The 144,179-nt window shown below is 39.4% G+C and overlaps 3 protein-coding genes across 5 annotated transcripts; 1 reads left to right on the top strand and 2 right to left on the bottom strand.

The window, feature by feature from the left end:
- The first annotated feature begins 28,621 nt into the window (after positions 1-28,621).
- Positions 28,622-111,051, top strand: ACP1 (acid phosphatase 1). Of its 3 annotated transcripts, none has more exons than XM_075747265.1 (7): positions 28,622-28,625; positions 93,797-93,846; positions 102,396-102,469; positions 102,734-102,847; positions 107,283-107,344; positions 109,665-109,770; positions 110,679-111,051. In XM_075747265.1, the coding sequence occupies exons 2-7, from the start codon at positions 93,804-93,806 to the stop codon at positions 110,754-110,756; spliced, it is 477 nt and encodes a 158-aa protein (XP_075603380.1). In that variant the 5' UTR covers positions 28,622-28,625; positions 93,797-93,803; the 3' UTR covers positions 110,757-111,051. The 3 variants fall into 3 exon arrangements, with proteins under 3 accessions (XP_075603380.1, XP_075603378.1, XP_075603379.1); XM_075747263.1 differs by lacking the exon at positions 102,734-102,847 and adding an exon at positions 102,565-102,678; XM_075747264.1 differs by lacking the exon at positions 28,622-28,625 and having other exon boundaries at positions 93,705-93,846.
- SH3YL1 (SH3 and SYLF domain containing 1) lies at positions 41,827-93,617 on the bottom strand. The gene is made up of 10 exons (XM_075747260.1): positions 93,423-93,617; positions 81,026-81,136; positions 79,893-80,006; positions 79,321-79,385; positions 75,879-75,991; positions 74,723-74,851; positions 72,688-72,850; positions 71,956-72,025; positions 71,170-71,226; positions 41,827-42,424 (listed from the first exon to the last, which is right to left on the bottom strand). Coding segments are annotated over exons 1-10 (1,023 nt in total). The 5' UTR covers positions 93,424-93,617; the 3' UTR covers positions 41,827-42,224.
- Positions 111,052-114,439: 3,388 nt separating the features above from the next.
- ALKAL2 (ALK and LTK ligand 2) lies at positions 114,440-129,719 on the bottom strand. Its single transcript, XM_075747267.1, has 6 exons — positions 129,415-129,719; positions 128,088-128,419; positions 125,527-125,580; positions 125,337-125,417; positions 122,942-123,008; positions 114,440-115,100 (listed from the first exon to the last, which is right to left on the bottom strand). The coding sequence occupies exons 2-5, from the start codon at positions 128,344-128,346 to the stop codon at positions 122,944-122,946; spliced, it is 459 nt and encodes a 152-aa protein (XP_075603382.1). The 5' UTR covers positions 128,347-128,419; positions 129,415-129,719; the 3' UTR covers positions 114,440-115,100; positions 122,942-122,943.
- Positions 129,720-144,179: the final 14,460 nt, after the last annotated feature.

Below are 144,179 nucleotides of genomic sequence, written 5' to 3'. Positions count from 1 at the left end.
TGTGATAAAAGGGTTTAAAAAGTCACCATGAGACAAGGTACCCCTAACAAGGAATAGATAAAGAAAGGTATAAACCACCATTTCTCTTCCTTGCTTCTAGCCCCCATCCTCTTCTTTTGGGTCTGGCATATAGAAGTCCTATTTTCAGATGCTTAAATGCTGTTGGTATAAGGGATGAACTGATCCTTATGATGCCCTTTAACTTTCAAACCCTTTTGATGATATTCCTCTCAACTGAATTTTAGATATAATAGGTTCTTACTGGCATAGAGGGAAGATCAGATTTTGGACTAACTAGGGGTAACAACAAGTGCTTGGATCACAACCATCAGGAGAAACCTCTGAAGATCAGTGTTGGATTTTGTACCGTTCAACATGTTCAGAATTAGCCTGGAATAAAGGTGTTACTAGTGAGGTGAAGATCTGCAGTAGATAAGGAATTATTCAGCAAATGCAATATTAAAGCTGAATGCAGAATGCTATTGAAGAAGTTCACAATATTAACTGGCAAAATGACAGATGAAATTCAATGTCATTAAATGCAAAGGAATTCACATGGGAAAAAATATCGATAACTATACACGCATAGTCCAGCACTTGGCTGTGATTGCAAAGGCACACTGCATATTAGGCACTAATAGAAAAGAATGAAACACAGAACTCAATCATGGCATTTCTCATATTGTATTCTTTAGGCATTTCTTGTCATGCCATCTCAGTAGGAATATGACAGAACTAGGCTCATCTACCTGCTAGATGACCTTTGCCATTCATTTGTTCTGAACATAACAAACATCCAAATACTTGGCAGGCTACTGCTTTCCTTATGCAGAAAGAAATTAGCTCCTCCATCACTGTCTCTGTTGGAGGAGAGGAAGCCATCCCACCTTGCCTCTTAGCTGGAAGGAAGGCTAAGGCTTGTTCACATTAAGGCAAACTCACAGTTTGAAGTAGATAAATCTTGAGGTGGAAAGTCCACCCAGAGTTTGGGAATTTATATTAACAGCAAGAATAGATTTCCTCTGAGATTTAGTGTGGTACCAGGGCTACCGGTGTTGGTTAGTACTACATCTAAGCAGTATGGTTTGTACTGGTAGCTATGCTGGTTAGGGCAACGTGCAGCAACCTTGAAGTTGGTTCTTTCTCAATGTGGTTTTTGCTCTGGTCAAAGGTGTTACCTGTTATGCTCCCTTTTGCCACTCTTGGGGACATCATAGCTGTAGCAATGAGATACTTTAGTTATCTTGCATTTACGAATCTCTTTTTCTGAAGCCAGCAGATGACTGGAAGCTGTCCACCAGGATTACAGCATCTGAATTTCTTTTAAATAGTTTCAGGACAATGTAACCCTGAGATCTTGGTGGCCACAATCCTCTCAGGGAAGAGGGGTCTCTTCTCCTCACACCACCACATGTCTCCCCAGACTCAGCACATTCCTCCTTCCTCTGAATGCGAGATGGGCACCACTGCTCCATAAATCTCATGAAAGCCAAGCAGCAGGACAATTTCTGTTGGATCTGGTGGTTGCCCTGAAGGAAATTAACATAAGAACATTTGTAAAGGAAGCAATCCACATAAAAGGCACGGTATATTTTTCTAGCTTTTCTGCTTCTTTAATTTTAGAAGAAATTAAATTTCAGAACCTAGAACCCCATATGAAAATGTAAGACTCTGTGTTTTGTAGGTGAAATAACATACAAATATTCATCAAGGAAAAGTTCTAAATTACTCTTTCTTCTGGACAATCCCAGGAAAACAAGGATAGGCTACAAATTACCCCCATAATAAATATGGTTCTTACAGGTGAATACTAATTCCTTTGGAGATAAGTTTGAAGGGTAGAGATATGGTCTTGATTTGGAATATGGTTTAAGAAAGATTGGGAAGTTGGTCATCCATGGAAAGCTTATCTCCCTGTTTTTACATGCAGTTGAAGTGGTAACAAGTCTTGTAATTTTATCTTAGGTTTCCCGATATTTGATAGCTTTCTTAAACCTCAGCTATGGAAGTCATAGGATTATGAAAAAAACAGCATTCATTAAAACCCAGAAATGTTTAAGACTTACACCTTAAGAGAATAGCCAGAAAGTGTGACCAAAATACACTCTGAAAATAGCAGAAAGAGAACAGACTGCCGCAACCTCCTGTTTGATAAAAGTCTCCTAGTTAAATTGATCATACTTTTTTTTTTTTTTTTTTTTTTTTTTTGGTGGATGGCTTGACTTTTGAAACTTTGGGGCTGGCAAAAGTCCAAAAGGATAACTTTTTAAACAAAAATTAAGCTTACCTGACTGACTGAGTAGCAGAAACTTTCACCAGACCGGAACCAGCTTGTATAAAACTGATTCCTTATCTTGTACTGGATGCATGAATTGCATGGCAGAAAATGTATTCCACATGTCAGAACAATGTTTAGGGCAAAGCTACTGACAGAACATCAGATTCCCTAATGGCAGTTAGGCCAAAAGTAATCTAAGTATCACCAGATCACGGCTGAATTAACGGAAATGCCTCCATAATAACAGAATGCATAACCTACTGTTTGCAATGGTTAAAATAAGTTGAACGAACACAATTCACTCTTGGTCAAAATTCTTGGAAGCCCATTTAATTACTATAGAGGTGATTCGGTTCACCAGGAAATCTAAATGACATAAAATTTAATTACTACACCCAGGCTATATTATATGCAGCATATGCCTTCTATTTGATATGTGTAAAAGAAAATTGGCCTCCAAAGTGCCAACTTTAAATGCGAACAAGGCATGGTGATTTCACTGTAGAAAGCTCTTGCACTGGCCAGAGCAGTACGAATAATATCTCAAGTAGTTTTGCAACCAGATATGACTCTGCTCTTTTGGGTCTAGGTTCCAGCTCTTCTCTTGTATCTTGACCAGATACATCATGGATACTCTCTGTGTGAAAAACAAGCTGCCTTTTACAATTTTTGATGTTGGGACTTCTGAATATCAAAAAAAAGGCATAGCTTGAATAGAATGTATGCAGGGTGGGGAAACTAGTCCTTGCCAAATGCTGACTACACTTTTCAAAAAAGATTTTTAGGCCAAGCATTAACCACAATTGTTTATCCAGTAACATGAAAAAAGCATGTACTCACATGCCTTCCAAAATGAAGTCATGGGTTCAATTCATGCCCCAAGGCCACAGGTTTTTCTGCCCTGGTCATACTTCAAATTTAGTTGGGATTTTGTATCAAGCATGCATTTTAGCAGATGGACATTAGAAGTCCAAATGCCACTTTTGATGTAAGTTCAATGGTTATGAACCTTATATGTGTACTCTCTGAATTTGCTGTAGACATAAGCAATAAAATTCTAGTGTGCAAACATAAATGAAGCTTTGTTTCCATATTTATCTTATCCATATCTGTCTTATCTGAAACTATAAAAATAAGAAAAGGCTAAATGGAAGTTAGTTTGTTCCTAGAAGCCAGTCCTGACCAGAAAGACAGGATTTAGTTTACTGTAAGGCCCTATATTCACTAGTTAGTACCCATTTTAAGAGGACACTTTGGGAAAATATAGCATGTATTTGTTTTTCTTTTAACCTTGTTCTTTGTCTTAGTTTGGTTTTCTTCTTTCTTTTTATTGTCTGCAAGGTAGACTCTGTGTTGTTCAATTCATATGAAATGATATGGAACAAAGACACCAGAAATTACAGTGAAGAACAAACCATTACATTTGCTTGCAATGCAAAAAAAAATACATCCCCTAAAAAAATAAAGTCAAAGTTTGTAAATTAGGATTTACTTTGCATGTTACTGATCAAGAATAAGCCAGTGGGAATTTTCTGCTTGTCATTTGTGAAAAAAAGTAAAATAAAACAAAATAAAAACTCTAGGGCACAAAGTATGTGATACAGCCACTATAGCTGAAACACACTATGGAGTAAAAAGGGATTGCAGGTTGTGAGGCCTTTGTCATTTCTAAATTTACTGACATCTAATTATTTGCTGCAATCAGTCTTCTGTTACTTGAGTTAAGGGGATTGCGCATATCAGTATAAATGTTCTGCCTATAAGGTCATAAAGACTTCAGCTGTTTTCCTCTGGAGGTTTGATGGGGGCTGAGACGTTTTTAGGATGCCTCGCCTCGTGCAACGTGCTAACGGGAAACTGAAGGGTGTTAGCATCTCCCCAAAGCAAAAAAAGAAAAATTCAGCCATTCCTGGCAATGCTCCAAGACGGTCTCCTTTCAAATTAATCTGTGCCATTCTTCAGTCTCATTAGGAATTAGGGACTCACTGATTCCTGTCGACATTAATATCATGGAGGGAGAAATAGCCTCTCCACAAAAAGCAAAAGAAATTACTGCAAAAGAAATATTTAAGGCCAAACTCTGCACTTAGTTACTCTTTGGTAAGGTTATTACAGATCAGTGCTGATAAATGATATGTGGACAATGTCTCATGTTCATTAAATAACGCTGGCCTTATTTTCAGTGCTGTGGAGTGGTTTTCAGACTTCTGCAAAGGAACACTGCATAGTATCCTTTCATTTGGAGTTGATTTTTTTTTTTTTAATATCATACACTTTTTCTTCCAAATTCTCTTTTCCTTTGAAGTTCGTTACGTGGAAGAAATAAAGCTGCTTAATGAAATTTTTATTATGTTGGTGCACTTTGCATGGCGAATTTGGGTCTGAAAGACAAATCTGATTTGTCACTGTAGCAATCAGGTGTAAAGGCAGTACATTGCTCTGCCTTTGATCCCAGATCACCAGCAGCCTCAGAGTGGCATGCCCGATCTTGCCCATAGAAAGACAGTTTTGATTTGAGGACTTGGGAGTCCAGCATTAAACACACCGCCACACACGCAGTGAAATTACAGCACTAGCAGTGCCTGGCTGTAGGAAAAGAGGAAAGATAGTAGTTGTGCAGGATAAAGTGTGGGGTTTTTTTCTGGTTTTTTTTGGGTTGGTTTGTTGGAGAAAAACTTTTTTTATTATTATTTTTAATGAGGGAACTATTTAAACCTTTAGATATGAACAATGTTTTAAAGCGATGAATTAATAAGGCTTTAGTAATATGGATGTCAGAAGAAAAGCAGCCACTGTAGATAGAAGCAAGCAGTAGTTAAAATGGATTTTCTTTAGAGTGAAGTAGGGTTTTCTTTTTAAATATAGAGGTGGTGTCTCAATTTGTTATGAGATTTGCAGTGGAATGTGGAAACATTTTAAATTTGCAATTATTTGATGTCATTCATTAAATGATAGAATCATAATTCCTAGGCTTGAAAGGTACTGGAGGAGGTCATCTAGTCTATCCCCCTCCCCTCTTTATCAAGCTGCCTCTAACCATTCAGGCTCCACAAACCTCCACGTAATCAGTGCTTCACTACTGTGATGATTAGAAAAAAATATTCCTAATGGTGAACTTGAATTTTTCCTGCTGCAACTTCAGCATGTTATTGCTTGCTCAGCTCACTGTGAGCACAGAGAACAGATTCTTCCCTGCTTTTTAACAGGTTTTTGTATTTTCTTTTCTCATCCCAAGCAGTCCACCTTATTTTATAAGGCAGAGGTTTCCAGACTTTTCATCATTCTCACTGCTTTTCTCTGGACTGCCTTTGGGCATATCTCCAAGTGCAGCAGTCAAACTTTCAAGACAGTATTCTAGATGGAGCCTTAATGTACGTTCAATTTTTTGGAGGCTAACCTGTTCAAGCAGGAACTTGCTTTTGCTGCAATGGCAAGACACCACTGTCTCAGCCTGTGAGCTGCTGAAGCCTCTGCTCTGGTTTTGCAGGGCTGCTACATCGCAGCGTGTTGCCTTGCCTGTATTTGTGGAGCTAGATATTTATTCCTCAGTTCAGGACCTGAAATTTGTCTTCAGGGTTTATACAAACACTTTCCAGGATGTGTTACAGGTTCCTGAGGTTGGATGCTCAGTTCACATGTAGCATGATTCCCAAAGCCACAGAGATTTGGAAATAGCTTTTTTGAAATATGCTCATCAAAAATATTAGTGAGGGGCAGGAAGCAGGCAATGACAAAAATGTGTAACAATGCAATGTAACTTGTGCTTTTGCCTTTATTCAGTCGAAATGGCCAAAATCCTCCCTGAAATATTACTTGGGTCTAACAGTAGCTCCTCATCCCGGGTGATTTTTCACACATACCTCAGCACAAGGTGTAGACATACCATTTCATCTTACTCTGAGCATGCTTAAGTGGAGTGTTTACTACAAGGTAACAGGAAACAATATTAGTGTTAAAATAATGTAACATGAGCAGTAGTTTGCCTTGTGTGGGCAGCCATTGGAAGCCTCTTATGCCATCACAGCTTTCATTAGGTTAATGGGAGGTGAGATGCCACGGTAACTCTGTGAGTAAGAGGCAGAAATGACCTGGGGCTTTCTGTGAACAAAAAGTCAGAAAATCAGGTCGACTGCGTCATAGCCAAGAGAGGTTATTTTCCCTTCTTTGGACCGATTTACAATCATCTTACCATATCCACTTACATTATATAGACTAAGATAATTTTATATTACTGTTGAAGATAATGAAAAGGAGATCCAGTACTGACTCTGCAGCTGTTTACATGTGTTTATTCTTATCTGTAGATACTGCAAAACCATAAAGTTACCTAAGTGAGGTAAGATTTTCTGCCCTAGTAGCACCCTGTTAAAATAACCCTTAATTTTGTGGGTGTTTGTCTTCTTATTTTTATGCTTGCTTTCATTAAATATCTATACAATAATTGACTGCATAAATTTTTTATCATTATATTATGTGCATTTTATATGCCATAACTAGATTGCATTTTTCTTTTTTTTAATTGTACTGCATGTTTGAAATTTGAAACACAATTTATTATATGTACTACCAGGAAAACTTTTGGGACATATTTTTTTAACCTTTTGCATCCTGAATTACGTGCAGAAGATTGACACAAGTAGATGGAATGAAAGAACAAGGTCTGAATTCGTTCAGTGTTACGAAATAAATTTTTTTTTTTTTTTTTTTTTTTTTTTTTTTTTTTTTTTTGGTAAGTAGAAGACTGAGGAGTTCTGGGAGGAGTAGAAAGTCTCCACTCATATTCAAGTGTCTGTGCCTGGCTGTTGCCAGAGAACTGGAGGTAAACGTGCCAGAGTGACAACTGCAAATGCCTGGTGATCTTTTCTAACCACTCTCCAGGAGTCAGCAGCATTCACCAGGTGGCAAGTGCATCTCAGGTTTCTCACATAATCTCATTTTTCAAACGTGTACGCACAAATTACTTTAGGTCAACTCCTTTGTAAACCTAAACGTATGCTGCAGACTTGAGAATTTCAATTCTCTGCTCTGGAGATTTTCTTGCCTGCCCAAACTCAAAACTCGGGTCTTTTCAGATGTCCTGGCAATATATAGGTGTCGAAATCAGTACAGCCCATCCCACGCGCTCTCTTGCACATGCCTTCCTCCACCTTCTCCCTTCATCACTGGGAACTCACCTTCCCTATCATTCATGACGCTGATTTTCTTCCACGACTTTGGATCTGTATGTTTATACTGAGCTTGTCCCTGAATTTTTGTGACTCTATCTACATTTGTAAGATAGATAGAGTCTGTTCATCCACTCAGATAAGATTTTAAACCAGGTTCCTACTATATCTCAATTATTGCAGCATTGTCATCTCTAATACATTAGTGACATGTTGGCTCTTCTATAGCCTTCCTCGCTCAGCCAAAAATGACAGTCTTCATCACCTGCTTTTTATATTTTTAAAGCAAACACTAACTTTCTTCTTCCTGTGATGCCTCCATCCCACCTTACCAAGACTCCCTAGAAACACCCTCAGACTTGCCCCGTGGCTCATTAGATGCCTCATGAGTGCTGCCCCAGGGACAAACAGGTGAGCTGCCAGGACTAACAGCGGCACAGAGACCATCTGCAGCTGCACTGCTGAGACCTCGAGGACCTCAGAGCTCACTGGGTCAAACTGGCTTTTTGTTCTCTGTTTGTAGAGTACATAGAGCAGCTGAGTCCAGTTTTGTGGCTGGGTTCTTAGGCACTATTACAGTACAAAAAATAATTACTATTAATGATTACAGTGTCCCAAGGGAATGATGGCGTGAGAGCTGTAGAGCAGAGTCATGCTTTGTGTATACTGCTGCAGTGCTGATGTTTACAGTAAATCCACACCTATATATGTGAGTAGGTTTGATTTCCTTGATTCACCCCATGCCTGCTTCTTCCCAACCACTTGTAGTATTGTTTTCTTCCCATTTGATACAAAAATAAAACAAGAACTATATTAAATTGCTCTAATTTTGTCCACCCAGACCCAGACTTGTCAGAGACAAGCTAAAACCTTTCCTCCGGCAGTGCCAAATAACCACAACCAGAGGTAGCTGAATTACCAGTGAGGGATAAGCAAGAAAAGTTACGAGAGCTAAACTCGTGCCATCCCAGTATGCTGAACAGAGCACTTAAGCAGTCAAGACAGTGTAAGTTCAGGTATGATTTAATGTACTATATAGAAAGTTGCCAGATGTCCTGACCTTGAGAATAAATCCTGAGAGTTGGGTGTTTTCGCTGCCAGAAGGCAGAGCTGTTTGACTCAGAGGGAGCGTGTAGCAGCAACAGCAACGCCGACCCGGATTTGCTGGTGGAGCACGTGTCTGGTTTACAGTCTCCCTGCTGTAAGCACAAACCCCACAAGGCTCTTTTTTTTCCCTTGCTTTTCTTTCTTACTTTAAATGTAATCTCTTCTCACTTCCCCTTTTAAACAGAAACTCTTTTCCACTTGGGAGTTTTTTTAATGTTTGGAAATATTTTTCATTTTTATAAGGAAAAAGCCACTTGACTAATACATTTCATGCTATAAAGATCACTCCTTTATAGGCTGCTTTGGGAGTCCAAGGAAATGCTAGACATGAATAAGTGTAGAGGATGCCAGTGTATAGCACAGTTTATAGTGTTGCAATGTAAAGACAGATGATCAAAAATATCACCTGTCACATCTATGTTTGAAAATCTTCCCCATAGGCCTACTGTTTGTCAAAGGCAGCCTCTTAACTAAAATTCTTGGTATGAAAGGGAGCTCTCTGCAGAAAATACACAGATATAATTCCACAGAGAAGGTAATTGAAACAGGAGGGGATAACACACTTTTTTAAAAGGAAATGTTACCAGGAAAGACCAAGGATTAACCACTGGATAAAAGAAGTGTTGAAAACACACTTGAAAAAGAAACTAATAATGAACATGCATGGTTACACTTCCAAGCAATGAAAAGCTTTAAAAGTTCCATCAACATTTTAAATAATTCAGACATTCCTGCCTCTATTTGATGCATTCCCTGTTTGGAGAGCACAAGGAGACAGCATTTCCACAGCTACAGCAGTAGCACTGCCAAGTCACCGTCTCAGGGACAGCACTGCAGTTACCCACGCTGCTGATTTTTCAGAACAGTCTCTGATAAATTTTGGCCTGGATCAACCAGCTATCTTCTAAATTATTTTCAGCAGTGCTTGGGGTGTTTCCACAGGCTAGAGGCTGCTACCAAACGGCAGCTTGTGTGCACTCGCAGTGCTTTGGAGAGAGCAGAAACTCTGGGCACGGGCTGCTCTGTAGAGGTTGGCTTCAGTGCCAGAGGGTCGTTCCAGCATCTTCAATTCAGTCGTGTTGGGACAGGGCAGAAAGCTGGATGTATCGTGTAACACCTCTAACTGTAATAGTTTTCAAAAGTTGCTTACTAAGGTGTTTCTTATAATGAATTGTATCCAAAGTGTTGTTTTAGATATAAGCAAGGAGGTGAAAAAAATGCTACTTTATAATGGTGATACTCATCAGGCAGCTATGAAAAACTCATCTGAACTGGTTTCTCCCATGGCTACCACCCCAGGAAACTAAGAGAAAAACTCAGACTAGATTTAAAACCAAACACAGCAGCTGGGAAGGGCCATGGCTGGTGGCCTCGACCACTGCTCCCAGCTGCTCTCAGCCCTGGGGGGCTCTTAGGGGACCGGGTGCCTCTGGGAAGGAAAAGAAGGGCACGAGGTGGAAAAGTGGAAAAGTAATTGCATACAAGAAAAAGAAAGGGAGGGATTTTCAGAAGCGCTGAAGGAAAAGGAATTTTCCTTCTCAATTGAGAAGCTGCTGTATCAGGCCCTAAGTCATCTCCAGAAGGAGACACAAACCACCTGGCAGGGCTGACAGAGCTCAGGAGCAAACCCAGCCAGCCCCTAACGCTAGTGTTTGAGCAGCTTGTTATGCTCTAACTTTCCTAATTTTCAACATGCAAGTATTTCACCACTGAAATGGAAGGCCTAAATGAAAAAAAAAAAAAATCAAAAAATTAAAACTATAATTTTCCAGCTGTTAGGAATGCATTGTGTCTCCAGAATGAAACGTGCTTGTCTGGTGCAAAACATCTTGGTTTAAATTTAAATCAGCCATGGTATTTAGTGACATCTAGGGACTATCTTCGAGTATTACATTTTCTGGAAACTACATACATCTCCACGTGTCTTCAAACAGCAACTGGAGGTTTGAACTGTAAATCATTGCTTCCAGCCGCAGAGGTAAATGCTGGAGTTTGCGGATAGACATTTCCATCTCTACAGAAATGCAATAGGTCATGATCCATGGAAATAGATAAAAGCTGAGACATTACATTATATTTTAAATGAAACATTCTGAGTTACTTAAATATTGCAGGTTTTGACCGGAATAGAAATTTTTTTGCCATAACTCTGTTTTCACTCTTTTTCTCCCATGAAATTACACGCCATTCACCATTTGTGGTTTATTTTCAAAAATGTGCCATGATAGTCTTAGGGCATTCTGACAAAGGTTGCACTGGAAATTTTTTCATTGGGATGAACATAAAAATCAACCACTTCTCATAAAATGCTAAAACTCTGTGGCTGATGATTTTTATTTTTTTTTTCTCTAAAGCTAAAACTGCTACCAGAAGAATTTGGAACTGCACGGGCATGCTGCTGGGCTAAAAATTCATATCCAAATATTTGCTTATAGTGCATCCCTATGGAGAGTCGCTATTGCCTCCCCTTTCAGTTCAAAACCCAAAACTACTAAATGTAATGGTCTCGAGACATTATGTTTACATTTATTCCTGTAGCAATAATAATACTTTTTTATTTTGTTATATGAATTAGATGTTATTAACTTGGAAACCGTTGCTATGTTAGATACTGCTGGTGCAAAATTGTAAGGACTTATCAGCATTCAATCTATATTAAACCTACACAACAGTTATTTAAAAAAACACGGTTTTTTTTAAGAGTAGCAGTCTCTTGGGCAGTTTCTATGGGCAAAATAAAGACCAGGAACCCTTAGGTTTAACCCCAGTGCTACCAGAGATTTTGCCACGTGACTGAGAGGATGTCATGTAACCTTTTTTGTCTAATGCTGCTCTCATCGACACTGATGTCCGGAAACAAGAGCCAGCCAAGCGCAGCCCAGAGGAGAGCAGGACAGCTAACTGCTCAGATCCTGACGTTCTGCAAGCTGGAGCCAAGTGTTCCCGGGTGGGTGTCGGTGGTGGCATCTGACCCTTGGTGGCCGTGGGTGGCCAGGCATCCCGCGCGAGCAGCGTCCCAGCCCGGGTGCGTGCGATGGCCCAGCCTCCAGTGGGTTTGCCCTGCGCTGTGCTCACCCCTTCGCAGGGGGAGACTTATTTACTCCATACATAGTAAATATAGGGGGTGCAGGCAGAGTGTGCTTGATCACATTTTAGAGTATCTAAGTTATGAAATAACTTAAAATATTATTGGTTAAGAAACAAGATTCTGGTTGATGCATTTCTCATTGTCCAGGTTTCAGCTGAGAGAGAGTTAATTTTCTTCATAGTAGCTGGTATGGGGCTGTGTTTTGGATTTGTGCTGGAAACAGTGTTGATTATATAGAGATGTTTTTGCTACACAGAGATGTTTTTGTTGTTGCTGAGCAGTGCTTACACAGAGCCAAGGCCTTTTCTGCTTCTCACCCCACCCCACCAGCGAGTGGGCTGGGGGTGCACAAGGAGTTGGGAGGGGACACAGCCGGGACAGCTGATCCCAACTGACCAAAGGGATATTCCATACCATATGACGTCATGCTCAGTTTATAAGGGGTTTGGGGAAGAGGAAGGATGGGGGGGTGGTGGTGTTCAGAGTGATGGCATTTGACTTCCCAAGTCACCATTACACCTGATGGAGCCCTGCTTTCCTGGAGATGGCTGAACACCTGCCTGCCCATGGGAAGTGGTGAATGAATTCCTTGTTTTGCTTTGGTTGCACACATGGCTTTTGCTTTACCTATTGAACTGTCTTTGTCTCAACCCACGAGTTTTCTCACTTTCACTCTTCCAATTCTCTCCCCCATCCCGCTGGAGGGGAGTGAGCGAGTGGCTGCGTGGTGCTCAGCTGCCAGCTGGGGTAAAACCACGACACTCATTTACGTGTATTCAACAACTGTAAGTGAATAAACATCATTTCAGCATTTTCAGCAAAACAGCATTTCTCCCCTTTCAGTCCCACTTTAGAACTTCTAATTCAATGTACCCTCTGAGTTCCCTGCCTTTGGTATTTCCAGGCATCAGCCACTTGGGAAGTAACTGCTGAGCTAGAGGACCAGGTCCGACCATCATGTAACCTACAGCTTTGTACCACACCGCCAGCTGCTCGTGACAGCATGGTGGAAGTTGCAATGGGTAGTTCAGGGCAAGAGGGAAGAACAAGCACCATGCTGCTTACCCTGAACGGTGGGGGGCTCCCGGGGGTCCCAGCTGCGCTTGGCACAGGGGTGCAGCAGCAGCAGGCCACGGGCAGCACAGGTGTCGGGGGCCGTCAGTGCCTTCCTTAGACCGCTGCAGGAACCAATGTGAACAGGGCAAGGTGTGTCCCAAACTATAACACCTCTACTAAAAATTCTTCCTTTCCTCCCTCCCAAACCCACTTGGGATTACAGAAATGAATGCAAAAACCAGAGACCTTTGGTCATACTGTTCAGCACAAAAAGTACTCCGGAGATTTAGCTGTCATGACAGGATTCTTTCAAACTCGGGATTACTTTGCTAAGAAGCCAGCTGTGCTGTAAACACAAACAAGTCTGTGCTTGGTGGACTGAACAGCAGGATGGGCCATAGTGGCATCATGGGACCTTGCGCTGGCACAGTAATTGTGTTGCCAGCACCTGTGATCCCTGGTAACCGTACCAGAGGCTGTTCCTGCTAGGAAGTCTACTAGTTAAATGTAAAGGGCAAGAAGAGGCAGAAAAGGAGCTCATAGTCTAAGGTCCCAGAGTAGGCTCTATATAAGAGCGCTAGAGCCCGTATCTATCCCCCTTCCCAAATTTAGTGAGGGGTGTCAGAGCCTTTCAGTGGTTCTCAGCTATCTCAGCTGTGGAAGAGCCTCCTCCAGAACATGGTTTGGATATCTGTGGGCAGCCTTTCCTCTGGCTATTGAAGGAGCTCAGCTGAGATGATGTATAACTCTGGTACCTCAGTCTCCAAAAAAAACGGCATGAATTTTGACCTACATCTCTGGTGTGGCAATCTCAATAACCAGCTCTGCTGACAGTTCATTTCTCAGTAAGATTATGTACCGAGGAGTGGTGGAGGGTGACATGCTTACTTGTTTATTTGCTTTATTTTTAAACTCAGATGTGTTTTTTCAATGTTGCCTGTAACACTACACCGCTGGAGGGATCCCAGTGCCTTTCATTCCTTGAGGTTTTTGGGTCCGTGGTTATTCTGCTGGTCTCTGGAAAGCATTTGCTGCACATGCTTATGACCAGGGAGTCATTCGTGCTATTCGTGCTATTCCAAACACACTGCTGATTAAATAGCCCTGTTCCGTTTTGCATTTCATATTACACGTCTTCACGGGGACAGCCCGGCTTTCCTTGCACACCAGGCAGACCACGGCGATGCTGTCCGCTCCTGGATCACTCAGCTAAGCAGCACTTATACCATGGGTCTGGGCAGTTCTGCACCCTTTTTGTTCTCCTGCTGCTCCACCAACAGCCCCACCAAGACAGTGGCAATGTCATGCTGGCCTCTGCTCCACACAGACGCAGCTCCTGTACCTTCTCCAGCGAAGCAGCTTGTGCCTGGTTGACCTTGGATGGAGGTGGAGAGGGCACAAGGCTGCCGGCACCAGTCCACGTGCCCTTGCCCTGCTGTTCGGCGGTCACTTGAGGTTCCAGTTCTTCTCCCTTCTGCCATCTGCTTCATATAGGCTTTTCTCATGTTAATTACTAACCTACTTATTTGCTTACGAATAGGATAAATTATGTTTCTCCCTGGAGAAATCAAGTGCTCCCAATCTGAGGTTCCTTCAGAGAGAAACCTGTGCCCAGGCTCGACAGAAATAATTGCCTTTGCCCCAGAGTAATGACAAAGAGATAAGCAATCTCTGCGGCCCGGCAGTTTAGTGAATCTATCTTCTCTTCCTAACGGCTGGATTAGAGGCTTTGTGGTCCCAGGCTCTGGAATAGTTTCCATCTCTCAGAGAATACAAATAATTGCTAAGAACAAACCATGCTATCACAGTTGTCATATATTTCTTGGTTGAATTATCAGCAATAACTTATCTATTATCCAAGGTTTATTGTTTTGGCACCTTTGGGAAATATACATGAAGCACAATGAATATAAATCACATTGCATTTTGACAGTACTTAAGATTTATGGAGAAACTAAAGAGAAAACAGAACCATTCTGAATGTGGAAGGGATGGGAAAATTATTGATTCAAAAAACTCCTAGAATGGTCTCTGTCTGCTAAGATAATGTGAGCATAAGTTTAACTTCAGATCCATGGAATAATGCCAGTGACCTGAAAATTGTAAGGGATTTTTAAGCAGCTTCGCTGAAGTCAATGAGGGACAGGGAGGGAAACGCTTTTGATTTCCAAAGTCACAGGTAGACTGACAGAGAATGCTTCTGAAAATTCTGCCTGCAATTCATACTGTTTATAATAAGTTAACAGTCATGAGGAAGTCTTTTCTATTTGGCTTTCAAGGGAAAATGTCTGCCACCAGAACAGGAGGAACAGCTAAATACAGGGAAGCCTGGTTACACTCATGGATCTGTGTTCGACCCAGAGACCCTGAAGCTGTAACACCACTGCCATTTTCCCTGAAAAATATTTGATTTTTAGCATCTCTTGTACAGATTCTTTATTTCCTCCTAGGTCCTGTAATATGCCTCTAATCATTAAGATCATCCCCAGAGCACGGAAGTGAGTGACCTAATTCATTATAAACTTTATTCATCCCACCTGAATCCTAGGCAAAGATTTCAGCTTTGAAACAGATGGAAAATACCTTGTGGCAGAAGTAGCTGTTTCTGTTGCCCCAATGCAACGAGGACAAGTTGGCTGTCAGTCCTGTTCCTGGCTGTCAGTCCTGTCCCCGGCTGCCTGCTCAGCTAAAGGCGTTGCTCTCATGACATCCATCTCTGAAGGCAGCACAAATCTGCATCCTCAAAAAGACACATCTTATCCTTACATTTTTGGTCCCATAAGATGTCACCTAGAATACCAGGTTGGTGCATTTTATGAATTAAAATTTGATTCCAGCTGAAAAATGCTGTTGTGAAAAAACCTGGATAGTTTGAAACAAATTAAATTGCTTTGAATTGGATTAATGCCTAGTTTGACCAAAGTGGTTTTCTTTTTTAAAAAATATGCCAATATTTCCACCTCCAAATTAGTAATTATATTAGGCTGGCCATAAACTTTCATCAACCAATATTTTAGAGGTCAGCCACTAAAACAAGTTATTAATTATGCACATAATTCTTAATTTCTATAATAGTGACAAAGTAGTTAGAATTAAAAAAAAAAAGTAAAATGAAGAGAACTTGATTAGAAAATTCCTAGAAAAACTAAATCAGAAGGAACAAATGTCTTAACTAGGTGATTATCACAGAAGAACAGTGAAAAATGACAAGTCTAAAAGTAAGACAGGGTACAAATTGAGAAAAACGTCTGTATTAACAGATAACAGGCATGAAATATTCTTGTGCTAATAAAACTTTAAACACATACACTTCTATTTCCTGTCCTCTTCAAAAACACTGATGATCAGAAAAGCAACATTAGAGATTTCTGACTCAACACGCACAGAAGCACAGGTGTTACCAAGTATGGGCAGGATAACAACTTCTCCAAAGGCTTTTGTGCTGCATGAAGCCAGCAGTTTAGAAACACAAGACTAATGCTCTTTTGAAGAGAGATGGTGATTGATGGTTCATTTAATGCACTATGTGACCAGATGTTTGATCATCGGTGACAGAAGGCACAAAAGTTTTCATTGGCTATAGAGGACACTCTTCAACATCAAACGTCACTTTGACTACTCGATGGCAGTTCTGTTTACAAGATATTCCTGTTATTTCCACTATTTTGTAGTCCTTAGGTATCATAGGAACTAACATCTAGGCTTATCTAGGCTCCCTTTCTCACAAAAGATTGGACCAGATGATTTTTCAAGGTCCCTTCCAACCCGGGCTGTTCTGTGATTCTATGATTCTATGAAAACATTGTTTATTCATTTTTTTCTTATACTTTAAGAGGTCCAGTTTATATGTGCTAATAAAATAATGAAATTCCTCAAAAAAACGTAAATATCCTCGTTGTGTGGCAGTCTGCAAACCTCTACACAGGTGAAACAAAAAAGCACCACTTGGGATACATAACCCTTCTTTGGGTCTGATGTACAAGAATTAAATCTGAAGTATAGAAAGGTCAAGAACAGATTGACAAAGGCAGAGAACAGAACAACTGCTCTGAGTTTAATTTAATTATTTTAATGAATTAGACAATTTGGGAGGAAAAAAAGAGTGGTAGAGGATTTTAGAAGAGAACAGATGATAAGGTCATTAGTCCCAGTGGAATAAAAAGAGAGACAATTCTGGAAGAGAAAGCTTAATAGGAAGAAGTTTTTCTATTGTCTATAAAACAAGTGGAATTATGAATTTTAATTTTCAAGTTCAGCTTTTGCAGGGGGACAGGGCTGACAGCTCAAAGTCAAAATGTCTGCTTTATGAAAAATACTGTCCAATGCTAACCTGATGTTTATGTACATTAACGAGGGTGTGTTCACCTTAACTTATACAGCTTGGCTAGTTTTGCCCTCATAGCACCATTCTCTACTTGATATCTGGATGAAGCATATCACATTCAGAAAAGGCCCAGTGAACTGTCTGTATTTCTTTAGCTCTGTTGGCAAGGGACACTTACTGTGATGGCTGCAGAGTGCTGTTGACTGGTGTTGACTGGTTTTAGCAGTTAACAGGCAACATTTGGCATATCAAAAGACAGCATCTCTTCCTACAGATCTTGCCTTTCCTCTGTCTTCAGACTGCTAGGGCTGTAACAACTCAGAAAACCAAAATGAGAATAAGATATTTAGTATTTTATCTTAACGAGAGCAAACTCAAATATTTTCAGATAAAACCACCAACTTTTGGTCCTTCTGCCTCACACAGGCAAAATGAAATGTGATTTCACCTACGCATTAGACTTCTTGGCATAGTTACACCAAACTGTGTGAGCTTTCTGACCTGCTCTACAGCTCGAAATGCAGTTACAGGGCTTTGTCCTGTAACTCTCAACATACATTGCTAGCAGCAGAAGCAGCCCAACTGGGAAACTTGCTCTAAGTGGCTGCCACACTTTTCTGGTGGTCACTAAAGCTCAGAAGGATGCATCAGGGGTGGTACAGTGGGAGAAAACTGCTTATTGCCCTGTGCTGACCTTCTGAAAAATGTCTTTGCTGTTTAGATCAAACTAATAGTCTTGTCTACTGAAATCCTTCCTTCACCATCTCCACTGAAGTCAAAGGCAGGCATCAACGTTTGAACGGTGTCTGTGTCTGTTAAGTGCTTATCATAATCGGCTCCTACATCTTCAACTGGCGTCATTAGATACTTCAACTCACACAGAGTGCTCGCATCTAGCTCCAGCTCTATCTGCTCCCTGCACCTCAGAGCTCAGGTACGTGGAGCAAAGTTGCAGTGGCTGACACTCACTGATGTTACGCTACAATTTGTTTCTGTCCTCCTAGTCCTAGAGGGTTTGTTGCAGGTGCCATGTAGTGCCATGCAATCCCTTAATTTCTTCATGCAAGCCACCATAGCCATTGGAGAATGGAAACCAGATGGCATCAGGCTGCCTTTGCCGGGTGTTGTCAACACTGTCAGCATCTCGCTGTGTCGTCAAGGCACTGCAAAATGGATACAGGAGAGCCAGGATCTGTCCTTACATATTTGGTTTGTTTTTAGAGAATACAATAATTAAAGGAATCCAAAAGCAGACATTAGCTAAGACACTCTATATATTGCCTCATTGTTCTAGGTGAAAAACATATTTGTAACCCTTTTGATCAACAGTTTTAGCTGTAACGACTGCATGGCTACTCAGTAACACATAATCTATGCATCCCATAGAGACTGGGTGCCTGTTTAAATAACCAAATCTTTCTCTTTTTCCACTAAACAGCGCTAGGGGTCTATGCCAAATTTGAGACAAATGGAAATCAGGATATATAAGACAATTAAAGACTTTTCTTATATTTTAAAAAGAAGAGTTTCTCAGAGGGGAAAAAACCCAACCAAATATAAGTAGCATTGTTTCAGGGTAGGCTGTGCACTTCTGACACAAACACTGTCCATTTGCTTGTTAATCTTATCAGAAAAGCCTCCTTGCAATGCAAACACCATATTTTTTAAGTAGTTGAAGCCTTTTATTTACCTATGTCCACACTAAGCAGTTTTTTCCAATCATTTTCACACCTTTACTTCCATTAAACTGTGGTCTCAGACAGTTCTCCTTAATTTTTAAGCTATGAACTGAATTAAGAACCAAATGGCTTGAGATACTGTGAGGCCACTAAACACGCTCATTTTCCTGTGAGGCCATGAAGGGGACTCGGGCACCTCAGACACAAGCCCAAGCAAAGCTGGATGGCTCTAGTTTTGTGTTGAAGTTACAGGGAAGGAAGGGATAGGAGTTGTGTATTTTTTTTCCCTCTTCTACAACAAAACTTTCCCTTTGAGATTCTTGATTAACTCTGTAGTTGATAGCGGACAGCGTTTTCCTTCTTTAGACAATTAAAGTAATCAAGTTCATGTGGCCGTGGAGGAACAACCAGTACATAACTATTTGTTTTCCTTCATTACGTCTCTAAAACATGGACTCCTGATCCCTGCTGGAAAGGAACAGGCAATGGGGAAGAAGAGGGGAAATTTAAGTAGACAGGAGATTCTAAAGACTTTTTATGTTCGTCGTAACTTGACTCCAGATTAAATAAAAGAGCTGGTAAGGCTACGGTCTAGTGTTGAATATGTCTACATAGCAGCCTGCAAACTTGCAACCTTCATTCAGGCTATGAATCAGATTGCGAAAGCTGGTGTTCACGTAACTAAACATTCTCCAAGTCAAATGCCATCTGTGGCTGCTGCCTGCCTCGGCTTGCTCTGCTGGAGGGGGTATTCATAGCACCGGCCCCAGGAGGGGCTTGGGGGGAAGATACTCCCCAGCAGCTAAGGGATAGCAATAAGAGAATTTCATGGTGTGAAATGCAATGTTGGTGCCTTAGCCCTCTGAAAGGAGGCAACGATGAGGAAATTCTGTAATATTGGGTCCATTACCTTCTTTCTCTGTGGCTTGCATTTCCATTTTGCACTTACAAAAATGATCTGAGAATGGAATAGAAGTAGAGCATTTCCATAGCTTGCCTTCTTGGATGGGAAAATTTGGGCCTCCTTGCCCAGAATCTCATCCCGAATGGGGTGTAAGCAGTGCCTACAGTGCCCTCTGTGCTCAGGAGCTGTTGGCAAAGCATCACCAGAAATATGTGGGATTTGAGCATGTGATACAAGCTCTCAAACGTGGTCCTGATGCTTTGGCGCTCTGTTGTTCTTGCGTACTCCCAAACGTCAGGATGTTCTTTGCTCACAGTCCTCGTTCTTGTCAAGAGGGCAGGATGCAGGAACTGAGGGCGCAGCTGAATGCCTGAACTATGCTTTAAACTGAGGTCATTTGAGTTAGAGTTAGGTAAATAAACTGGCTGAGGCTGCTAATATGTCCTTTAAATGTTTGTTTATTTACTGCATTCCAGTGGTGTGGTTTACACACTATCAAATCTACTTTTGTCAAATGCAGGAAGAAAAGAAAACCCTTCTCCTCTGCACTGGGAGTCTGGAAGCCAAATTTCTGTCTGAAATGATCTTGAGGGGCTGATTTATGGGCATCCAGAAATACAGGTTTAAAAAGAAAAGGCAGAGTGTCCCACTGTTCTACATACAAGTGGGGATTGCTACATTGCCTGAAAAAGCAGAAACACAACACAAAACAAAATCCTCTAGAAGATGTTAATAATAAGCTTTTAATCTGTTCTCTTTGAAGTAGTTCTTTTCCTTAAATGAAAAGGGGTGAGCGAGATCCAATATCTTACTAGGTATCAAGATTACCTGTCTGAAAACTATTTCCCAAAACTTGTGTGAGAGTTTACATATCCTTAACAAGCGTAACTATTTTATTCTCCCAAAGGCACAGTCTTTGGGTAGCAATCTCACACTATTTAATGAGATGGTGCATATGAACATAAATCCAGAATTTAATTTCCCCATGTTGAGAAACTTCTACTCATAAAATTAAGTGGCTCATCACTTTTCAATGGGAAGATTTAACAGAAAACAGGGAGAGCTGACTTACGGATATGAACATTACTGTATACAAGATGGCAGACAGTCTTACATAGTTCACCACAGTTCAGTCGGAGGGATCAGATCATCCCAGAACACTGAAAGAACTGGCACACGGAGCTGGAATACCGTTATAAATACACCCATCACACTGACTGTGGTAGCTTTTGACTAGAGAATAATAAACTTACTAGCTATATTTAATGAAAGAAAAACACAAACCAGGCATCTACTGATCCATTTGTCAGTGTTCATGATTTCAGAACAATTTTGAAGAAAAACATAAGTAAAGATGTGGAAGAAATGCAACAATACTTACCAAATAAGGATTATGCAAGGCTTATCTGGCAGCTTTTGTGATAAGCTATTCTTGGGTAAGGGTGATGAACCAGAGCCAAACTATCCAGACTTGTCTGAAACACTTGCCATAGCCTTTGATCATGTCCTACATGAGAACTGAACTGAGATGGAGAAGATGAGGAAAATGGAAAGTGATCATCAGGAAGGAAATACCAAACAGGGAGAAAGTGAGCTGTTGCTTCCAGTGGGTATTGGTGGAGCTGTAAAGGGTTGGGTTTTTTTACAGAGGTTGGTCATGAGATGGGGCTGATTCATTATTTTAATTGATGGTCTTCCCACACAAAATGGGTACTTACAAACTTTGCTAGAAAAGCAGAACATGGAGAAACCATTACAAGCACAGGGGGGGCCAAGATCTGGACAATCTCGAGACCTGAATTTGTAGAAATAGGGTGAGAGTTAACAGCACACAGTGGAAGTTAGAGCACAAGGGGACTATGAATTAGCTTCAGAAGTAACGTCTTTTAGAGATTAAGCAGTAGAAGGTTCTTCGTGCTCTGACGACAAAGTAAAAATGGACTTTAAAAAGACCAAAGCAGCATTTTCTTTCTTGCCGAACTGTTCTCAAAAATGTAGCCTTGCTGAATGAGCTTGGGTTTCATTATATATTTACCTGCTATTCTGCTTACCTTCTTCAGTGGTGTATTTTTCTCAGTTTCTGAGTGTTTTGAAGCTATTCTCGTAACAATGCCTGGGAAGGAAAATGAAAAACATAAAGAAATAAGAGAAACATCTTTTGTATTTCAAGACAGCAGCAAAAATGAGTAACCTGCCTGTTCAATTTTCCTTTGCCTTTTGGTAGGATTATGCAAAAGGCAGAAGAGAAAGACTTTTTTAAGAGGTAAGGAAAAGGTTTGCCAGAAAAGGTAGCTCCTACACAGGGTTTCAGACAGCTCAACAGGGCCATGCATTTTCAGTGATGCACTAAAAGAAAACCTCGCCGTGTATCAGTAACAGAGTTATTGAAGGCTAAGAGCGCCCATGAGCACTGCTGCAGACATTCGGCTTGCAGATGGGCTTCAGCAGCAGCTGGTGCAGGGTGACGAGGGGGGGGCAGGGGGGGGAATGATCTTCCCTCATCATCCAGGTCTCTTGTAACACAGTTCCTGGACCTCACTTGTGGGAAAACGAGTTATTGGGGATACCCACAGGCAGTCAGGAGGATTACACTAATCAGTGCAGGTGCAGGGGACGGGGTCCGAGTAGCTTATTGAAGAACATGCTCAGGAAGAATCAAGGGGGTGTGTTTTCTTCTGGTGGGGATTTTTTAAGGGCAGCCTGCCAAGCATTTCAGCAGCTAATTTATTGGGAGTTTATTTTTTGAAGTGTTTATAAGTGATCCAAAAAGAGGGAGGTTTGATTCTTCCACTTGACATGTGCCAAATATAATTGGAATGATCACACACTGGTCAATCTGTGAACAAATTGGATTTGCAGTTTTGGCAATCACCCGGCTTTTGAAAAGCCCTCTGGAAATCAGGATGGTTTGTTTCATGCAATGCTGACAGTTTGTGCACACACAAAAAAAAAAAAAAAAAAAAAGAAGAACAGAAAAACAAGAACTTTCTTGCTAGACAAATAAGACCTAGGATGAAATCTTACTCTTTTGAAGTTGAGGACAAGATTCCCACTGGCCATGATTTCACCCCAAATCTTTCAGCAGCGAATCTCATAGTTCCTAGTAGATCTGAAGAAATGTAATCCAATAAATTTATCTTTTCTCCTTGCAAGCATTCCCAACTGTAAATACTGTGTATGATCAAGCTGACATTGTCCTACCTGTAAAAAACCCATCATTTAAAGAAATTAAGTAGTGAGGGAAACCAGCACTTTAGGTCAATACCACAAAGGCAGGGGAACTGTCTAAAAGGACTTAAAACAAAGATTGAGGACTTTTTCAGTCCTTTCTTCGATAGTCTTTTCTTGTCCATCTAGTCCCTTAACTTTATCAGTGTGTCATTCTGAAGGACTGGCTCCAGGTCAGTTGTTTCTGGTAATTTCTGTGCTTGTACTCCTTATGCACTCTTCTGAATTGTTTTTGGCCTTCCTGTTTTCAAAGTCTGTGGGGGCTTACTTTTTAAAAAATTAAAAAGAGAAATGGGAAATAAGTAGTAATTTCTTGTTCTGAATTTTGGCATCTCATCTGTTCTCCCTATTTCTCTTTTAAGTTCTTTTCTTATTTTAGTATTTTCCCCATATTTTAATTAGAAATGAAAAAAACTACAAGACTAGAAAACTCTCTTTTCTTTTCTTTATAAAACTACATCATTTAGGCCCTAGTTCAGCAAAGAAACTTAATTTCCTGATATATTTAAGCATTTATTAAAGTCCAGTGTGACTTTAAGCACATGCTAAATGTATTTCGCAAGAGAAATGGAACATACCTATATATCATCTTTCACCTATACAGCATCAGACTGTGCATTTCAGATTGCCACTGCCACTATCCAGTAACCTTCACTCTAGGTTCTCCTACTATCAGCTCAGCTCTTTTGACTCCAGTGGGAGCAAGATACATTTCTTTAGTTATTTCTCCCTGTGTCAGATGTTAGTGGTTAGAACTCAAGACAAAACCCAAAGTTCAAGAGAGGTCATTGACTTGTAAACCTTTCTCATTGATACATATTTGCCTTTGTGACAAAGAGCAAAACCTCAGCAATTACTAAGTCTTCCTAAAAAATGTTATTTATACATGGTATTTTGAAAACCAAAGAAAAATTACAAGTGTTTGTTCAAAGAAAATATAAGGAATCCAAACCAAAAGCAAAAATACACTGTTGTAAATGCAATGTATGAGTAGAGACATGAGGATGCAAGATTCCTTTCTAATTCTGACTTTCAATTTCAATGATTGCAAGTTTTTGTCAATGTAACAGTGGATAAATAAAATGCAACTGTATATTAATCCAACTGCCTAGCAAGAAGCTCTATCTATCCAAAGCCAAATTAGCTATTGCTTTGCTGGCTGCCACTAACGACAAAGTTTAGACTGTCTGAGAGCAAGACTCCCACTGAAATGAACTGAGCCATCAGAATTCTGCATTTTTGAATAGCAGCCAAACTATACTCAAAATTTGTTTCTTTCTTGAAGACTTCATCCCTTGGAAAATTTTATTCCATAATGTGAAGTACAGATACTCAGTTAATGACCAGGTAAACAAAAATTTAAAAGCATATTAAAATCTTTGGAGCTCATACACATGTTAGCATTTTAACATCACATAAATTTGTAGAAAGGACTATGAGGTGATGTAAATAAATGAATTGTGTCAGTTTTCTGTAGTTATAAAATCACTTGAGATGTCAAGATATTCTTTCAAAAAAAAAAAAAAATCTTAGAAGTTAGATGTGGCCCCTGTAATCACAGTAGTGATGTGCCATAGAAGTATCTAAGAAGAAAAGTAACAATAACTGTTTCTTTCCCTCTCTTTCCTGTGTGCTAAATTTCGTGTGGAGCTTAAAAGTGTATTTTTCTTTGACTCTGCAAGGAACCAACTTGATATAACAAAAGCGAGGGGAAAAATATATTTCAAGGCAGTGAGTGTGAAAAAATCAGTTTTTTACTTAGTTTTGATGGGTTTTAGAAATCACACTCATTAGGGATAGATGTGTGAAGGCCAAAAGGATTCATTGAGATTTGCACGGTCCATTGCTTAAACGTTTGCTCACAGCTGAATGCTTTCTACTTACTGCTCATGCCATTATCGTAGCAGGCTCACCCTGACCAGCGCTCGGGATGGCTGTTAATAATGCACAGGAGGGAAAGTTTTGCTATCAAAAATTACAAACAGCCTTGCTTGAGACATCATTTTTCCTGAGAGGGCTTCCAAGTTTTAACCGTATTTCTGGCTTTGCAGAACACACCACAGATTTCTGAGTAATCCTTGTGTGAGGGCCTTGCTAATCCCTGTCTTGTGCCAATTTTATGCTTTTGGCTTTATGAGAAGAGGATAAGGAGAAATAAAAGGATGTTTAATATCACAGGGAACTCAATAAAACAACAAACATCTCTTCCATTTATCCTTAGTTTATGGAAGCAAATGGACTGTTCAGTTCTGCTATCTTCCTCCTAGGCCTTAAACATCCCAAAATAAAATGGGGCTGACACACCAAGTGTAAAACATTGTGACGAATTCATTGGTCGTCCAAGTTTTTTTATACAACTCTTTTTCACTTTGTTCTATAGCTTTTTCCCAAGTCCATGCCTTCCATTCCTATCTTGCCCAGCTCCTCCTTTTCCCACAAATCCCAATGTTGCCACTGCAACTCCTCGTTACTGGAGCGGACTCATAAGACCATGTTAGCTGGTTAGATACTTATTTATCCTCTCTATTTATCTGGAATCACAAGATCTTCTTCCAATAGTGACATATCCCCTACTCTGTCCCACAAGACTTGGGCTTTGACTCTTCCGGCTCCATGTGCATGAGGAAACTGGTGTCTGGGCAGTAGTGTCTTGTATGTGTCACAAACACTTATCAAGAAGCCTTGATCAGCTTCTCATATTGTCCCAAGGATATAAATTTAATTTAGAACATTTAAAGTATTAGGGGAAGAAAAAAACCCCAAACAATAAGAGGATGGTAAACATGGGTACTCTTGAGCTAATATAGAGCCCACCACTGTTCTTGCTGACATTGATGTTACCTTTTCATCTGTGATTCGCCTGGGGCTCTAACCGCTGTAACACTATGGATGTTGATACATTAACCAATAGCTCCATAAATTAAATGCCCTTTACTTTACCCCAAGCTCTTCAAATATGTTCAGTGAGGCAGCTCCTTTCTTAAAAGGAGAATGTCCTTGGGCATTCAATATAAAACTCTCTAAAGTTAATTCCTAATGATTTCAAGAGCAATTGGATCAAACCTTTTTAGCATATAAATTATTTTAATCTACTTTCCTACAGGGGTTTTTTTGGAGGGAGGGAGGGAGGGTTGGTGTGTGGGGCTTTTTGTTTTGGTTTGTTTTTTTTATTTTTCAGCATTTACTGAAGGACTTCTAGGACCACAATGGAAAAGCAACAAAATTCACCCTTTTCTTTCTTGGTTTTTTTTTTTTTTTTTTTTTTTTTTTTGGTGATAAGAGCTTCCTATTCTGTATTCATTATTCATGTGATAGTTCCACTTTCCACAGATGTTTCAAGTTAGACAGGATATATAGCATCTGTATACTTCCACTAGCAAACACCCAGCACCCAAACTTGCCAAATTAGAAGGTGCATTTGCTTGGCCTGGTCTCCTGTTGGCTTTGGACCTAGGAAGCACAAACTATGGCCATTTTTAGCATCTCTAACACAGACCTATTTGCTGTCTGTTTGCTTTAGGATAAATCAGGCAGGTGCTCAGGTGACGGACCCTTTCTAAACAAAATGGGCACGTACGCAACAGACCCTTTCACAGACTTCCGCTCTGCCGCAGAGAAGAGCTGCTGCCTTCCCTGCTCTTCCCCCACCATGTTCCCACAGTACAGATGCTTATTTTTAATTTTTTTTTCCTTTCCCACGTTCTTGTTTCTTTTTGATAACATACATATAATTGTGAAAATATAAAGGGGCCAAAGGTTTGCTTTTGCAGTGATGGATGCCTAGGACAGCTGGGGTTTACCCAAGATGGCAAGTCTCCTCTAGGATACAGCCTTGATTATTTTGTGGGCGCGTAGCAATATTACAACCAATTTGCTGTAACTTTCTTCAAGACCATGGAGACCACAGGGAGCTCAGCACATTAGTGTGCTGTCCCCTAAAATGAGTGACTCGTTCAAAACAACTGCACACAAGCAGTAAGCTGAACAGTGCTGCCAAGGTACCAACACGGAGAATCTGACAGGAGTGGTTTAGAAATACACTTCCATCTTCTAAACGTGTCTGTGTTCAGTTCCTTTCACGTATTAGTCCTTGAAGTGTTTTAAGCACAGGGTGTTCCTCACATGGGGAAGAGTAAGTAGCGAGGCTGGCTCCACCAAGAGATTGTATCTGGCAAGTGGCAGATTGGTGAGCTGGATGGGCACAAATGCCCAGGTTTGTTCTCTCTGCCTGCTGCTTTGCCTTTGTCGCCATCTGGCATTCTGGTCCTTGGTCACTTCTGTTTGCGAAAAAGGTGTGACCAAAACTTCATCTTCTGCGTTAAGAAGATTACGCTTTATCTCATGCCACTATCTCTGCTGTGAAAGCTGTATGTAACACCTGAATTCAGGAGCATAAAAGACAAGGTTGTCCAGCTTTGAGAACACACTTGCCTACATTCACCCAGAGAAGATACAATTTTAACAGGGGTTACTAAAATTTCTTTGCTGACCTTAGAAAATCACTTTATTCTTAGTTAAAGGGAGAATTTTTCTGTGCCAGTTCACTCTTTGGCCTCCTTGCTGAGTACACTAACCTGGAAGTTCATTTCATCTACAGGGATGTAATAGACTTCTTATAATAGAAAGTAACATTATTTGGTTCAGTTCTGTTGTGGATTCGTGGGGTAACATTGGTGAAGGAATTATACCCAGACACTCAAATTAAAATCAGGCCTACGTCATATCTTCACCCTGAGTTATATTTGGCAACGTACAAGTATTTTGAAAAAGTCATGGGAAGCGAACAGACCTTGAAAAAATATGGATACTCCAAATGTTGATATCATTGCTGTAAACTTTTTCATTGCTCTGGTATTTGGAGTACTCTACACTGTTTAATTTGGGCTATTAACATTCCAAATGAAAGTAGCAAGAACTCCACCATAAGTTTATCTTTCTTTGACTAATCTTAACATGCACCCAAGTCTCTGTCTAAGCTTTCCAAGAACCACATGGTACGGCTATATTTCAGAAGCACATTATCTACGCTGTCTGCTTCAGCCGTTTTACTGACACTGCCTAAGTGGCCCCCCTGGAAGCACTTGCCTCTCTCCTGTGACTATGTAGGGAGCTTGCTCTTCTAATTTTTCTCTTCTGAATCAGAACAAAATTAGATCTTACAGTAGACTAAATCAAATGATACCAATATGTCCACCAGTCTCCAGTTAGAGTTTTGATCCTTTAAATCTTAATCATGCAAGTAAATCAGCGGTGCTTCTTGTGGAGTGGAAGAGAAGCAAAGCTACGTTATTAAAGGTCATGGGACCAAAGCTTCAGAGTATCTATGGCTTTTGCTCCACTCAGCCTTAAAATTCCCATGCTCAGCCCCATCCTCCATTGCTGTATTTTAGACAATTTCTAAGTAACATTCCCAGCACAATATAATCCTGAACTTCAAAGCAGGCTCTTATTTTTTTACAGATGTAGTAAAAGCAGAGTTATGAAAATAAACATCAGCTAATAACATAATGATGGAAAGGGCAAGATGCAATATAATCCAATCAAAGAAGTTCAGTCCAGCATTACTTCTTCACCAAATTCTACATATAGATACACACACACAGAGGCACTCATAAGAATTGCTACACAGAATCTACCCTTAGCTTACCCAGTCCTTCCATTTTATTACCTACCAATGCAGTAAAGCCTTTTGGCATTAATTTAATAAAGGAAATGAATAGTTATAAAAAAGATACCAAAGAACAGGATTTGAAAAAAAAATTTCTTTTTCTGCAACCACTGTTTCAGTTGGCTTCAGTGTATTTTCCTTTAACATTCAAATCTGACATGTCAGTGCATAGGGGAAAGTTTGCATTTTCTTTGCTACAGACAATTACTAGACTGTTGTACTGTTAGTGCCAGAAAAATGATGCCAGGTGAAGAAAGAAGGAAAGAAAAGGACTATAATTACAAAGCGCACATTTACAGCTTTCTGTCTCTCTGATGCACGCACTCTACTGCAGGGATTTCAATCCCTTTTTATTTCAGTAGGTAAGTTTCTTTGCTCTCAAAGGCTGTGAAATGCATAAAAACAAATCTAAGAGCACTATGTATGAAAATTAATGAAAGACTGTAGGATGACCAAACTACTGGAAGAAAAGTCTCATGGGGCTGGAACACCTGAAACACACTTGAAAAAAATTTTATCTTTCCCCATTTTTACTGAAATTATCTTTCAACATTTTTATTCACTTTTTTTTTTTTTTGAAAAAACAAGTAAATCTAAACACTTTCTATTTTAAAGAGTTTAAAAAATTGACAATTCTTATGAAAGGGATGATTTTGTGGAAAATTCTGCTCTGTTGAAAAAAATTACTTTTGTCAAACCCAAAAACTACAGCTGTGATCTAAAGAATCAGAGAAGTCCACACACCAAGAAGAGCACATTCACCTTTCAGGACCCAGAAACGGGGACACCAGCCTCTGTACACTTCTCAGTACTTATGCAAGGATGGTCCCTTGCGTCATCATTTCAGTTACGTAGGTCTGCACATGGTATGCAGATAGCTGTACGTCTGGGATGAAGCTCTGGTAAAATGCAATGCAGGGAAAAAAAATCTGTGGATGGTTAGCATAGGTGCATGCTGAATTTATAATTGTACAGCCTTTATCCTGAGGCAACTGACGTTCACGAGCTGGAAAAAATAGATTTGAATAAACATTAATTAACACATTCACCTTTCCAACATAAATAGTGGAATTTCATACTAACGAACGTTGCCTTGTTTCACAAAGCATGGATACCATTGCATCCTTGTGTGCGCAATACTTCACTTAAGGTTATCTTGTTCCAGTACAAAGTCCTGCAATAGATTCTTCACAGTCTTTTTATTTAAGTTTGGCCATCATTTGAGTGCTACTTGGGCAGGTTTCACCCCGTTTCAGTAAAGGCTACTTGTTTTGTACCCCATGAAGCGTGTATGGGACACTTCCTTGCACTCAAAGTATCTGCTGACCTCATCTGCTGAACTAAAGGTCTGTTTAAAATATATTGTCATTTGGATTAAAGTTAATTCTGACACAAAAGAAAAATATGCAGTATTCCCATACTATTTTAGGTTTATCTAATTCATTGATCTTATTAGGAGTTGGCTGTTGAATTCCTTTTAGCAGTAGAAAGGAGTGGGATGCCCATAGCATTATTTTAGAGTTATGCAGATTGAAAGGTTTTGTAGTGAGAAAAAGACAACTATAGACAATTTAAGAAAGTGAAGTACAAGTGCTGGATTTAAAAAGGAAGATGCTGCTTCAGGATGCCAGCCATGTTTCTCGAAGACAGGAACTCAAGAGTCAAAAGGACGACACAAAATCCCCTAGGGAAAGAAAAGTGAAGTGAATACTTGGCAGCTGCCTGAGAGCGAATGGGGAGCACACTGAAGGGGGGGGGGGGGGGGGGGGCAAAAAGGAACATGTATTCTGGCAATCCGACAGGCACAAAGGCAACACTACACAGATTTTGCAGAAGCAAAAAATAAAGATTTAGATAAGAGAGAGGAATAAAGATTTCTTCACTTTTTAACCCTTTTCTGCATGTATCTCTGAATGAGTAAGAGACTGTATGAAGACAGCCAGTTCTGCATCACTGGCCATAGGTTCTTAGATGAAGGGATATTTTTTGCAGTGTCAAACACAGCTGAGTTTATCTTGTCATGCCATCTGGAAGTAAAGAATTGCAATCATGGGATTCAGTTTAAGATTGAAAGAACTGTGATGGTATTCCTGGCTACAAAAGGATGAGAGTGCAGACTCACCCTGGAGCCCTGACAATTTTCAAAAGCTTTCCACCATTATAATTTATGACATTAAAATGCACATTTTTTCCTTACACTTTTAGGTTTCAGGTCACACTCCAGAGGAAGAATTAACTTTTCCTTCCTTATTCCAAAAATTACTAAGGGACGTAACATATATTCAGAGCCAAGGCACCAGGAGAGATTAACCACATTGTTAGTGCTTTCAGTTGACTCTATTTACCTTTCACTGCACCCTGTAAGCAAGTACAGATACAGGACATAAAGGGTGACTCTATCATGGAAGGTAGAATCTGTATCCAGGTCCTCAGGCACAAAGAAAATACCTGCATAGGAAGAAGACATCTTTGTGGTTCAATAAAGCGTGAACTTCTCTAATTTTTGAGTAGTGCACAGGACAGTTACAGCAGGGAGGTATAGGCCCCTAACGATCCATTTCCAGGAGGAAATCTGAAAAACGTTTTGAGGAGAACCTGAAAATTGTATTTTCTTCCAGGAAATCAGTTGAAAAAGTCTTCAACAATTTTTGAAATCAACTTTGATGTGTTCCACTACCGAAAATCATGTTTCCACTGAAGCCAACAGCAATGCTCCTGCAGATTTCAGTGGCTATAAAATCAAGATGTGACTGTTGATACAGAAGATAGTGCTACATAATTCATTTTGTGCTTAGAGAGATCAGACCGGATTTGTAAAGATGTTTTAACTGCTCAGCTGCCATTGAACTAAGTAGATGCAGGCTGTGTAATAATACTCTTCTGTAATATCTGAATCAGATTAGAGGACTTAAAGCCATTGTATAAATCCCCACGATCAACTAATACTTCAGATCACTTAAACTGATCATGTCCATATTTTTAATTCGAGCAGCAGTCTCAAACGTAGTGATTTGTTCATCCAAGGTTGTATGTTTGTTATTTCTGTTACCTATTTTCTTGGTTTAGCTTTTGCTACCTGCAGAAAACTTTGAAAAACAAACACAGCGAATCGCTGGAAATTACGCATTTATTTAGACATGTCAACATTCTAAGGCTTATTACGCTGCTAATTCCATTAACTTTTACTTATTCCTCGTCTACATTGTTCAGACACCTATTCTGGTTTTCATGGCAGCTTACAAAATACTTTCATTTAAATCCAGAAAGGAACTCTCCATCTATCATGGAGGTGCACGACTTTCTTTCAAAACAACAGCCTAGGCTTTGCTAGGGAAGAATGACTTTTTATCTTTGTGACAGAAATCCCAGCTGACAGCCCTGTTTACGCTACAGAAAATAATGACTGCTGACAGTCTCAAGGACCACCCGGTGGGTTATTTACATTTGAAACATTTGAAATCAGCTCTGTTTAGATAATGTTTCAGTTTTGCATCTGGCTTGCCTGCACATGTTGCTTGTATGTTGTATTAAAGCTAGTACAGCTCATTGGAACTGTAATCAATAATGTCCAAGTTTCATACTGTCAGCCAGGATCTATTAACGTGAAACTGCTGAGTTTCATGTTAAACATTTTGTTCATTTGGATTTTGGAGCCCCGTTGTTAACAGAAAACTCTTCATGTTTAAGAAAACTGGCATTTTTAAAATGTAAGTGAATAACATTTTGGCTTTTTATTCTGACATAATCCCCGGGAGAAGAATATAAATATAATTTTTTAATATTATAACATGCAAAAGAAAGATTCCAGGCTACCTGAGTTCCTTAGGCTTGGTATGTACACTGTTGTTAGATATCATCAATAATTAATATGGCTAAATTAAGAGCCCTAGATTAAGATAATCCATCTAGCAACCTATGATTTGAACAATTTTAAGAAATAACAACTTTTCATGAGATCTGTATTTTCTTCAGCTTAGGAAGTTCACTTTTCAGCTCACTATTTTTCATCTCTGTTTTGCCAAGAATATTTCTAAACTGATAAAAATAAGAATAACTCAAAGAGTGTTCTATTAATCTAAAACAATTATCTGAATATCAAGTTAGATAGATACATATTTTTATCCAGCATTTGTCTTAGTACCAAAAAAGGCAATGATGAAATAAGCAGATAGCTTGAGTGTGTCAAAACTAACAACTAAGATTAATATCCCATATTAATTCCTGTTACTGAAGTAGATATGAACTTATATCACTGTTAATTATATCTTTCTCTTTCTTAGATTTTTCATTCTTTATTCGCAGTGGCAGTGATCCCCGGGTTCAGTTCATGTTACAGTTTGGAAACTTTTGTTAATAGGATTTGAAATGGCGTATCCTTGCTTAATTTAGTAGGCCATGGAGAAAAAAAAATCATACTTATTTCTGAAATGCAATAATAAAGTATTTATATACAGAGATCATCCTGAAGGACTGCCAACAAAATGACATTAGGATGACAGTTTCAAGGAAGAAGTTAATCATCTCTACTACAGACTTCAGAAACTGCTCTAGAAGGCATTTCATGCAACCTGCCTCTCTCGACTGACTGCTTTGGAAAAACAGACATCTAACTTGGGAGAACTCCTCAACCTACCGGAACAGGTACCTGAAAGTAGCAGGCACAAATCTAGGTTTATTTTCAAAAATAAAAATGCTCTTTGGATGATGCATTGGTTGATTCGGAATATCCTTCCTCTTCACTGTTGTTCTTGGTTTTGTTTTTTTAACATTTATTAGCAATGCGGCAATGAGTGCTATTCTACAGAAGGGGACCTCTGTGTATCAGAAGAAAAAGCCTTGCTATAAGAGGAAAATTCTTGACATCGTGAAATACTCTAACTTAAGCTAACGTAATGTTCCAAACTTTGAGAAGGCAAAACAAGGAAATAACTATAGCTACTTTTTATATAGCATTTTTTTTTAAAAATGCTAGCCAAAGAGCAATAGTGATCAGGAATCTTCAAAAAGAAAGTCTGTTTCCTTTGGCTGCCATGGTCATGGCCGGACTCCAAGGGATCTATAGGAAAAGATGCTGGCAACCTGCACAGGAATCTGCAAAGAAGGTCAGGGCTGCTTCAGAGCTTCAGCTGTAAGTAGCTTGAAACCCATGAGATGTATGGGATGGCTTCTTCAATGGCAGAAGTAACTGACCAGAAGGACACATAGATGGTAATATAGGAAGAAAAAGAAAAACTTAGCACAGACTAGTCAATACCCTTTCTGCTAGGAATGTGAGCTACTGGAAAGCTACATTAAGTGTACGTATGGCTTGAGAGTTTGACAGCCATGGAGAAATTACTGATTGCATGGTTCTCAGAAGCCTATAAATACATCAATAATCTCTGTCTTTTACACTGTAATTTGAGCAGCAGTCTGGCTCCTAGTAAAGTCAGCAGACTAACATTGATTTTAAGTAACTGTAGCACCATTTAATGTTTAAAGTCTACCTCAGAGATACCAAAAGAATCCCACTGATGTCAAATCAGCTGAAACAGGCCCAAGTATTTTCAGCATTGTCAGAAGGAAACAAGGAGTTAGTCTGAAAAGCATAAAATCAGATATGCAAAAAAAGTGATCCACAACACATCAAACACAATCTTAGGCTGCAAAATCTTAAAGCAGCTTGTCCCAGTTCACATTTGTAAGAATCTGATGGCTGACAAGAAACCAGTTAGAATAAGAGACTGATGTTTTGAATTTCTGGCTTAACTGTGGCCTTAATTTTGACATCAAATATGACAGAAGGAAATTGGGAAACATTAAAATACAAGACACACTAAAGGGAATACCAGGCTGAGAGCAAGTAATAGCCTGAGATCGGTTTTAAATGGTAATGGGCAGATCTGGTTTCCACAAAAAATGAGCACCACAGAATGTATAACCCAAATTAAACTCTATATTTTAACAGACATCACCTCTGCTTAAAAAAAATTCATTTTGGCTCAAATTTTTGCAGTTGATAAAATCTTACAGAATGGCACCTATTTAAGTGACTTGACACTTTAGTAATCAAAAATGTCTCCCAAGCAGCTGGAACCATCAATCTGTGACAATACTTTTGCATCCAGGTGCTTTATTTATTTCCCTCAACAGCATTATCTAAATTTAATGTGAGGTATAACTCACATATAATTGTACAAAAATTAGAGACTAAAATGATTTAAAACCCTTGGAGAAAAGGATTTGACTAGCATTTGCATTTGTAAAATAAAATTAAAATGTCTGAAAGCATAAAAGGCACTGCAAATATTTTGAAAACAGGACGTTCAGAAACTCAGAATTCTAATAATGTTTGTTTTGAGACCATATATCCGATTTGACAGAACAACAACTTTCATTTACAGGAACGACGTGAGAACGTAGGCTGCCAAAGCCAGTTAACCAGTCTCTACTTCCCCCTCAGCTAACCAACTATTTGGCACAGTGGTTAGCATTACTCAGATGTTTAGAGGGAGGCCACAGGAAGGTCAGGTTTAATTGCCCTGCACACTGTCAAACATAGTCCTCGAGCATTCAGCAAGTCAGATACCAGAAGGCCATGCATAGCACAGGAGTAGCACAAGACTGGAGAAGGATACACAGGTGGAAAAGAAGAAGAGACGAGGGGAAATTCTTTTATTGAAAATTTCAAAACAATAAAATTACTTTAACTATGATTATTGGTTTTGTGAATGGAATTCATTGTATTCAAGCAGTTTATGGAAACACTTCATATACCTAAAAAGACTTCAGGCTCATATTACCACCAGAGACGATGTCCTCTGGTTCAACAAGCAAGCAGCTCCTGGTTCTTCAGCTAGGCCGATCTTCCATGTGGTAGAACTCCTCTAGGCACTGCCTGACCTGCTTTCTCTGCCTCTCATATAGACTTTTGGACAAAACAAATTCTCAAGCTGAAGGCTAGAAATATGCATAGGTGTGCTAGGAGTATTTGCCTGTTCCATAGTATAAAATGGAACATGACTTTTTTGCCAGGTAAAAGGTTGAAGAACTATGGAAGAGAACTCCAAAGCTGGTACTATCTATAAGCTTTTATAAAGGCAGATGCAAAGACTCAACTTAGTGATGCAGATGGCAGAATTCCTCTGCAGTCTACAGTTGCAGGAATTTTTATTTCTACTGTTTAAAAAAGCTGTAGGTAAAGAATTACAGGATGGATCGCAGAGATAGAAGAACACGTGGATATCAATCCAGCGTTAGGGTTAGCATGCATTAGTTCATACTTTCCTGACATTTAAGGAACTATTTGCACTTAATTTTAGATGAAATTAACTAAAATCTTTTCCAAAGAATGAAGCTTGCTATTTCTTTTTATTTATTTTTCTTACATTAGTTATGGCATGGGAAAAGCCCAAAAGGTTTTCTTTGCAGTATTTCTAATTCAATTAAGAGCAAGAACCAATTAAAAACTCACAAATGGTTTCCCATGAACTTTTAGACTGAAGTGTTGGGTAAATTTAGATTCTTGATACAACCTAATTTGATTTAGAAATGTTCGGGCCAAGTATTTTAGAAAGAGCTGCCTATAGGTAGGATGCTGTGTCTATATTTAGGTAACACAGAAGAAAGGTCTACATTTCAAAGGTTCTGTGCCTCTAAGTACCCACAATAAATCAAAATAAACAGCTGCAGTTCAGCTCCCTTTAGATCAGACAATTCTTTTAAAGATCTACTGCAAAGGCTACATAAATGACTGTTTTTGTCTTCCTTATGATCCTATAGGCATGAAGCTATATATAGAATTAGTAGAAATGTATGCAGTAGGGATTTAAGACCGCAAAGTTTGACACAATTTATAAAAATTTGTTTTCAAAATTTGTGTAAGCATGATTAGAGCTACTGCAGAAATTTATTGAGCTTTTAAAGGAGAAACTCAAGTCATTTTTCAAGGAGATGCCAGTACCCAATCCTAAGGAATTTCCACCTGCCATCCTACTCCCAATTTATTAAGGCAATCAGAACAGAACATCACTGAGGAAGACATTCGGTCGGACCAAGCTGGTTTTTATCCAAATGGATCCAAAATAACCACCCAGTGCATGTGTGCGCGCACACATACAGAAAGAGTGAAACAGAATAGTTCATCAGGAAAGACGAGCCTGAGATGTTTTGTGGACGGTTCAATAAAGGGGAATGTTTGCTCTGATATGAGAAGGGAGAATGGGATTATATGTTTCCGTGTTGCTGAAGAACTGGAGATATTAGCCACAACAGAAATTTATAACTACACCTAATAGACGTATTTTTGGGTCAGCGATGGCCTGCAAGGAAAAAAAAGAATGGAGGAAAATATCAGATCAAAAGTTTTGCAGTTATACTTATTACCAAGTTAATTTTAAAAATTTTGAATTAAAGTTAAATTACTAGTAAATTATCAGATTTTTGCAAAACAGATATTGCAAAGAACAGAATTTGAACACCCTGCAATTGTGTTTTTGGTCATGTACTTCAAAGTACTGCAAACAAACCTAAACTGACAAAATTATATAAGCTGTGAAAAAGATGTGTTAGGAATAAAATGAACAAAGCTTACAAAACTTTTAAATTTCTGAAAGTACAGATACCATTTTAAATAGTTAATTAAAGTGGATTCATTAATTAAAACAGATGTGGAAGAAAGATGTCTTGGTAACAGTTGCATCCCGTTTCTGTCTTAACAACGAACGGATGAAAAACCTGTAAGAAAGAAAGAAAAATTTCTTTTCAGTTTTCCCCCAGCATTTTATATCTTTGGCTGGTATTGGGACAAAACGAGTGCTTTGGTTTTTAAGCTAATTTTAACAGTTTAAAGATAAACTTTAAAATATATCATCCTGTCCTGTTACAATAAGCTGAATACTTATTTACATCATTTCTTGACAGACAGTTGCCTAAATATTCTGAATACTGAAAATTCTGGAAGCATGAAACTGTCAGATATTGTTTCACCACTACAAACACTATGTAAAACTTGGTGTATAGAATAATTACAGTGTTTTTCTGAGTTTTTCAATGGCTTCAAATTGGCTGGATGGCCACACTCAAAGAGTTGTGATCAATGGCTCAATGTCCAAGTGGAGAACGGTGACAAGTGGCGCTCCTCAGGGGTCGTTACTGGGACCGGCACTGTTCAACATCTTTGTCAGCGACATGGACAGTGGGATCGAGTGCACCCTCATCAAGTTTGACGACGACACCAAGCTGTGTGGTGTGGTCGACACGCTGGAGGGAAGGGATGCCATCCAGAGGGACCTTGACAGGCTGGAGAGGTGGGCCCGTGTGAACCGCATGAAGTTCAACAAGGCCAAGTGCAAGGTCCTGCACGTGGGTCGGCACAATCCCAAGCACAACTACAGGTGGGCAAGGAATGGATTGAGAGCAGCCCCGAGGAGAAGGACTTGGGGGTATTGATTGATGGGAAGCTCAACATGAGCCGGCAGTGTGCGCTTGCAGCCCAGAAAGCCAACCGTGTCCTGGGCTGCATCAAAAGAAGTGTGACCAGCAGGTCGAGGGAGGTGATCCTGCCCCTCTACTCTGCTATGGTGAGACCCCACCTGGAGTACTGCATCGAGCTCTGGGGGCCCCAGTACAGGAGAGACATGGAGCTGTTGGAGAGAGTCCAGAGGAGGGCCACAGAGATGATCAGAGGGCTGGAGCACCTCTCCTGTGAGGACAGGCTGAAAGAGTTGGGATTGTTCAGCCTGGAGAAAAGAAGGCTTCGGGGAGATCTAATTGTGGCTTACCAGTACCTGAAGGGGCCTACAGGAAAGATGGTGAGGGACTGTTTATGAGGGAGTGTAGTGACAGGACAAGGGGTAATGGGTTTAAGCTGAAGGAGGGTCGATTGAGATTAGATGTTAGAAAGAAATTCTTTACTGTGAGGGTGGTGAGGCACTGGAACAGGTTGCCCAGAGAGGTTGTGGAAGCCCCATCCCTGGAAGTGTTTAAGACCAGGTTGGATGAGGCTTTGGGCAATGTGGTCTAGTGGAGGGTGTCCCTGCCCGCAGCAGGGGTGTTGGAACTGGATGATCTTTAAGGTCCCTTCCAACCCAAACCATTCTATGATTCTACGATCTATGATTCTCCTTGAAAAACTAACAGACTTGGTAGTCAGCTAATGTAGATGTTGCTATATACTGATATAAACCAGATATCAACTATTTTGAAGTTTTACTGTATGGAAAGGGTAGATTTGAAGAAACTAAGCTGTCATATGTCTTGAAACCACATAAAACAGCGAAGAAAGAGAGGGAGCCTGATCCAAAAGCTGATGAGGAGATTGCATGCACCAGCATCTTCCTGTGAGTTGAACTCTTGCTGGCTAGACTTGGTACATAGCCTTGTTACCAATCAATGTATATTCTCCGATATGCTTTTATTCTGGAAAAAGAGAGTTTGCTTGATGACAGTAGATTGGACTGCGAACAGCCTCACGAAACATTCAATGTTAAGATGAATTATGATTAAGTTACCTGATGATGTTGAACACACAGCATATAGCCCTAACTATTACCCTTCAGGAATTACCTTGCTCAAAAGAAAGCCTATGAAGACTGACAGGAAATTGGGCTGCCATACATAAAATATAACCACAAAATAAATACGGAAAGTACCTGTATTATAAATATAGAAATTACTATAGTCTGATTAACTGTGCTTCAGCAATAAAAATAGGTGTTTTATATGCTGGCAATAACTGCTTATAAGAGTAATGATGAATTGAACCTGTTCAACACCACAGCAGAAGTACTTTGCCTGTAATCTCTGTACCTTTTATTAAGTATCCCCTTGAAGGAACCCCATGGCTACATAACTCATTTTTTTCTCTTCTAGCAGACACCCACTGATTTGGTCCTACAGACATCTATTCTACCAACTCTCTGCTAAAATATTGGATGCCAGGCACCTTATAGCTGGTCTATGAACTCATTTAATACTTTGTGCTTAGAGGCACCATCTTCTTCAATATCTTCTCTTTCTTCTCGATCTGGGTCAGGCACTCTGAAGCAAAGGAACACACACATGGACTTTCTTTCATGGAAAACCTCTCTTACCAGAACACGTGTCTCTTCTGTGACTCTGTATATCTCTAGGATTTTTGTTCCTAGACCTACTGCAGAGAACCTGCTATGTAACTACCAGTTCCTTACAGATCTCTTAGTTTACCGAATCACGCAGATTGCCTTTCACTGTAAAGTGTTTTACTGTAAAAACACTTTTGGAATTAGCCTAAGCCCACTGATGTGGGTTGATCCAGCCTGTGTCAAAGGCACATAGAATCAGGCAGTAAAGTTCTGTAGTGCTTCAAGAAGGTTTGTTTTTGACAACCCATGGCATTTTCTTGCATTTTCATTGCATCCACTGAATTTTCTCTTTCCTATACTATATTTAGATGAAGAAAGAAATGTTCCATGCATGAGATATGCTTCCGATTTAATATTTCCCCCTCACAATGCAGCTCGGATTTAGTAATTAATCAGTGCAGAGTCTACCGACTATCATGAACACTTAGATTAGACAACCCTCATTTTCCCCCCAACTCATCTAAAGCAATCTAAGAAACTGAATTTACATAAACAATAAAGATTTTACTGTGCAAGTTCATAAATTCTGACAGTTTCATGGAAGAAGACACTTGAGATGAGTTAAGAAGCTTTAACAACTCTACACAAAGGCAAGTACACTGGCTGAAAAAGCAGGCAGTATTCTGGAAATGGCTAATGAAGTACTACAGCACAATTCTGCTAGTGGATGCTTCAGCTTGTACTGCATAACTAAAGCATAGCAACAGGGTATAATAAATGCAGGAGTGTTTCACTGTAAATGTGTGGCATATCTAGCTTCTGGGTCTATGATATTATTATTAATCCTGTTCACTGAGTCTTAACATTGGATGATTTAGTGTTTTCTTGCTTAATAAGCAATAGATGCAATCTGTGAAAGATAGGTAGACACAAAATGTGCTTTCTCACCTCAAATTGGCAAATGCTACAACAGTCCTTCTAAAGGCATACTGCAGCTACATAAGGTTATTATAACTCTTTCCAACTGGTTGGAAAATAATTTCTCAAAAAATACTTGCAAGCCATATGGATCTGTTTGGTGGTGGTATCTGTCTGACGACAGATCACATATATCTGCCTTGACTATGAGGCAAAGAACATGAAGGATTTTCATTGAAAGGTAGTAAGCACATTAGACTATGGTTTCAGTCTCTTCTGCCTCATTTTGAGTTTGTTTATCAAAAATGTGTGGCCCAGTCTGAAAGAAATCCAGAAACTTTTTCCAATGAATGGAACGGAACAATTTTCTAATGATGATAAGTCTTCCTCTATACTAGGCTTAGCCTTGCCATTCAGATGGGATAACTTAAAGCTAAACAGCACCTGATAGATTAGGAGATCAGAACAGCAGATCAACTGCAACTTGGTTGCTGACAGATCACACACATACCAATTTTCCATCTGATAGCCATGGCACTGTTAGAAGAAACAAGGACTTAACAAAACACATTTTCAAGTGGGGAGAAGTTGAGACTGAAGAAGCTTAATTATCATCTTGGCATTAACTACATATAAGAAGCAAATTCAACATACCCAGCAATAAGAAGGAAACTAAACTGGTTCTCAAAAACTCCAAGTGTCATTCTCACCTCTGCTCTGTCACATCAACTTTCAAGTCAATACCTGTATCTGTAACATGAAGTTGATTTACAAAAATGCTCAAAATTAAGCTGAAATCTGAGAATGATAGTGCTATACATTATTATTACATATATCCTACAGAAATATCTTCCCTATCTTACTGTTAATAATTTACTCTATTTACTCTGTAATTTACTCTATGTTGCTCTTTCTTTAAAGATTAAACATTAAAAAAATCTTAAATGGGAAGAAGCAGGAAGAGTTATGCAAGCTCACTTGTAAACTAGGCAGATTTCTCTATCTTGCTTTCCATCTGTGGAACAAGTTCCTACAAGAATCAAGGGACATCATAAGCCTATATGTTTTCTAGGAGGAACTATTCATGCATTTTATTAAACAAACTTTCAGAAGTGCTTAAATTCTTCAAAGATGAGGGAATATAAGACAAGCTATCAGGGAAGCTGAACTACTTAACTGGTACAGAGTTGTTTAAAAAAAGGTCTTTGTACGCCTAACAAGGACAAACCTTGGGGACCAGACCTAAAGTAGTTACTAAGAAAAATTACAATGCCTAAAGTGGTTTTTAAAACCAAGTATAAAGGTAATTTCTTCTGCCGTATATGTGAAAAAATATCTGTGTTTAGTAAAAGAACTCCAACTCAGAGATGGTTTGAAGCAAATTTGAGAGCATTTATTATAGAAAGAGACCATAAATTATAATTTAATGGAAATCAGTATTTTTTTCAGAATGTCTGGTTTTAAATAGCAATTTTTCCCTCATGTAAAAAATAAATCCATATAGCAAGACAGAACTGAAACTAGACACAAATTGGAGTACTTTTTATAAGGCAACATGCTCAAAAATAAAACTTCACCATAAATTGTCTATCACCTAGCATTTATTTAAGATATAAGTTTAGGGGAAAATTAAGATAATTTAATATATTTCAATTTTGTGTTAGAATAGTCGTGGTCAAGAATCTCATTTCAATAAAATCTGAAGAGTTAAAATACATTTTTTGAGTGTAAATATATTACTGCTTCAACATTTTCTTCCATACAAATTTAGTTGTTACTGATGGCAACATAATTGGCTGGAAAGATGCCAGTTTGTCCTCCTATTCTTCCTTCCCACCAGTCAAACTGGGAATCTGTTTTGGTTGTGACTGTGATTTTGTCTCCAGCTTTGAAAGTCAAGTCACCTGGTTGTTGTCCTTCGAATGAATAAAGTGCTGTCACTTCTACTGGATTACTCGAAGAGTTACCTGAAGTGAAAGAAACAAAATGAAAAGCTAAAATGAAAATGCTAAACAGCACATACAGTAAGTCCTTACATATAATATTCTTTAATGACAGTAGAAAACAGTGACAAAGACACTAAAATAATTTATCTGAGCATATAAACCTCTGATGAAACCCCTCTCCATTTCCATTACATTCTTAGATAAGTGAAATTTGGATTCTAGCTTATCGGCACAGTCTATGTAAAAAAATAGTACTCTGTACAAAATAAATATCAGCAATTTTTTCTATATGCCTCAAATAGTCAAACAGTGACAGTGGGAACAAAAGTGGTGTGTTGAAGAAAGTGTGACTACTTCCCGAAAGGTTGCTGAACAGAACCGCTTCAGGTTTTAGTTTTGGCATGTGTTCTCTGAGACAGTTTCTTCAGAGAAACTGCAAAACTTAAAGCAGAGATTTGGGTTTTTTTATTAATACTTGGGATACAGGATGGTAAAATACAAAATAACCACAGCACTTCCCTTCTCTTTCCATAGGCTTTGCAGCCTCTAGATTTTGGTGTATCTTGCATGTTAAAGAAAACACATAAAATGTGCTAGTGGAAAGAACTGGTTATGGTTTGATGTACTGCAAGTGACTTGGCTTGCATAGTGGTATTTTAGACTACATATACAAATGGCTTTTATTCTCTTTCCACCAGACTCTTACATAACTCTTTCACAGTCCTTAGCTGGGGTTGGAATCATGCCATGAGTCTTCTGATCTAGCTTTAAAATCATCTAAAGTCTTGGATACCATTATCCAGCCTCCATTTCTGTTGACACTTTTTAAGCCAGTATCTCAATGTTTATTACTATTGAACTTTTAATCTAAGTGAATATCTTCAATTTGCTAACAATTATGTTGGCTCTCAATTCCTTTAACCATCTGAACTATATGAGGTAGTTGCATTTGTTTAATGTTGATTTAGAAAACAGTTAAATCTCTCACATGAACGCATCTAGAAGTGACAAATGGAAGATGCAATGGAAGACTACTTAAGAGGAAATAATGAAGATGTTTACACAGTCAGGTGGAGAGATTTCAGGATGTATTGCTCATATGGACATGATGGCTGCACAAATGCTCAAGCATGCAAGATTAAAGGCTTTTGGCATTAGCTGCACCTGCTTGCTGCCAAAACTGTGTTGCAAAAGGGGAAACCCAAGCTCTTTTTAGGCTACGCATTGCAAGTACAGAGCTAGAAAAGATGGTGAGAAGCACTGACACAACTTTTTTTTTTTGACAGTCTGTTATCAACAACTGATACCCACAGAACTTTTCTTTTATCACTTCAAAAGAAAGAGGAAAAATCCTTTCTCCCCAAGCCTCCCAAATACAAACTGTATCCCAAACAGGACAGACAGAGAAGAATAATAGATGTATGATATAATGTATGCATAAACAACATAGCTTTTTTTTCCCAGCATCTGTCAATATATACGTTCATTCCATAGGCCAGTTCTTTCCCTTCATGATCTGCATTTGTAGCAATCATCACAGATTAATACAAAATTATTTGGCCATGTGCTGGGAGAGTGTTGGTTGCAGAGAAGTCAAACGCTGTCTTCCTTGATCACACAGTCTCTCTCCTGATATCCCATGCAGGTGATATCCATACAAAATGTGGTTTCAAGTTAGATATTTCAATTGAGGAAATCATAGCAAAACCCACAAAAGTAAAAGACGCTTTGACTTCTTACTCCTAGTTTTAATTGAAGAACAGTAAGAAAATACTGTGGCTCAGGACTCTACGTGCTAAGGCATGAAAACCGTTATGACTCAGTTGCATATAAAAAGGAAAATGGGGTGTGTTTTACCCCTGTGCCATATTCAGGCAGCACGCATGGGTAAAAGTGCATTTTATAAGTTATGATAAAGGCTACACATTCTTATACTGTGAGTTCTTAACCACATGTGCTTCCATCACCTAAACGTTCAAATGGATAATCACTCAAGGAAAATTAGAACTACTGTATATTTATCACTGCACAAACTATATTAATATACTTGGAAAAATTAGATAATTGACAGTGCAAAAGAATAGACTGAAAGTGCTAAAAGTGACTGTGAGAGCTTCTTTTCATTGCATTCAATAGAACTGTCACCACCACTTTAATATGCTGGACTCATAGCAATGGCAGCAAGAAGTATTTACCTCCTCCATGGCTGAACTTGCATTAAGAGTAAGACTAATTCCTCAGTATACTGAAATTGGCTCATTAAAAGAAGAAAAATGAAGGGAAACTAGACACAAATTAAAGCATGAAAAGGTGGAACAAAAGAAGTGCGCATAAGATAAAGTGTAGGAGTGTATTTGATGCCTCCAATTATTGTTTGGTCTGTCATATGAACAAGATTGTTTTATGTACTTCCCTTCCCATTTTTTGCCCTGTGCATCTTACCACACATGCAGAAACCTCAAAGCACTACAGCTGATGATGAACACTGATTTCTGAATCCTTGCCTCATTTGCTACCTGCTATCATTTAAAAGTATTTTCCAGCTTTATTCCTAACAGTTACTTCATAAAAATTCCTACTTAAATTTTCCCTAGCAGCTCTTTCCCATACTATATTTTATTTCTCACAAAGATTCTAATCTCTGTGCTTTACTTCTGTATTTTTGTAGCATAAAACAGACAAAATGCATATTTATTGCCTCCAGATTGCAGCATCCCATGCCTCATATTTATATGGATCATTCCAACAAATAGGTATTTTGAATGCAGTTATGAAATCTGCCACATATATTATAAGAGGGAGCTATTTCATGTTCTTGTTTCCCAATTTCAGTTTTATGTAAAAGACTTTTAAATAAAATCGTTATAGTCAACATGAAGATTGCCGAATGCATCTATTGAAACCACATTTGCAGCTCACACAAGATGGTGCTACAGTGCTACATACAGCATATGATACCGAAATCACTGAGATTTATGAGTATGCACACTGGAATAAAAACAAATTACATTGTGGAAAATCCTTAATTAATGGTGTCTGAATACACACAGCACAATTCTACAAACGCAGTGGTCAAAACAGAAGTATAGAAATTTTGGATGAAGATCAATTAGTGCAGCAGCCAGCATACATATTCAATGCTCTAGCATACATGGGTATGGCGTATGCTTGATAACAAACTGCTCTGACCACCATATCCTTTATTTTTATTCATCTTTATATACTAAAATGTTTTGAACATTTTTCTAAGGACTACTGCTATGGATCTAAGGACTTGATGAGGTGTAAACTAGAGAGTATTTATGGCCTCTTGGGCACATTGCAGTACCAGCCTTAGAGTGAATGAAAGAGTGATAAAACTATCTTTAATTACAGCACGTTTACCGCAGAACGAAAGCATTCTCTAGAAAGTTGCTATAGAACAGATACACTGGCTACATTTATATTAATTGGTTGCAGAGTGCCAGAGCCTTTCTTTGACTGTGGGGCCAACTGGCATAGACTGGCCACATACATACCAGTAAACCTCACCATCCAGTGAAGAGAAACACATCCAAACTACCTACTGGTTTCTATAGTGGAGTGACTGCTAAACCACATCTATGAATTATCTGAGAAAGTGTCAGGTGAGAATAACAGCAAGGAACTTTCTCACAACACAACCACATAGGTAACTGAGTTATAGTGCTTGGGACAATGTCTTCACGCTGTTTAATTGACTAGAAGGGGTAGCCACTAGTTTCACACACTAATGTGAACCTATAAAATATTTGTAAACCTACAGCCTGATACTAAGACTGTTTTTTTTTAGAGAAGAGCAGGCATTTTATGTCATTTTGGGTTAAGTTTATTAAGCTGTCAAAAACTAAATTCAAGTTGGAAGGCAGAATAGTTCAGTCCGGCTATGAGTCCCAAATTTAATTTTACTGGTATAGATGTATATCCCATTACCACTGAAGACCCTTGCAGAAGAATGACATAAAAACTGTGAAGTGCTGCTTTTGGCCATTGACAGTGCAATAAAACTGAAATAGGTTTTACGTGCTTGAGCTTAGTGGTGAGACTGCTAAACATCCACTTTGCAAAATTCACCAATTGTCATCAATTACTGAGCTAGCAGGATCTTTGTGGGTCATGTGTGCACCTAGATGATAGAAACTATAAGTGAACTAACACAAACTATTACTGCTGGTTTGGGGTTCGTCTAAACCATATCAAGATGCTTGCAAAAAAGGAGCCCTGTGACTCAATTGTCACCACCAATGAGCCATCTGATCAAGGGTACCAATGACTGACAGGTTAATCATATTGTTGACTGTCCATATATTATGCACTTTCTGCTAAATCTCTGCTTTGGTAATTGGCTGTGGGCCTGGTTCCAATTAAAGTTGCAAGGTTATAACATTACTTCTATTGGGATGCAACGTACCATATGAAAACATGATTGTCTAGGTAAATCAATTTTTATTTGAAACTGAATAGTCTCTCTACCTTGCTCAAATCTTTCGTGCAACCTTTAGAAAGCATGGCTACAGCTTTTGTTATTTAAAAATCAATATGAATGAGCAACACATGCAACATACTAACTTCTACTTTCTCTGTATTTTGTAAAGAAGTAGAGAGAAATGACTGGAACTGCCACAAAAAATGTTAAAGTCGGATAAGTCTCCAGCATCAGAGATGACTAAAGTTGTATAGTGCTGGCGTAAAAGCTCCACCAAAAAGTGTCAGCCTACAGAAAAGTTGCAATATAATTCTCATAGGTTAAATAGAGACCTAGAAAACTAAGCAATCACATGAATCCTGTCTGTGCAGCAGAAATAAGAGAAATCCAACAAACAGACCAAATGATGGAAAACGACTAATGAATCTACGCAGATGCAAACATCTATGCTTTTAAAAACAAATATATCAAGTTTCAAAAAGTTTTATCATCACTAGTACAGTGTTCAGTGGCATTGAAAGCCTTGGTTATTACTCGGTTTAGGATAAGAGCTGTAGCTAATAGTCAACAGACAGAAATCTTACTTCTCTACCTGTTCTGGGACACTGGGCTTTTGTTTGGAAAGGATTAGTATTGAGTTTATAATTAGGGTTCAGGAAAGAATCCAAAGTAGGCTGAAAAACTAAGTTAATTACTAGGTCCTACAAATCTCTGTAAAAAATGATAGTTGGTTCCAGCAACAATGAAGAGTTTATAGGAGATATTAATGGCCACCCTTTGCAAATGCCCTGCTAAGATACGACTATGAGTGTAAATAGTATGCGCATATACATATATTGAACGTACTAAACTGTCTGAAGGATGTTTGCCCCAAATTATCATATTAAAAATGAAGACTATTATCAGGCTCCTGCTGAACATGTTAAAGATGAAGACAATCATTAGCTTGATTCAACAGCTTTACATGAGCCAGCAACGTGCTTTTGCAGCAAAGGCAGCTAATGGTATCTTGGGTTGCATGAGGCAAAGTATTGCCAGCACGTCAAGGGAGGTGATCTTTCCCCTCTACTCAGCACTCGTGAGGCCACACCACACCTGCAGTGCTGGGTCCAGTTCTGGGCTCTCCAGTATGAGAGAGACATGGACATGTTGAGGAGAGTCCAGCCAAGGACCATGGGAATGATGAAGGGCCAGGAGCATCTCTCCTGTGAGGAAAGGCTGAGAGAGCTGGGACTGTTCAGCCTGGAGAAGGCTCAGAGGGGATCTCATCAATGTCTATAAATACCTGAAGGGAGAGTGCTAAGAGGATGGAGCCAGGCTCTTTTCGGTGATATCTAGTGACGGGACCAGAGGCAATGGGCACAAACTGAAACAAAGGAGGTGCTGTTTGAACATCAGGAAACACTTTTGTACTGTGAGACTGAGCACTGGCACGTGGGGCTTTCTTGCCAACATATGGATCAGTGGGTTGTAGGGAGCTGCACAAGCACACGTAGAGCTGGAGCACCCACATCTCCAACAAGACGTTTGTGCAAGTATGCAAAGCTTTGTACATACAACACTTTCCAACCTAAATGATTCTATATGCTTGCCTGTAAGTGCAAGTGAAACTTTGGAGGTTGCATTTAAAAACTTCACGTATTTATTAACATTTTGTGGTTGTTTAATGTTGTGGTTTATTTGCTGTAATGCTGATATTGATCCTGAATGTATACTTCATGATTACCAGCTAGTTATCTGTCATGGTGAATTAATAAAGCACTTAAACCAAAAATCAGGATCAAAGCTATATGACCTAAGCAGTTTTTCCCAGTGACAGTTCTTGCAAAAGTTCAAGATTAGGGTTCAGGCTGAATGGCTCATGGCCATTGCTGAGCTTTAACTAGTAATTATAATGAAAGAACTTACTTAACTGCTGCTCTAGTAAGGAGGGCAAGGTTGCTTTGTGATGATAAAACTAGGCCAAGGCAGGAATTCAAATGTGTAACAAAAAGCTAAGCTCACTAGCAGTCCCATGAGAAGCTAGGATGGCTGTTCTTTTTGCAAAAAACAAATCAGTTTAGCCTAGGACTGACAGAGTGACTGGGCTACTGTTAGCATTAAGACCAGGATCAGAGTTTAATGAAGTAAGGGGCTGAAGAGAAAGATTCATTAGTGGACAAGCAGTATCAGGAATGAGATGACGTACTAAATGGCAAGAGTAAATATCTTACAGATATTTCTGGATTTTCTCTGCTCATCAACCAGTAGAGCTAGATCTGGAAGCTAAAAAATAACATCGGATCCTTGCAGGACAGGCGAAGGATAGAATAGAGCAACAAATGTCTATGGTTCACTCTGAGGTGGATACGAGTTACTGCACTGCAGTCAAAGTTAGCTTAATGGGTGGAATGAGAATTTGGGTACAGAATCCAGTTAACAACAGTTATTCAGCTTCTACACTAATTGTAGTAGGGGTTTGAACAGGTCCAGTTTTTACAGTTATTATTGCTGCCCCTCCTTCAAATTTTCAGACTTGAAGCTTACTGAGCTATATTTTGGATAGGATTTGGGTAGGAACTGCAAGCACCAAAGAGATACATTTTCTGCTGGATCCAGCACACTGTGCATTAGAATGCGGAAGGCAAGGGGTGGGCAAAGGAAATAGCACGTAGTAAATTCTGAAGGCATCAAGGTCATTACTAATGACAGGGATAGCTTCTGAATTAGTGCTAGGGCTCATGATAGTAGGAACTTAAAACCTAAAATTTTTACTTGAGGAATGCAGCAGCATTGGGCCATGATGATGCCTAAAGGCAGGCAGAGAAATGGCTTAAGTTGAACTTTGAAGTAGGCAGGCAAACCACTAAGTTCAATCTGTAATACTCACAAGAATGGGATGAAAGCTGGATCTGGCAGGGCGTGCTTTTGGTTCTGTTTGAGCTCAAAGACATAGTTAACCTGAGAGTCAGTGGAGGAATGTAAAGGATAATGATATGGGCAAAGTCATAGGGCAAGGAATTAACTTTGAAGCAAGAACTGGATCTAGATGAGAGTAAAGGAATATTGAATTTGCAAAGGTCAGAGAGAAGGATGTTGCAACAATTGAATCATAACATGACAAAAGCCTGGTCAAAAGTGGAGATGGAAAGAAAAAGCTGCATCTTTGAAACAGTATTCAGAGAACAATCTATAGGACTTATTGCTCAGAAAGTGAGAACTTCTGAGGAAATTCAACTTGAAGATCACATGTGCTCTGCAGTGGTCAGCAACAGGCAGTTTCAGATTCTATTTGATCATTTTTAGCTTGAATTCATAATTGATTAACAAAGGAGTACCAAAGAAAGGCAGGAAGAGATGGATCTAGAACAAAGGTAGTTACGAGTTGTCTGCAGAAAATGTTCTCTAGCAAATCAAAAGGGACAAAGGATAGGTAGATGGGAAATCTTAACAGAAAAACAGAGGGCTGATAAGGACGCCTTCTCAGTGACACACTGGAAATATAGATGTAAAGGCAATTACAGACATAGCCCAGCAATGGAATTCAGGGAGCATGAGTATTACCAAAGAAAACAGAAGATTACAATTGATCTATCAGGTTAAGGGAGGATGGAATGCGATTTCTAATATGTAGTTATAAAGAGGTCACCAGAGATCTGGAAGTAACAGTTACATCAGCGAATGGAGCAGTACCACGGCCAATTGCCAGTCTGGGCCTGTCCATGCTCTTAAACTCCACGTCTCCGAATCAGAGTAGCTTCATTCATACTGACTACTGGGGACAGTCTCTGGCACATGCTAACTTCCAAACTACTAAGGACAGCCCACTACCTTTCCCAGATCAAAATCACACCAGGAATCTGCTAACTATTTAATGGAAGAAATGAAGTTTCAGTTCTCAGGCACATTCCCTGGCAATGTTCAATTTATGAGCACAGACAGAACAATTGCTGGATGAGATTGAGAGTTTAAGGGTCAAAAAGAAACGACAAGATAGGATGGATACCTGGGACAGACAGAGGGAGAGGGGACAAAACAATGACAATCTTCTGCATCTGGGGAGGCTATTTCAGAGCCATACTCTCCCAGCTGGTAAGGTAGCTTTCTTAACGTCCAGCTTCAAGTAATTCTCTACTAGTTTACATCTATTTTTTTGCTTGTTAACATTGGCCTTCGGCTTAAACCTTTCTTTCTTGGCATTTACCTTCCTTTTGCTTTTATAGTCACAAACCATTTTTTTTTAAAACCTTCAGACTGTTACACTAAAAATAACTTAGTTACCTCATATCAGTGACTCCTTGCTCCACTCACTGTCCTTATTCTTCTCCATGTCTATTCAATCTTACCTAATTTTTCTTGAGAATGAGTAAACAGAATATTACTATCAGGTAAGAGACCTGCAGGTAACTGACTTCATAAAATCATAGAATGGTTTGGGTTGGAAGGGACCTCAAAGATCATCTAGTTCCAACTCCCCTGCTGTGGGCAGGGACACCCTCCACGAGACCACGTTGCCCAAAGCCCCATCCAACCTGGCCTTAAACACTTCCAGGGATGGGGCATCCACAACCTCTCTGGGCAACCTCTTTCAGTGCCTCAACACCCTCACAGTAAAGAATTTCTTTCTAACATCTCATCTAAATCTCCCCTCCTTCAGCTTAAACCCATTACCCCTTGTCCTGTCACTACACTCCCTCATAAACAGTCCCTCACCATCTTTCCTGTAGGCCCCTTCAGGTACTAGTAAGCCGCAATTAGATCTCCCCGGAGCCTTCTCTTCTCCAGGCTGAACAATCCCAACTCTCTCAGCCTGTCCTCATAGGAGAAGTGCTCCAGCCCTTCTCACACTCTGTCATTAAGCACAGAGCTGTTTAAATAGAAGGGTGACAGAACTGAAGGAATAGAGAACTCATTTTATGGAGATCATGGGTTTATTTCTGAATGTGACAATAAAGGAAAAAATATTTGGGATGAATCAGCAGAGGAGCCTGTCAGAACAGATTTTATTATGAGGAGATAGCCATGAATGAAGAAATCAGCAAAGTAAAAATGGAAGGGGAAGGAGAGCAGAGAACACAAGAGGAACTAGAAGCCACAGAAAGCTGAGGTACAAGAACGGGAGAGGTATCAGTGACACAGAGGAGCTGCTCTTTTAGCTGAAGGCTGAGCTGAACCAAAGCTGCAGAATATGTGGTAAAGCTAGACAACATGGAGCTAAGGGGTCAGATGCATTTAGAAGAATGATAATGAAGTTACAAAAACTAACAAGGAAGATTGAGAGAAATCAAAATAAAGGGGATGTGTACATAATTTAAAGACACTTCAATATGGAGAGATACAGATTTTGAACATGAATGGATGTATTCCAAATCCTAGAACTCTACACCCAGAGCCATATTAGAATTCAACATAATACTATATTGAACACCGATGTTACTCATTAGTTTGACAATCATTAATCCACCAAAAAGTCATCAGTTCTATAAACTGTTTTAATATTAGTAGGTTTTGAAAGGACAGGAGTCTCTGTGTACAGTAATGGAACCTGTTCCAAGGTTACTGAAGACAAAAAAAAGGAAGCTAGCAAACAGAAGACTAGAGACACGCAAACTTAGGAGGGAAAACAAAGATGTCTTTGTGATTAGTGCCTTTTTCTGTTCCCTGACCATAAGAAGAAATACCAGCACATAAATTAAATGGTGCAGCTATTTCAAAGAGAAACAGGCCTAAAACTGACCTGTTGATATCAATTTAGAAAACAGTTAAGAATAGCATTAATCAGGCTGAAGTCAAAGCACTAATTGTGTGCTGGACCATCAATACGGAGAGAGAAATTGGACAGCATGTTGTCTGATATAGTGCTAATTCTTCAGCTTTCTTTTCTCCAAATGATTCTGAAGCTGAAACTACTAATAATCTCAGTGATACCACACCGTTTTCAAGAACAAGGCAAATCCGATGTCTTGGTTATGTATGATCAGTCATACTGGAGAGTATCTACCTCTTACTGCATCTAAACCTACCCTCTTGATTTCCATTATATTTTACCTCTTTCTGAACTATTCTGTTAAACAGCACCTATGAAAATAACTTATGAACAAAGTTATGCCCTACAAAGATTTGATTTCTTAGGTGAATTGTGTCAGGGATAGTCAAAGAAGCATTGGAAGGGAACTGAGAGGGAGTGTGTGGAAGAAAGATGTACGGCTTAGTGCTAGATTTTTGAGGATACCACTAATTATTCCTACATGCCAATTTCCTGTAAGCTGTTCAGTCCTTTAATTTTAAGAATCTCATGCCTTGTGTCATTACTTCAAATTGTAATTGCTTTTAAATAAGAGTTTTAAACGAAGAATGAATACTAGTTTTAAATTCAAGGTATGTGAATTAACAGTGGTTTTGATCATAATAATTCTGATGAGTCACACTGTAATAAGTTAGAACAAAGAAACAATTGAAGACACACTTTGTTGATATTTTAAAAGACAATCTTAGAAATAGTTCAGTTGTCTGAAAGCATGCATATATGTGACTAAACTTGTCTCCTTAGAAACAAAACAATGGAAACTATTTCATTTATGTTATGATAACAGTCAAAAATGCACAGAATACCTCTGAAAACACAGAAAGAGATACTCTAGGATGTAAAGAAATAAAGCTACAAAAGTACACAGTTGCATGTTTATTATTAACTACATGCATAAATACAACAAAAAATCTTTTGGTACAACTATTTTTTCCACTAGGAGTTTAGAAAACAATCAAAATGATGCAAACGGCAACAGAAAACAGTATTCTGTTATTGAAGTAGAAAATACATGGCTTGCAATGGATGTGACTATCAGTTTGAATATTTCCTCAAATTTAAAAACCTCTTGCATATATTATGTAATTTCTTTATTAAAAAGGACTGGCTCATTTACTTGCTAGAATGTAAACAAACAAACAAAAAATTTCCACAGTGACGTTATTAAATATTGAAATAACATTGCCTCAAAATATCCACTTCATGACCATGTGCAATGATAAAAACATGACAGATACATTATCTTATGCCATGTGACTTTTGGAAAATTGGCAGCTTGGAGATTAAGACTTCATTAGGTATAGTTCACTGGATATTCACACTTCCTACTGTTTCATGGATGCAGAAGTTTAATGCAATTAATGGTTCATGCTTTCATGATATTTGAATTCCGAGGCTTTACTATTCCTAAGTAGCTTCTAACAAATATTGTCTAGGTAATGTGAACTTTGGCTCAAAGTTGGGGCTCAGAACCACAAAGCTGATGTTGAGTTTGCGTTCATAGCTAGGTTGCACAAAAGTTAAGTCAGACTACTGAATTACCTAAGTTACAATGCCATGATAAGCAGAAACAAAATACCTTATAAAGTTAAGATTCACTTAACTGGGAACTTACTGGGCAATGTCTGTTCTCAGGCTTTATCATTCACTACGCCTGGTGACAGGCCTAAAGCAGCAGCATCTTCGGAAAGTGACAACTGGTCTGTGTTTAAAGATGTAAGATGGAAGTGAAGTATGGAAAGTCAGAGAAAGGATGAAAAGAAGTGCCATATGAATTATTACACAGAGAAAACAGGGCAATAAACTAAAAGATGTCATGGCTTTCTTCTCTCAAGACAAGACAAAACATCAGCCAGTGAGGGGTGGGGAAAAGAGAGTAAAGCAAAAGCATATTGTAGTATGTTACACACTGGGACTCTCTGAAGAAATTACCTTTTCAGGTCCCGTATGGCAACAAAATATTACATGTGCTAACACCTACTTAGGGAAAAAAGTCTCCAGGCAACTCTCATTCAAAAAGAAAAAAAGTAGCCCAATTGTATCCCAAATACTAGAAGTCATGAAAATAATTTCAATTCTTGACTCATACCAGCATACAGATCAGTTCTTTTTTCAACCTAATGTGCTTCATTTTCCATATTCTCAGCCTTTAACCTAACAAGAAAGGGTTTTATCTCACCTTCTAGAACAGAACAGACATATACCTACTTACAAATTTCATTTTAGTTGTTTCTGGACAAATTACAAACAAGTGTTTGTTCAATCATACAAGTGAAATCTCAAATGTCCTATCCACAATAAACTACTAATTTCCTTAATGGCCTTTTTAATTTTGCTTTTTAAATGTAGACTCACCTCAAAAAACCCTCATCATACACAAAACAACAACCTCAGATCTCACTGAACAGATGTTTGGGAAGGCCTAAATATGCACGGTAGATTTGACATTTTATATCTACAGGTACTAATCTGCTATAATCAGATATAAGCATAAATCTTTCTGTACAGATACTTGAGGTATGTCATATGCCACCACTGATCCAATTAATCTCCAATAATGCTCATCTGATCAAAGGTCAGGAGACATGATATTCAGCAAATCATGCTCAGAACAAATAATCTCTTGCCTTAGCTGTTGTTTTGCCACTAACTATGGCTTATTTTCGGTAAGTAAACAAAACTACTTGTCCTTCTCTACTTTTTTGTAAAAAAACAAAACAAAACGCTTCTTAAGATTCTCAAAATATTTAAATTCAACACTGAAATCCGGAAACATTTCCTTCTTCAGAAATAAGAAAATGAGAATGGACTTTTTGGGGTAACTGAGCTTCATGGACACTGTAGTAAAGCAGTACCCTTTAAATGTCCCCACAAATGCCCATTTGTGCTATCAGTTGCACAAACCCGCACGAAGAGGGAAGGCAGGCTCCACTTGCTTTGCTCTACACCCACTTACAGGCAAAGCTGAGTTCTATATCCAGAAGACCTAGTGTCTGTTTTGTTACAGCAGTTGTAGATTTAAGGCAATTAAAAAACATTCGAGGTACCCTGGATAATATCAAGGAAGGCCTGTATCATTCCAGGAACTACACTCTTTCATACCTCTTGGTACTAAATGTACACCCCAGTCCTGGAAAGGAGTGCAAACCCAAATGTTAAGGCCTCTTTCACTTCTGTGGAAACTGTCTCAGCAAATCCATTTTCTGAATTAGTTGCAGAGCTAGATCTTATGTATTACTTCAGGTAGTTACTTTGTCCAGATTTCTAGTGTTACAAAGCCCTCCAGTTGATTTCCGGCATAACTTAATAGCTATGTTCTCCATTAACAAAGAAATGGTGTCTGAAAAAACTATTCCATGTTTAACACTTGTTGTTAAAGACACTACAAAGCAAAGTTAGCCACAGATGTTCTGTACAAGGTACGCTACCCTCAGTTTTGCTCCAGAGCCTCAAGAGATAAGAAATTCACCATCAGCTGCAAATCTGTATGCATAGAATGGAGGTATTATACACACTTTTATAATCACAGTATCACAAATCCCAGAAAAAGGCACAAGTGCTTTTGACCTCTTCCACATAGGCTGGAAACGGACCATTCCAAAGCAGCTTCCAAGTCACCAACTTGTGTCATTACTGAACAGTATCACATCTAGCAAACAAAACTGGTGGTTCCATTGGTGTTTGAAACAGACCTGATTATATTTAAAGTTTAAGTTACTGTGCAAATTAAGCTCATTCAGCGTGAAACATATTTCACTGTTTTTGAGTTTCTGGCCTACTAGGGAACATGCTGGCTCATCATCTTCATCTGCTGATGGAATGCTTTCTATCTTTGTTTCAGCACACTCAGCTTTTGCATTAAAGAAGTGCCTTTTTTGTCAAGCATCTGTGGATGTATTTGATATTTAGGATATAAAAAACCCACCTCCTGCTTGCAAGAGCCAATTCTGTAACAGTACTTTTGCTGATTACTTTTTGCATTTTTTTGCCTTTTCAAAAACTTTTAAATTTTCATTCAAACAGAAATGGTCAAACTATATCAATGTCAAGGGCTTTATTATGTTCAAGACTACATTAATGCAAATAATGTCTGTGCTGAAATCATATCGCAAAAGCTGAGATGCAATGCTAAGTGTAACCTTCGTATTCTGAAAAGTACAGTAACGAGAACTGAGCGCTGTTTTATTCAGGTCAAACTGACGTTTTAGGAATGATTTGTGGATCTTTTGTTATGTTGACAAGCTTCTCCATGTTTCCTCTACACAGACTGAGTTAACATGTCAACTTGAATACACCGTCTCTGCATGTTCCTTCTCAGATCTTTGTACTGTCAGATTCAACAGTTCTGCTCCTGTGTTATTGGCAGTGGAGCTAGTTTAGTTCACTTGATATAAGTCTTAGCTTTTACTCAAGTCTGGAAAACAACCTACAGCTTCAAAAACAAACAAACAGACAAACAAAGTAGTAAACCCAACTTAACTCTATACAGTTTCTGCCAGCTTCTAGGGTAATGTTTTCTGAAATACTGATTAAAATTCTTTTTTCAGCCTTACATGGAAAAATCTTCTCTGCACTGGTTAGAAAAAATGGTTAAAATAATAAAATTATATGAGACAAAGAGGTATCTCATATGGAAACATACAAAATAATAGTATTGTGGCTGGGGTCAATGCCACAACTTTGGGTTCTTTGACAATGAGGCAGCCTACACGGCACCAGGCCTGATGAACCCTGATGGGATTCATCTCTCTCAAAGGGGGAAAAGGATCTTTGCCCAGGAACTAGCAGGGCTCATCGACAGAGCTTTAAACTAGGCTCAAGGGGGGAGGGGGATAACATCAGGCTTGCCAGCGACATGTTGTGGGATTATGTGCGAAGGTTGGAGGGACGGGGCACTGGCGAGGGCCCTCGGCCTACTGCTCAGAGAGGTGCTGGACGCACTACAGCATGCTCAAAGCCTAGAGGAGATGAGCCAGGGGCTCCAAACGCAACAGGAACCAACGGGGTTCCTGTTCCCAACGGGGAAGACACATCAAAAGAATTCCTGCCACTCCAACCAGTAAGTCAGCCTCAATGGGGGCACAACTGAAATGCCTCTACGTGAACGCACAGACCATGGGGGATAAACAAGAGGAGCTGGAGACATGTGCGCGCCCGCAAGGCTAGGACCTTACTGGCGTTACACAGACGTGGTGGGATAGCTCCTATGACTGGACTGTTGGGATGGAAGGGTACAGGCTCTTTAGGAAGGTCAGGCAGGGCAGGCGAGGAGGGGGCATCGCCCTCTATGTCAACAACCAGCTGGAGTGCATGGAGCTCCACCTGGGGATGGAGGAGGAGCTGACTGAGAGCCTATGGGTCAGGATTAAAGGGAGCACTGGGGCAGGGGACATCACAGTGGGGGTATGCTACAGGCCACCTAACCAGGGGGACCGAGCAGATGAAGCCCTCTATAGGAAGATAGGAACAGCCTCACGCTCACAAGCCCTGGTCCTTATGGGGGACTTCAACCACCCTGACATCTGTTGGAAGGACAACACAGCTGAGCGCAAGCAATCCAGGAAGTTCCTGGAATGTATTGATGACAACTTCCTCCTCCAAGTGACAGAGGAGCCCACGAGGAGAGGTGCCATGCTGGACCTTATTCTCACCAATAAGGAGGGCCTGGCAGGGGACATCAAGCTCAAGGGCAGCCTTGGCTGCAGTGACCACAAAATGGTGGAGTTCCAGATCCTCAGGGCAGCGAGGAGGGGACACAGCAAGCTCACTACCCTGGACTTCAGCAGAGCAGACTTTGGCCTCTTCAGAGATCTGCTTGGTAGAATACCAGGGGACAAAGCCCTGGAAGGAAGAGGGGCCCAAGACAGCTGGCTAATATTCAAGCATCACCTCCTCCAAGCTCAGGAGTGATGCATCCCAACAAAGAAGAAGTCAAGCAAAAACACCAAGAGGCACCTGTGGATGAACAAGGAGCTCCTGGGCAAAGTCAAACAAAAAAAGGAAGCCTACAGATGGTGGAAACAAGGGCAGGTAGCCTGGGAAGAATACAGAGAAACTGTCCGAGCAGCCAGGGAGCAGGTTAGGAAAGCCAAAGCCCTGCTACAAATTAGTCTGGCCAGGGATGTCAAGGACAACAAGAAAAGCTTCTATAGGTATGTTAGTGACAAGAGGAGGACGAGGGAAAATATGGGTCCCCTCCAGAATGAAACGGGTGACCTGGTTACCCAGGATATGGAGAAGGCTGAGGTACTCAATGCCTCAGTCTTCACTGGCAAGTGCTTGAGCCACACTGCCCAGGTCACAGAAGGCAGGGACTGGGAGAATGCAGAACCGCCCACTGTAGGAGAAGATCAGGTTCGAGAATATCTAAGGAACCTGAAGGTGCACAAGTCCATGGGACCTGATGAGTTGCATCCGCAGGTCTTGAGGGAACTGGCTGATGAAGTGGCCAGGCCACTCTCCATAATATTTGAGAAGTCCTGGCAGTCCGGCGAAGTTCCTGCCGACTGGAAGAGGGGGAACATAACCCCCATTTTTAAGAAGGGTAAAAAGCAAGACCCAGGGAACTACAGGCTGGTCAGTCTCACCTCCGTGCCTGGCAAGATTGTGGAGCAGACCCTCCTGGAGACTATGCTCAGGCACATGAAAGATAAGGAGGTGACAGCCAACACGGCTTCACTAGGGGCAAATCATGCCTAACAAACTTGGTGACCTTCTATGATGGGGTTACAGTGTCGGTGGATAAGAGAAGGGCAGCTGATATTATCTACCTGGACTTGTGCAAGGCATTTGACACTGTTCTGCATGACATCCTTGTCTCTAAACTGGAGAGACATGGATTCGATGGATGGACCACTCAGTGGATAAGGAATTGGCTGGATGGTTGCACTCAAAGAGTTGTGGTCAACGGCTCAATGTCCAAGTGGAGAACGGTGACAAGTGGCGTCCTTCAGGGGTCAGTACTGGGACCGGCACTGTTCAACTTCTTTGTCGGCAACACAGACAACGGGATCGAGTGCACCCTCATCAAGTTTGACGACGACACCAAGCTGTGTGGTGTGGTCGACACGCTGGAGGGAAGGGATGCCATCCAGAGGGACCTTGACAGGCTGGAGAGGTGGGCCCGTGTGAACCGCATGAAGTTCAACAAGGCCAAGTGCAAGGTCCTGCACGTGGGTCAGCGCAATCCCAAGCACAACTATAGGCTGGGCGAGGAATGGATTGAAAGCAGCCCCAAGGAGAAGGACTTGGGGGACTTGGCTCAACATGAGCCAGCAATGTGCACTTGCAGCCCAGAAAGCCAACCGTGTCCTGGGCTGCATCAAAAGAAGCGTGACCAGCAGGTCGACGGAAGTGATCCTGCCCCTCTAGTCTGCTCTGGTGAGACCCCACCTGGAGTACTGCGTCCAGCTCTGGGGGCCCCAGTACAGAAGAGACATGGAGCTGTTGGAGCAAGTCCAGAGGAGGGCCACGAAGCTGATCAGAGGGCTGGAGCACCCTCTCCTATGAGGACAGGCTGAGACAGTTGGGATTGTTCAGCCTGGAGAAAAGAAGGCTCCAGGGAGATCTAATTGCAGCTTACCAGTACCTGAAGGGGCCTACAGGAAAGATGGTGAGGGACTGTTTATGAGGGAGTGTAGTGACAGGACAAGGGGTAATGGGTCCAAGCTGAAGGAGGGTCGATTGAGATTAGATGTTAGAAAGAAATTCTTTACTGTTAGAGTGGTGAGGCACTGGAACAGGTTGCCCAGAGAAGTTGTGGATGCCCCATCCCTGGAAGTGTTTAAGACCAGGTTGGATGAGGCTTTGGGCAACGTGGTCTAGTGGAGGGTGTCCCTGCCCACAGCAGGGGTGTTGGAACTAGATGATCTTTAAGGCCCCTTCCAACCCAAACCATTCTATGATTCTATGATTGTACAAAGCCTCATTTGAAGTGCTGTTGACAATTCTCATCATCAATGTTTAAAACTGGATGAAGAACAGGATGACCAGGAACAGAAAAGCCTGTTTTCAAGGGGAAAGCTGAGCTTCACAGAACAAAAGTCAGATGAAAGAGGTTACTACTACCAGACAAAATAATAAGACAGAAAAGTATTTTCGCTAAAGAACAGGAAAGCATGAGACAAAACTAATTTAATCTTGCTAAGAATACATTTAGATGAAAAGCAGAAAGAAGTTTCAAGTCATTAAAAAAGAAAGATTCAGAAACTGCTTTCTGTAAAAAAAGCTGGTGAGTATCTCCTCGCTATTCTAATATGAAGTTTATCACTTTCATGATAACATATTTATATTATATGAACACCTGCAAAATATAGAAAATTCTGGTTAAGTTTAGTTGGGTTAAGGGGCTCAGGGGCTGTTGAGATCTATGCTAAAATTTATTCTTGCTACAATTACTTATTCTCATTACTGTTGTGTTACTCTACCACTAATACAGCCATTATTAACTCTATCTATACCATGGGCTCCATCAGCTTATAACTTCAAAAAGTATTCAACAGATGTTCCCTTCCTCTGCCAGATGGTGTCCCTAACAATTGTAGTTCAACTTCTAGCATCCCATGGCACAATCCTGTATCATTTGATCACAGTGTAAACTGGTAGGAAAAAGGTAGATATTCCTATTTTATCACAGAACAACTTCAGTAAGAGCTAGAAACAGCACAGACCCATGAACTAGTGTCTAAAGCGATTAGTGCAAAGTCTGCAACTTTCAGCATCCACCTTCATGAGGATGAAGCATCTTGGACTCACCATCACCCAACCTGTGCTCACATTATGCTTCCCAGGCTAGCACAGCCAACCTTCGCTGAATACTCATTACACCAGCCTGGCCAAAAAGCACAGTTATGCTAAAGTTCATGAAATGAAAGAGCAAACAGTTCTGCAATTTTCAGTTAAAATCTGAGAAAGGTATTGGCAGTATTCTTCATACTTTTATGAACACACATTACTACATATGCTTTTAAGTCAAGTGAAATATTGGATGTGTAAGTGCTCCTTCAAAAGAAATAGCTTATAGTAACTACTTTTGTGAAAAAAGTATCCCTTAGTTCACATATGAGGAAATTCTGGCTTGCAGATGGGATTCAGCCACTAACTCGAAGTTGTCCAATGTGCAACGAACATGAAGGCAGATTTCCCCCCCCAACAGTATCTCCAAACTTCCTCTGGTGCCCTATACCCAGCAGTACCACTAATCTCAAATTCTTCCTGATCCTTCTGTAGTAGTTGACAAATGGCAGAACTGGTAGAAGGAAAAGGGAAGAGACAGTCTGAAACTTATGGCAGGGACCAATACGTGAAATTGTGTACCAGAGCAAGTTTTTTCCCTTCTATTTTTCCTTACAGGAGAGTTTTTTATTTTCTTATTTTGTATCTTCTTTTGCCTCCTTCCTTTGTAAATAGCAAAGGATCTGCTAAAAACACAAACATCCACCACTGAGAGGAAAAGGGGAGGAGGGGTGTAAGTCTCGCAGTGTATGAACAAATTAATAATTCCTCACTTCCTTTCCAGAAGAGTAGAGGTTGTTTCCAGTCGAGCTTCTTAAAGAAACAAACAACTGGAAAAAGTTTGTGAAGGTTGCCTAATATGGCAATAAAATTGTTAATGAGAAACCCAATGGAATATAACCAGAGAAGCCTCAATGAAATCCTTGCCAGACCTCCCTATGAACAGGTAAGAAGTTTATTGAAACTGTATCTTTTTCTAAAAGTAAGAAGCATTATTGCACCATTTCTAGAACAGTTATCTGTCATACTAATTTAGTTTGTTAGTGTTTGCCTTATTGATTTATTTTTGCAAGGTCTCTTATTTCTTATTCAGAAACTGACAGTTTTTCCACAAAATATGAATAACCTTCTTGGTTCAAACAGCAACATCCAGCTGGCTGATCTGCACGATGTAATGCTGAACTAGCACAGCTAAGGTAGATGCAGGACCACGAGTCCCTCCATGACAGAGATTACATCACTTTTTGGGGAACCATGGCACTTAATTTTACTGTTCAGGGAAAAATATATTTAAAGTGGTTGTTCCATCAGAGTAAAACCTGATTAATTCCCAAAGAAAGGAAAGTATTATCAGAGTTTTCCGTTAGCACAGAGTATAAAGTAGATGTTCAGTATCTCTGCAGGTACAGAGATGCAGCATTTCCTCCCACCTCCTTCCTGCCTCTCACCAGAGATAAGGGGAGCGGTAGAAACTCTGTGGAAGACAGGATGTTCTCAAAAATGCAGTTTTCAGATGTAGAGAAGTTTCTTGTCCCTCCAGTCAAGATGGATCTGTAAAGCTTCACCCTACTGTTACTGCAAAATGACCTCCATTTCCGAGATTTGTGTCAGCTTTCACCTCAAGTCAATCAAGCACAGGGCATCTTGCCGCAGTCTGGATAGAAATCCTGTATATGCATCACTTCCTTGAGGTCCTGTTTGGCTTCTATTAGTATTAATGAAGCAGAAGCTCACATCCTCCCAAAGGCTCTTCTAGATAAATAGATAGGAAACCAATTTAAACTTGCCTTTGTCCTACTACTTGAACAATACAGAGTATACTATCTAATGCAGTACACAGTTTTGAAACAACTTTTAAAGCATATATTTCATAAATATGCTAAAACATTAAGCTGCATGCTACGCAAGGGCCTCAGACAAAAGCCTTTAACCTATGCCATTTAACATTTGTATGTTCACATGAACAATTTCACATTTTAACTGCTGTGAATAAGAATTATCACCTTAATGGTGCTTTTGCACTTTAAAAATAATCGTGGATTGCACTGAGATTTTCCTATGATTTAGCTCTAATTTCCCAATTTTTATTCCAAGCTGTTAAAAAATGCTGAGAAAAAATATTGTTCCCCATGCCAGTATATCTGGTTCATATTTAGCGTAACAGCTCTGCCAATGCATGCACACATCACAAAGACCCCAATTTCATCCTAGCACGTCTGACCTCAATCTCTCTGCGCCTCATTGTATTTTGAGTTAGCTGATTATACGCAGTAAGTTATTCGTTTCAGTATGACCAGTGAAGTCCTGCATGCTACATATTTTCCTCTCAGCTTGCCACAACATAAGCCATAAGCAGCTTGATTATCTGATTTATTACATTCATGATAGTAATAGTACGATCCTAGTAAAAGTGAATCAGGGATAAAAATAGTCTCACAAATAATTTCCTGGGATTTCCTGGGTTTGGTTAGTATTAAGAAAGAGCTCATAATATCAAGAAAATTAATACTGTGGGGGACCACCAGATGGGTGTTTTATTTTTCTGGTAACTAAATATAAACATGTCACAAGCCTTGCCATGAAAAACACAAAAATAGACCAAGCTTAGCTAAAACTCTTAAAAACAAACAAACAAAAACCAGTACTTTAGTTACTTTCCAGGGGGTTAACTTCTTCATGTTTACTAAATTAGTAGGCAATGTCATGAAGGATTACGACAGATACATCATATATCTCACTCTGTAAAAATTTTCTAGAACAAGTATCTATTTGAGCTGTCTTACTGATTTTACAGTTTATAATCTGCTAGACTTTCTCCTCAAATTCCTTCCTTCTTCCTCAAATTCTTCCTCAAAGAAGGAACAGATTACTGCACAGCTTGATGAGGGTTCTTGCTTACAATGTGAAATAGTTCTACTTGATCCTACAGCAAATCTCTGCCTTTCTTGCAAAAGGCGTAATTCAGTGGCTTTTTTTCAGTTCCAAATACACAGCACACATCCACAGCACCTAAAGGAATATGCACATATCTGATTTTATCTCAGTTTGTTATTTTGATTATTTTATCCAGCTTTCAGTTAATTATTGAAATCAGTATCTTTTATTCACCATAAAAAAATGTCTACTCCACTTCCCCATGAAGACACACAATGGGAGAACAATTTCATTGATGAGTTAACATCCTGATCTACCAGGAGTGAGTAACAGCACAGAAATATCACAGGAAAATATGGGAAATTCAATTGAAAGAACAGCTTCCTGTATTAGCACTCCATCAGGTGGAGCAGATTATTCCATTTATCTCCAAGTCCTCATACCCCCACTAATGAATAGACTTTTAAAAGCGTACAGCCTAATGCCTATGAAGATGACTCAGGGCCAACATTTCTGAAATATCAGCCAGTCTCAGTGACAGAAATAAATCATGTTTCCATGAATGATTTCATTTCCAGTTCAAAAGCAAAACGCATTTTTCTCCTCATTGTGAACTATGGAGTCTTCCTACATTCCTTAAAACCAACAAGTTTTGGACTCCTTCTCCCTTCCAGGTCTATGCAGATAGCATGGTACAAAAATAATTTTATCATCTTACTTAACTAAAAGCTAAAATCTTTTGATTAATTTTTACTACAATTCAAGATGGCAAATGAATCTGTAGAATGATGACACCATTTTCAATCATCTGGATTCAGAACAGACAGAAAGAAGCAAAAATTGCAATATTGACAATATTCTACAAAGACAGACTTTAAGCATATGCTTTCTGACAACACTGGAAAAACAAAAATTCAAATATTACACTAGGAAAAAGTCAGCCTGAGACCAAAGAGATACCTGAATTTTATTGGCTCAAAAACCGGTGAAATATTTTTACTTTACTATTGTGCTGTTTAGTCTTAATTACAATAAAAATGCCCAAGTGAAAAGTCGCTTATCGAGGAGATTTGGGTACACTTACATTTCTCTTATAGAGTAGTTGTCAGAATTTTTTTTGTCAGTGGGTATTTCTAAATGTGGAACTGCATAGCTGATATAAATAGCTGTATGGTAGATTTCCAGTTAAATTTGAGTTGTTCCAAAATAGTACTAGTTTTGTTAAAACTAAGTTAAGTGAAGCATATCAGAAAAATAAAGCAATTGATTCAATACACATTTAGCAAAGCTAAATTTTAAATTTTAAAGTTGCAAGCACATACAGTGATGTTCTCTTTCAGCAGCTCTAACTAAAAAAATCCACTGTTTCACTACGCTGAGTTTAAACAAGCTCAGCACTACATGCATATAATTAGAGGTATTAATTAATGCAGAGACAGCTAGAATGGTGTCCAGGTTCCAGGTAATATTTTGTCTCTTCTCTGAATTTAATCAATATTATCCTACAGGGTAGTTGCTCTAAAAATAACAAGATTGTAAGTCTGATAGAAACTGAACTGAGAAACAGGCACGCAGGTAAAATTAGTGAAAGAGGAGGTGAAGTCACAAGTAAAAATTATGCTATTGCCCTCAGAGAGCTGCAAACCAGATATTTTTTAGAGCTTTTTACCTCAGAAGCAGTCTATGAATTCCTAACCCATATAATTATGTTGGCTTAGTTTTTAACTGGCCACAAAACCCCCTGCGAGGTTCTAACAAAAGAAAATTCACATACAGAGCCTCAAGTTTCCTTGACAAAATACACTTCAGGAGGCATGAAAATCTGTCTTGGAATTCTTACAGCAAACAGATTTTCATAGATCTACTAACCATCTGGCATTCATAGATTACTGAAAGAAACATTGAGATCATCTTCAAAATTATGGAGAATCGGGCCAGACCTGAGTCCTGGAGAACCGTAACCATGAAAACCAGCATCTCCAAGAGGGATTTAGTTAACGAAACCCGAGTTTACCACAACCTCATGGTACCACCTGATGAGAAAGGGTTGATAGTCTCAACTGTTTTAACATAGAGTAGCCATATGTAAGAAGGTTAAAATTAAAAATAAATAAATGAATAAATAAATAATAAAAAGGTAAGGACTGGAGTTTAGTCCAAATTCATTATGGCTTTTAGGAGCTCAAATCTTCTTGATCTCAGTGAGCTCACATCTCAGAATTTGCTATTTGTAACACTATTTAAAATCTGAGAAGAAAGAGAAAATGACTTACGACAAAGAGCTCATCAATCTGTTTAGCAATCAAAAGAAAGATCAAGGAAGATCAAAAGGTGATTTGATTACAGCACAAGTGTCTCAAAGGGAACGAGAGGGGAACAAAAAACCCCCAAAACACTCTCTGGGTAGGAAAGGACTCTCTAATACAGTGAAGAAAGCCACAACAAACATCATTGTCTAAAAGCTCCAGACAAATTCATATGGGAAGGCATGAATTTTTAATAATGAGGTTGACAAATCACTCAAACCATCACTGAAGGATGGAGGGTTTTTTTAGCTTCCTAAAAACGGTGACAAATTTCTCATCTGCCTCCGTGTCTTCATCAGTAGGTTTGATATAGCACTTCTTTCAGAGTAAGAATACAAATACATGCTGAATGGGGCAGTAACAGTCTGTTAACACCTTAATACTATTTTAAAAGTGAAAAGTTTCTGCTGAAAAAACTAGTTATAATCCATATTTTGATTTTTTCAAAGTTATACTGTAATCAAGTTTGGGTGTTATGATTTTATGCACAATAGTCTTAAGGATTCAATGTCTGCAGATAGATAATTTATTCAGTTCAAAAATCAAAAGAAGAGAGCATACATTTTCCCCAAGATAAAATTAAATTTAAAAATATTTAGTTCAAGTACTTGTGGAACGTAAGAAAGCCAGTGTTTCTGAGAGAAATCTAAAAAAAAAAATCCTTGAACACTTAGGTTTTACAGGCACAAGTTCTTATGAGTTTCTTCAGCAAATCATATGACTGCTTAAAAGATGCAGACAGCAACATTACTTTCTCCTAATTATGACAAAATACTTACACTGTTATAAAGAGAAGTGCTTTTGCGTTTACAGAGAGCATTTTGTCTTACAGTATTGTAGCCACAGACCCACCCTCTTGTTCACAAACATTCCTGAAAGGGAACATATTACTAAGAATGAAAAACTAAGCAAGTACACGTTTTCAAGACCAGAGAACTCAAACCCATGATGATTTTTGATAACAGTGAATGAATAGTCAAAGAACAGTGTTTGGAAGGAAAGTTTTTTGCATTTTCATTCCCATTGCTGCCTCAAGTCTGTTTCCCGATTGTTTCAGCATCTTGGCAACTGTGATTCTTTTCCAAACATGTGAACCAGTCCTTTTCTAACTAGCTGAGATAAAAAGTGAAAACAAAAAAAAAAATCTGACTTCTGATTCTGAATGAACTGCCTGATAATGATTCAGTTCTCACCAACGTTCACTTTATTCCAGCTAATGCTTTTACTAGCAGATAGCTACTCCTGCTGCTACCAGTTCAGTTAGGAAGCGACATCACTGCAACATTTTCAGAATTGTATAGTATTCAGCAATCTGTTAGGAGGATAGATAGGCAAGTCAAGTAACCATTTATCTACAGTTTTGGTTACTTGTTGCTCCATGGCAGAACCCCAAGCAGAAATAACTGGAAAACACACCACCAATGAAAAACTATTATCTAGGATTAGATATTCTACTGTGACAAACTATCAACCTAATTATCTACAAAAGTTGTCCTAATAAAATAAACTTCTCCTGAGCCTACAATGCCCAAGTAGTACACTAAAGAACAACGGGTCATTTATATTACAGATTTCATACAGAATTCTGCAGAAACCTTCTATCCAAATAAAGTAAAGCCAGATCCTGGCAATAAAGCTTGGAAGGACCAGTCCGCCCTTTTATTAGATTGTACAACACAGAGGGGACAAGTAGAAAAATGAAGCTGCAAATCTCTAATTCTAGTAAGACATGAGCTTTCATACTCCTAGCAAATCTGATTTCTTTATCTGAACAGTCTCCAGAAACAAGTCTACTACTGTAGAAACTTCATACTTCACTGAATCATAATAACTATATCAGCTATGAGTTGGGGAGTTGTTGGTTTTTTGTTTGGCTTTTTTTTTCATAATTGTAAAAAGTCTCTGCAAATTATTATTTTTTTAAAATAACATTTGTGGTATTTCCAAGTTTCTGGAAACATTTTAAAGCATTACTGAACCTCATTTTACAGCTAAATGCATTACCTTAAGTATTATTCAGTTACATGAAAACAATCTATGCACATCTGAGTTCAAGTATCAAATTATCAGTTTAGAAAAACATGCTTTTTGTTTAACAGTCTTCTTGCATTTGAAACAGGCTATATTACATTACCTATCTAGATAATTCAGGTCCACATAAAATAATTAAAAATGTTTCATCCACAAGTCTACCTTTTCTTTCATCTAATGACAAGAATTAACGTTTCAACCTTTCTACTACTTTTGTAACTGTTGCAAAACCAAAAACTCATAACACAATGCCAACTTCCCCCCTCCCTGCCAAGTAAGCAAGTCCTTACTACTGACAACCCAGACAAGCTTGTTGCTCAGTATCAAAACCTACCCCTGGCACCAGCCATTACATCTAAAACGTAGCTTTCTAAAGATTAGATAGCTATTAGACGAGTGCATGAAACTAACAACTCTTTTTAAAGGCTAGAAAGATGCAGAAAATGTTGCATGTTTTTTTCAGATCACTGTAGAACATCCGTTGCAGCAACTAATCCTGCAATAAAGATTGGCTAGTACAATCTATAGCTGCCAGGCAGCTCTGTTGAAATCATCTGGACTATAAACACGCAGGAAGAGATTATTGAGACAGGAGGTATGGCCTTAAGGCTCCTTCTATTCCATCACGCAGTATTAATACACCCTTTGTTACTGATGTGAAAGGGACTGCAACCCTTTTCCAGCCTCTCATCAACATGCCTGTATGCCACGGTATTGAGACACGCAGGGGAACTGACATCAACATTGATTTTTTTCCCTGTGATAAGAACAATTCCTTATCCTTTCAAAACATATAGTACTTCTGTGTATTCAGATAGCATTTGAACTGCTACCTGTGGAAATATAACCTGCAATAGAAGGCAAAATATACCATGCCAAGCTTGTAAGGTAAACTAAATTTTACCATGAAACAACATTTTTTGCAGGAAGTGTCATTTACGCAAGATTCTACTGCCTCTTGCACTCCTCAAAGATAAGCTTGGGTATTTCTAGAAATCATTAGGACTCCTCAGCAGTAGATTGCTCGAGTCTACGTTTCGATTTCAAAGAATCTTGAAAGCCATCAACAGATGGCTCTGGAAGATTTCTACCTTGTCACTTGCACCTGAATGGAAGAACTCTCCCTTTACGACAGCAAACGTGTCCAGGATTTTCCTACTGCTTTAGAAACCTCTTCTCAGTTGGTCAGGGTTTTTTTTAAGACTGGGAGAGTTTAGTTTTAATGGCCAGAAGACCAATTTTTCTTTCTTTTTGGATGACAGCTGCTGAGTACAGATCACTAGAGTCATCATTCCTTTCCTGGTACCAGTCCTACAGCACAATAGCAAATTTTGATTCTGCAGAAGTCACATCAACAGCTCAGCTTAAGATTCTCCTACGTTCGTCCCCTCAACACACACACACCCACCCCAACAGCATGTAAGGAGAGAAGATACAAAAGAAAACGTAAAGACAATAACACATATAATTTACCTTAATTTTCAGTGAAAATCTCTAATTACATGAACCAAGAAATGAAAAATACAATAATGATTTTGGCCTTCAGACAACAGAGTTTGAATACTGTGTTAAATCAGAGTACTCTGCCTAAAATAGACTTTTCACTGTGATCTATTATCAAGCTTGATTTTAGGTCCATTTTCAGAAGTAAAAAAAGAGATGTTTCATTTTATTTTCAAGTGCTGCATGCAATATGTGAAAATATGTGTACATATTCACATATATATGCACACACACATATATATAATATAGAATGTCTTGGTCTTTTGGTTTTGATTCTAGCAAAGACCATTAAAACATTTATCAAATTGACAATATATTTCATGGGAGAAATAATTTATTTCACTGACTTTGAAACAGCTAACAGCCTTTTACCTGTGAAAGATGAGACTCCTGGTGGGAGAGAACACTATAGCAGCAAAAGGAACATAACCACTTTGATAATAAAATTTTTCCTAACAGATCACAAGTTGCTGGATGATGGGCCCCACATATCAAGAGTTACATTGCAAATACTACAGAGTAAGATTCTCCTGTTAGAGCTGAAACTACTTTAGGTTTAAGAGAATCAGAATAGAACAATGAACAAGTAGTATCTTTTTAGCATAATGTAGAGTTAACTCAAGTCAATACAAAAACCTCAAGGAATATAACTGCAATGGAAATCTGTTTATGCCAGCATAATCAGATATGACCTGTGGAAGCACTTTTTAATTAAAACAGAAGTTATAGTACCTTGCATAAGGACTTGGACACAAGCTTGTTAATATCAGCTTTCTTTTTCACTTCAGTTAGGTGGTAACATAAAACAGTTTTACTAATTTCAGTACATTTTTCAAGCTCACTGAATAAAGCAAAAGAACTTTCGCTGTTCAGAAAAAGAACATCGTTGTTGGCATGTAAAGCCTGGGAACAAGATTCACATTTATGAAATATTTTCAGGAGACCATACAAGACCTGAATCTCATTTTAACACATGGACAATGAAGAAAAATACACATGACCAGATATTGTTAGATGTCTTCCGAAGTACTTTTAGGACTTCTCAGATTCCACACTACAGTAGTAAAATATGTGTAAGCTTAGTACTTACCCACAGAGGCATAATCAGTTGGAAGTTCAGGATAAAGTTTGTTTGTGTTCTTTTTAGCTGAAAGAGAAAATTAAGTAGCAAGTTATACGATATACTAACATATATTGTTATATTTCATATACTACTTTTCTAATACATGTTCAATAGTTCTGTAATTATTGCAGTTATCTAAGCAGCACTACAGAAGAAAGAAATAAGGACTTTGCCTTATATCCTTGTCCAGAGAAAGAAAGCAAGTTAACAACAGGAGCCACACAGTAAAGCCTCACTTTCAATAAGAGCGCTTTGGCAGACAAACTGTTATGGAGCCAAAACTCTGCCTCCTCTGCTCTACTGGGAGACCTCTACCTATTAAAAGATAATGACAACCTAAAAGAGAAATTTTAGTTTTCTAGAATCCAGAAGTTTCTAGAAGTAGGACTAGCAGTTTCTAGTAGGACTGTTCTTTTTACGAAGAAGTTTCATTGTACCATGGGGCTTCTACGTATCCAATAAACACGAATGCTTCCTTTAAACTATTACATGCTTCTGCAACTATACAAACACTACTTCTATAGCTAATCTGTCAGAGAGAAAAGGTTTGTTAATATAAAACAAACACACCCTTTACCCTTTATCGCTCATGGCACTATCCCAACACGCTTTCAGTGTTTGCCCAAGGAAGACTATTAACAAAATATTTTCATAGAGACAGCTACTACTATAATAATTGCATAACATTTATTAGCTTTAATGGTTTAATTTTATAGAGAGAATAAATTAATTATTACGAAAATGTTTTCTAACCTGGTGGTGTTGGCCTAACAGTGGGTTTAGGTGGCTCTGGTCTTGATGGTCTAGCAGGTGGGTCATTTACCTAAAATGCAAAAAAATTTTTTAAAAAAAATGCATCACACCTGGAAATGGATTCTAACTTCAGAGCCTAGAGGGATGTCAAGTTACACTGAAAAAAATATCAATCTTTCTCCACTGAAATTGTATGAACTCAAGAAGCACACTAAAGAACTACTGACATACAGATGACTGTAAAGTAATTCAACATGATTTTAACAAAGATGAAAGTAAATGATTGTCTGTAACATCAACATCTACAAGAAAACATCTTCTACAGTTCTCAGTATTGTATTGTAAATGTGATTGTTTGAATGGAAGACAGAAAAAGTAGAAAAATTAAGACTATCCACATCAAACCTGTATGTTCATTATTTACAGATTAACTTGATTAGGAATAGTTGAACAAACTTCTCTAATATCACCTCAGATTTGATTACGCACTATTGTAAGAACAAGGATATATTTTGTTATTCTGGAGGACATAAAGTAAAACTAGCAACATTCTTGTTCAGAAGAGCCTACCATGGTGATACCTGAAAGAATGTGTCACTCACATGCAGTACCTGTAATGTGTCACATCTTTAAGCATCCAACAGAGAACTTAAGAATGCCACATCAACATCATCACTGACTAGAAACAGTTCAGGAACAGAAAAAGCCTATGTGAGAGAGAGGTGCACAAACCCTTCTTTGTTCCCTTACAGCTTTTCCTGGATTATTTTTTTGCTCTTCATTTTCATATACTTCAGTGAAGGATGCTAGAGTTTCATAAAGATCTTCTGCTTGAGCAGGAAAAGGCACATCACCAAGTAAGATGGCACTAGCCCGAATATCCTGCCCATAAAACCTGATACAAAAGAAAAGATGCCAGGTATTTGATCACCATTATATTTTAATGTCTAGATTAAGCCATCTTGTTCAAATGTTCCTCCCCGCTCCCCGGTCCTGCATTTCTCCTACTGATCATCTATTGAGAAATGACAGAACTAGTTCAATGCTCTAAATTTTGAATGATAAGTAATTGCAGCAAACTTGAATGCCTACTTACCACCTTATTTCAAAATGTTCTTCACCAGTAATATTTCGTTCCTGGTCATGCAGTATGCATCAGCTAGACCATTTGAAAGCCAATCACACAGCAAACTGAAGAAACACACTCCACATTTGGAAAACATTGTAATAGATTCCTTAATGACATAGTAAAATTCTTTAATGGAAGCACTGGAACGTCAATTTTATAAATGGAGATAGCTGAAGGTTACTGATGTATTGTTATTAAAATCACTATTAGTCTTTGCTGACGTTAGCAGAATCAAAGTTTTCATAAACACAGAACATACAAGTGCAAGACACTCAGAGATTCCTTGGATTTTAAGCTTAATGGGCTACACAAAGGAGGCAGCATTTCGTAAGCTGGGTATTTTCTCAAATTCAGTGATGCTCTAAACCAGATTTTTTTTTGTTTGAAGTGGCCTAAAAGAATATTTCTCATTATGGAAATAGTAGTAAAAACCTCAATACCTATCTTCTACAATATTGTACTGGGTTTCCATGGCAAGCTTTTGGTAGGGGGTGGTGCTGCAGGGATGGCTTCTGTGAGAAGATGCCAGAAGCTGCCCCATGTTGGACAAAGTCACTTCCAGTCAGCTCCAAGATGGACCCACTGCTGGCCAAAGCTGAGCCCATATGTAAGAAAGGGTAAAAGAAGTTGCGCAACAGCAACTGGGAAAGAGGAGTGAGAACTTTGCAGACACCAAGGTCAGTGAAGAAGGAGGGGGAGGAGGTGCTCCAGGCGCCGGAGCAGAGATCCCCCTGCAGCCCTTGGAGAAGACCATGGTGAGGCAGGCTGTCTCCCTGCAGCCCATGGAGGTCCATGGTGGAGCAGATATCCACCTGCAGCCCGTGGAGGACCACATGCCAGAGCAGGTGGAGGCACATGAAGGAAGCTGTGACCCTGTGGGAAGCCCACGCTGGAGCAGGCTCCTGGCAGGACCTGTGAACCCCTGGAGAGAGGAGCCCACGCTGGAGCAGGTTTGCTGGCAGGACTTGTGACCCCGTGGGGGACCCACACTGGAGCAGTCCGGTCTTGAAGGACTGCACCCCGTGGAAGGGACCCATGCTGGAGCAGGGAAACAGTGTGAGGACGGGAGGAGCGGCAGAGGTAAAGCTTTATGAAGTGATCACAATCCCCATCCCCATCCCCCTGTGTTACTCAAGTGGAGGAGGTAGAGAAGTTGGGAATGAAGTTGAGCGCGCAAATATGGGAGGGGTGGGGGAAAGGTGTTTTTTAGATTTGTTCTTATTTCTCATTATCCTACTCTGTTATTAACTGGCAATAAATTAAATTAATTTCGCCGAGATGAATCTGTTTTGTCCCTGACAGTAAATGGTAAACGATCTCCCTGTCCTTATTGCGACCCACGAGCTTTTTATCATGTTTTTTTCTTCCCTCATCCTGTTGAGGAGGGGAGTGAGAGAGTGGCTTGGTGGGCATGTGGTGGCTAGCCAAGGTGAACCCACCACAGATATATAATCTCTAAACATTCAAAATCTTCTCAATACCCATTGCATGATGTCTAAATTGAAGACATCCTTGCCCCTCAAGAAATTCTAAACTCAGCACAGTATGTTCTCAAAACATTTCTTCCAAATTAAATGTGTCCTAGTTAATTTTGCCACTATGCCTTCACTGAATCATCTCGATTTGAAGAGAACTTACTTGCGATTTGTTTCTTTCCTTTCAATTAAACAGGTTCCTTCCAGAGAGACACCTGCAAACAGTCCTCGAGATTTGCAGTATGTATAGACAGCAGCAGAGCTTCTCAGGGCAACATCCCCTTCTAAGTTTCTAGAAGGAAAAAGGTTTTGGTTGATGTTCTTCAATGTGGTTTTGCAATGTGAACAGCAATTGTCTTTTTATTTTAATCCTGCCAAAAGCCTGCAAGAGTTTCACTTCTCTCTGTTCTTACAAACCCTATTGAGTATTCAGCTGGTCAGACTTGAAATCCATTTTCAGTTCTTATTTCTGAGTACAACATGAATCATTTACCACTTCTTCAAGCCTGATGATCTGGTTTTTCACCTATTTACAAGTCTGCCCCACCCTGACACCTAGGCCACAATGTCCCAGCTTGGACATGGATGTTGCAGGACAGCATGCTGAATGTCTTGCAAGGCAAATAACATACATTGCCCTCCCCTGATCCACAGATCTATCTCACCTGTGAAACAGGTATCATCTTATCCTTTCATTTTTTCAGAAGGCATGAGTAAAAACATCATAAACAAAGGCATAAGGAGGCGTATGTCCCATGAGAAGAGTCTGATGCAATTGGGCTTGTTAGCCTGCAGAAAAGACAACTTGGAGGAGACCTAACAGCAGCCTTCAAGTATCTATGAAGAGGCAATCAAGACTATGAAGCCAGGCTCTGTATAGCAATGCATTGTGGAAGGACAAGAAGCTATGGATATAAATTGAAACAAGAAATGTTTTGATCGGATGTAAGACAGAACTTTTCACAATGAGGACAGCTGAGCAGTAGAGCAGATTGCTCTGAGAGCCTGAGCTGTCTCCATCTTTCGAGATTTTCAAGACCCAGCTGGAATAAAGGCCTGAACAACCTGATCTGAAGTCATAACAGACATTGCTTTGAGCAGGAGATTGGACTAGAGATCTTCTAAGGTCCCTTCCAAATTAAATCATTCTGTGATTATGAAAAGGTATAACACTATAAGAACAATATGGTCTAGTCAACACATAGGTTGCACAGGTTGTTTTGTAATATATCAAAAAGTCATGTGAATATTTATATATAGCTTTAGAAGTTATCTTCCATATTTAATTCTACCCCATATTAGGACAGTACTTTACTCACCTCCCCAGAGGTCCAATTGCCACAGTAAGATTTCCTCCAAGTGTAAGATTCCCTCCTTTGGCAAAAGCTTCTACTGCTCTTTCATGATTCAATATTATCACTAAGTCTGAAACCTACAAAACATCAAATAAAAGTACTATACTTTTTAAGAAGGTTAGAACGGCATGGGGGATGAATCTTATGTTTTGCAGGAAAACAAGTGGGAGCATTGAAGATATTCCCTTCCCCAAATGAAAAATAGCTCCAGATTTATCCATGTTTTAATTCAAGTGAGAATCTCTCATTCTCTCAGAGAATTACTTCCTTTCTTGCAAAGGATTCTTTTGAAACAGTTTTCATAACAAAGTTGATACTTTTTCTGCAAGACATTTAGAAACTAAAAGTCCTTTCACTTACATTTTTAAGCAAATTTGACTGTTAAAGTGTAATATGGTCAGTACGTGATAGACAACAGCTGTAACAAATGCTATTTTAATTTGAAATTTCCCAATTAAGAAATTTTTATTTTCTATGGCTTTTGCAAACAATTATGAAAGTATTTTCAGATGTGAAGACATCAGATTAAGAAAATAATTTTGATCCTTCTATAATTGAATTAATAACAGCAATTAATAACAGCGGAACTTAGTAAACAGAAATTACTTGTCTGTCCAAAGAATAAACAACAAAAAAAAGAGTACGTGTTTTCCCATTTTTGACAAAATTTTATTTACTTGATCAGAAAATAGGGGTTTAATATATATCTAAGTGTGTGTGTGTGTATATATATATGAATTAATATTTGTTTTTTAAGGACTTAAATATATGAGATGTAGCAATTTCTTCAAGAAACTATTAAACCAAATAACTGGAGAGCTAACAAAGTATTTTTGAAAGATTCAAATGCAAAATGAAAAAAACCTGTTATTTTTAAAGAACTTTATTTGCCTGGATAGTGAAACAAACCGCATATATCAAAGAACTTCTACTACTATTTAAGTTGATGCCTATTACCATCAGTACTGTAAAACTTTAACTCTCTTCAATTTAACGAATTTCAATATAAGTCTCCTACAACTCTTTTCCCGAACTATGAAGCATTTTAAAGATGGAAAAAGTCTTTTAAATATAAGCATGATCCTATAAAGATCACTCTATCTTACCTGAAGGTTCAGTAAACACACTACATGTATTAAAAAAAAAATACACTGCAGCAGTACCAGCCTGTTCAACAGAGTAGATTACACTTTTGTAGTTTACTGTGATGGATTATTTTTTTAAACAGATGCCCAAGAACTACTGTGCCTGATCTTTCATCTGATGGACTTGACTGAAAGCCAGGTTCAGAAAAAACTTTCAACTTACCCCAAATTCCAAACAGTGACAGCAGGGAATACAAAAGGAAATACCAGATTATTTGCAAAACAAGGCTGGCCCAGAAGTATTACATGCAGCTTAAGAGAGGTCTTTGTTATAAGCCCACCCAGTAACCTCCACCCCATCCCAAACAAAAGATGGCTGACATGAGCAGTTTCTGAATCATCCAGGGATGGAGAGAGAGAATGTCATTCAGGATGCTGCTACTTCCTCTTACCCACTAAGAGGATGAATCCACAGCTAAAGCTAAATGAGTCCACGGTGAGAAAACCTTCAAGGAAAGCATTTAGATGAATTTTAAAATTGGTCTTTAATTTGAGGTACCACATTGTTTCTCTTGGAAAAACATGTAAATACCATCACTTCTGAAGTCTGTGAATTCCTTCTCATTGTTTAAAACCACTCGTAAGTACCACTACAACTATGTCAACTGTAATCCCTCCTACAGGAATAAAATTCAACCAATTTCTACAAGGTTTAAGTTTATATATGACTAAAAGAATGCTGAAATTGGACTATGGGCTCCTAAGCCACTTAAGTATTTCTGAATAGCATCTCTTCTCTAGAAGAAGTAAATAATATTATGTTATAATAATGCCAGTAAGGAACAGTATTTTGTAAGCTGACTAATATTTCAAATGAATATTGCACAATATTGCTCAGAAAAAACACCATCTCAGAAATTGCTTCTGTATTGAAATTATTTAAGTATCAACAGTAAATGTTTATCTAAAATATCAGATGGAGATGATTAAAGGAAAAGTTTCATAGCTTAAAGCATCTGAAGAGTCTGTTTCATTATTATAAAAGCAAAAAAAAAAAAAAAAAAGCCCCCAAACTCAAACCATGGGGCTGAAACTCAACGATTTGTAATGCATTTAGATCCTGTAGTCATGAAAACCAAAGAAAAACCCTTACAAAACTTAGTAATTTTGCATTCACAGCATCCTTTAAAAAGTGCACAGCAATAATGCCTGAGATCACACAGTGAACAATGAGGATACAATAAAATATTGATCTGTTGCCCATTACGTGAGTGCTGGCTGACTGGCTGTCAGGACAGGGGTAGCTGGTTAGTCGTAGGAGACACACTGGGGGTGGTGTGGGCCACCCAGATCAGCTATACGTGGAAGGCCAGGTTGGATGGGGCTTTGAGCAACCTGGTCTAGTGGAGGGTGTCCCTGCCCATGGTAGGGAGTTGGAACTAGAAGATCTTTATGGTCCCTTCCAACTCAAACCATTCTATGATTCCATGATTCTTCTGAAGAGCAGAACGTCCATAGCAAGAGATCTTGTTGGCAGCATACTGTTACTCTGATTTTCTTTGGGAATCAGCAGAACAGAAACTAAACAGAAAGAAAAGAGCAAAACAGGACCGAAGGCTAGGGTGGGAAAGAGGAGGAAAGATGGAAACAAACAAGGGTGAAGGAGCTGTGAAGAACAAGAGATGGGAAGCAGAGGCAGAGAGCTGTCAGGGCTCAGATCAACGGGATTTTTCTGAACATGTTGAGAGTCCCTTACTCAACTGTTTCTGCTGGCTGGAAGTGGCTCATTTTTTGTAGCATTCCTTCAGAGGGGGCACCATCACTTTTGGTGCTCCCAAACTGAAGGGTGAAGTCAGTAATCACAAATTTAAGCGGGAAATGCGCGAAGTACAATAGCATTAGCTAGGCTCCATTTTACTCCATCTTCAATTCCTTTCATTGCTTCTTGCCAGATGAGATTCCCTGTGCTCTTTTACAAAGCATTGATACAGTATTAAGTATAGGACACTTTTAATTAACGCCAGTTGGCTTATATGTGAACACTGACTGGAAATTTTCCATAAGGGAACAAATCAGTCTGCTAGAAGTGAGAAATCGAGGAAATAGCCGTTATGCCACTTCTTTTCCTTTAAATCTGTCCAAGCAATTAGACTGATCAAATCCCCATATTTTGTTTGTCTTGTAGAAATGAATTTATAATAGGTTTTTTTTACACAGAAAAATAGATCCTACTATCTCACCAACGTTTAGATCTTTGCCGATGCATTTTAATTTCTTGCAAAAAAAGTTACCAACAAGTTATTTCAAATGCAAAATTATACCTCAATTCCAATTTCAAATCCACCACCAAGGCCAGCAATTCCTATTGCAGAAGGAGCAGACCAGGCTGTCATGCAAAACAAGACAAATTTACAGAAGTTTTAACATGTTCCAAGACATACTAAATTTATTGTTAAGAGTTAAAAAATGCTAAGAAGTTCTCTTTTTAAAACTATGTTCACAACTACCATAATGCAATCACATAACTATACTGGTTTATCCCACTGGTAGGAATGTAAGAAATACAAACCCTCATTTAAACAAATCTTTGTTACAAATTATTTATCACACAGTTGTCCATGACTGGACATAATTAATTATTCTAATGAATATTAAACTATAGGCTTTTATATTTCAGACTTTTCTGCAAAGATAATGAAAGCATTATTTAAATCTGGTCCAATGTAGGCACAAAGTTTTGGAGACAGCTTTCAAACCAAACATTGTCACCTGCTGGCTTGACTCCTCATACATCTTGTGTTTTATGTGATGAAAAGAAATAATGAAGAAAAAAATATGTTTTTTTCCTTTTAATTCCCCCATGAAGTAAAAAAAAAGGAAAACATCCACTTACTTCCATTAGGAAGACGAGCTAATACAATTCCACTTCCACCTCGAGCAGTCACCAAAAATCCAGCTTTGATAACAGACAAAACTGCAAGGCCTTTGGCTTTAGCTATTACATGGGCTGAAACAGCAAAATCATTTATTCAAGGTCTTTTAAGAGTAGTTTAAAGAGAAAGGAAAAATAAATCTCTACATTTAACAATTTTGAACACATAAGAGTCAAACAATCAAAGCAAAAGCTTAAAGAAAACTGCAATAAAGCTGAACTGATAATGACTCCTCCACTCCATAGTCAATCACAAAGCTAGTCACAGGCTACATTAACCTGCGTTGATCTCTACACTGCCACAACTGCTTCATCTACCCCCTTTAGCTCATAGAGAATTAGTTTACTTACTGCCATGAACGTTGTGTGTGAATACCCTTAGGAAGATACAGAGGCAGTAAATAGTTGTCATCTATGCCTTTAGAGATTTTTGGAGGAGAGGAGTCTGAATTTAAATCACAGCGACACACAGCAGCATAATCAGCTTATATCATTAGACAGTGTTTGTGGCAAATAAAGTGTCATCATCCTGCAAGTCTTATTACAGGCCTTCTGGAACAAAGTAGTTATAAATTCAAAACCACAATCAGCAACACCAGATGAAGGAAGACACAAGGAGAAACACAGAGTAACAATTGCAAAAATAAAGAGGACAGCAGCAAAGAATGCTTTATCAGTATCAAAGGATAAATGTACCCTGATCTCTTTCCTTCAACTTATTTTCACCTAGCTAATTCTGATAAACACAGATATTCAAGAACTAGAGCTACTGTTGCAGGTTCTCCCTTAAGTACAGGTATTCACAGGGTGAGCATGAGACGCTCCATCCACCCCAGAGAGAAGCCTTCCTGTGCAGATACCCTGTGGCTGTAAACATGTAAAAAATCTCTCCCAGTAAGTAATGGCTGCCTAGAATACAGCAAACTGAACCCCTATACTTCCAAAATATTTTCACAAAAGTTATGGCATCCTAGATCTTCATTCCTCCCTACGTTATGGTCAGTGAAAACAGAGAAAATTGAAAAAGAGAGCAGGATTTCAAACTAGGGAAGCACTGGAGGTTTTAGCTGAATCAAAATATTTTCTTTGCTCACGAGGTATGATTTTATCAGGTCCATTTCTGGAAGTTATTTCTGTGAATTCTCGTAATATTTTTGCTGCCTTCTTAGCTTCTGACTTCAAGTTGGAAGGTATAGGGTTATTCACTGTAAAACATGAAAGAAATAAGAAATTATTTCTATGTTCAGTTCAGGATAGCTCAAATAAAAATAAATCGGTTCAACTTGTATGGGAAAAGTGATTCTTTACAAATGAAGAGTAAACCAAACAAACTGGGAAACAGAAATGATCTTCTGCATCAGACCCACATTTTGTCTCTGATGGTAGTAACAGAAGACACCACTTAGGAAGAGCACACGAGCCCAGTCCTTTTCTGCAATCTGTTCCCCTCGTAATTCCTCACAATCCATACTGATAAGAGCAAGGATGTTGGAGATACATCCTCAGTTGTTCCTGTCACTATTTATATATGAGCTTGTTGCATATGAATTTGTCCAATACCTTTTCAAACCTGCTGATGTACTCTGCAGCAGCGGTTCACCACCTGCTACTTAAAGAAATACTTGATCTATTTTAAATTAACCTACTAGTTACAGTGAATGCCTGCTAGTTCAAGTCTCATGAATTCTGGTGAACTACTGCATCCAACTTATCCACTACCTTTATGCTTTTATAAATAGCCACAGCCCCCCAGCCTTCTCCGCTTCTTCAGGAGTCCCAGCCTTCTTAGCCTCTCCTCAAGGTCATTGTTCCATCACTCTGATCACTCCAATTGCTCTTTTCTGTACCACCATCAACTCTGCTGGTCTTCAAACCCGCAGCTGTTGACCAATGAACATAAAGCACTAAAAGGTTAACATCTCTACTTTCTCTGTACAATCATGACTTCTCTTACAGAACTGAACTTGCAGCATGTTCTAGAAGGGAACAAAAGTCTGTCTGAGACCAAGAAATTTCTTTTAGAAACCTGTTTCCTCTTGAAGTGCTTATCAATATTTTCTCTCCAATGTGATCCAACATAAGCACTCTCCATAGATTTCAACTGTGGAAAAAGTAGGGAGTAGGGATAGATTATGTTTGCTTTATAAAGCCATAGACCACAGTCGCAAACACAAAAAATCTTGAAATTTACCCCCCAAATCCATGAGATCATAAATTCTGCAGAAGAGTGTTGATTTCATTTAGATCTACCAGATCTACTGTCATTAATCAACTACTGAACAGAATCAAATATTATAAAATATTAATATTCTACAACAGTATAAATACAATTTTATGTATGAATAGTATTGTTTCACCTGTAGATTTGCAAAAAGAGGCCTTAGGTCAGATAAAAAAACGTATCTAGCCTCACGTCTTGTCTCTGAAAAGAACTAGCAACAGCATTTCCATAAAATTCCACTGTTCTTAAATTCACAACAGCAGAAAAGACTGCATAGAGAAAAAACTTTCAATCAAAAGTGGCCTAGATTTTTAACTGGTGTTCTCTGAACATTCACCCACCTCTTCACTCTGGGCAGCATTCCCACCCAAAGCCACAAAGGTGAGGACTAAACACATTTTGAGATTAAGTCAATAAAACTTGGAGAGCAATTCAGTCCAGACTTAGTGAAACACCTAGCAGCAAATCAGCCAAGTTTCTGTCCAGGCTCCATTGACGAGAATAGGAATTACACCTCTACTTTTCAAAGTGAATTATATTTCTCTAGAATGTTCTCCAAGCAAGAAGGATGACTCCCAGAACAAGAAAGATGTTGACAGCTGAAATTTTGAACTAGCTTCCCCTGTGAAATCTTGTAGCAACACTTGGCTTTAGTGAAAGTGCAGCATGTATAACATTGGAGAGTTTGAAGTGACAGCAGCCATTACAAGATTGTGCAGAAATATCAGCCTCTCTGGGAATAGAAGGAAATACATGCATAGAATGCAACAGACTAAACTGTGTTGTGGTAACAGGGAGAAGACATTCTAATTCTGTCTCCTAATCATCCCTTCTGTTTTCAGAAAGTTAAGACGATGGCCAATTACTCATGTGTGAAGGGACCAGGGAAGGTGAAGGTCTAAACTCTAAGAGCTCAGAAATTTTAGAAAAAGCTATCGGCATGTGCAATTTTCTCTTTTATGGCACTAAAATTGTAAGCTAGCTTGCAGGAGTTTTGAACATGCATTTCTTCCTTGGTTTACCAGGCTTGGCTACATGGACACAGGAAGAAGAGAGGCCAGTGTAGCCCAAACAAAACATGAACAAACAATTTGCTTTTGGTAGATTAACAAACTGGGCTGGAGCAAATGTCTCCATTACTTCTGTTGTTTGTACTTGACATTGCATTCTCAAGGTCAGAGGGGAAACACTACCAGCATGTTGTAAGAGAAAAATAGGAAGATTTTTGCTTTTCTATGGAGACACATTGAGGCAGTCACAAAAAGCATACTGCAACACCATTCTTCTCAAGGAGGCATGAATACTACACTTCTAGCATATTATAACTTGTAATTCACAATTAATATTGTAACACACAGTACGTGTCCATTGCATAATCAGGTGAACACTTCTGTATGTAGGTTTTCACTTAACATATTTTGTAAGTCTAGAGGTCTCAATTTTGGGGAGGGTAACCTACCCAGTGTTCTCCAGATACACATTTCATGGTACTTAACTCTTCTTACTGTTCAGTAAGATTAAACTGGAAGATATGCTTCATTTTAACTGCGGTAAAATGGACAGTTACATACCTGACCATGCAGGACTACTAGCAAAGTGATCAAGACAATGAAAATAAGATGTATGCACACTGAATATCAAAAAAATTACAGAGATAAAAAATATTAAGTAGCAAAAATAAGCATTATCCAGCCTCTAGATTACAGAGAAATAAAACACATTTCTATGCTCCTCTCACTGTTCTCTTCCTTATCTTTGCAAGCCTTCTGTCCTCCCTTTTGCTTCTCTTTGGCCAACCTCAAAATTTTGAGGAACAGCTCCAATTCATTTCTTCTTATTACTAAAAAAGGGAGGGGAGGGGGGAAAAGGCTCTTATTTCAAACAGATTAGGAGAGAAATCCCTCAGCTAAGTCCACTGAGAAAACATGAGATGTTTTGAGATCTAAAAGTCTGTAAACAAGAAGAGATGAGTTTAAAAAAAAAAAAAAAATCAATTTACAGTTCTCATACGCATTTTCAGATTCAGAATTGCTTCAGAAAGATTTTATGGTTACCAGAAAACAGTGTGTGCATGTTTATGTGCACACAGGAGTTACTATTTAATTGAAAACAATTCAAAGCTGAACTTCATGAGCCAGCAAAAGTAACGCTGTTACTACCTCACTGTCTTTGTAACTCTCAATACATAACTGGTTTCAAAATCAGGTTTTGGTCACACCTTGGGGCAGAGGGAGGATGTCAAAGTAACCCTTTTCAGTCTTAACTTTGAAAGTGTCACGAGATGCCTAGGCTGACTTCATGATTTTCCTACCTGGTTTATTTTTATCCTGGTGTAGCTATTTATCTGCACTATGATTCTAAACAGTATATTCTCAAATGCAAACTTTGCACAGAAAAATAGCATTGCTTGAGCAAACTGAAAATTATGTATTTCCATTCCAATCCCTCCATTCTTTGTGCCACATGTTGTAGGGTTCCTTTACTACCAGGGAACAGGGGAGTTGGAGAGAGATTCCTTATCTAGCTGTACACAGCAACAGTAAGCACAAGAATAACCTAACTTCCCACCCTCAAAATAACAGCAGAAACTTCGCTTTCTCCCTATATTATTTGTTGCCTACATCAGTATTGCTTCTGCAAGCCCTGGATATCTACAGGAATTCACACTACCATTGTCCCTTGCTTCTTCCCCTCCTGCCACAGACTGATGCAATGCAGGATTATTTTTATGAAGTAAGAAACAGCAGGAGGATTTGACAACAACATGCTGCCAGTTACTTTGGATGGAGCCAGACTTAGGTGTTTTCAGAAGCAGGCTAAGAAATGGATGATATTTCTAAAGCACAGCAACAATACAGGGTGGGGGAGAGGGGTGGGGAGGGAAGGGAAAAAGGAAGAGATTGAACGCACTGTCAACTGAAGACCTCAAAGCTACGCCTCATAGGGTTGCAAGTAAATTGAAAGTAAGATGACTTACATCCAGATTTTAATTTAGACAGCAGCAGGTATAAAAATTAAAGTGACTTTAATTGGTTAGCAAGCATGGCACAGAAAGGTTTTAACAACAATGGACAGGATCAACAAGGCAACTGCTTGAACACTCATTGCTGAAAACCAACACAGTTACTCAAAGTGGTTACCATGATTCTTTCTACAGTGGCTCATTGTGAGTTCCTTTATTTACTTCCATAATGTTAGATAGACACTAGGGAACTAGCAGGATGCCTACAGGGGTCTTGAGGAAATGATGATATGTTTAAAAAAATAAAAATTAAAATTTTAAGACAACCAACAAAACCCCTCAAACAACAAGCCTACACCCTGACCTTAATTACAGCTATGATGCTTTATAAAGCCTGGCTGGACTCCCATTTTGCTAAGATTGCTAAAGCCACAGCAAAAGAAATCTAGTATTTTTATCACAGAGAGAGGTTTGGCTCTCCCTTTTAGGCTATGCCACACTCAAGATTTCATTGACAGAATTCAAGACTAAATAAGGACACAGACAACAATCAACATTAAAAAGGCAAAGTTTAATGGTTAGCTACACAGCGTGGGTGAGGCCTCACTCTTACTATCAAATTTTGGATCAATCAGTTTCATGAAACTTTGTCCAAAGGTAAAGGACATTATGCATTTTTCATTTAAAAAACCCACAGATAAGTAGAAAATTGCACAAATATGTCAAAGACAATTCAAAACTTTTTTTTTTTAAAAGAAGTACATGGAAGTTTGCACTACAAAATTGTGGTGTGAGCCCCAAAATACAATAGAAATAAAATTACTAAAGATTATAGTGAAGGTTAGGGACAAAATCTTGTTTCTACTTATTTTAATCACTGTAAAAACAGATAAAACCATAAGTTGGATTTCTGTGACATCAAAAATGGTTTAAACTTCTGTTCACCTACCAAATTGTCCTCTTTCCCCTCAACCTTACCTTAGGATTTGAAATGTAAAATTTTTTTCTTAAAACCTGAGTTAATATTGAGACTTCACTGAACAGGCATTAAAGAAATATCTGCTCTTTAATCAAAATATTGTACTAAATATTTAGAAACAAGCAGAATTTCCATGTTCAGTTTAGCCCTTCAGTAACATAAGGAATAATCCTGTAGCACTGTCTTCACTATTAGCTTTTAAGTATGCATATATAATTGTCTGTTTTGTATTCAACCAATGCTCAGGAAAGAGGTAACCAGGAGCAATAAGACAATAATATCTATCAGGAGGATATACTGACTGATGGATTTGGAATGCAGTGACCAGTGAATGCTCAGCTGGGAGCAAGCTTCATTTGCACTGCTGCTTGTTGTTGAAAGGAGAAGATATTGAGCATATGTGAGTCAGCAACACAAACCCCATGGGGGAATATCACACCAAAATTGATTAACTGCTTAATTTGTAAGCTGATGAGGCAAGTGCGTCAGCCTCTAATTTACATTCTGACTAACAGTAATAATGTGTTGGCTGAACATTTGGTGAAATTATCTGAGCAAGGTGTAATAAAGAATAAATACAGCCTTTTACTTAAAAGCTGTAACTGATTCTGATATAATAAAAATTCTGCTGAATATGAACAGATGAAAAAGCATGGTGGCATTATGAGAAGCTGAGCATCAAAAGTACAGTTTCAAATAAAATCAGCGATAAAGTGGAGACAAAGCCTCACATGCAGATTTCATACGTATGTTGGCCATGTATGTATGAGCTTTGAAGTATTTTGGTGGAAGGGGGTTTTTTGGTTATAAAAAGAAGAAGAAACAATGGCAAATACCTTCTACGAACCTCAGAGAGTAATTCAGTCTTCACTTTCACTTCACTAAGTTCAGAAACACCACAAGAATACATTAAAACATAGCTGATTTGCAAATACCCATGGTTATAGCAGCAACATCAATGCTAAAAAGCTAGTGTGAACATAGAACATTCAAAATTATAAATTAGGAACATTCATAAACATGAGAACTAGCATAGTCAAGAAAGGTGAAAGAACATCTAATGGGAAACAGAAACCTGAAAAGCAAGACAGTGCAGCGTTGGAGAGAAGCCTAAACAAGGGATTTCAATTCAGCATTACAATTAGAGATGAATGTAATTTTGGTTTCACAAACATGTAACATCGTGGTACTGTGGTAGCCAACTCCAGTCCTGGGATTCATCTGGTGCCTGGAAGTCCTTGCACAGCGTGCAAGACGTGCACTGTACGCATTTTACCTAGCCCAAGAAAAAGCGAGGTCATTTAAAACAGTGGACGATAAGCAGCAGACTAAGTTAAACACGTTTCCATCAGTCTCCCTCCATTTACTACTTTCAACACTTGAAGCCAAAGGTCCAGGTCAAAAGTCAAGGAAAGATCTGTGGAGTCCAAGGTAGTAGTGGTAGAAATTGAAAAGGATGGAATAAAATAACAGTAATAACCACCCCCTTTAGCTGAGACCCAGCAGGCTCCTACTGTCAGAGCCTGAGCTTGCACTCCTGTTTTTGGAGCCAACACCAACAAGCAGATACTGTTTCCTTGAGACTCCAAGGAGGAGGAAAGCTTCAGAACATGCACTTTGGTCATCCTGCTGGAAAGCACTAATGGTATGGCAAAAAGGAGTCTAGGAAAGCAGTAGCAGGGAATGAGAAAGTAGCAATTATTGAGAGGTTCATGCCAATTATGTATGTTGTACAAGTCTGCCACAGGCAGCTGGAAAACAGCAAGAGAGACAGAAGACAACAGAAAATACATCAGTGTAAGGCAATGAAAGCAAAGTTAAAAAGGAGAAAACATAGTTTCTCTGTACAGTGAAGCCTTACACTAATCTCATGCATTTCTACCATGCTCCTCATTACTTGGATTCCTGAAATTTTACCAACTTTCACACAGTACTGTTCCTCAACAAGCTTAGCATGAGTACTTAGTGCTCTGTCAGTGGTAGTAAGAGTTGTGGCAGGGTACAAGTACTTCAGCAGGAGCCACAAGGCCTCACAAAGTTGCAGCTGAGCTGCACTAAGACCGGAAGACTGTAATGTGTGCCTTCACAACCCTAAAGGTTTTTGTACCATGAATTAACGCAACTACTCTTTCCTCCTTCCCCACCCTGGCTAACAAGAGGCTTACTGGATGGTATTGCATTAAGAAGCTGGTGCTGGCAGCGGAGGGGGAGGGAGAAGAGAGCAGAACCTGTTGCCCTCAGCATACAGAAAACAAGGAGTTGGATGTATTTTAAGGTTTACCTGAGACAGATGGAAATGTAAGAACAATCAGATTTTTCTTCTCAAATGCTGCATTGGAAGTCAAATGGTGCTTAAAAATAAAGCTGAAAATTAAAACCCACCACTCTTACCCATGTTAAAAACAATCAGTTTTTCCTTGTTTCACCTGCGATAACCTGCTAAAGTTAGACATTGACAACAGCCTGTGCACAGGAAAAACCTCACGAGCATACTAAGTTAAAGTAAATTCAGCCTTTAAGAACTCAAATATGAAAAAGGAACGTCACATAACAGACAACAGCATCTTCTCTGAAAGGAAAATAGCCCAACAATTGTATTTCTCAAAGAAGAGAATCTCACAGACATTTCTATCACTACATAATGCTATTTACAGTATTTTGAAGACTTTTTTATTCAATTGGTGAGAGGGCTATAATAAGAAATCATTCTTGAATTTATGAAGCTTACATTTCCAAAATTACACATATATATATATTTATATATTCAAATCACAGTAATTTGAGGTGGAAAAAATGACAAATGCCATTTTAAAGATTAGTACTCCTGAAAACCTGTATGGAATCTTGCATTGCATCTGTATGCTTATTCCAAGACAGCTAAGAAGTCAGACAACGATGAGAAACCCAATCATCTACATTTGGATTTTGGTATGCAAATACACGGTATGAAGTCAAACTCAAACCTACAGAATGACAAGTCTTCATTCAAAAACAAACCATTTCAAACACAGAAGCCTTTCCACTAATAGAAATGAAGGAGATAGCAGATGTCTGTCTTTTTTCTCATTTCTGTAAGCCTGTGATTTTCAGTGAGTTTTTTTGGTTTGTTGTTTTTGTTTTGGGGTTGAGGGGGGGAGGAGTTAGCTTTTTTTTTTTTTTTAAATATATTACTGTGAGTTATGGAAATCAAAATACCTCTGAAGATAACCCAAAGGAAGCCAGTATTATTGGAAGCATGCAACTGTGGTAACTCTGAACCTGGACAGGGAAACTGCCCCATCCCCAACCTGCACTTGTACTACATTTATTATTAGTTGGTGTTCCAAAGCAAATTGCTCTTCATAGCCTTTACAAGCACCTAACTTCGGGAGTTTCTGCTATGACTTTTTTTAAAGGAGAAAATGACTCCTTCCTGGGCAAGTTTTTAGGCTGTTGTCCTCTAAGCACAAGGATTTTGTAAACTCAAGTTTACAGAGATACAAACTGAGATGTTAGCTGATAACCTTTCTGAAAGCAAAGCAAAATTTATTTGAAATGCAGTAATTACATAAAATAACACATCCAAAAATAAGCTTAGACTCTGAACAGGCTATCTGAATATATTAAATTGTATGAAATGTGATAAAAGTATTTATGCCTGTTAGCTATGTCAGTGCGAATATTGTATGCATTTGGACACAATACCTGACAAGGTTATTGGTCAACTGCTCGTGTTGACAAGCTGGCTTTTCAGATTTTGCTGCCAATTATGTATGAACTTCTAGATCACAGGACCTCAATATTTTTCATATGGAATATCTGTTTTGATAATGGTAAAAGCCCCCCCCCCCGCCCCCCAACACACAAAAACCCCCATGCCCGCAGTTTCATTGTGTGCATATTCTTTATTATTTTTCTCAAAAAAGAGGAAAGGACTTAACTAATCCAAACACAAAGTGAATCACTTGGTAACTTAATGGGATGTCAGTCCTCAGTCCCAGTTTGAATTAACTATTTCCTTGAGAAAAGTCAAGGAATTTGAGAAAACCTGTAACACACAGAGCCACCCACATTATCAAAAGCACTTGATGAGTTGGGTGCCCAGCATTTTTTGTACCTCCAAGACAGCTTGCAGGAAAGTTTAAAAAGACATGCTGAATTTCCTCTCATCCCCTACAAGGATGAATTTTCTGATGAGAGTTGGAATATATGAGGGTAAAATGATACTGACATAGCTGAACAAGGCACTTTAAAGAAAAATGTGTTCTCTTTGTACATGTAAGATGTTTCAACTAGGTGAGATCTCATTTCTAAGGAACTGTGGCAGTGAAGACAGTCACTATCTGCCTGAGGCACAGCTGAATCAGAGGATTTGTTCCACAAAAGCACATCAGACATCTGTTCAACTGCACAGGAGGCAGAGCAGTGAAATACCTTGAGCTAAAGGTCTTCAAAAATCCTTGTAACTTTTAGCAATGACAAGAATGCTAAACTCCTGAGTCCACAGTTCTACAACTGAGTTGCACTCTTTGCACTAGGAGAAAGGATAAACACAAGGGGCATGGGGAAGAAATCACTCAGTTTGTACAAGGACAGTCAGAAAACAGCATTTTCAAGAATATAGAGACAGTGGTACGCTCTACAACAGGAACAAAAGGCAGAGTTAACTTGGGGGTTGTTTGAGATTTAACAAGTGAACTCTTCCAAGAATTTGTACTACAAGAATTGCAGGCTTCTGCTCAAAACACGCCACCACACCTACCCACTCTGTCACCCAAGCCCTGGGAAACTGTCTACCTGAAACACTTTTAGCAAGTCTTTCATGTACACTTGTTGTAATATGTTTGATGTGTAAACAGTTGGTACCAAAGGGGTTGGGTGCTGCCCACCAAGCCAGATAAGTAGCATGACTGAAGAGAAGTGAGAGCTAGGAATTCAGTTCTGCCTGTCTCTCCTCATGTTAATACAAGAGTTAGTATGATATGTGAAATTTAGACATGGGCGTTAGGGGAAAATCCCAAAGGGAATCCCAACTTTGTCTTGCTAAGTCTATTTAATCACGAAGAATATGCTTCAAGGCAATCCAAGCAGGTAAACAAGTACATTAATCTTTACACAAGAAAGCTTTAATTAAAATGAAGCTGTGCTTTTAAAAACAAAATCCTAAAAACCATCTTATCTTCTCACCAGGGACAGAAGCATAGCGAGAACAAAAAATGTGACATACTACAACCCCAATGTGCACTACACAATAGCCCTGTATGCCATGACAATAAACTAAATGAAAAAATGTGTGGGCACCTTAACAAAATACAGACTCCAGCAGAAAATATTTAACACTGCTATCAGTAAAATTGCCACTATCATTCTGTGTCTCTCATTTCCCCATTTCATACACATCCCAATTCTCTATGTGCACTAGTCAAATCTATCAAGTTACTAATCCCACAATGAATAATTTCTACAATTAATCACACAAGAAACATTTCTTCAAACTAAAAGGAATAAAGAATATTTAAAAACAAAATGCCAAAAAGTATAAATGCTTGATATTTATTAATCAAGAGTTTGAAGAGTCCTGCCTAAGCTCTTAGATTGTCTTGTTCACAATAGCGTTTCTCTTCCACTAAGTCATACAGCCTATTCTTCATAGCAGCCTTGCAGTACAGGCTCTTTCACAGTAACCTAATGGATGTTTAAAAACCCATGAATATAGAGAGCTTACCACGTCAGAAACAGTAATTCTTAGTGGTGAGAAACAATGATACAAGACAAAGAACAACAGTGAATTCTGTTACAGTTCGTTTCAAAGGTACAAAGTTGACATTAACTGAAGAAGGTACAGACTGTGACTCTCTTCCACTACAGAGGGCTGAGAATGCAGAACAACGCTTAAGATAATGATCCTCCCCACTCCTCTCCCCGAGACACAGAAGCATGAAAAACTTCATCTCAAAGTTGGAGCTAGGCATGTACCTACATGTAATGCACACACACACAAATACTGGGTTTTATATGAACTCCAGAATGGTCTTTCAAAGCACTCACATCTATGTACAACCTCATTGTTCCCCCGACTCACGTATGCATAAAAAGATGGTAGTGGGGAATCTAGTTCTTATATTGACACCTCAAGGCACTCCACTTGATAAAAGCAGGAATAAAGGCACTCTACACTGCTCAGGTTATATAACATGACAGAGCTACAGGTGAGAATTACACAACCAACTCATTTCATCCTTCTAAACATCTTCTTCCTTCGCCGAGGCCACATCTGATAACTGAGCAGAGCCGTGGCCCCTTCTGGCTCCACCACCTTGCACTCCTGACACCTGCAAGCAGACCTGCACAACAGCAGAGAGCTTCACTGCGTAAGGAGGGGAATGCTGGATAGAAGATGATTACCAATCATTTCCACTGCAAAGTAAAATAAATAACTATTTTTAAATGCAGTTGTACAACTGCGTTTATGAAAAAAGTGATGGATGCAGGCCAGCATATGAAGTTGCATAAAAGGAAATGTGCTATTTGTTCCATTCCACAGAAATTATGCTACATATAAGCTTTTTAGGTTATAACAGTTAATTAGTCACCACTTTAATTTGGAAGTCATAGATTTGGCACAAAATTTAGAATCTGGCATTTTTATTTAACCTTCAAAGTGCTGCACTTTGACTGAGAAACAAGGCAAACAAGTCTTAAAAGCAGCAGAGGAATCCAGTCCCAGCCGCACCCTGCCATCGCGGGGCTGGCGGCCAGCGTTACAAAACCCAGCCAGGTACACGGGACAGCCCAACAAATGAAGCCAGATACAAATAAAAAAAATAAAATAAAAAATTACCCAAGCTCTTCTGCAAAACGAAGAGCGCATATGCTCAGCTTGACCAGCAGCCTGGTGCGGCCAACGCTGTATTCGACGCTTCTTAAATTTCTACTTGGAGGATGCACCACCACATTCCGCAACGTTGGGGGAGAAGGGAAATTAATGGCAAAACCAAGCATTGCTCGCAGTGTAAAAGCACGTTTGCACAGTCTGCGGTGAGAACCCGACCGGCTCGGCGCAGCAGAGACCCACCGCCAAGGGCCGACCTGCCTCGTCGCGCCCCTCTACGTGCCTTCTGCAGCGACAGGGGAGGCGGGCGGCTTAACCCCCCCCCCCCCCGCCATGCCCACCCCAGCGGCTCGCCGGGCAGACGGCCGGCCGCCCGGGAGGAGGAGAAGGAAGAGGAAGGCAGAACGTACCGGGCCGCCGCCTCAGCGGGGGAAGCCCCGGCGGCGGCCGAGCACGGGAGCTCCCCGCCGAGGTTCCCCCACTGAGGAACCCTCCTGCCCCCCCGCGGGGATACTCACTCCTGCCCGAGCCCAGACACCCTCTCCTCGCCTCGCTTCGCTTCTCCTCGCCACCGCCGCCACCGCCACACTGGGCCGCGCCGGGGCGGCCCCGCCGAGCCGCGCACCTGCCGCAGGTGAGGCGGGCGGGGCCGAGGCGGCCGCCAACCGCCTGCGTGCCGCCCCACGCACGCGTGCGACACCGTCCTGTCCCGTGTCCCGCCCCGTCCCCCCAGCGCATACACTTGTGCTTGGCAGAGTTTCACGGTTCGCCCTTTTTTTTTTCTCAAATCAGGCAAAAAATGTAGCCGGCTGTAGCGGCCGGTGCCGTAAAGTGAGGCGCAAGCAGCACGACAGCTGGAAAGGCCCCTTTCTTGGGTGGCTGGGTGGCTCCGAGCGAAGATGGCGGCCGGGGAGGTGAAGTCGGTGCTCTTCGTGTGCTTGGGTGAGCGTGCCGAGGGGAGAGACGGGTCTTCTCCCGTTCTCCTCCTGCCGCTCTCGGGTGGGGGTACCGGGCGGGGGTGTAGGGAGCGCCGTGAGGCGGCTGCCGCGGGAACGGTCCCGCCCGGTGGGGTTGCGCGTAGGCCTGCCCCGGTAGCCGCAGGCGTCCCGCCCGAGGTGGCTCTGGGGATGTCTGCCTTCTCGGGAAGGGCCGGAGTAGTGGCTGAGGAGGGCACAAAGCAGTATCCCATCTCCTTCCCGTTTGTCTTTGTGATAGGTCGGAGTAATCAGTAGGAAATAACACGTGAAATCCAGTGTTGGTAAACACGAAGGTTATGTGTGGGGAAGAGCGGCTTCTAGATATGCATTAACCAACGTGAGCTCTGAATTAACCACTGCTCCTCCAGAGCAGCACTGGGTGGTGGTTATGAATAGCTTTCTGAAACGGGCTGCTCAGTGCTTAGCTTTTAGCACAGCAAGGAGGGAACGGAGACCCCGCCAGCCAAGTGTCCGCACGTCACATGGCCTCATGGACCTGCTCTGCAGTTCTGAGCACCTGGTGTTAAAAAGGGAGACAAAACGGTGATAAGAATGACTGAAGTTAGTGGAGCAGTCTCTGTAAGAAGAGGGAAAATATATTAGGTGTTTAAGTAAGAAAAAGAACTTGGTGGAGATTATTTTGATCTATGAAATTATGGTTATCATGAAATGGAGTGAAAAGAACAAGACTTTTCTGAAGGGCTACATAAATGAAGAACTAGGAAACTTTTTTTTTAAAAAAAAAGATATTTTTCTGTGTTTAATTTGGCAATCTCATGTCATGAGAAGTCATGGAAAACAAGTGTAAATGGGATCCGAAGGGGTTTGGATGCTTTCCTGAAGCTTAAGACAATTGATTACTGATAAGCAAGATGATCTGCATCTTCACAACCAACAAATTGCTACTTGACTAGATGGATTACAGGGCCGTGCTGTGTTTTGTACATGCTTTCTCTAAACATCTGCTTCTGCACGCTTTTGGGGATAACAAGCTCGATGGCTCTTTGATGTAGGAGGGCTTTTAGCATTACCTGCTTCATAGCCCTTATAATCTTACTTATGTGCTGAGAGTTGATCCCTGTTAATCCCTGGTATTTTGCCAGTTTTGTTACAAAACCATTGCTTAATGGGGGGGGGTTTGTTATCTGCTTTTCTGTTGTAATAGGAGAAATGCAGATTAATTGAATAGCAAAACAGGAGTTTAGTTTTGTGTAATATGTTCTGATGTTTACCTTAGAGTAAAATCAGCTCCTAATAATAATTTAGGGAAAACATTCTTTAGTAAGGCATTATCAGTTGCTGTATGTTTGGTAGCCAGTGGCCTAGACAAACATTTTTGTGAAAACCCATCTAATTAGTATGCATCCTTCTTTCCAAACACTATGTTCTAAAGGCAGTAATAATCTTCACGACATGACTTGTATGTATCTATGGGTCTGTAAACCCATGGTGGTGATTTGCACTGTAAGAAGTTCCTAATCCAGTTGAGTCTCTGATGAACTGTTATTAGTGGAAGATAATGTAATAATTTAAGTATGAAGTGAAATTACTAATATTAAGCTTGAGGAAAGGGTGAATAAGTTAAGACAGATGTTAATGGGATGGATTTTTTTAAACAAATGTTGTAAACAAATGTTGTAAATTTCCTCTTCTGTGTTACTGGGTTATAAAAAAATAACCATAATGGTATGTGGTGTGTGACACAAAATCTAATTGACATGACAAGCACTTCTTTTTTTTTCCAGTCAAATATATACTCTTTTCAGTGAAGTTTTGAAGGCAACTTGTTTCTTTTCCTGCTTTTAAGTTTGTTTAATTTTTTTATTAGTCTTGAAGAGTGATACTTAGGCCTTAATAGACTTTTTTCCTCTTAAATTTTATTAGAAATAATACCTATGGTTATTGCTGAAAAGAGTACTAAACAATAGTTTAGTTTTGTGTAATATGTTCTGATGTTTACATCAGATATCTAGAACTGCATTTATTTGTAGTATTCTGTGCTGATTAATAAAGCACATTAATTCTGGTTGAATTCTGATCCCCAAAAGTACAAGCCTTCATCACAAATTAAATTTTCTTTTTTTGTTATTTTGAAAGAAAACTATTACTGAAATATCTATTGACTGTGTTCTTTGTTTGAATTGATAAGCAGATATTCATTACACAACAAAATACAATCTAGTTAATGTGCATAACTACGTTAATGATAAGGGTTCCTCATCACTGAGAAATAAATGAAGCACCCAGCACAACATATGTAATTACAGTATATGAAAAGACACCAGCAAATAATTTTTTTTTTTCATTTAAGGCAAAGAAGTAATTAAAACTGGAGGTGAACCAAAATGCAGTTTGCTCTTTTTACACTTACGTAGCTCACTAATTAATGGTTCAGCTCCAGAAATGAGCTTAATATGATGCTGTGTTACATAAGTCAGCCTCTTTTTCTCTGATGACTTGTCCACTATAACATAACAAGCTGCATGGGCATCTTAGACCAGGCACTGGCTTACTGATCTCCTCCATGTATGGAGGAACAGTTGTAACACAGGTGAACAGTAAGCAAAGTGGTTTTGGCTGTGTCCTCAGAAAATTGATTTCAGTTTCCTAGTTCAGTTGTCACAATCCATTATATGCATTTAGATAAAGCCAAATACTAGGCTTCATGAGACAAAACACCATTTATAGCTGCAGAATGGGAAATTAATAGCTTGGATAAGACATTGAAGAAGTCATGGAAAACAGCTGCTGTAATGAGGCTTCTTAGCAAGCTGACAAAAAGAACTAATGCCTTTTTTTGGATAAAGAAGAGAATGTTAGATAAACATAAGGAAAACACCTTGCTTTTGTGCAGCATTGGTGAGATAGCTGTAAGAAAACAATGCCTTGTTTAATCTTTGTTTCAGAATGATGCAGAACTAGAGAGTTGAAAGCATGGTTGTAAAAGCAATCTTGGAATTGGAAAATAAGATATGCTAAAAATGTTAAGAGCCTGATTGTTCTGAGTAGATGTTTATGTGTTGAAAACTTTTCTTTTTACTGGGGAACCTTCAGGCTGCTGGGAAGGCATAATGTTCCAGTAGTTGTTAACTCAGTATAATTAATCTTGCTGCAGGGAAAGAGCTTTAAAATGTGAACATTCAGCTAATTAGTTGATGGTTTGACTACCATGAATCCTGGCAAGTCATATTGCTATTGACATTGATTACATCAACTAAACCTTGGCTGGTGAGGGACTTTGAAGCCTAGTGCTCCTATAGACATCCCAATGTAGATATCTTGAGCCAAAATTGAGTTCTGCTTCACTCTGGGGCCCCCAAATAAGATGGACATGGAGCTCTTGAAGTGAGTCCAGAGGAGGGCCACAGAGATGATCAGAGGGCTGGAGCACCTCTCCTATGAGGACAGGCTGAGAGAGCAAGGGTTGTTCAGCCTGGAGAAGAGAAGGCTCCAGGGAGACCTTATTGCAGCCTTCCAGTACCTGAGTATCTACAAGAAAGCTGGAGAGGGACTGTTTATAAGGGCACGTAGTGATAGGACAAGGGGTAATGGCTCTAAGCTGAAGGAGGGTAGGTTAAGATTAGATACAATGAAAAAATTCTTTACTATGAGGGTGATGAGACACTGAAACAGGTTGCCTGGAGAGGTTGTGGATGCCCCATCCCTGGAAGTGTTCAAGGCCAGGTTGGATGGGGCTTTGGGCAACGTGGTCTAGTGGAGGGTATCCCTGCCCGCAGCAGGGGTGTTGGAACTAGGTGATGTTTGAGGTCCCTTCCAACCCAAACTGTTCTATGATGTATATACGTGCAAACATATGGTAAGATTCAACTTCTGAGAGAAATCCCACTGTGTTGGTAGTGGGGGAACGTATGGAAGTTAGATGATGTCATTTAGGTAGCTATATACTTGGGTATTTCAGATAAAGAATGTAAGTATTCGATGAAATTGTGAATAGAAATGCCAGGGAATCTGGACTAAAATCAGAGCCTTGAATGGTCCCTTAGAAAGCTAACTGAATGCTGAGTGTGACAAAATAGACTTAACTGAAAAGACCTAGGAATCATGATGAAGTTCAGATGGGAATTTGAATACGGAATGGAATAGAGTGAGTACTAAGTTTTGAACACTTGCTTATGAAGGGGACCGGATGGATGGTTCAGATGATACTGGGAAGCAGTATTACAGTCACTCAGATGAACTGACTATGCATGGAAGGATAAGTAGAGTTAAAAGCAGGTTTTTAAATGTGAGAGGATGAAAGCTAGTAAAACTTCTGTTACAAACAGCAGACAGAAAAATGAAGAAGAGAAAATCATCTATTTGCATTTGGAAAGGTCTGAAAGAGTTAAAAAGCTGAATAAGGAACAATGAAGACACAAAAATGGTTAAGGGAATAGATTATTAGATCAGCAGTACGTAGAGATGAGCTATGGACCTGAGTGTGAAATGAATTCAAGTTGTCTTTCCTGTCAGAAGCAACACTTCATTACTGTATGGGAATAGGTTAAAGATTAATGCACAGACTGGAGTAAGAACTCAAAAAATTAAGCATTGGCTTGGATAGCCATCAGTGGAGTCCTTGTCCCTAGAAAATGAGTGAGAAAGCATGACTCTGTAAAAGTGACCAACAAATGGTTCCAGTACTGATTCTATGATTGAAATGTAAGTCTCTTATCCTTGAATCATCATATTTGGAGAAGTTTGTAGGATTTATTTCAATGGGCAGACTCTGTGTGGGTACCTTGGGTACTAGTTTTCTATGATTGACAATGTCACTACAACTTAAAGAGCTTGAAATTTAAAAAATGAAGAGAGAAGATGGAGATTCAGAGAACTTTAATACTGTTCCCCTCTACATAAAAGGAGCATGATCAGATTAGTCAGAAATACAACAAAGAAGAAAGGATCACAAGAGGAGGAGAGGTAGCAAAGACAAGGTTTCGATAACTTTTAAGGAAAATATGGTTCAAGTCCAAGGAGGAATCTTTCTGTGAGATTTCCCCCTTCATTCCTCAAGTATGGCTGTCAATCCGTAAATTAGGAAATACTGTGCACCTGTGAGGAACCTCAACAAAGCCTGGAAAGATGTGTGGGATGTAAAACTGGGCATGAAGGATAGAAATTATAGTGGAAAAGGGATGATGACTGGAAGACAAGGATTGAAGTTTGCATATGTCAGTGAGATAAGATAGGGCTTTACGTTAATGATGAGATGAACAGTAACAGTTGCAAGGAATAGCATGGCTGAACAGAGTTGGTTAGGATGAAAATAATATTATAGAGTATGCAGAGATAAAAGCTTCTATGCAATCAGTTCTGGGATTCTGTCCATAGTCCCCAAGAATTGATTTGAATGGTGATTGCAGTTCCGTAATAGTGTTAATATCTCTGGTAATAACTGGAAAGCTTCATCATGGAAGACATTAATTTTTAAGTCACAAACTAGGTTACATGTTCGTTACAAAAAGAATGTAACTGCAGTTTTTAGTTATTGCTAGAAGTGGTTAATATATTTAATCAGTGAGTGATCATGGTGCCATTCATCATGATATTTGATATATCTTCAAAGATAACATCTATTGCATTTATTTTAAGTAGTGAGCAGGTTACACAAGAGTGAAAATTTGGAACAAGTCATTCAATCCAGGTAAAACAGAAGGTTAAATAGAAAAAGCCACAAAGGATTTATTTCAGAAGTACCATTTTGAAATTCTGGGAGGTAGTTAATGAATTAGTAGGACCAATAGTATTAATCATTGCTTATTACTGAAATTTTGAGTGTAGTAATGAAACTTACTGTTCATGTACAGTTGTGTGGGACCATTCATACAGAGGAAAAATATTGTACAAGAAGTGGATGGCGTCAGCAGCTGGTCTAATGGAAACAGAATTTAATAGTTTAGAAAGAAAACTTAAAGGTCAGCTGTTTGAAGCAACAGAGAAAGAGAGAATGGACAAATTAGAAGTAGGGGATTATGATCGCAAATTTGATACTCGTGAAGGAGTCAGATGTGATTGTGGTAGGTTATTTTCAAAAGAGCTAAGTAAATATTTCAGACTTTTTTTAAATAAAACAAATCGATGAAAACTTTTCCTGAAGTGTAGTCTGTGGTTTTCTTTTTATTCAAGAAAAACAAATTCAAATTAGAACAAGTATAGAGTTGGCTTAACTGGAGTGATTAGATAAGGGTCAGTTAATTTCATGAGGAGAATGGGAGCTTGGTTTGTTTAGTTCAGCACAGTTACACTTGACAAGGGTTCTGTATCCGTTGAAGGAAAGAAAACTTTTTAAGACACAGAGATGTTAAACAAGATCAGATGAGCATAGACTTCCAAGAATAAATATTAAGTGGGAGTTGGAAGGTTTCTGGCTAGCACAGGAAATGAGTATCTGGAATAGCCTTTTAAGATAGATGATGCTTTTTAAAAGAAAGCTTGATGTGTTTATAAGAGAAGTGATGCTGTACATGCCTGCAATATCAAAGGATTTGGCTCAATGATTATGAAAGTTATTTTCTATGATTCTGTTATTTTTCTGTCTTATGCTGTATGTTACCGTGTTCCCTTTGTTTACTATTCAAATATATTGTTTAATGCTTAACTTGCTTACTCTATATTAAAGAAGCAAGATTTATTTTTTAATTTATTACCATATTCTTTATTTTTTTTTCTCATTTATAAGTACTAACCTGTTTTCTCACTTTATAAATAAAACCAGTTTTTTTCCGGCTTTATTTTTCTTCCAAGACCAATTTAGTTTCTCTGCTTGGAATAAACTAGTTCAAACAAAGGAAATAGTATGTTTTCTCCTGGAAGAAGATCTACTGCCATCAAAATTTACTTAATGTTTCAGCAAGATCAGTTTCTCAGTGGTCAGCCAGTTCCTTTTGGTCATTTGGTGATTTGATGTTCTCTAAAATTTTGACAACAAATTGGTATTAACTTCAGTGATTCACTTCCTGGTGTGTTTTTTTTTTTTTAATAGTTGGCATGATTGACAGCAAATTATTAAATGCCCAGATCATAGCAGCTTCTTTCTCTCTAGCAGTGAAGTATCTACTTTGATATTTTGTTTGAAAATATAGGCATGAAAATGAGGCTAAGTGACTGTTTGTTGGCTGATTGACAGCACTTCAGCTTTGCCATCAGTTACATTTTATTCCTAATCCTCCATATTTTGGACCAAAAAAAATTTGGAAAATTTCTTTTCCTGAGGTGTTTTTTTAGAGCTTGTGTAATTGGTTTCTTTTTGGGAGTTTTGGAATTGGTATCTGGAAGCTGCTTTTGATGAGGGTTTAGTTTGACCTGCAGTGACTTCAAGAGCATTTCTACTACAGGTTGTTCAGCCATTTCACTACATTGGTTCCATAGTGGTCATGGCTGTGTTTTGGAACTGTCCCAAGAGTTTTTGTTAACTGTTAACAGGTAGTAATGTAAATACTTCAGGAAAATATTAATGATTCTCCAGTAAAGCATTAGTTGAAATTTGCCAGTGTGTAGGAAGATTTGAAGATAAAGGTGATTTGCTGCCATTTAAATTCCGTAATTTTGCCTGGTCTTCTGCGATCACAGGTTCTTTGTGGAGAAGAGCAATGTGCTTATACAATATTCTTCCTATTTATTTTAATAAGTTATATCTTTTCATATAATAATACGCATTTCAGGAGGCTGATGGATAGTACAGAATCATGAAATGGTTTGGGTTGGAAGGGACCTCAAAGTTCCAACCCCCTAATTCCAGCCCCCCTGCCATGGGCAGGAACACCCTCCACAGGACCAGATTGCCCAAAGCCCCATCCAACCTGGCCTTGAACACTTCCGGAGATGGGGCATCGACAGCCTCTCTGGGCAACCTGTTCCAGTGCCTCACCACTCTAACAGTAAAGAATTTCTTCCCAATACCTAATCTAAATCTACCTTCTTTCAGTTTAAAACCGTTCCCCCTTGTCTACTTGCTGCAGCCCCCTTTATATGTAGAAAGGCTGCAAATAAGATCTCCCCAGTCCTCTTCTCCAAGCTGCACAACCCCAATTCTCATTCAGAGGTGTTCCAGCCCTCCTCTGGACCCACTCCAACAGGTCCATGTCTTTCCTGTACTGGGGACCCCAGAGCTGAACGCAATACTCCAGGTGGGGTCTCACCAGCAGAATCAACTCCCTCGACCTGCTGGTCACACCTCTTTTGATGCAGCCCAGGACACGGTTGGCTTTCTGGGCTGTGAGCGCACGTTGCCAGCTCGTGTCCAATTCTTCACCCACTGGTATCCCCAAGTCCTTCTCCACAAGATTGGTCTCAATCCTGTCATCCCCCAGCCTGTATTGATACTGGAGATTGCCCAAACACACGTGCAGGAGTCTGGCTTTCCACCCTTGCAGAATCTCTTGGATTATAACAACATAAGCAAACCATGTTCTACCTAAGTAAATAAAAATCTGTGCTGACAAATCCAGTTATTGATTTTTTTGGGTTTTTTTTTTTTGTCTGAAGTTTCTCTTTAATCTCCTGTTTCTATAGGAAACATTTGTCGCTCTCCAATAGCTGAAGCAGTTTTTAGAAAACTTGTAACTGATGAAAAGGTTGAAAATAAGGTAAGCTGTTTATTTGTGTTCCTGCCTAAGAAATAACTGTCTCGTAGCCAGCTAGTATAAAGGAGACATAAAAATATAAATTTGTCTTTCTGTAGTGGAGGATAGACAGTGCAGCGACATCTACCTATGAAATAGGAAGCCCTCCTGACTATCGAGGACAGACTTGCATGAAGAAGCATGGCATTACCATGAATCATATTGCCAGGCAGGTACTGTACTTTAATTTTCTTTAAATATGTGTGTGTATTTGTTTTGTTGTTACAGTGGATGACAGACAGTGCTGCTGTTTCAGACTGGAACGTGGGGCGCTCCCCAGATGCAAGGGCTTTAAGCTGTCTAAGAAATCATGGCATTGAGACAGCACATAAAGCACGGCAGGTAGAAGAGAGTATATTTTCTTTCTTATTCGTACCCATGCTTTGCTTAGCCATAACCATTACAAGCACAGAAGTCATTTGACCGTTCATGGTTAAGCATTAAGTAATAAATACTATGTGCAATTTGTCCAAGTGGCCTAGCTCTTCTAGCTGAGGTTAGTGAGTTTCTTGTTGTTAAGCTTCATTGGAAGTATAACTAGGAAATGAAGCCATTTCTGCATTATAGAAAAATCCTACCTCCAAATGTTTAGTATTTTGGGCATTTTTCTGAAATATTTTTTTAATACTTTTTAAAAATTGGCTAACTCTAGCAATCTGTGATGCTTCTTTCAGCAAGAATTTTTTTTTTATTGTTTAGCAGGTACAATACCTGTTCACCCATCACAAAAAGCTTCTGTTATTGCATGAAGGTCTTTTCAAAAAAAATTAGAGTGCTAAATTAGAATGAGGGCACTCAAACCCAAGATTAGTAGCACAGTTGGTGGCAAATTCAGAGGAAAATGTATCCTTGAAGCATTCTTAAGTCAGAGACAGGTTTGTCACTTAGTAAAGTCATCTAAGTTTTACCGAAACTCATCTCTGTTGTCATTAACAAAAGAATGTGTATTTCCATGCTGCATTCCAGCGAGATTGGAAATAAATGTGTCTGCATCTATTTAAATCATTCAGACACTCAAATAAATGCACATAACTTACTTCAGTTAACTATTCTCTGGATATGAGATACTCCTTTAGGGCTTGACCTTTACGTAGCTTGAGTTTATGCCACTAGTTCTTGTACTGACAAAGAGATCAAGTAGTCTTACTATCTTCCATTTCTGTTCCCTTCAGAATTTTACTAGACCTTACTGAGGTCATATTTACCTTCTTTACTTTCAAAGACTACATGTTTAGTTTTTTAACTTTTTAAAATAAATTCCCTCAATTAGTCAGTTGCCCTCTGCTGACCTCTCCTGATGCTAATCTCAGTTACGTAAGACGACAAACAGGACTGAGCACAACATTGTTTCAGATTTTCAAATGTTTTACTATCAGAATACTAGAAAAAGTCTGTTGTGATCTTTTCCTTTTACAAGTTCTGGATTTACTATTTATCAGTGCTTACAAACAGCATTATTTATCATTATACAAGCTAAATAGTACTGAAACTAATCAGTCAGTATTTCAGTCACAGTAGTGTAACGTGTTTGTATTCTTAAAAGATAAACCTTGGGAACTCAGGAACTGTTCTTGTGTATTACTAGAGTGGTTTATGAGCAGTTAAACTAAAGCAAGGCATCCAAACCCAGTTGATCCTCTGCCTTGAACCAAATCTATATATCCTCCTTTGTCAGAGAGGGAAAGAAAACTTTAATGAAGACATTTGCTTATGTATTCTGGCAAATGAAGTGATTTTTAAAGCAGAAGAGGGTAAGGCGTTACATATACGGGAGAGAAAATTACAAGAATGAGACAATAAAATGAAAGACTAATAATGAAAATTTGTCATCCCAGTACAAGCAGTTTCCTTTATTAAGAAAAAATTTCAAATCCCTAAACTACAGGTAACTCTTAATTTTGTATCGATGTTAACTGTGTAACCCCAGCATTAATTTTTTTTTTTTTTCCAAACTTCTGTCAAATGGTCTCTGCTAACTTTCTAACCTGAGTGGACCTGGTACGGTCTCATAGTACTTCTGGAAAGAGAGGGACTTTACAGTGTAGAATAGGACTTTTCAGAGTGGTCAGGTTAGTACAAGCGGAAGTGTATTTGTTTCCCTATTAGACACAAACAAGGATAGAATTTTGTGTGTGACTTGTTTCAGAACAGATTAAGAAAGATTTAATACTGAAGCTGCAGAAATAGAGAGGAGGGATTTGTCTTCTGTTGCCTTCGGAATACTGTCATAAGATGACTACATCATGCAATTATCCTCTTCACTCCTGTAGAAAACTGTTACCTACCTAGTGAAAGGCACTTTCTTTCATGTAATTTTGTGCATAATTATGATAATCATGGATTGTATCTTTTTTTTTATTCAAAACTGACATAAATGCTACCAGAATGATTTATGTAAGAGAGACTGTTAGATTGGTTACATCCTACCATCATATACAGTGATCATTTCAGTGAATTTTAAGTGAAAAGTGAAGTATAAAAATAAATGTATATATTTATGTATAAAATACAGAGTTTGTTAACATTTTAGTTGAGGGTAGATTGCTATATGTTTACGCACCCATTGAAATTCTCTAAGCTCTTAGTCTTCATGCACAAAACAGGTATTAATCAGTTTTGCTTTTATTCATGCTGAGGCCAAAATTGATTTCTGTATGACTCATACCGTGCATTTGCCTTAAATATGAAATTGAGATTAGAGGAAGGTTGTATTAACCACTCTTTCACAGCTGGATAAATTTGAGGACTACTGCCTCTCTTTGGTTTTTAGACAGAGAAGAGGAGATTTCCCTTCTGTAAACAAATAAACTGGAATTACAATGTGTTTCTCCATTGATGGTCTTTAATAATGGTTGTATGCATTTTTTTAATGTAAAGTTGTCTGTGCAGTTCCATCCATAGTTGACTACTTGAGCTCTCTGCTACTCAAAATGTACATAAATTCTTATGTCCTCAATTTCTTCCTCCAAAATTCTAGTTTGCATAGTTTTGAGGAATGTCTTCAGTTCACTGGAGTTTGCTTAGTTAAGCTTTTTGTATCTGATATTACTGTAGGGCTTAAGAGCACAAGTCAGCCAGTAATCTTGTTTTTAGGGCTGCATTTGCAACTGTGTTAGTGCTGGTTCATGGGGAACTATGAACTGTCAAGTTGTGAAGTATACAGAGAGAATGGGAAGTGTGGCAGGTGTGTTTCTCCTTTTCACTCTTTTTTATTTTATTCTTACATATGTCTGTACCACAAAGAAATCTGTGCTCGCGTATTTTTGTAGGGGCCAGTGTTTAGCTGTGTAGAGCAATTAGAAGCAGCTCGTAGAGGTACTGCTTAGTGTTGCCAGGAAAAGGGAGCTATTTCCATTGCAAAAATATTTTCGTAGGTCAAAGGCACAGCATGAATACAGCAAATATTTTTACAGTGAAAATAAACAAGTCTACATTAGTTTTCGCCATTAACCCTTTATTTTCAAATGCGCCCCCCCCCCCCCCCCCCCCCATTCTCCTGTGTGGAATGTTTCATTTATGGCTTTAGTTTGGTGATAATTTCCGTAGGTCTTTCCTTACTCCCTGTTATGGGGGCTTAATCAGTATGTATTTGCTGTTTGCACAGAAATAATTGGGGGGCGTTTCCCATCTAAACCTTTTTTTAAAGTATGTAAATAATTTTTACAAGTTAAAACTCTGACTTACAGGATAATGTGTTTTGCCTTTTTATCTGTTCACTTGCTTACTCACTTCTCTAGTCCATCCTTCTCAGAGACACCTGCCAGAAAAACCTGTACTGAACAAATTTTCCAAGTTTCTTGTTTATGATACTATACGTAGGACTATGACTGAAATGCAGTCTTAATGAGAACCCATTATAGATTTTATTCCAGTCATCCTTATTATGGACACTTGGTTCAGATATCTTATACTAGCATATTGTGCAGTGTGGGCACGGTGTGGGACGATTTTACCCTAAGCTAAGGCTTAAATGTAAACTAAAATACAATTATAATGGTAAAAATCTGCAGCCACCCTATTCCAATACAGATAAACTGCTAACTTAAGTACTACTGTTATCTGCAACGTTTGCCTGCCTGACTCTGAACTCAGATCTTGGAACTTAGTTAAATATTCAAGTTTTGGAGTCAGTAAACTACAGGAAAGAAAAAGAACAGATGGTATGAAGGTAGGAAGATGTAGAATAGATTGCAGATTTTTTCACATTATACTGTAAATTTTGTCAACTTATATGGCCTAAAATACTGCGAATGCATTTGTTTTTAAGAGATTGTAACTCATACCATCATATTTCAGTTTGAGTTTCACTTGGTATCTTTTTCTGTATAGTGACAGATTTCTAGATTGGAAGGAAGTATTGCAACTGATTCCAGGTTACCTACATTTTTGTTTTCCTATCAGGAAAGTAATTTGTTTACATTTTTATTGCATGGTTTTTATGACTGGAAACCTGCTTTAGTTTTAGTAATTGGAAAGCATTAGAAATGTCACTTGTAGTGATGTTCTAAGTTGATGCATGAGATGTTTAAAAAAAAATAATTGGTAAAATAAGTAACTTGGGATTTTTGTGGAAAACTTGCAGAAATGGATAGCTAATCGTGGCAGAGTATATTGAAAATGCCTTAACTTTTTATTGTAAAAGTTGAAGGTACACAGTTTTATTCTTTCCACCTGTGTCTTTTAATAAATCAGAACTACAAAATTTGAAAATACTTTTTTTCCCCTTTTTATAAATCAAATGCAATTTCTAGGCTAAAGCACATATTTTTAATTCTAGGTTACTAAAGATGATTTCCAGACCTTTGATTATATACTTTGTATGGATGAGAGCAATCTAAGGTAATGTATGAAGAAATGGAACAAATTCATATGGATTACTTGTAGTGATGTCTCATAAGTCACTTTGAAGACAGATGTCATGTTTTACTGCTTAGCTTGTCTTGGGCTTTTTTCATTTTTGGGTTTTTTTAATAAGTGTGTGTGAATGATATCCTAATAGATGGATTCTTCACTTCTTAGAAGTTTTAATGAGCTAGAATTCAGTGGTTTATTTGTGTGATACATGCCACTCAAGGATTAAAGACATGGAAATTCAGTATACTTTGTGCTATAGATGTGCAGCTGATGCCTGTATAGTTAAGCATGAGGACGTACTGTCTTGATCAGAGTGATCTGTTTTTGTAATTGCATAGAATCTAAAAGACACTGTGGAAACTTGGAAGGGATTAAATATGGTGAGGGTCTTTTTTTTTTCTTTTTTAGTAGAAATTGAGCTCTGAAATAAGGTTGTTAGCTGGGGGAAATGTTGTTTGTTACTGTTAGCCATGTTCTGTTTATTTAAGTGCATCTTTGAGACCATTTATGTTTTAGAAAGATTTGGTGAAGTAGCTGCCTAGTGTGGAAAGTTGGATATTATTAGCAAAATTTCTACTTAATTACATACATATTGATGATTTCAGTTAAGGGGCTGAGCTTTAATAACTACAAGTGTCAAAGTGCTTGTAAGGACTATTACTTGTCTGGTTTTTTTTAAAAATAACTTTACAAAAAAAAAACAAAACCACAGCACCACAACCAACAACAAAACAAAACCCAAATAAAACCATACTAGTGGCATGTAAAGACTTTTAGAAGCAGCACCACTTAACTGAGTTAAGTATAATTTTGTTGAATTTTCTAGAATGTGTTGAATGACCTCTCTTACACAGCCTGCATGAGTGAAGGGTATATAACACTTGGCTTGACTGCAGCATGTGAGGCAAAGACGTGACTAGGCTTACTTCTATTTTCACTTGAATTCGTAAATGGAAACTTGCTTCTGTATTAACAATTTATGTATGAGCCGTAGAGCAGAAGAAAATTCACAACTATAATAGGGATATTGCTACTGCTACACTTAAGTTTCACCTTAAACTTGCACCCAGTTCAACCATTTTTCCCTGGGAACGCCTATTCATAGCACTAGGAAGGCAAGTTGATTTCAGATGTTGATGGAGGGCCTGTTGTATCAGAAAAGGAAGATTTGTGACATTCCTTTTCCTTAGTACCAGAGCTACCTGGCCCTCTCCTGTTCATTAAGTGGTATGCCAAAAGCCTTGAAGGAAATGGTTGGACTTTTTTTTTTTAATAATAAAAGGCTAGAGAATTTATTGAAAATCTGTAAATTCAAGCAATAACTTCTTTCTTGATAGAGGAGTCCTGATTTTTCGTCAAGAAAAAACAGTATTGTGGTCTCACTGCTATTTCTAAGCTATCTGAAAATAATTTCTAAATCAGAATTAATAATTAGAATTTAATTTCTTAAAACTGATTATGCTTATGACTATAAGTATTTTCAGGGGTTTTTGCCTTTTTTAATGCTGGGTAAGCAAAATAATTATTTGGTATGGAAATGTGTACTATTAAAAGAATTTACTATGTTTTGGCTGTTCAGCATTGTGAAAATTACAGTACTGAGCTGCTTTTAATCTGAAGATGAGAGGTACATTTTAAGTGCATTTGGGATCATGGATGGCCATTTGTTAGTAGATGGGGAAAATACCCTCCCCAAACCAGTATATTTTATCAATGGGAGGCAATGAAGAGGAAGGAGGATGTGATAACTGATGAAATGTATTATGTCAAAGAGAAGACAGATCTTTCTCACCGATTTACCATTTTTCGTTAACTGAATGTAGTAGGACATCACATGAGTTGGAGGCAGTTTTGAGAGACCTTGCAGCATACCAATTTAATGCATTGGTTTTGAACAGATGAGAGAAGCTTACTCATACTTCTGGAGAAATATCTAGATAATTTTCATTATTTTTGTTCAATACAAGCTAAAGGTGGATATTGAAAGTACTAATGATTGATCTGAGGAAAAAGTTGAGAAATCTACTGTTCGAAAGTTCTGTTAAGCTATAGGTCAAGTGCCTGACTGATGTTTATGCTCTGAATTAAGTTTATGTATATGTCCTCCATTCTCAGTTAAAAAAACAACTCCACACAACATGACACAAATGAAAACAAGCAGCAGCGCAGAGAGTCCACAGAATTGACTGAGTCCAGATGCATATTATTGTCCTGTGTTCTCTAGAAGCGGTCGTGAGCATGTCATGCTGATGCCAAAAAGTTCTGAAGAAAAATTCATGGGAAAATTTTATTTTCTCTTTTACAGAGATCTGAAAAGGAAAAGCAACCAAGTTAAAGACTGCAAGGCCAAAATTGAACTACTTGGAACTTATGATCCACAGAAACAACTTATTATTGAAGATCCGTACTATGTATGTGTAAGAAATTCTTTGGGTGGCTTGATTAAAAATTGTGTATGTGTAGTATATGATCTTTCCAGATGTCACCGTTGACATGTGATGTATAATCTGATGTTATACAGAGTCAAGTGTAAACATATGTTTTTAAATGACTTATCCCAGTAATTTATATTGTTTTGTTAGGAAGGGAAAACATGTCTTTATGCTTATAACAGTTACTTGAATTTAAATAATGCAATGCACCTATATTTTCAATATTGAGTGAAGCTCTGGTTGGTCAGCCTCCTTGCAAAGAGGATGTAATCGGGAAAGATAGAGACAAAGACATGGACAGAGAGGGACAAAGAAGTTGAATAATACCAGCCAAGAGCAAGCAATTAGGTTAAGGTTCTTCGGTTTAGGAAAGAAGTGGATGAAGATGCAGCAGGGTTCTAGAAAATCTTGATATCATGGGAAAAGATGAATAAGGAATTGCTATTCATTACCCAAGAAGTAGAGAATATCAAGTGGCATTAGTGGGAAGCAGGTTCAAAAGAGAGTTGGTTTTTTTTTTCCCCTACACAGTGCTTCCTTAAACTGTGAAACTCAATATACCAGGTTACTGTGAATGTTAAAGAAAGAAAAAAAAAAAAAAAGACTTATAAAGACTCAAAAAGTGAATGGAAGAAATCTGTGAAGGAAAGTTCATCCAGGACTCTTGAGTGCAACGCCACAGGTTTGGCTGTGGAAATTATTGAGCTGCAGGAAGTTCAAATTAGGGAGAAATATGCAAAAACTATCACCAAGTATTTATACTGTTCTTTTTCTTCCCTAATGTCAGTTATTTGCCATTACTGACAGCGGGAAACTAGTTTGCAAAAATGTTTTGTCTGAGCCAGTATTGCTATTCTTACGTTCTTTTTCCTCTTTTTTTTTTCTAGGGGAGTGAAAAGGACTTTGAAACTGTTTACGAGCAGTGTCTTAGATGCTGTAAAGCATTTTTGGAGAAGTCTCATTAATGCTTCATCATTTTATTTCTAAAAGAAAATAATTAGCGTCCCCTGAAATATGTAAGGTTTACTTGATTGATGTATTTAAATTGTAAAATTATGCCTCAGTAGGTTCAAAACTTTTTCAGTTTAATTTTATATTTCAGCTTTTGTGTCATCTGATTAACAAATATAGGAAAGTTGTAACTGGATTAGATGATCAACCATTTTGTCATACATCGATGTAATAATAAAGTATATGCCATTCAGAATAAATGTATCTGTAAACTCTTCCAGTGCTTTCTTGCAAGCACTGCAAAAGTAACGTCTTGCTTCTTTGTGTGCTGTACTAACTAAACGGAGGTCTGCTCATTGTGCCCTTAGTGAGCTAATTTAAATCAACTTTCAATGGAAGTCTGTGAGATAATACTTCACGTGTGCTAACTAAGGCGTGTCATCTCAGTATTGTTAGACAGCCGTTGGACTGAAGGTGTTTCATATTGAGCCTGCTGGACTCAAAGAACTGCTTGCGGCCAGACAGATATTGCTCTTAGCACTATTTCAAAGCTTAAGCAAGCAAAACCTCTGTGTCTGTCATCACGATCCTGTGAAAATGGGTTTTTATATCAGTTTAAATGCTCAGTTATTAAAAGAAGAAATATTTTTTGTTCTAATAGATTTTTATACTACTTAAGAATAAGTTCAGAAATAGTGATTTATGTTAATAGGACTTCTCTGGCTAGTCTTCCTTTGGGCTTGTCACTTTCTAGCACACTGATGCAAGTACATGTAACAGCATTTATTTTGAAGACAAAACTGTTCAGCTTAAAAGCTTAAATGTGAAATGTACATTTTGTATCTCACAGTAGTGAAATACTCAAATCCATGCAATATAACCAATGAGAAATTTGCTATAATCTGTTCCTGTGTTGGTGTTGGACAATATTTTCAGATTTACTCAGGAGAATGAATAGCTTGTCAAAAGTGTTCTCTGAGAGTATAGTTCAACTTGAAGACAGTCCATCTGTAATGTAATAGAAAGTTAACAGAAGGCCAGTAAATACAAAGTTCTGCTCTTGAACAAAAATTGAATGGTTTTGTAAAGATCCATGCCTTTTTGTCTGAACATCACCTTTCATTTCTGCCTTAGAAACATAAATGTACTGAGATCAGTAATGTGACTGATACCAACACTGGTATGGACTAGCAGTACCACACTATCTGTAAAACTGGATCTGTAAAACTTGCTTCCTTATTTATTTAGTATTGGTTTTGTGGTTTTATGCACTAACCTCGGAAGTGGAAGTATTAAGGTATGATCTAATGTTAATCTCTGCCATAATGAGCATTTAAAATATTCCAGTGAAAGTAAAATAACTCAGAAGACTGAGAACGTGATGGTTTGTGCTTTCCATTCATGGCTAGGAATTGAACCTGTAGTTTCCTGCGTATTAAAGTTAAGATTTAAAAGCCTTAAATCTTTGTCTTTGAGCTGCTGGGGTAACAGAAGATAAAAGGGGGGTGGTGTTTATCTTCACTAGACTTAGGAATCTTCCTGTAAAGTGATACTAAGTCAAAACTATTTGTATTAAATTCGGTTCAGATTTTAAAAGTTTCAGCCTCGAAGTATATTTTCAACAAGTAATCTATTGGCTAAATAATTCACTAGCTCTACTGGGAGGAAAAAGCTGATTGATTGATTTTATCCTTAGTGGCTTTCTTTTAGAGGAGGGGAAGGAAAGCACCATGATATTTTAAAAGAATTTGTAGACTACAAGAATACAGAACAGGAATTGCCTTCAGGAAGGACAATTGCACAGTACCGTTATTTGGGTTCCAAGAGAAGTGGTGAGCATAGGATTAATACACAAATTGTGTATCATACAGATGACTAAGCTCTTACAGGTTTAAAATACCACTCATGAAAAATGTAATGTTGAATGAAAAAATACAGAACTGACTCCTCCTTCCCCCTCTCCCCCACCACGGCTTGTTTTAGTTTGGGTAGAAAGGTTATACCGAAGACTAAATAAAAAAAAAAAAAATCTGCTATAGTATAATTTTATCTTCCTTCAAAGCATGCTAACTTCTGCTAAATCTAGTGAAAACTTCCATGGGATTAACTTACTGTATTGGGTTTGCGTGGCAAGGTTTTGGTAGCGGGGGGGCTACAGGGGTGGCTTCTGTGAGAAGCTGCTAGAAGCTTCCCCTGTGTCTGATAGAGCCAATGCCAGCCTGCTCCAAGATGGACCTGCCGCTGGCCAAGGCTGAGCCCATCAGCAATGGTGGTGGCACCTCAGGGATAATGTAGTTAAGAAGGGGGGGAAAAAAACAAGAGAAATTGCAGCCAGAGAGAGGAGTGAGAATGTGTGAGAGGAACAACTCTGCAGCCAGCCAGGTCAGTGCATAAGGAGGGAGAGTAGGTGTTCCAAGTTGAGTCTCTTTTGCCCGTGACTGTAACTGGTGAGTGATCTCTCCCTCTTGTCTCGACCCACGAGCCTTTCGTTGTATTTTCTCTCCCCTGTGCAGCTGAGGAGGGCAGTGACAGAGTGGCTTTGGTGGGCACCTGGCCTCCAGCCAGGATTTTATATTCATTTATTAAGTCATTAAATTACTGTTTTCTTTTTACAAGGAAATTTTCTAGAAAGTTTTTATTTAACCAGTTTCCAGGTGCCCTACTACCAAAAGATATATACTAATTTAAACTCCCATATTAAGTACTATGTTGTGGTCTGATTTCAGTCGATGGAACCACAGAGAAGCACAGAGTTCCACTCTCATGTTTAGGGCAGGTGAGGAGCTAAGTGAGCCCTGTAGCAGTAATTCCTTTAACTACCAGTTTTTTGGTATGCATGTACTACTTCCATTGAGAAATGAAAGTTTAGCAGTTAGTGATCACTTGAAAGCACATACAAAATACGTACTTCTCCCTTACTAAATATAGCCACTTTCTAGGATGGGATTTTGTACTTCTGCCAATTTTTTTCTTTTTTCTTCTGAAGAGCTAGGTACTGAAGGCTCTTAAGTATGAATTTCAAGAATCCCAGCTCCTAGCTATTTCTCTGGGTGGGGAGGGTGTGTTCAGTTCTGTTTTTATATTTTGTGGTTAGAATTGAGGATGAAGTGGTAGCTAAATGCCAGTATTAAGATAAAAGTACCTGAGGTTCATCTACAGACCACACATAAAAATTTTCTTCCTGTTTGAGCCATTTTATTATGACAATTGGATTTAATATTTAAGGAAGAAAGGGAAATGTGTATCAAGGCTTCTTGAGTAAGCGTTCACTGACTCAGAAGTTTTATGATACTAAAATGATTTATTGAATGTTTACTGGTTGTATTGCCTTGCAGTATCATGAATAGACTGCAGATTTTTTTGGAAATAAAACCCCAAACCACCATTTGTCATTAAAAAAAAAAACAAACAAAGAAATTGAATTTATAACCCTGTAGAGACTTGGAGCAGCCTTGTGCTCTGGCCATTTTGTGGGACTGGAACACACAGATCTGTCTGTCCTCCCAAATCCATAGGGAGTGTCCAAATCCCTGGACTTGGAGGTGGATGCACTTTTCTTCCTTAGCCTACCAAACTCTTACTGGAAAGAGTTTTGAGTGTGGTTAAGTGATAGTAGCTACCAGAAGATAGCTTGCTTATCAAATTCTGGATTCAGTGAACAGAAAGCAAACAGAGGACAACTTCATACCAAACACTTTATTACTTATGCTTGTTATTTACAGTATTTACATATTGCACGTTCGCTGGAATGTTTTATACATTTATTATATAAAGTAAATTAATGGCAGCTTGTGTTTGTGTACAAAATCCATGCTCCACTGTTCCAAAAAATACATCTACTTGGAATTACGTTCCTGTTTGTCATGCAATTTGTACTCCTAGGGTACAATGTGACCCCAATGCAAGTCTGTTTTAACCAAACTTTTAAAAAATTGCATAAGCATGAAGGATATCAAGTGACCACAACTACTGTGGAGCAGATCTTTAGTAGTTCTAGATATACAAACAAACATTCCTTAAAATTGTAGAATTAAGCAATAGAACATCAATTTCCTTGGTGAAATATTTGTGTTTATGTAATTTTTGGCAGCATTACACATCAGTTGTAAAGTGTGTTTTGAAGTATGGAGCATTAAGTACTAGTGGCAGTTATGCTACTGTAAAGAATGTCAATCTGCAAACTGTTGACGACATACAAAATGCATGTTAAAAGAATTATGGGAAGTAGTCTGTCAATCTGCAAAAATAAATCTCTTGTTCACAATGGAATATGTTATAAAGGTAATAAGTTCTATTTCCCTGTTGGATTCCAAGGCACTTCTCTTGGTTCTTGGTGTTTCTTTTCATGGTACTAACATCTGGTGGATTAAAAGAAAGAAGAAAATTGTGTTTCATCATTTTTATATTCACATACATGTGTTTAAGAATGTATTTATCATATTGAAAATAATAAATAAAACTGGACAATTCAGTAATAACTTTGCAAAAATCCAGTTGTGCATTTCTGATTTAGATCAGTTTAGTTCGTATCAGCCTGACTCTTAAATTACTATTTGTTTGTTAATCAAGGCTGAAATTTTAGAAATTGTCCCTTTTTGTGATGGTTCATTTTAGGTAGCCAGATTTGGAAAATACAGTTCCACCTATTCAAAATGTGCTTATAGATAGTTAGCCTGTTCCCAGGAGTGCAGCTGTGAAGTCAAAAAGTGAATAAACCTCAAGGATAGTATTAACAGATTGCAAATTTCTGTCTTAATGTCTTGGTGTCAGGAAGCTGTTGATATGATGTCCAGCAATATAAATCTGTCAAGGTAAAGTTTGAAGGATCTAGAAAGGCTCTGATGTTTCATTGGGCCCATTAGTGAAGAGACTTGGACTCATACAAGCAAGAAACAAGTAGAAGGAACTTTCTGAGATTCAGTCTTACAAATACAGCCCCTGGGACCTGCAAACACTGAGGCCACATGAACTCATTAGGAGCTGCAGAGGTTCAGTTTGCTGCCCCTTCTAGTAACTCTTCCCAGAACAGTTTTTCAGATTGAAGGCAAAACCATTTCTATGACACTCGTATCAAAATCACTGGTAGAAAATCACAGGTTTCCACATATCCACATCTCTAGAAATCCATCCTCTCTCCAGTAACTTCTGAGTTTGTTTTCTGCAGCCAGAGTTTCCAGACAGGTGACCATTGAATGCTGCGAGCCTGTCTACCCAGCTCCATGTGTTCCTAAGACAACCTGTTACTGTCCATGTTTTGAAGTAAAAAATGCCCAGCGTCTTATTTGTCAACAGGAACGGTACGGGTGAAAGACGCTGCTCTTATATGTGAACAGATTTTGCTGAAGCTTGCATGTCTCGTGAACACCCAAAGTCCACGTGGGAGATAAAACCCAGTGGGTTCTCTGATACTAGAGTTCTGCTGATGTCATTTGTCACAGTTAAAACTCACACTGTTTATCCGAACATATGTATCTGTCTTTCCCATGATCAGTGTGACTTCTCTGATATTTTGAGTTTAAATATTCTTCTGCTTAAGTATAATTTGTAATGGAATCATTTGAATGCAGAGTCAGTTGCACTTGACATAATCCATTGGAAATAAAGCTACTGGTGCATACAGAAATACTTGTTAGTGGTATTTAAACATATTTAGCTTTTCAGTTTTTTTAAAGCTATTAGGAAATGTGATAATGTTACAGAAAAGCTCACTGTAATTCAGTTTCTTCCTGGCTTTGCAGATAGGACAAATACCTTTTTTTACTTTTTTTTTTTTTTTTTTAGATCCTTCCTTAGAGGGTAAAATGATGTAAATTTTCCTTGTCTTGCATTTCCATCTAGCTTATTTTCTTTATGTATGCCCCTAGTGTACCCTGTTTAAGCTGTGATGTTTAAAAACAAGTTAACATGCTTTTGGTCTGATTAGTGTGTGGTACAACTGGCAAGTTAAACACTGAGAATTTAATAAATAGTTTTTTCATTACTAATACGAATTGGAATATGCAGCTCACTGCGGGTGAAAAACTGGCAGGGGGTAGGATGCTCATTTGTCATCCCATCTAAACCTGCTTTTATATGGATAGCCGATCAAAAGCTGTGGGTCTTAGATTCCCAGTGCTCAGCTAAACTGCGGTTTTCTAAATCCCTGGCATTTTCAGAAACCCTTGAAAAGGACCCAGATTTTTAGCATTGATCAATCTGTTGTACTTTTTTATTTCACATAGTCTATGTTACGTGCATCGGTCTAAGAAAATTAGACTGGAATTTAGCTAAAGGATGACAGGTAGTCTTGGTGGAGATCCTGAACATTATTTAACTACAGTCTCTGCTGAGAACATAGGTAGCCATACAGATCGTTTCTCCTCTTTCACTCCATTCTTTGCTAATGCAAAGAAAACAACAACAAAACACAAACCCAACCAGCAATATTAGCTGAAATCAACCAAACTATACAATTGTTCCAAGTTTAAAAAGCACAAATGAAAGCTATTGTAAAGGCACGTTACAGCTTTCCAAATTTGGTTCTAGCCATTATCTGTGCATGATAGAGATAGCCTCTGTAAGAGAAAGCAAATATATATGAGAAGAATTTAGTGTTTTAAATATCAATATAAATTTAAAAATACTGTTCCAGTAGGATTCAGTAGCAGAACTTCCATGTGCTAACATGAAAAATTCTTTCCCCAAGTGTAAGTCTGCTCTAATGTAAGCTTCCGATCACAGAGATCCATGTACTGAAGATGATAAAGCTCTTAATGTTACATCTTGTGCTGGCCGCAGAGATCCCCCGGGAAGGAAAGCTCAGAGTTGCCTCTTAATAAAGTTGGACTATGCCACACTAGTAACCATGTCCACTGGCTGGTTATTTAATTCAAAGCAATAGTTCTGGTAAAAATCTTAATTTAGTTACCTTGGGAACTACTTCCCATCACCAAGCAGAGACGATTGAACATATCACAGGAAGTTGTCTATGATGGATCAAGCTATACTTTGTAGAAAAAAAGGGGTCTGCCTTCACTGAATAATATGCAAAACCCACATCTAAATTCTACCTTTGCTCCTTTTATGAAATCAAAGTGTGTGACATTTCCTGAATGCACTCAATGTTAGTCTGAATAAGGAACTGTGCGAGAAAGAAAGCAGTTAAGAGCTGTTGTTTCCATTGTTAGAAAACACTTGAAACAAAACTTAAAAGCCCAAATATTTTTGTTTAAGAATAGTTAGAAGAAATGGATATATAATATAGTGTACATGAATTGGATATTTACTGTGGTATTTCAGTTTCTCCTCATGTATGTAAAGTTCCCAAGTTTATGTTGTGTTTTCAGCTTTTTTTTAAAAAAAATACTAGTATGGTCAAAACATCTTGAGGAGTTTACACAGATTTTTCTGAGTTTCAAAGGAAATTCCAGTTATCAGTATGCTTGAGCTTATTAGGAATTTTATAAAGAATCTTTGTCCTTCAGATTTATATATATTTATTCTTGCCTCATCATGACCTTTAAGCAGAAAATATTGTTTCTATTGCTCTTTTCCTTTAAATATTGTTAATTATATCTGCTTCTCTAGGAAACAAACAACTGGTAGATTTTTTCATACACTTTATATATATAAAGCTCCTGAAAGACTGAGACTCCTACTACTTGCACTAGTCTTGTCTTTATTCGTTTAAAATTGTTTGTGTCACTACTTTTATCTTGTTCATTTGAAATAACTGTAGAAACTTTAAAAACAAAAGTTAAAATACATAATTACTTGTCAGTACAGTAATTAGAAGAGATCTTCAAAATGGAAGTATGTAATCATATGTGATATCCCAGTCCTTAAACTACTCATTATGCTACAAGGAGGTTCTGAGCATACGTTATGAGGTCAGTATTGGTCTCTAGCAAAGACTTAAAGAACAGGTAATGGAAAAGGGAGGGCACCAACAGTAGCACCTGCAGTTTTCAAACAAAAGGAGTAAAATCTGTATGACTGTAGCCAAAGTGATTGTAACAAATGCTGTCAAAAGAGGCCAAATTTTCAGATTCATCACCATCTGCCACAGGAAATCCACAAGATCTGAATTGGGAACTTTAGGTGAGGACTTCAGGAATCTTGTTCCTGACATTTCTTATTATTATATATTTCTTATATATTTCTTACACCCCCTCCCTGGAAGTGTTCAAGGCCAGGTTGGATGGGGCTTTGGGCAACCTGGTCTAGTGGAGCGTGTCCCTGCCCATGGCAGGTATGATTCTTACCTGCTGCAGCTATGGACAACATAATTGTTGTTGGATGTATCTCTATGGGGTGGAGCAAAGCAAGCATGGAGTATGGGAACTATGAGGAAACTGGGAGAAAAACAAGGCTGAAGGACAGAACAAAAAAGAGCATCAAGGATGGGACTCAAGCATGGCTGCGTTGAACATGAGGAGCAGAAGATGTTACAGAATAAAACTAGTCAGAGACGGTGCTGGTGGCAACCAAGGAACACAGCCTGTGTTGCTGATTGGAAAAAAAAAAAGACTACTGAGTGATGTGCCAATACAAACATGCTGTTCTGGCTTCACTCATGCAATCTCAACAAGTAAAAGAGCTGTTACTAGGCCCCTGCATTGCTTATATCTGTGGGGCAGGCAAAATGTGAACATAACGCTCTAAAAAAAGAGACAGAAGGTGGAGCGCAGTTACATATGTGTAGAATAAATGAGAAAAAGCGAAAGCTCCGTAAGACACGTTGCATCACACCCACCCACCTCCCTTAGTATGTCCTGTGACAGTAATAGATGCCTAATTCCTGTTTTCGTATCTTACTTTCTTGTTTGATCTTAGCACCGAGTTTCAACGTCTTGTGTGCTTTAAAGCTATGATAGTCCAGAATGCATTTTCAGTACAAATAAAAACAAATCTACCCCTTTTTTTTCTTCCCCCCAAACTGATCTCTAAACATGGACTGATGTCGATGGATCTGAAAAATACACCAAAAGTACGAGTTGGCTGAAGTATCAAAAAGAAGTAATTCATCTGTAGTCCAGCCCACTCATAAGCCTCCAATGAAACAACAATCAGCTACTGAGTAAAACAGGAAATCTAATTTGTTGGGGAAAAAATAGTATGTGTCAATAATTAAGAATGTGTTGTTTTACTGGTTTATAATATAGGAGTTTAAAAAGATTTTTTAAACATACTTTTCATTATAATTCATATAAACGGTCAAATTCTGCTGGTGAATTTAGACCTTTGTGGAGTAGTATCATGTAAGAAATCTTTATTACCTAATATTCAGAAGTTAGTCTGAACTTTAGGGCTGATACTAACTAGTGGCCTTATGGCAGAAACCAAAAGTGTTTACCTGTTGCCTACATAAACTCTGTACACTAGAGAGCCACCTTAAGAAAGAAATGGCTTTGAATTCTTGTCTTGCTACGTGTAAGTGGTGCTATGCTCAAAACTTTGCAGCTTCTTGAAAGCACCTTGGACTAATGATAACTACACTTTGTGGAGAAAAAGGATGGTTTCTTAAGTGGAAAAATACAGAAAGAACCCATTTTTCTACAGCTCAGTCCATGAAATGATGAAAACAAATAAAGCCTGCGTTATACTTTTCTGTGAGAGGGGACGTCTTACCCACACAAATTGAACTGATGCCGTAGAACAGCTTTGATGAGGAAGGATGCTTAATTTTATGGAGATAATTGTGAATCTCAAGGCATATGTGGTAGAGGCTAGCCTTCCTTTCTACCAACAAAGGTTGCTTAAGAGTGCTGATACTATTAATGATTTGTGTCTCTGTGGAGAACAGCAGAAGTGGAGGCTTGTTACTCACGTTGAAACGTGTTGAGCAAAGGAGTTGTTTGGCAAAATGAGATGGACTTTTTAAAAATAGACTCCCAAACTGAGATGTGAACTACTTTAATTCCTTCATGAGTTTGTGTTTACATGACAGGATGTAATGATACAGATTAAAACTTTCTAAGGAAAGGGAGAAAAGAATTCCCTACTCTGATGTGTCTGCTTGTTAGTATTGGTAATAACATTATTCACCTATCTTTTGCAGGTGAATATCATTATATAATAGCTAATTTGTTTCTTGCTTTCTGGATTTTACAACTGACAGATTAAATCCCTGGCATTTCTCCTAGTTACATCAAAGGATTTACCTATTTGCTAACTTGTATTTGTCCTAATACTACAAGCAATTGTTTCCATGATTCCATCCCTGACCACACGGTGTATGGGTAAGATTCCTCTCCACGGCTGCATGTTTCAAATTAAGACAACAAGTAATGTAACAGTTATTGGGTATTAGAAATACTCTGTGTTGAAGCTGGGCTAGTTTAGGTTTATTTTATAAAATTAGGCAGAAAATACTTAAAGAAATGTTGAAGAATTTAGCATAAAATCGGGATGCTGAATTACATCTAATGATTTAATATATTACCTCTGCCCTTGCCATTAGAAAAGTCTTTTCTAATGTCTAGCTGGAATTCTCTCTTTAAAGAAATTATGTCTTATTTATCCACACTGGATAGAGAGAATGGCTTGTAGCCACTTTTTATGAAATTGAATAGCTCCATCATATTTTCCTGCAGTTGGTTTTCTTTAGATTAAATAATCCCAATTCCTTTTAGCTGTTCTTGTAAATTGAGTTTTCCAGGTCTTTGGTCATCCATGTTGCTCTTATTTGGTCTCTTAAAAGAAGCACCCACATGTCTTTCTGGTGTCCTTAATTAATTACCGTATTCAGCAACAGTGATTATTTCAGGTGGTTTATAAACAATGCTTCTATTTATAAATTCCAGTATGTTGTTTGTCTTTTTTCAAGTGTGACGTGGTTGACATGCTTAGTTTGTGATCCACTACTACCCCTCTGTTTTCTGCAGAACTATCTGTCTAGTTATTCATGCTTCCCATATATTTCTGTAATTGATTACTCCTGCATGACTTCATAATTCTGCTCTTTCCTTTAAATTTTATCCTGGTTTTAGACTATTCAGCTAATTTTCCAAGATAATTTTCAATTTCAAGATTGTACTCTATCATGGTTGCTTCTCCTACACTACTGTCATCCACAAATATACTGTCTTCTATCACCCAAGTTATTAATGAAAATATTGAACAATGCCATACCCAAAATGAAGCTGTGTGATTCTGCTCAGTATCTTTTTCCAGGTTGACAGTAAAGCACAAATAACTTACTTGTATTTTTTCCAGCCATTTTTACATTTATCTTGATTACATTTCCCTAGCTTGCTGGTGCAAATGCCATGCAAAGCAGTGTCAATGCTTAAAAAAATTAAATTAAGATGCTTAACATTTATTGCTTTTTCTCACTGACTCAATCCACAAGATGTGTATTTTGCCAGAGATTTAAAATATCTTCTTTTGACAGTGTTTGTTGCTGGCAAATTCATACGGGTTATTTATCCCTTTGTCAAAGGTCACCTTACTGTCTCAGGTAAAGGTTGAGGACAGAATGTAAATTAGTCCTTTTGTATTCTTAGTGTCAGTTCTCTAGAAACACAGATAGTTTGGAAGTACTTTTTTGTTTGATTGGTTAGTTTTTTGGGTTTTATTTTGGTGCATGGTGAAATACTCAAAGTATTTGTGGGAATTAGAGGTGCATCTAGACAAAAAGGGAGGGAATAAACCCATAGACATGAGAGGTGAGCACAATCACGATCCCAAGAAATCTGAGTAGCTTAAAGTTAGTTTATCAATGCTACTAATAATACATTTTAATTGGATTACTATAAAAGCACCTGCAACTTATCTGCATTTACAAAGCTTTCATGTGTATAGCTATGTATATATTAACTCATACTAAAACATACACCATAGATCTACAGCTGCGCACACAGAAGGGCTGCTGCTGCCAATACAGGCAATTGTGTACCGAGTCAACTCTTGAAAAATAAGCTACAGCTGTTGTGTTTTGTTCTATAACAACAAATTCACTACCTGCTAACTGAATGCTGCTATGAATAATTCACAGCTGATGCACATGGACTTTTATATAATGACTTCCAGTAGGGGGTACACTTTATTTATTGCCAATATTTGCCAGATTAAGCCAGTTACTTCAAGTACTCTGAAAGGGGAATACCTTAGCCAAAGGACAATTGTCATTACACTCCCATGAATTTTCATGTATGAAACACAAAATCCACTTCTTTGCTATGCAGCAGAGTGTCATTACCGCTATGAAAAAGCTTACCTTTATCCTTCCATGCACATCGGGCTTACCGCCAACCGAGTAAGAAGCCTGGCACATCTTTTATAGTCTGTCATGAAAAAAGGAGCATTAATAGATTACTAAAGCAACCAGTTCTACTTTTAAAAATCGAAATTGTTAACAGTGTGCAAATTATTGTTGTAATAAAGTTCAGTGAACACCTTAGTTTGCAACAGTAAAGAAATCAGCTCCTTAGACTTAGAAATGGAGCGTGTAAAGATTCTGTAACTGCGAGTCTTGCCTAATGGCATATACAACTCTATGCAGCTGATTTCTGCATACGTACTATCTATAATCTAATGGCATGAATGTGCTTGGAGGCTCTCCATGTGGGATCTAAACATGTGACTGTAATATTTCCATACTAGGGGAAAAATAAGTAGTGCTCATCCATCTTGGAAATCCAGTCCTCAGTTAGCAAGTCTATCAACTTAAGTAATGCAACTCTCCAATAAATTTTCTTCCTAGGAAAACTGTTAAACTAGACAAATAACTTCTCCTAGTCTTAGCAAGGTTAAGTCCAGCCCGAGAAGGTGACTACATCATAGAAATTCATTCATAACTGTATCAAGTTTCATCTTAAAACTAGTAAAATTGTTTTTTCTACAGTAGTCCTACTGTTAGTAATTCGTATTTTACGTACCTTCTAATTTTTGATGAATTCATAATAAGGGGCAGAACCAATACAAAACTAAAAAAATTAATCAAGAGTTTTGTTTTATTTTTCTTTAACATGGCAGACTGAAAGCACATTTTGTGAAAGTTGGTTATGGGCAGACAGCAGAGTAAATTACTTTTTAGGTACCAATGCTACTATGCTGTACAAAGTACTAGGAGGTATGCCAACAAAATGGCTACCACTGTGTTGCAGGATCATAGATGCTTTTAATTTCTTTGTTGTTTGGCCTTTGAATTTCTGCGTAGGATGAACAGTATTACCTGAAATCAAGCTATTACCAAAAAATAACATCACACTGTGCATGAAGAATTAAAGCAGGTTGTTTACCTCATTTTCCTACAAGAAAGTTACTTTAAGGAGATGCTAGTCAGTCCAGTCTGATGACTGATGTTGATTTTCATTAGGCATTATTTCATTAATGAGTAACTACATCTAACATTTCCTAGAGATGAAATGTTAACAATCCCTAACTCACAGCATAGATGTGGTACTACTGTCATTCATACAAATAATCCTCCATTATCCAGAAACTATGTTGGTGGGTATGCCACCTGTCAGGAAGAAAAGGCTAATTCAGACTTTAAGACCAACTAGTTTTTTGCTTCATAGCTTGGAGTAATCATTAGCGCTGAGTCAAATGACGTTTGTGATGTCATCTTTATGAAAAGGTAATATGACCACTTGTTTGTTCAAAACAGATGAGTTATAAGCAACTTCCATCTCCATCCATGTAAATGGAATGTGATCTGGTTAGCCATTACCTATAAATCCTTATCTTTCCCAGATATTCCTAATCAGAAGCCTTACAAATAGGGAAAAACTCTGCAATTCTTACCAAATATGCCTTTAAAATATATTGAGCTGAAATATTTATGAATACTTGAAACTTGGAATCTGTAACTCTTGTTTCTATTCCCAGCTTTGCTACTGACCCAACTGGTTGACCTCAGACAAGTAAAATAAAGTGTGCTTCCATTCTGAAAAGGCTGTACTAAAATAGCATCTGCTTACTCAACAGGTCCACCTCAGTATGAATCTGGAGTCACATCTAATGACTGATAAATGCCAGTGGTTTGTGATTCTTTTAATTCTCTGTGCAGCCAACACCAATGAGATGTCATAAGCTGAATTTGCTTATTTGTGTCCGTAGGCTTTTTTTTTTTTTTCTTAACTAAGCCTTAGGAAGTTTTACTTTTGTAATTCACTGAAGACAAGGGTTGCCAAAATTCACTGTCAACATCACTGGTAGATTGGTAGCTGAACAGTCAAAATATAAAGTGTCTATAATATATGTTCTACATAAATAATCAATGAAAAGGAAATAGCTGCACCTGGATTTCTGATCCTATCTTGAATTTGCAGTACTAGAAATTAAATATGAGAGGCTTGTGAGAAGAGTCATGCATTCCTATGGAAAGCAAACACCTTTGGTTTGGAACCAAAGAGGCATATATGTCAGTACCTAAGGATGCAGTGTTTATGGCCATTCTATGCAGTGTATTTGCAGTGAAAAAGTTGTGTTTCCATTTTCCTCACTGGAATGCTGATGCTGTTCTAGCAACACTTTGAAGTGTACTTAGTACATTTTAGAGCACTCCAAACTCTTCGTTGGAAAGAATGTATTCTAACAACCTCATACAGCTATTCCATTTTAGAATTTTCTGTTGTTTTATCAAAGTCTCTGGTTTTGGTACTTACATGCTGGGATGGTGCAGTCCCTTGTATTGTGATAAAGCCGATGAAAGTGTTTACTACATTTTGGGCTAAAGTAGAGTGGACCTGAAATATAAATAAAAAAATAAGTTATGAATCAGCACAGCTCACAAGAAGAGTGTAGCTTATGGTATGTATGTGAAATGATGGATAGCAATGCAAAATTAAAACATACCTGTTAAATGCTTTAAAAACTTGTCTTTCATCCTCAGATCTCTGGGAACTATCTCTGTTGGACAGAAAAAAGAAAAGTCACTCTTCTGCACTGGAACTATGCTTGCCAAGCATAGTATGAGGACAGGGAATAAACTGTCCAGCAAACATCACCACTATGTCTTGACAGATGCACAGAGGCCAAAAGTCATTTGCATACAGTAGGCCAAATTGCAAGCCTCTGTTTTACATAAGAAGCCACTGTAAAATGCACTGTGAAAAACACTGTGATGATGCAACAAATAATATCTGTTACATGCGCAGTCATTAACAATGATGACAGTTAACTAAGAGTCAGATTTTAGCTCTCTATGAATTACATTATCAAATTTACCTAGATTTAAATTCTTCCAGAAATTTTAGTGCATGGTTGCTCAGAAATGGCATATTCCAGTAGTGGTAAAGACCCAAAGACACATGCAAGTTTGGTTTAGTGTCTTCTAATTCTCCTATGCAAATGTATCCACTCTTTTGTCACAGGTATGCTTGTACAATCATTGTCCTGCTGTAATCATGGAACTGGACTGATCTACTTACAGGAATCTCTTTTTTTTCCCCTCTAGCAGTAAATAAAATTCACAGGAAATGATCCCCAAGCAAATTGCTCTCTTCTGGCTCCCCACGTTTGTGGTTTACCGCCTTGTGTTTTGTGTTCAGCAGATGGCAAAATGAAACTGGTTTACTGAAATCCATTTTAGCCCTAACCCTTGCTTGTGTCTTCCTGATTTACAGCTGTCTTTGATTGCTTTCCGTTACGAACTCTATGGTGATACCTTAGTGCTGAATGTGTATGATACAGTACATGGTGCTTTATTTATTTGACCATAAATGCCTGAACAGCCTTTTTCAGTCTCCTGGCACCTCTTATCAGATATAAAGCAGAAAGCATTTCCATCCAGATCTGATTCACTTGTGAGGTTACACACTTCTCGAAAGTCATTTTTCATTTACTTCTGACTTTAGTCAGTGTAAGTAAAATTGACCTTATCATATTTGACCTAATTATGTCATGAAGAGCATTAAAAACACACATGCTTCACTCAGAAATTTCCCATGGGACAGGCTCACTAGGAAAGCGATGCCAAAACTGAAATGAAAGACTCTTAAGCGGTAGTTCCTCTTCAGAGCTGCTGGGAATAACTCCGTTACAATAGAAGAATGAAAAATCCTGCTTAGGAGTCAATGACACCACTATCAACTAATCTGCTCTGAAGAGGCAGAGAACATAAATAACTGTTCAGCACAAACCAGATGTTTTGCACCAATATGCTGATGTAGGGTGGCCAAAAACTATGCCCATGTTCCACGTTGAGATTTAGACTTGTGCAGACCGGGGTTCGCTGCTTAGCCTGGCCACCTTAACTTTTCCACATTTACAAAACAAAATGTTCTCACTATGCTGATCTTAAGTGGAACAAAATTGTCTTCCTTTGTATATTCATTAATCATCCAGATGGAGAAGTAACATTTTCATGACAACGACCAACAAATGCAAATCATGAGGATATTTGAATATGAATGAGAGTGAAGAAAAGGTACAATGAAGCTTTATGAGATCAATAAAGGCAAAATAAATAGCATACTAGCAAAATGAAAGCCAGTTTGGAAAAAGGTGAGTAGACATCTGCCGGAAAATATTCAGAAAGTCACTTTCAGTAGGAGGGGTAAGATGAGCAGCAGTAATGCTGTAGGGGTTTGGTAGTGACAGTGAGCAATAAATTAGACATGGCAGCAGGAGAAGCCAAATCAACTTTCAACTGGATGCACAGGAGTGCATCACAAAACTGAGCAGTAACTATCCATCACTATGTGGCTTCGTACGACTGCTTCCAGACTGCTCTATACAACCCTGAACATCTTACAAACAAACCTGGGCTTTCACTGGAGGCGTTAGAGAAGAACCATTCACATGAGTGGAAGGACGGCTGCAGGGGTGTCCCAAAGTAGTCACAGCTTGTACAGTGACCGAAGAATACTCTGTTCCAGTTCCCTAGTATTTCAAGGGTGCTACCTCTGGAGTACAAGAGGGACTAACAAGCAGGGGGAAAAGTTTAATGAAGCTGAGCTGCAGGAAAGACTTCTACATGTGAGATCTGTAAGGACATACTATCGTCCTGCAGGGAAATTTTTGCTGGGGTCATTTCCAAGAAACACTTAAAACAAGCGCATTTTAAAAAGTTGTAAACTTCCAGGAAAAAGAGCATTTTTGTCCCTTATTTCTTTGATCTCAGCCCATTTCAGTATTTTCCCTTATTAATAGGTTTTGTTCAAAGCCAACACACAGGAACTCGGACTTTCAGTTGAGTACATTATCCAGAGAGTAAGAGACTCTGAGATAGGAGTGGAGTTTTTCTATTCCAAATTTGCTGTCTGTGTCAGTTTCTGATACCAAAGGGAATCTGTAGGTATTTTGAGCAGTGAATTCTTGGTATAAAATTAGTAACCTGATGTGATGTCTGATTCACCAAGGCACCCTACAGGAAAAAAAAATTAAAATCTCCTAAGTCATGGACTATGACTTACCAACTCTCTGCTCGTCCTGGTATCCTCCGTAGTCAGCCACTTCCCTTCGATCTAAGTTATAGTCGTGCTTGGAGAAGTACTGCACCCCACTGTCCTTCTCCAGGTGGTACCTTTTCAGTTCCTGAATGATCTCCATGATCAGATTTAAGAGACTTTGCCTGTCCTTCAAATCTGCGGAGTCAGTTTTCTCTTTGCAATATCCTGCTGAGAGCATTAAGAGCACCAGCCCCAGCAGCCCAGGAGACCTCAGTCCACTCATTGCAGTCTGACCTGAAGGGTGCACGAGCAGATGAAAAGGAAGGATCCGCTGCTGTGGGAGGCCTCCTGTTTCACTGGAAAAGAAACCGGGGGTGGGTCGGAGGTGGGGACACTCGTGGGGGTGAAATCGTAAACATTACAGGAGGAAAGCCCGGACACCGCTTCGCAGGTTACACAACGCGGGAGCCCAGCCCGCTCCGGCAGCCCCGCGCCGTACTGCGGGGGACGGGCAGCGCGGGGGTTGCGCTGCCGGGGGAAGCACCGCTGCACCCCGCGGCTGGCAGCGCGCCGCCTCACCGGCCGGCGGGGAGACCCGCTCCAGCGCCGCGGGCAGCGCCCACGGGGGCCCCGCGGGAGGGCGGGGGCTGCGCAGCGGCGGAGTTGGGGGAAGCGAGAAGTGCCTCGGCCGGACCCCCCTCGCTCCGCGCCGTGGCGGAGCATGTCCCCCAGCGCGGGCGACAACTTTCCCCGAAGTTTATTGCCGGAGATCCGCGGCGGCTGCGCACCGAGCGCCCCACCACCACCGTCGCTCCGGGGCTCCGAGCGGGGGCTGCGGACAGGCGCGGCGGGGCGGGCGGGGCGCGGCTCGGGGGGGAGGGGGGGGGGCAGCCGTCCGGGGGCAGGGGACGGGAACGCCAGCCTTCGGTTGCTCCGTCCTTTTTCCCTCCCAGCTCGGGAAAGGGGCGCGGGCGGCCACGGACACATCCGCAGGGAGCAGCGGGGAGCGGCAGCCAGCCGCAGCGGCGGACGCTGCTTCATCCCCGGAGCCGCTCGCCTTCGGACAGCTAACTGCCCCCTCCGCTGGGTGTCGGGGGCGACCGGCCCGCTCACACGGCCGCCCCACACACACAGCTGCCCCGCGCTCCGTGTGGCCGCTCTCCCGTGCCAACTTTGGCGGGCGTCCGTCCGCCGGCGCCCGCCTCCCGGCCGCGGGCTGTCACCGGCGTAGCCCCGCAGTGCCGCCGGCCTCGCCGCACGCAGCGCTCCGGCTCACCGGGGCGGGAGGGGTGGGGGCGTGGGGAGGGAGACGGGAGGAAGGAGGGTTGCTGGCCTTTCCCGGCCGCGTTACCTGTCTCTCCGTCCCAGAAGCCGAGGTGTCTTCCCCTCGGGAGCCGCTCCCCGGCTCTCCCCGGACGGCAGCAGCCCGCGAGCGACGGAGAGTCCCAAGTTTTCCGCGGCTGGCCCGCCCGCCCCCCTCCCGTCCCTGCGCTCCCGCCGTATCCACAAACTACTCCATCGCCGCCAGCCCCAGCGCAGCCGCTTATATAGGCTATAGGATGGACATGAGACGACAGATAGTATCGACTTGGAAGTGGGTGGAAAACAATAAAAGTCCACTTGGCAACCTCGGGAGCGTCGCTGCTTGCACAAGCCCCCCCCTTCCCGCCCTCCCTTCCCTCCCGCCCCGGTTCCCCCCTCCCTCCCCCTCGCTCGGCTCTCCCGGGCAGGGCTCAGTCACTCCTTCGCCTCTCTCCGACGTAAGGAGACGGTCCCCTGTGTGTGTGTGTGTGTGTGTGTGTGTATGTGTGTGTGGAGTGGGAGGGGGCGGCGGCGGGAAGATGGGGACGGGGTGGGGGGGGGAAGCGCGCCTCGCCCGAGCCTTTAATTAGAAACGCGCTAAGGAGCCTCTGAAATATTCATGGCCTTGGCGCGGCTCCTCGTCAGGCGGGTCCTCAGCCCCGCGGCCGCAGCCGCCGCGCTCCCCGCCGTCCCCCGCGGGGGGCCGCACGGCGGGGGCGGGCGGGGAAGCCGCCTGTTTACCGGGAACTCCGGGCCTGGCTGCGGCGGGGAAGGGGAGGTGTTGGGGCGGGGGTGAGCTGCCGGGGAAGAGGAAGGCTATTTTCTGCTCCCGCCGACCGGGAAGCCCGCGGAGAGGTGGCTGGAGCGGGGTCTGGGTGGAAGAGGCGGGCGTGTCGCCTTTCTCGCCGATTCTTGGCAAGAGCAGTCCCGGGTGGCGAGGCGGCTTCCTGGGCTCTCGGCGCGGCGCTGCCTGGAAGCGCTCCCAGCGGGGCCGGGTGGGGTGAGGAGGAGGAGGACGAAGGCAGTGCCACCGGCGGGAGAGCCCCGCCGGCTCCCTCGGCCACCGGCTCCCTCAGCAGAGGTGACAGCCGGAGCGAAGGGGAGCCAATGGCGCGGGAGAGCCGGCGGTGGAGGGCGCGGGGGGGGCGACAGCCTCCTGGAAGCGTTGTGCTTCCCTGTAACAGCGGGACCCCTCCTGCGAGAGCCGCCTCCCCAGAATACACGAACTCCGCTCAAACGCCCCGCTGCTCTCCCCGCGGAGCCCCTCGGAACGTGCGGAGCGGAGGGGGTGAAACACGATCCGGCTGAACTTTTCTGTTTACTTTGATTGTGTGGATGAACCTCTCCCTTGGCAGCCGAGGCGGGCAAACACGGAGTTGGATCGCGTGGCGGGCGTACGTCCCAAACCCCGAAAGACGACGGGGTGGGAGCGGGAAGCGCTCGGGGCCCGCCTGCCCAGGAGGCAGCGACGACGGACCCGCGGAGCGCGGCCGGTAACGGCGGGCAGCACCGTCCGCCCCGCGCTGCCCCGGTGGCCTCCGCGGACAGGTAGCGCGCGCCGCCGGACCCTCCTCAGGCAGCGGCAACGGCGACCCCCGGCGGCCGCTGCCGAGGCTGAGCCCGGCGCTGTCGCAGCCCGCCGCCAGGCGGCGCTGAGGGGCGCGGCCGCCACGCGGGGCCCGCCACGCTCGCGCGAGGGTCGCCCGGGCGGGCGTTAACGGTCGTCCCCGGTGCCCCTCGGAGCGTTAACGGTCGTCCCCGGTGCCCCTCGGAGCAGCCGGCGCGTCCCGCCAGGCAGGGAGCGGGCGGGAGGAGCGGTGCGGGCAGGTTTCTGCCAGCTGCCAGGCAGATGACAGAAGAAATGGTGGTGTCCGTTCGAAGCGCTCCCTGTATGTCTCTTATTTATGCGACTGTAGTCCCTAACAACTGCTTTACTATTTTTACCTAATTAGCCGATTTATCTTTCCTTTAAAAACAACTTATAAATGGCATGTATGTCTGTTGCTACAAAAACCTTAGCCCACACTGTCACAATGAAGTTACTAAAAAAAAAAAAAAAAAAGGAGGAAAAGTACACAATGTGATGAAGAAAGACACCCAGAGGCAAGACTGAGCAAGAGTCAGGAATCCAGAATCCTTCCTCCTCTTTGGCTTCATGGTTTGTTTCCAGTCACCTTAAGACTCTGGGAAAAAAATAAATCGAACAAGCAATTCAACAGTGAGAAAGAACAGCTTTTTGCATGACATAACATCTATACAAGTTAGTCATACCAAATATTGACACATTAGGGTCACCTAATGGAGATAGGGAAGATGGAAAATGAGCCAGGTAGTATACAGCTTGGTGTTCTGTTTCTGTGATTACCTTTCAAGTAGTCCTTCAAACCTTGCCCAGAGAGGTTGTAGATGCCTGCCTCCCTGGAAGTGTTCAAGGCCAGGTTGGATGAGTCTTTGATCAAACTGGTCAAGTGGAGGGTGTCCCTGCCCATGTCAGGGGGTTGGAACTGGATGATCTTTAAGGTCCCTTCCAACCCTAACCATTCTATGATTCTATGATTAAAGTAGTCTCTTCGGGAAAAGGTAGATACAGCTGAAGAAGTGAAAGAGGTGTTTGGAAAGTCAACTAAACACCTGGATGGATTTTCCCCTAGCTTACAACTACAATTTCTGTGTCATTTTTGGTCACTGTTTTGTAAGGCCTGTGTTTCAAGTACACACCAGTTCAACTCAGGAGCGTCAGGCTGCGTCTTTCCTAGTAAGTTAAATGTACTCAGACACATCTATCACATCTGGCACAGAGACCAGCTGGCATGGAACGATCTGCAAGTTGTTGAATAGTATGGTTTATGTAGCTTTCTTCCTTTTGAAGAAACAGCCGACATTATCAAAAACTCGTCATTTATCCCTTTTATGAGGTAACTCCACCATGAGTCTGGGAATGGTGTAGCTGGCCTGGACCAGAGACACATCAAGGTTAAATTAACATCATTGACAATTTCATTCCAATGCTTAGGAATATTCCCTTTAAATTTACTAATATAGACGTAGACTCAAAATACAATGGAGATATTACCAGAGATATGAGGTGGATAAATAAACAGCCTGTTGCCTTTTTATGCATGCAGAAACTGAGGCAAGGGTCTGTTCTGATTTGTTTACACTGAATTATACAAAAATGTGTAATAGCTCCCATGACTTCAGTGGAGTTAATTGAAATTCACACTGCTAGATTTAGGATGATAACAACGTTCCAACAGATTACATTTTCTTAAGTACATTTTCTTAGGGCTCCATCTAAGATAACCACCTAGATGCTAGCCATCTAAATGTTACCAAGCTCCTACTCTGCATACATATTGCCAAAACTGTGATGCCTGAAACTTCCACCCGCCCTCAGTCTGACTCCTGCGGCTTCTAAAGTGTGTAGGTGCACTGTTTGCCATGACTGCTCACAGGTTCTTGGACTTCTTTCCTGGATACTGGGAAGCGCCTGACCCTTGTCAACATTAAGCATCCAGGATGGCGAAGAAAGCATTCTTGTGGGATTTACAAGATGTAAGTTTTAATCCCTTCAGGCAGAGATGAAAGATGAACACACCATCCCAGCCAGGACAAAAACCTGCTTGCTTTCCTTGAAAGCAGGCGGAGGGGGAGATAGGAAACCTGGTCTCACAAAGCAACACGAACCTGGGAGAGCAGATCATGGAGGTAATGCTATGCAATGAGTATTTAACTTGTCCTGGAGGGGTAGATTTCATTTAAAAACACCTAGTGCAATTTTTTTGTCTTATTTTTACAGGATGTCAAGTTAGTGAACTCTTCTGCAATCAAAATCTACAGACAGATCAAACTATGATGTTATTAAAAATGCCCTATCTTTAAAATAAACATCGTGATCCTCAGAATAAGGACCACGAATGAGGAGATCAAATGCAGTATTTGGTGGATAGTTTTAACCAGTCCATGGTTCTACATTCTACATTTCCTTGGTGGTTATGAAATGGGCACTGCATTTGGGATTTGGAACAAATGCCAGGCAGAATTTCTAGCTTTGTCAAATAACACACATTAGTCGCTGTTTTCACCAATCCCATTCTATTATGCCATGCTAAGACAGTAAAGGAAAGCTATCTTGACTTCTTTTACTTACATGGTGTATGTGAAAACAAGAAAATGTGTTCTCTTCAGTTCTGTCTTCTAAGACTGGTGAAATTTTCATGCTAAGAGCCCTACAGTTTCAAGCATGCTCTTGTTGCAGCTGATTATAACAGACATAAGGGTTCCTATCTATATTTAATAAAAGCAAGTGCAAGATTTTCTGAAGTGATTGCAGAGCAGAACTGATTGTCTAAATCAGGCTCATAACCAATACATGAACTGAGTGTACGCTTAGGAGAAAATTCCAATGGACATTCATATGACTACACTATAAAAATGCTTCTTGTGTTGCTCTTTATTGACCTCAGAATCTCAAAACAGTATTTTGAAATACATTTTTTTCTCTTAAACATCACATCAATGTACAAAAATCTTAAAAAGTCAAGTTGCACTGTTGGTTTTAAAAACAGACTTTTCACTCCTTGCAAAAGAAATATTCAGGTTACACGTCGATGATGGAATGAGATGGGACTGGTAATTCTGTTGGGTGAATTGAGTGGGTATCAGTTGCTGACATGGCAACTGGACTTCCAAAACATTGACCACACACATCGAATCTACATGTGTGATAGTTGCTTTTTAAATCTGTGTAGAAAAATCTATACATTGCATCCAACACACGATACTTTCCAAAATCTCTGCTCCAAGTTATGAAAATGCAGAATATGTTTTCAATATAATGTATTGTACATAAGTATAAAATAATATTTATGCACCTGGCTCAGTCATCTCTGTGAGCTTCCAACTCTCAGAGGCAATGCCCAATGACAGCTGCTGGGGAGAGTAAAGATGAGGCATTAAGAATTCCTGTAGCACTGAAATCAGCCAGAGAACATATATAACTAGAACAAAAACTTCAACAGATGTTAGGGGCATTAAAGCCAATTGAGCATTTTAAGGGCTTTCCCCACTTCCTACCTGATGCAAATGCCAACAGGATTAAAATCCCATCAGTCATCACTGCAACCAAAACTGAAGAACTTTGATACAGTTCCCAAATGTTTTATCAGTATTACAGGCAGGACCAGCTTGATGTTTGGTTTAAAGTTTAAAAAAAACCCCTAAACCCCAAACACAACAAAAACCCCAAACCAGATTTCTGGCTATAACTTTTCTCTGCATGTAAATTCAAGGCTAAAGACAGCTCTGAGCTGGCCAATATGTCAGTTACTGAGCCAGTTTCAAAATTATCTCCAATCAGCTTTGTGGTGCTGCACCAACGCAACAGTGCTGCGCCAATGCAAAGCTACTGTGGAAATCCTACTAAACCGGAGGAAATGTAAGTCTTATGAGAATAGTCTCACTCGTTTTTAATTGCCTTTCATGGTCTTCAGTGTATCCCCTGAATTCTCCAAAGACCACCGCTCTGAATTATTCCATATTTAGGTTTTCAGACATGCTTTATTTTGCACAGTAAAGATAAATGGTCCAGAGAAGCAACTCAAACCTCTCTTGACTGTAGACCATTGCCTGCTGGAGGACACTAACATGGACCAGACCCTTAACTTAAGCAGCTAAGGGAGGGTGGGGGTTTAATCCATTCTAAGAAACTATCTTTCAGGCCATAAGCAGTTCTATAGCTACCGTGCAGCAGCGAGCCTATTGTATCTGTGTTCACTGTTCACTCCTGTCTGTTCACTTAGAGTTATATAGCTGCAGAAACTGCCTTTCCACATCAAATTAAGACTATGAGTAAAAGCCCTAGCTGATGTCTCATTAGCTGATAGAGTGCATTACATTTTCCGGCCTGCTCTGATCTCTCCGTGCCAAAGGAAAGAGGATGGCTTCAGTGTACATAGGAACTCAGTAGTTTTAGAGGCAGAGTAGCTTCCTTTGTCGTTCCCAACCATGGTTCTTAGCTCAAGGAGACAAGTGGATCGCATGTGGTTTTTAGAGCCGTTCCTGATAAACAATAACATGTTTTGATAGTATAGCCTAAATTTGAGAATGTTATTTCACAGCGTGTTTGCACCACTTCTTAAAAAATTTATGCTGAAAAACAAATGCCATCTCAGGCAACATAAGGATATCCCATATGACTCACTATCAGCATCTGAATGCTAAGCAAGAGCATCAAGAACTTTAAAAAGCAGAGGTACTTTTTTCCTTCTGTGGGTCATCAGTAGGCAGGCACGGTACTCATTTGGAGGGCAGGCCCCGTGACTATCTGGGGGACAGCTGGATGACTTTTTACAGATCAGATGTAGAGCAGGCCTATCAGCAAGATTATGGTTTAGAGACTGCTTGTAGGCAAGCATAGTCTTTGGAAGATCGTGTGCCTACAAAAGCAGCTAAGGGAGGGTTGGAGTTTAATCCCATTCTGAGAAACTATCTTTCAGGCCATAAGCAGTTCTGTAGCTACTGAGCAGCAGTGAGCCTACTGTATCTGTGTTCACTGTTGACCAGTTGTTCTCTCCTTCCAGAAACCAGCATTGCTGTCCCAACTCTACCCAGGCAGACTTCTTATGGCCAACCTTATAATGAAATAAGCTGCCTTCCAGGGTAAAGACAGAAAGTTTGTTCAGCAGCAGCAGCAGACTATAAAGAGCAGTCTATAGATTTAAGATTTCAATTCAGCCTTTCTTGATTCTGCACTTGAAGTGATATAAAGAAATTATCCACTAGCCCAGGGTTGCGAACGTTGTCTCTTCTTGTATGGAAGTCTGCTGTCCTTCAGAGGAGAGAAAACATTCTGAGTCAGCCAAACTGCAGGAAGTCCAGGACCTGGCATACACGGGCTACATCTGCAGGAGTAAATATAATGTGCTCGAGAGCATTGATCAGGTCTGTGGCACTTAAGCCAGCTGGCACAGGATAGGCCTCATCCATTCTGTCCATCCTTACTGCCTGTGAGAGGACAACCTTATGCAAACTACTCATTAGGAACGCTTCCTGGACTGCCTAGCTTCCCAAGAGCACCCGGGAATCCATCAGGAGAGTTGTCACAGACTAACCACATGCCAGGGACTGCTCTAACAATTTAACAGAATCAATGGCTGGGTTCCAGTGCCAGGAACCCTCCCTGGCAGCATTCAGTTTTATCTTCTGGTATAGGCGCAGCCTATGGGTCCCACCCATGTTGCAAGGGATAGAGGTAGCTGCAAACCAGCCATCCCTTTGGGGACTCTTACCAGTTGGTACAACTGGCAGGAGCTTTTTTGCATCATGGCCTAAATTGGACTAAAATAAGCATTGGAATCTGCTAACTGCAGCAGCTTCAAAAAGCAGCTTCAAAACTTGAAATCACCTTAAAAAATAGTTGTCTTTATGGTGAGGCAGCTGTACACAGCTTCCACTGGAGGCAGCAAAGAATCAATGTAAATTGGGCAGAATCACAGTGAAATCAATTGAGTTACAGAACAGAATAAAAAGATTTTTTTTTCCTCTCATGTGCCTTGTCTGTATAAATGCAAGAACTTTTAGATCTTGTATGGCAATGGACCAAAGTTGTCAATATCTTTAGCTTTAGCCCAAAGGAAAAGAAAAGGTTAAAAAATAATTTTATATGACCTTTAAAGATGATCTTTCTCCTCAAACAGAAAATTACTTTGCCTCACATTACATTATTTTTAACAAGCTATAACATACTTACTGAATATTTTGCTACTGCAATTGCTCTCTTCAGCCTCTTTCCCAACCTGATTTTCTCCCCAGAATTACTAGTATGTTTTTTAATGGAGAAATTTTCACACATAATAGAATAAGACTGTTTTGAGACTGGTGAAAACATTCTATTCATTTGAGAGGTGGTTTATTTTAATTTTTTTCTTCACTTTTTTGTCTTATTCTAAGTTAAAATGTCAGGTTTCTCCAAGTTTGTCTCACAGAACATTAAAGCCAAATGGTTCTGAAACTGAAAACTGACTTGGATTTGACATTAATTACAAAGTGGGACCAATCTTCAGGTTTTATGGGTTTTATTGTTGGTGTTGAAGTGTCATACTGAAAAAAATCACATTGTAAAAGTCTTTTCTACAATTTCCACTCTAACTTGTTTCTATTTAGGAAACACAGCTAAATGAAAAAAAAAAAACCCAACAGGTATAGCTATGAGAAGACCTTCTGTTGCTGAATTAGTACCTATTTGTTATCATAAAAGATAAAAATCTAGTTGATGATTCACTATTTATATTATTCATTTAGATTTTACAGTGAACTCAGCCTGGATAACAGAAGCAGTGCAATTGTTTTCACCTTTTCCAGTAGGCATAGTCATCTGGGGAAGTCTTTATGCATTTTTATTATGGTTTAGTGACAGATAGCACAAGGGAAAGCCTTTTGTCTTAAAATGTTAATTTCTAATTAAAATATTCAACTGAGAGGTTATTTCTCTTGTATGCAAATTTTGTAAAATGTTGTTTTGATATACCAAAGAATTTGTAATTAAAGGAATGCAGATGGACTTCTATCACTGCCATCAGGTACTGCACATTAGAATCATAGGATCATAGAATGGTTTGGGTTGGAAGGGACCTCAAAGATCATCTAGTTCCAACCCCTCTGCCATGGGCAGGGACACCCTCCACTAGACCAGATTGCCCAAAGCCTCATCCAACCTGGCCTTGAACACTTCCAGGGAGGGGGCTTCCACAACTTCTCTGGGCAACCTGTTCCAGTGCCTCACCACTAACAGTAAAGAATTTCTTTCTAACATCTAAATCGACCCTCCTTCAGCTTGAACCCATTACCCCTTGCCCTGTCACTACATGCCCTTGTAAACAGTCCCTCTCCAGCTTTCCTGTAGGCCCCCTTCAGGTACTGGAAGGCTGCTATAAGGTCTCCCTGGAGCCTTCTCTTCTCCAGGTCAAACAACCCTTGCTCTCTCAGCCGGTCTTCATAGGAGACATGCTCCAGCCCTCTCATCATCTCTGTGGCCCTCCTCTGGACTCTCTCCAACAGCTCCATGTCTCTCTTGTACTGGGGCCCCCAGAGCTGGATGCAGTACTCCAGGTGGGGTCTCACCATAGTGGAGTAGAGGGGCAGAATCACCTCCCTCGACCTGCTGGTCACACTTCTTTTGATGCAGCCCAGGACACGGTTGGCTTTCTGGGCTGCCAGCGCACACCGCCAGCTCCTGTTGAGCTTATCATCAATCAATACCCAATATGGCTATTTACACCCATCTTCTTGCTTATTTCGCAGTGCTAGTTTACTGGAGGTAATCACTTTGGTAGTTTCAGTTAAGTCAGAAATTGCAATCAGATGTTTCCATTAGAGGCTGTCATAGAGTGAGAATGTTCCTTGGTCAGTGTTGCCCAATGCAGCTGTGACCTCTGCAGTTGTTCTATTTGAAAATACGGGATTCAGAGTGAAAACCCCCCCGCTTGTTTTAGATGGCACTATTCGTCTCCTTTTCTTTTATCATTCCTCACTTTTTAGAGGAGCAAGAGGACAATACTCAAAGGAAAAGGGTTTTGACCGTAGTAATAGCGATTAGGAGCTAATGAAATCTGGAACGTCCATTCTCTGTGAAAGTCCAACATTTCAAAACATCTTTCTTGTGATTTGAGACAATCTCAGAAAACAAATAAAAACACCTTCACAAATATTGATGGTGGAAAATAAATATTAAAAGAATTTCAGGAAAACATAGAATAGCCTATGATTTTTTCCAAAATTAAATGGTGCACCCAGCTAATTTGGAAGTGGGAGCTCTCTTGGGAGTTCCCCAGAATTAGGACTAGCATAGGGAACATGTGGAACAGGATGCCTGACAAATCAAGTCTTGAAGGGCCTTCCAGGGTCTTTAAAGCTTGAATCTAAATAGATTTCCCAAGACTACTATGTTCTTGGCTCCACGATGTCCTGCAACTCCTGACTGTGCCAAGAAACTTGATTGTGAGATTGGCTGTTAAGTCTGTTAAGTCCCCAGTTGCCTGACTGAAGCAATCTGTTTGGTGTAACCTACCAGGGAGCTGCATTTGTGATTAGTCAGAGGTTGATAGAAAATAAAATATTTTCGCAGAACTGTCTTTTTAACAAAGGAGTGCTCCTCTAATGAAATATTGCCATGTTTGAAAACATCTTCATGTAGTAGGAAGTTCTCAGTCTGAGAAACTGGGTGAAGGAGCAGAAATGAACGGAGCATGATCCATTTAGGGTATTTCTTAGTAGCAAGATGCTAAATATTGCTGCCTTTTTTTTTTTTTTTTTTTTTTTTTTTTTCCCTACAGACAAGGTAAAACTAACTATGTTCCATGTTCAACAAGCAAGTACTTGTGTGGGCAAGGAGTTACCTACTGAATAGTGAGGCATGAAAAAACATCAGAAAATGTTGTGGGGTTTATGTTCATGGCAAAAATAAGTATGTTCATCTTATTCATCTTAATCTATATTCAAGGTGAGATGGCCCTGACAGCAGAGCAGTTACCTGTCAGCAGTGTATCCCAGGAGAATAGTAAATGGATCTGGCAGTTTTCTGTAGCATACTTTGGAAAAGAAAAGTTATTCCAATATTGATCATGTATGTGTCCAGAGTAAATGGATGTTCTGACTAGTTGCTCCAGATAATGTGGAAAACAGGTACATTTTTTTTTGCCATGAAAGGGAAATGGCATGGTTCTTTCTTATCTTACCCAGAGGAATACATACAGAAGATCAAAGTCAGGTGATGTTTAACTCAGTAGAACCACATTAACCTTGCTCCTAGTTCTCTCAGTTGATGAAATATCCATAAACTTTATGTCTCTAGAAAAGGTCTTAATGAAGCCAGCCCCAATTAACTACTCAGACATCAGTGGATTAATAACAGGTTAATGGAAGATAACAGAGATAAGTTATTGTGTTTAGTTGCCCATTTTAACAGATTTTCATGTTATTCAAGGTAAGAACAACTGACTCTTGTTCCAGTTTATACTGGAATGTTTCTTTTGACACTTTCTACAACCCTTAAATTATTTTTATGTTCTCTTTTTTGGTGGTCCTTCCACTTCCTCCCCCCGCCATCCTTTTGTAAAAGGAAACATCGAAAGAGTTCATAACATGCCAGTATGTCTCACCACTGCTGTGTCTGGATTTACAGTTGTATGTCGCTTGTTAGTAAACTCAAGTGCCACTTCATTCTGTCATTTTGCTACAGGATGGCATTGGCTTATTCTATTAGTAGCACATATTTACCTCCTTAACAATATGATATCTGTACAGTTACTTTTGTCAACAAAAATCTATTGTGTAAAAAAAAAAAAATCCATCCCATCTTGTTTGACAAAACCTATTTTTTTGTAAAATCTGTGTTGACTGAGATTAACTAGAAACGCCTCTTTTAATTCTTTATTTACTGATTTTTAAATAATTTTCTATTAATTTACCTCTGACTGGAATCAGACTAATCAATTATCATCCATATCACTCCATTTCCTCATCCTGAATGGTGACAAAAAAAAATAATCAGTGTTTTCAGTCTTCTACAGATTCATTGTCACTGTAATAAATAAATAAAATTAAAATCAGGAGGCCAGATATTTCCTCAGCAAACAATTAAGTGTTACTGGAAACATCTTATGCGCCTGTAAGATGCTTATCTGGTTTTGATGTTGTCTAATATCTTTCTCAGTTACTAGTGAATTAAGAATCTTTCCTTTATTCCTATGTGATCCATGTATCTTATCTGGCTTTCTTCTAAAGACAGAACAAAAGTATTAATTGAATAAATGTTCCTTTTCTGCACTATTAATAATTTAACAATTCATGTCTAGTTAAAAGGCCCGTTTCATTGCTATGATTCATTTCTTTTTCAGTGCATTAGAATCCCTCACTCTTAGCTGTGCCGCAAATGGATTTTTTTTTCCAATTGTTGTTAGCTTTCCTATAGTTCAGGTGGTTTTAGTGACCTATCATTGTGTTTCAATATTATTAACACAAGTTTTGTAAAGGAAAGTCATGCCTTACAAATTTATTGTGCTTTTTTGGAGGAACCAGCATGCATTAAGGAAATCTGGCTGATACCATCAACAAACTCTCTCAAAAGGCTCCCACATAAGTAAAGCATCCACTGAATAAGAACCGAAGTCCTTAAATAGGAAAATAATTTCCTAGAATATGGAAAATGGAGATTGGATAAGGAGTAAATTTCCACAGTGCAAAAAGTTTATCAGTAGAGCCCTTCAGGGATTTGTGCTAAGATTGATAATTTCTGACATATTCATAAATAAAACATTTCTTGGAAAATGTGATAGTGTTTACTGATATTAAGTTATTCAGGAAAGCCTGACAATGGAAAAGCAGAAAAGAGCCTTATGACTGAATACTCACTGTAATGGCAGATGAAACTCAGTATAGATACATCCAATGTTAAGGAAAATATGTGGGGAAAATAATCTATATTTTACAAGAAAGTTTATGGATCTCTGCACTGATTACTGTTCTTCAGGAATGATGTCTTGGAATTAGAATAGATAGTTCTGTTAAAAGTGTCATCCTGGTGCTCAAAATCAAGTCAATATTAAGAACTATTTAAAAAATAACAGAGAACACAACGAAACCACTCATTCCCTCTCCATGGGTGATCTGTCTGCAGCTGTGTTCCCTCCTCCCTCCCCACTGCAGAAATATATACTAGTACTGGAGGAGGTTCTGAAAAGTTTAGCAAAGGTGAGCAGGTACGTGAAATAGCTTCTATACAGGGAACAGCTAAATGAATTGAGAGCAGCCCTGAGGAGGAGGACTTGGGGATGTTGGTGGATGATAAGCTTAACAGGAGCTGGCGGTGTGCGCTGGCAGCCCAGAAAGCCAACCGTGTCCTGGGCTGCATCAAAAGAAGTGTGACCAGCAGGTCGAGGGAGGTGATTCTGCCCCTCTACTCCACTATGGTGAGACCCCACCTGGAGTACTGCATCCAGCTCTGGGGGCCCCAGTACAAGAGAGACATGGAGCTGTTGGAGAGAGTCCAGAGGAGGGCCACAGAGATGATGAGAGGGCTGGAGCATGTCTCCTATGAAGACCGGCTGAGAGAGCAAGGGTTGTTTGACCTGGAGAAGAGAAGGCTCCAGGGAGACCTTATAGCAGCCTTCCAGTACCTGAAGGGGGCCTACAGGAAAGCTGGAGAGGGACTGTTTACAAGGGCATGTAGTGACAGGGCAAGGGGTAATGGGTTCAAGCTGAAGGAGGGTCGATTTAGATGTTAGAAAGAAATTCTTTACTGTTAGTGGTGAGGCACTGGAACAGGTTGCCCAGAGAAGTTGTGGATGCCCCATCCCTGGAAGTGTTCAAGGCCAGGTTGGATGAGGCTTTGGGCAATCTGGTCTAGTGGAGGGTGTCCCTGCCCATGGCAGGGGGTTGGAACTAGATGATCTTTGAGGTCCCTTCCAACCCAAACCATTGTATGATTCTATGATTCTATGGTTAGGACTTTCAACATGGGAATTATGTGAGTGACTGGGTATGTGGTAGAGGTCTATGAAATCAAGTGTGCCATGGGTATAGTAGTAAATAGGGAAGGAATGTGCCCTCCAATGCAAGGTTTGGGGGCCTTAGGTTAAGAAACAGATGATAGAAAGTGGTTTGTAACACAGCGTGTGGTTTATCTGCAACATACCCTAACACAGGATGCTCAAAAGTGGTGAGAGTTTAAATGTATTCAGAGGTGATTGGAAAAAGTTATGGAAGAAAAAAGTAAAATAAAAAGCTGCTAAATTAAAAAACTTGAGACCTCTGTCCTCTGAAGTTTGTGAGTGAGCTCCTGGGGATTCCAAGAATAATCTTTTCTGATAAATGTATCATTAAGTGCATATACTTCTATGCTATTTCCTATGTGTCCTCTTGTCAGACTCTGGATGCTGGTCTACACAGAATCTTGGTTTCAGGTGGTATGGCCACTCTTCAGGAATGTTATGGGCAATAGCAAATAATTCAGTGTAGAGCATTAAGGAATTTAAAGTATATTGCAGTCCAGATCTGTCTGAATCAAAAATCTACAGTTGTGATTGTAGTTTGGTGCTGCATTTTAAGCCTATCCAGAGCTTGTTTGCCTTCCATTAGCTCAGAATCAACTACAAACTGTGTTACTGGCTAAAACTTTTCTCCTAGCTTTGAGGACATCATAAAACATAGAAATTAATTAGTATCTTCAGTCTCTATTTTTATAACTATAATCTTATTTCAAACCATAGCTTTTAACTAGTTTGGTTTATATCAATTGCAGAATTCAGTCAATTCACCCTTGCTGGTGTCCAACATCCTTGCTCTGCAAATTTCTTAGAATCTAATAATAAATCTGTTTTCTGTCATAATTTATAAGATGACCTTAATCATAATATCATGCCCACTGTCAGATTTAATAAAAGCCAGTGAACCAGCTTTTCCTATAGGTTTTTGTCAGTTGCCCATGTTGGATAAAGTCCTTATTTTAACCCTGCAGGTTTTGAGGGGTCCCAACATAACCTGAAATCCCTGTGCAACCAAGCCATAACACAACAGCATGGGAACCTGCACTCATAAACATTTCGGTACTATCAGCATCAGCCCACTTCCTGGCTCTTGGGGTTTAGCTTCTCACGAGTGCTGTCCCAACCTGTAATCCTGATCCCACCTCTCACCTAAATCTTAGTTACAAGCCTACAAAGCAATAGATCTGCCAAAGTGATAGACCTGAATAGAGGACAGCTGAGCAATCAACAAGGGAAGTTAGATAGTTTGTCTTCCATCACATGAGTCTTAATG

Source organism: Balearica regulorum, chromosome 3 (genome assembly GCF_011004875.1).
Source record: "Balearica regulorum gibbericeps isolate bBalReg1 chromosome 3, bBalReg1.pri, whole genome shotgun sequence".
Classification (NCBI taxonomy): domain Eukaryota; kingdom Metazoa; phylum Chordata; class Aves; order Gruiformes; family Gruidae; genus Balearica; species Balearica regulorum.
Note: the sequence above shows the minus strand (reverse complement) of the source record. Positions and strands in the feature narration are given on the sequence as shown.

Bases quoted from the DNA above. Each gene is read 5' to 3' on its own strand.
- ACP1 (XM_075747265.1), top strand. From the start codon at position 93,804: ATGGCGGCCGGGGAGGTGAAGTCGGTGCTCTTCGTGTGCTTGG. The intron at 93,847-102,395 runs GTGAGCGTGCCG...CTGTTTCTATAG, and splicing joins GGTGCTCTTCGTGTGCTTGG to GAAACATTTGTCGCTCTCCA. The intron at 102,848-107,282 runs GTAGAAGAGAGT...TTTTAATTCTAG, and splicing joins CAGCACATAAAGCACGGCAG to GTTACTAAAGATGATTTCCA.
- ALKAL2 (XM_075747267.1), bottom strand. From the start codon at position 128,346: ATGAGTGGACTGAGGTCTCCTGGGCTGCTGGGGCTGGTGCTCTTAATG. The intron at 125,581-128,087 runs GTAAGTCATAGT...TCTGTCCAACAG, and splicing joins CCAGGACGAGCAGAGAGTTG to AGATAGTTCCCAGAGATCTG. The intron at 125,418-125,526 runs GTATGTTTTAAT...TTTATATTTCAG, and splicing joins GTTTTTAAAGCATTTAACAG to GTCCACTCTACTTTAGCCCA.
- SH3YL1 (XM_075747260.1), bottom strand. The intron at 75,992-79,320 runs GTATAATTTTGC...GATGTTTTGTAG, and splicing joins GATTTGAAATTGGAATTGAG to GTTTCAGACTTAGTGATAAT. The intron at 42,425-71,169 runs GTAAGTACTAAG...CTTTCACTTCAG, and splicing joins AACTGATTATGCCTCTGTGG to GTAACTCTTCGAGTAATCCA.